This window comes from Coregonus clupeaformis, chromosome 6, assembly GCF_020615455.1.
Source record: "Coregonus clupeaformis isolate EN_2021a chromosome 6, ASM2061545v1, whole genome shotgun sequence".
Lineage (NCBI taxonomy): Eukaryota > Metazoa > Chordata > Actinopteri > Salmoniformes > Salmonidae > Coregonus > Coregonus clupeaformis.
In genome coordinates, this window is record NC_059197.1 from 48,804,844 (window position 1) to 48,948,284 (window position 143,441).

General features: G+C 46.4%; 6 protein-coding genes across 18 annotated transcripts in view; 4 read left to right on the top strand and 2 right to left on the bottom strand.

Annotated features, from left to right (window-relative positions):
• Window positions 1-6,758: 6,758 nt before the first annotated feature.
• LOC121567513 (histone H3.3A) lies at window positions 6,759-9,894 on the bottom strand. Its single transcript, XM_041877607.1, has 4 exons — window positions 9,789-9,894; window positions 8,780-8,923; window positions 8,407-8,560; window positions 6,759-8,135 (listed from the first exon to the last, which is right to left on the bottom strand). The coding sequence occupies exons 2-4, from the start codon at window positions 8,905-8,907 to the stop codon at window positions 8,007-8,009; spliced, it is 411 nt and encodes a 136-aa protein (XP_041733541.1). The 5' UTR covers window positions 8,908-8,923; window positions 9,789-9,894; the 3' UTR covers window positions 6,759-8,006.
• A 936-nt stretch (window positions 9,895-10,830) lies between these two features.
• On the bottom strand, window positions 10,831-15,019 carry LOC121567512 (histone H3.3A). The gene is made up of 4 exons (XM_041877606.1): window positions 14,923-15,019; window positions 12,397-12,540; window positions 12,107-12,260; window positions 10,831-11,593 (listed from the first exon to the last, which is right to left on the bottom strand). The coding sequence occupies exons 2-4, from the start codon at window positions 12,522-12,524 to the stop codon at window positions 11,465-11,467; spliced, it is 411 nt and encodes a 136-aa protein (XP_041733540.1). The 5' UTR covers window positions 12,525-12,540; window positions 14,923-15,019; the 3' UTR covers window positions 10,831-11,464.
• A 100-nt stretch (window positions 15,020-15,119) lies between these two features.
• Window positions 15,120-20,852, top strand: LOC121567511 (ribosome biogenesis protein NOP53-like). Its single transcript, XM_041877605.2, is given in 12 exon segments — window positions 15,120-15,846; window positions 16,387-16,463; window positions 16,568-16,655; window positions 17,241-17,440; window positions 17,537-17,592; window positions 17,749-17,844; window positions 18,000-18,101; window positions 18,204-18,353; window positions 18,454-18,629; window positions 18,955-19,021; window positions 19,447-19,523; window positions 20,167-20,852. Coding segments are annotated over 12 exon segments (1,356 nt in total). The 5' UTR covers window positions 15,120-15,640; the 3' UTR covers window positions 20,228-20,852.
• Window positions 20,853-26,195: 5,343 nt separating this feature from the next.
• LOC121567514 (gap junction delta-2 protein) lies at window positions 26,196-75,583 on the top strand. The gene is made up of 2 exons (XM_041877609.2): window positions 26,196-27,006; window positions 73,117-75,583. Exons 1-2 carry the CDS (start codon window positions 26,936-26,938, stop codon window positions 73,958-73,960), a joined length of 915 nt encoding a protein of 304 aa, XP_041733543.1. The 5' UTR covers window positions 26,196-26,935; the 3' UTR covers window positions 73,961-75,583.
• Window positions 75,584-103,814: 28,231 nt separating this feature from the next.
• LOC121567515 (NAD-dependent protein deacetylase sirtuin-2) lies at window positions 103,815-119,743 on the top strand. 13 transcript variants are annotated; one of them, XM_041877611.1, is made up of 20 exons: window positions 103,815-104,003; window positions 104,141-105,193; window positions 105,382-105,499; window positions 105,947-106,101; window positions 106,462-106,569; window positions 107,838-107,884; window positions 108,853-108,904; window positions 108,981-109,088; window positions 109,406-109,447; window positions 109,629-109,735; window positions 109,856-109,912; window positions 110,030-110,098; window positions 110,196-110,325; window positions 117,269-117,328; window positions 117,488-117,543; window positions 117,739-117,815; window positions 117,981-118,032; window positions 118,142-118,209; window positions 118,301-118,367; window positions 118,551-119,743. In XM_041877611.1, the coding sequence occupies exons 5-20, from the start codon at window positions 106,554-106,556 to the stop codon at window positions 118,704-118,706; spliced, it is 1,164 nt and encodes a 387-aa protein (XP_041733545.1). In that variant the 5' UTR covers window positions 103,815-104,003; window positions 104,141-105,193; window positions 105,382-105,499; window positions 105,947-106,101; window positions 106,462-106,553; the 3' UTR covers window positions 118,707-119,743. The 13 variants fall into 13 exon arrangements, with proteins under 13 accessions (XP_041733545.1, XP_041733550.1, XP_041733547.1 ...); XM_041877616.1 differs by having other exon boundaries at window positions 105,947-106,072; XM_041877613.1 differs by having other exon boundaries at window positions 104,141-104,776; window positions 105,113-105,193; window positions 105,947-106,569.
• A 235-nt stretch (window positions 119,744-119,978) lies between these two features.
• The window catches only part of LOC121567516 (ras and Rab interactor 2), a 25,967-nt gene continuing 2,504 nt past the window's right edge, over window positions 119,979-143,441 (top strand). The window contains exons 1-9 of the mRNA XM_041877623.1: window positions 119,979-120,295; window positions 120,611-120,663; window positions 120,891-121,056; window positions 125,403-125,511; window positions 125,665-125,737; window positions 130,747-130,838; window positions 131,085-131,167; window positions 141,303-141,534; window positions 143,391-143,441. The exon at window positions 143,391-143,441 is cut by the window's right edge and continues 603 nt beyond it. Of these exons, the coding sequence (XP_041733557.1) occupies window positions 120,617-120,663; window positions 120,891-121,056; window positions 125,403-125,511; window positions 125,665-125,737; window positions 130,747-130,838; window positions 131,085-131,167; window positions 141,303-141,534; window positions 143,391-143,441 (853 nt within the window). The 5' untranslated portion in view covers window positions 119,979-120,295; window positions 120,611-120,616. The remainder of the gene's footprint in view (window positions 120,296-120,610; window positions 120,664-120,890; window positions 121,057-125,402; window positions 125,512-125,664; window positions 125,738-130,746; window positions 130,839-131,084; window positions 131,168-141,302; window positions 141,535-143,390) is intronic.

Here is a 143,441-nt window from a genome sequence, read left to right on the forward strand (position 1 = left end):
TGGCCAATAATTGACCAGGCTAGAGCTGGCTGGTAGATAGTGCAAGCCACGGACAATGGAAAAGACCGCTAACGGTTTTCACCATTGGCAGGCACTGGAACACGCTGTCGTGGTCGTCAATCCAGAGCATCACAAAAATGCTCAATGGGTGACATGTCTGGTGAGTATGCAGGCCATGGAAGAACTGGGACATTATCAGCTTCCAGGAATTGTCTACAGATCCTTGCGACATGGGACAGTGCATCATCATGCTGAAACATGAGGTGATGGCGGTGGATGAATGGCACAACAATGGGCCTCAGGATCTCGTCATGGTATCTCTGTGCATTCAAGTTGCCATCGATAAAATGTAATTGTGTTCGTTGTCCGTAGCTTATGCCTGCCCATACCATAACCCCACAACCACCATGGGGCACTCTGTTCACAACATTGACATCAGCAAACCACTTGCCCCCACACAACGCCATCTGCCCGGTACAATTGAAACCAGAATTAATTAGTGAAGAGCACACTTCTACAGCGTGCCATTTTCCCACTGAAATCGGTTACGACAGGTCAAGACCCTGGTGAGGATGATGAGCACGCAGATGAGCCTCCCTGAGACTGTTTCTGACCGTTTGTGCAGAAATTATTCGGTTGTGCAAGCCCAGTTTCATCAGCTGTCCGGGTGGCTGGTCTCAGACGATCCCGCAGGTGAAGAAGCTGGATGTGGAGGTCCTGGGCTGGCGTGGTTGCGGTTGTGAAGCCGGTTGGACGTACTGCCAAATTCTCTAAAATTTACATTTACATTACATTTACGTCATTTAGCAGACACTCTTATCCAGAGCGACTTACAAAATGGTGCATTCACCTTATAGTTAGTGGGATAACCACTTTACAATATGTTTTTTTTCTTTCTTTGGGGTGGGGTAAGGGGGGGTAGAAGGATTACTTTATCCTATCCCAGGTATACCTTAAAGAGGTGGGGTTTCAAGTGACTCCGCTGTCCTGGCGTCGTGAGGGAGCTTGTTCCACCATTGGGGTGCCAGAGCAGCGAACAGTTTTGACTGGGCTGAGCGGGAACTGTGCTTCCGCAGAGGAAGGGGGGCCAGCAGGCCAGAGGTGGATGAACGCAATGCCCTCGTTTGGGTGTAGGGACTGATCAGAGCCTTAAGGTATGGAGGTGCCGTTCCCCTCACAGCTCCGTAGGCAAGTACCATGGTCTTGTAGCAGATGCAAGCTTCAACTGGAAGCCAGTGGAGTGTGCGGAGGAGCGGGGTGACGTGAGAGAACTTGGGAAGGTTGAACACCAGACGGGCTGCGGCATTCTGGATGAGTTGTAGGGGTTTAATGGCACAGGCAGGGAGCCCAGCCAACAGCGAGTTGCAGTAATCCAGACGGGAGATGACAAGTGCCTGGATTAGGACCTGTGCCACTTCCTGTGTAAGGCAGGGTCGTACTCTTCGAATGTTGTAGAGCATGAACCTACAGGATCGGGTCACTGCCTTGATGTTAGCGGAGAACGACAGGGTGTTGTCCAGGGTCACGACCAAAGGCTCTTCGCACTCTGGGAGGAGGACACAACGGAGTTGTCAACCGTGATGGCGAGATCATGGAATGGGCAGTCCTTCCCCGGGAGGAAGAGCAGCTCCGTCTTGCCAAGGTTCAGCTTGAGGTGGTGATCCGTCATCCACACTGATATGTCTCCCAGACATGCAGAGATGTGATTCGCCACCGGGTTATCAGAAGGAGGAAAGGAGAAGATTTGTTGTGTGTCGTCTGCATAGCAATGATAGGAGAGGCCATGTGAGGATATGACAGAGCCAAGTGACTTGGTGTATAGCGAGAATAGGAGAGGGCCTAGAACTGAGCCCTGGGGGACACCAGTGGTGAGAGCACGTGGTGCGGAGACAGATTCTCGCCACGCCACTTGGTAGGAGCGACTGGTCAGGTAGGACGCAATCCAAGAGTGAGCCGCGCTGGAGATGCCCAACTCGGAGAGGGTGGAGAGGAGGATCTGATGGTTCACAGTATCAAAGGCAGCAGACAGGTCTAGAAGGACAAGAGCAGAGGAGAGAGAGTTAGCTTTAGCAGTGCGGAGAGCCTCCGTGACACAGATAAGAGCAGTCTCAGTTGAATGACCAGTCTTGAGACCTGACTGGTTTGGATCAAGAAGGTCATTCTGAGAGAGATAGCAAGAGAGTTGGCTAAAGACGGCACGCTCAAGAGTTTTGGAGAGAAAAGAAAGAAGGGATACTGGTCTGTAGTTGTTGACATCGGAGGGATCGAGTGGTGGTTTTTTGAGAAGGGGTGCAACTCTCGCTCTCTTGAAGACGGAAGGGACATAGCCAGCGGTCAAGGATGAGTTGATGAGCGAGGTGAGGTAAGGGAGAAGGTCACCGGAGATGGTCTGGAGAAGAGAGGAGGGGATAGGGTCAAGCGGGCAGGTTGTTGGGCGGCCGGCTGTCACAAGTCGCAAGATTTCATCTGGAGAGAGAGGGGAGAAAGAAGTCAAAGCATAGGGTAGGGCAGTGTGAGCAGGACCAGCAGTGTCATTTGACTTAACAAACGAGGATCGGATGTCGTCAACCTTCTTTTCAAAATGGTTGACGAAGTCATCCACAGAGAGGGAGGAGGGGGGGGGGAGGAGGATTCAGAAGGGAGGAGAAGGTGGCAAAGAGCTTTCTAGGGTTAGAGGCAGATGCTTGGAATGTAGAGTGGTAGAAAGTGGCTTTAGCAGCAGAAACAGATAAAGAAAATGTAGAGAGGAGGGAGTGAAAAGATGCCAGGTCCGCAGGGAGTCTAGTTTTCCTCCATTTCCGCTCGGCTGCCCGGAGCCCTGTTCTGTGAGCTCGCAATGAGTCGTCAAGCCACGGAGTAGGAGGGGAGGACCGAGCCGGCCGGGAGGATAGGGGACATAGAGAGTCAAAGGATGCAGAAAGGGGGGAGAGGAGGGTTGAGGAGGCAGAATCAGGAGATTGGAGGGAGAAGGATTGAGCAGAGGGAAGAGATGATAGGATGGAAGAGGAGAGAGTAGCGGGAGAGAGAGAGCGAAGGTTGCGACGGCGCATTACCATCTGAGTAGGGGCAGAGTGAGTAGTGTTGGAGGAGAGTGAGAGAGAAAAGGATACAAAGTAGTGGTCGGAGACATGGAGGGGAGTTGCAGTGAGATTAGTAGAAGAACAGCATCTAGTAAAGATGAGGTCAAGCGTATTGCCTGCCTTGTGAGTAGGGGGGACGGTGAGAGGGTGAGGTCAAAAGAGGAGAGGAGTGGAAAGAAGGAGGCAGAGAGAAATGAGTCAAAGGTAGACGTAGGGAGGTTGAAGTCACCCAGAACTGTGAGGGGTGAGCCATCCTCAGGAAAGGAACTTATCAAGGCGTCAAGCTCATTGATGAACTCTCCAAGGGAACCTGGAGGGCGATAAATGACAAGGATGTTAAGCTTGAATGGGCTAGTGACTGTGACAACATGGAATTCAAATGAGGAGATAGACAGATGGGTCAGGGGAAAAAGAGAGAATGTCCACTTGGGAGAGATGAGGATTCCTGTGCCACCACCCCGCTGACCAGATGCTCTCGGGGTATGCGAGAACACATGGTCAGACGAGGAGAGAGCAGTAGGAGTAGCAGTGTTTTCAGTGGTAATCCATGTTTCCGTCAGCGCCAAGAAGTCGAGGGACTGGAGGGTAGCATAGGATGAGATGAACTCTGCCTTGTTGGCCGCAGAACGGCAGTTCCAGAGGCTGCCGGAGACCTGGAACTCCACGTGGGTCGTGCGTGCAGGGACCACCAGATTAGAGAGGCAGCAGCCACGCAGTGTGAGGCAGTTTGTATAGCCTGTGCGGAGAGGAGATAACAGGGATAGACAGAGGCATAGTTGACAGGCTACAGAAAATGGCTACAATAATGCAAAGGAGATCGGAATGAAATGAACTAAACATCTGGGAAAGCGAGAGAGTGGGGCCTCCCTCACTTACGTTTCACTGAAACACCCAAATATAACTCTCCCAACTTCCACCTCAGAAACTATAATGTTGTAAACTACAGCAGTTCAATGTTTTCTAGGAATAGACTAACTTAGTTTATTCAGCTAGCTAACTTGGTACAGTATTCTTCCGTGAAAACCGTCCAGGGCACCTAGTCATATGACGCCACAGCCAACTAGCATGCCGGGCTCCAACAAGTTGGAGGCGGCGGCTTATGGTAGAGAAATTAACATTCAATTCTCTGGCAACAGCTCTAGTGGACATTCCTGCAGTCAGCATGCCAATTGCACGCTCCATCAAAACTTGAGACATCTGTGGCATTGTGTTGTGTGACAAAACTGCACATTTTAGAGTGGCCTTTTATTGTCCCCAGCACAAGGTGCACCTGTGTAGTGATCATGCTGTTTAATCAGCTTCTTGATATACCACACCTGATATGCCACACCTCTCATTAATAGCGATGTAAACAAATTTGTGCACAACATTTTTGAGAAATAAGCATTTTGAATTTTGTGCATATGGAACATTTCTGGGATCTTTTATTTCAGCTCATGACACATTGGACCAAGACTTTACATGTTGCGTTTTATTTATTTTTCTGTGTATATAGTGAAAAAATAATAAAATAATAGCACATCTATACAACTTTCTCTGATGTACTGTGTAGTTCAGTGGTGCACTTCATCTGTAGGTAAGTACTATAGCTAAAGTCACATTACAGAGGTAATACACTCTTAGAGAAAAAGGTACTATCTAGAACCTAAAACGGTTATTCGGCTGTCCCCATAGAAGAACCCTTTGAATAACCCTTTTTGGTTCCAGGTAGAAACCTTTTGGTTCCAGTGGGGACAGCCAAAGAACCCTTTTGGAACCCTTTTTTCTAAGAGTGTAGACACAACAATCAGGATATGTGGACACAGATAAATGAATAGGAATCAAGAAAATGTTACTGCTTTAGAATTAGATTTTATTTCGAATTATAGCAAGGGTCTAGTGTTTCTTGTAATTCAATAAAACGAAATGGCAAAAAATACAATCTGACTTTGCTGCAATGTCTGTAGGCTACATTGTGCTTTTGCTATTTACAGTTGACGACCTACGTGTATATAGTATTTCTTCCTTTAATAAACGTACCTAGCCTGCTTTTATTTCGGTCTCTCCTGTCTGTGTACCTACTGTTGTGTGTTTATGCTGGTGTTAATCTGTATGGTAGCTGTACATACTGTACATATTTGAGTGTGCCTCTGTGTGTACAGATTGTCAGGTGTGTGACAGTAATTGACAAGGACACTGATCCGGTGGCTAGATTAGAAGGTCAGTGTGGGTGGAAACTAGGAGTGAGGGACAGCTATTCCTGAATCAGAGAATAAAGACCTTTCTGTCCTGCTGCCCGACACACTCACACACAAATTGATGTACACAATAGATCATTACCCTAATTTACTTCAGAGGACAACAACCCTGATTAGCATTTCTAATCAGGTGCTGCTTTTTTATATTGTAGGCATTATTAACAGATTTGTTTGCAGACTTGTTAAAATGAACAAGTCCGCAAACTACGCCTACAATAGAAAAAGTAGCACCTGAGTAGATAGGTATGTGCACAGGAATTAAGGAGACATAGCCTGAATTAAGGGGACGTAGCCTAATTTAATTAGGCTGCGTCCCCTCACTTCCTATGCACATATTTTGATTACCATAATAAACAGGTTTCTATTAGTTTCCGGAACATGTTAAGCAACATGGTGGAAAACTTCAGATATACTTGTTCATTGGGAAATTCTAAAAGTTAAGAAGACAGATTCAATCTTTACCTCCCGAGTGGTGCAGTGATCTAAGACCACTGCCACTGTGCTGTGCCACTAGAGATCCTGGTTCGAATCCAGGCTCTGTCGTAGCAAGCCGCGACCGGGAGACCCATGGGGCGGTGCACAATTGGCCCAGGGTAGGGGAGGGAATGGTCGGCAGGGATGTAGCTCAGTTGGTAGAGCATGGCATTTGCAACGCTAGGGTTGTGGGTTCAATTCCCACGGGGGGCCAGTATAAAAATTGTGAATGTTGAAGAGACAGCAAGGGTCTCTGAGGCTGAACCCAGTTTTTATGCTAGTGTTAATGTATTTATCAAGGTGATGACTGAAGAAATAAAGAAACTGAGCCCTTTTTGAACATTCTCTCTCTGATTTGAAGACTTCACATAAAAACCTGGACACATAGCATGACACTGTGGTCTAGGCCTAACTTATCTGATACAATGCTGTTTCTGTAAGGTTTCAGTTGTATCTCAGATTCAGCAGCACAGCTCCAATGGTCTGAATATTGTTGAAGGGATACCTAAAATAATGTTTAGTATAGGGCTCTACGGATACCCCTCCATCCATGGACTTCACTTCATTCAGAGTATGGCTTGTCTACATGGCTCGTTGTTCAAATGTGGTACTTTACTGCTTTCTACTGGTCGTTTTTTAGCTCTAAAAATTATAAAGAGAACAAACCAAGTTTTGCCTCAAAACTCAGTACTGGACACTTTCTGTGTAACTCCTTTTCACAAGGATAAAAAAAAAAAAGTATAATCACACATATTATCATCTATTTTATCCTGTATTTGAAACAACATTTAACTGAGATCGTTAATGCATTCAGGAGAACACCAGATTGTGATAGTAATAGTAAACAAACCTAACTAACATAATGGTCGTTTGATCAAAGGTGTGCTTTTTACAGCTCTGGCCATAATATAAAATATCTATGTTAGTAAATGATTGACAGTCAATGAACTAAACAGACAGACAGATGTGTGTGTGTAACATCCATTTATTACCACCTTATATGAGAAATCTGGAAATTACAAACATTGTTTTATTTCAACATTTCAAATTCAAATTAAGAAATCAAAATGATTTAAGTTAAAAGGGTGACACATCAACCTGAGAAACGTTACACAGATGTAGGATCTGGAGCGAAGTGAAGGGGGAGGACTAAATATCCCTGACCATCCCATTTATAGCTCACATAACATTAACATACATGATCACTTTACCAATTAGACTATTTTTGGTTTGCAAGACAGCATTGACCACCAAGTTTCATAAACCTCACAACAAGGCCCCTCAGGAGTGATCACAAAGAATATCACTGGATTCACTATTTGTTTGCAAAAGCCTTAAAATGCAGTCTCCAATTATTTATCACAGAAGCCAAATTTGAGAATTCAAAGACAAAGGGAAGGGAAAATAGTGTCAATCAGATAAGAGGCAATGAAATGAGAGTGAACAATCAAGGATCCCCTTTGACAGTCAAAATAAATCACAAGCTTCAACACCTGTAGAAACGATAGCTTAGCTCAATTTTGTTTTCTGTACAAAATTTAATTCGAATCTCCCCCATCTCCAATTAATTCACAAATCTTTTTTCCACTATGAAAAAGGTGTGTAAGCATAAAAAAGAAAAGAAAAGATAATAACCATGATAATGATCAATATTGTAATAATAACCAATTGCTCCAGAGATGTTTTTGAATTGTATACAATTTGCTGTGCTGATCAGAATCTACACGCTCACACACAAAGGTGGGGAGGGGGAGGGCTGGACTCATTCATGTGTTGACATGAAAGATACCAGCTCAGTCTCCATTTCACTGGTCGAGTGGGGAAGGAGGAAGGGGACTAGGTCAGTTGTTCTAGCACCCTGCAGAGAAAGAGTTACTCCCCTCTGCAGACAAAAACCTAACCCCTTCCTCCTGTGACTACCACCTATCTCAGATTCCATGTCTTCTATGTTTTATCTGATCTCTCCACATGGCATCATGACAATGGAACATCTGATTTGATGTTGGTGTGGTGGTGGGGGATCTGACCAGCAACAAGCAGGTACATGCACAATAGACAGTACCCTATAATAGTCTGCTGCCGAGAGTACTAAGAAAACACCACTATACACGTTATTCTTATCATAATCATTGTTTCTCTAATCACTACCAACATAAGAGGAGAGGGAAGAGGAAGACAGACTGGTGAGGGGAGGAGAGGTAAATCAGGGAGGCGTCTAAGCACGCTCCCCACGGATACGACGAGCCAGCTGGATGTCTTTGGGCATGATGGTGACACGCTTGGCGTGGATGGCACACAAGTTGGTGTCCTCAAACAGACCAACCAGGTAAGCCTCGCTGGCCTCCTGCAAACAACAAAGAGCACGTTGGAGAAATGGCTCACAACAACACACTTAAAAATGTGTGGATAATATCAGCCTATAAAATTGTATTTTGTGATACACTCAGGCACATGATCGAAGCATTCCTCTTAAGTGTGTGATTTTTAAAAAGCATCAATATAATGCAATTATTTTCCTCCTTCCTCAAACTTGAGAGATGTGGTTTATGACAGCAACTACAACTGTGATGGTGGGTGTTTGTGTCCCTTAGTTGGGGTGATGGTGTACCACTGACCTGCAGGGCTCCAATGGCTGCACTCTGGAAACGCAGATCAGTCTTGAAGTCCTGAGCGATTTCTCTCACCAGGCGCTGGAAGGGCAGCTTGCGGATCAGCAGCTCAGTGGACTTCTGGTAACGACGGATCTCACGCAGGGCCACAGTACCAGGCCTGGAGGGAAACACACACAGTTAGAAGAATCCCATGACTAACACCACTGTATGGATTCATTACAAAAATCCAGAGTCAAACATGTCATCAAACTCTTTAGGCCTAAATCCTTCTATCTTGCATCAGGTGGTGATGGAGTCATAATAAGGGCCAGTAGTGTGGTTCAGGGACAGAGGGCAGTTTTGGTAAGACCTTTCAGCCTCTCTCACTCTGCATCACCTGTAGCGATGAGGCTTCTTGACCCCACCAGTAGAAGGGGCGCTCTTGCGGGCAGCTTTGGTGGCCAGCTGCTTACGTGGGGCTTTGCCTCCAGTAGATTTACGGGCTGTCTGCTTGGTACGGGCCATGGTGCCAACAAATCACCTGAATAAAGGGGAGAACCACATACATAGACTTGAGATATAATAATTACTATAGCTTAAAAATGTTAACTTTTAGTCATTGCAATTATACCTGATAATCAAGTCACTAAATTTGTATCCATCCTTTATCTCAGCTGATTCAAAACTTTCACAAAATTTGAAAAGCCCTGTGAAACAAGAGTATTTCTGTACAGTAATAGGGTGTTCCACTCATTGTCATTGAACACATCTAGAACAAAAAGTGTTGAGAGGCTACAACATGAATCTCCCCCAATCAAAGTCGACAGTGGGCCAAACAATCAATCAACGGGGAAAACAACGGCATTGGTTGGTTTCATCAATCTAATTGTGTAAACATATGACTAAGGCCAATCAGCGTGTGTTCTATCAAGAGGAGGCGGGATCTACAGCTCCCAGACGTTGTTAGTAGCCCCGCCCACTCAGCTGTGATGATGGCGGCTGCTTGATGCGCAAACGGGATAAAGACCAAAGGCAGAAGAGCAAAGGAGTAGCACTAAAACTTTGATATTTAAATAAACCGCTGTTTGACAATCTCATCAAACAACTAATGTACATAAAAGAAGACATCTCAGGGAACTCGTATGTTGGTACAGAAACGGACTTCGACCCCCAAAGCCTGCGTACAACCGAAGCGAACCCGCGCATAATTTGAAACAATTTTCTCCGGCTGCACTAGGTATAGAAAAGGCTGCAATTCTGTGCGGTTTCGACAGTCGGGTTTGTTATTTTTCTCTACGACGAAAATGAAATGGATTTCCAACTAAATAACACCAGAATTGAAGCAATTTGAAACTTTTCAAATGTGAAGTTCACGTAAATTAAAAGCAGTCGAGTGTTTGACTTACCTATACCAAAAGTGGTTAAAAAGGATGTGAGAAGTGTTTAGCTTGTCTGGTCGTGTCAGTATTTTCTTCCTCGTATCCACAATGGGAACAAGCGTCAAGCGGGAAAATGGCCGCTATGTCAATCATTTCTCCCAGAATGCAACAGTGTATACAAACATTTCTTGTTTCGTTTCTTTTGTGGCGCTTCAGGCACATGATCTTTGGATAGTTTTTTTGTACTCCACTGAATGTTACTTTGTATCAGTCTCAGAATTTCATAAGCGAACATCGTAGCCTACCTGCTAGCGATCTTTACTATTTATATTTTCGAAAACTCCTAAAAATAAAAGTACTTTTTACTCCATACATTTTCCCGACACCCAAAAGTACTCTTTACATTTTGAATGCTTAGCAGTACAGGAAAAGGGTCCAATTCATGCACTTACCAAGAGAACATCCCTGGTCATCCCCACTGCTTTACCAAGAACATCCCTACTGCCTCTGATCAGGCACTCACTAAACACAAATCAGTCGCATACAAATTTAGCAGAGGTTATTGCGAAATGTGTTCCTTGCTCCAACCGTGCAGGAATATCTAACAATTCACAAATCAAAAAAATGGAATGAAGAAATATAAATTAGGACGAGCAATGTCGGAGTCCAGAGTATAAATATGTGATGTATAGAGAGATTGGACAGTATGGACATGCTTTGTTTGTACATGTGTTAGTGTGCCCCTGGCTATCCGTAAAAAAAAAAAAAATTTAAGAGCCGTTTGCTTAATAAGGAATTTGAAATGATTTACACTTTTTACATGAGTATATTTAAGATAATTTTACTGAAGTAGTATTTCACTGGCAACTTTCACTTGTCATTTTCTATTAAAAAGGTATCTTTAATCAAGTAAAACAATTGGGTACTTTTTCCCCCAATGAATATGACAGTTCTTCAAAACGACTGAATGAAACTCACTATTTAAAATATACAGTAAATCGATTAAAATACCATTGCCAGCAGCATGCAACTCAGTACTTTGTATAGGTCAATCACTTTACTCAACCAGTTGTGGAACAGTAGTTTATTATCACCTTTGTATGAGAATTCTGGATATTACAAATGTCTGCTTAAAATTACAGAAACTCAAAACCAGTAAGAAAACGGTATCACAACCTGAGAAAGGAATTAAAATATTAACTGGATAAAAACATGGGAGAAATACATAAACGTTATGCTACACATAGGCCTTTGCAATATTTGTCATGCAATGTATTTTTTATTGATCAATTTCAGAACAGAATTAACCATTGTATCCTGTAAACAGTAGAAATACTAGTAAAAGAAAAAAATTAAATGGTACATGTAAAAAATAATGCATGTATATCAATTAGAAAACAACCCCGTTATAATAAATGTAATAGTATCGTCAATAGTAGGAGGGGAATGCCTGCCCAAGATGCTTCATGCATGCACCCTTTGTTGTGCTGATTTGCATACACATTAAAGGTGTGACTCAGATCAGCTTCAAAACAGATACATGATACACAAAGTACCCTAAAAGTTTGCTGCTAAGAGAACTAAGGGGGACAAGACTACACACACTTTACTTTTGTCACATCATTACTCAAATCAAGCTACTTATAAGGAAAAGTGGGAAGGGAGGAGAAGACAAACTGAGGAGAGGTAAATTAGGGAGGCGTCTAAGCACGCTCCCCACGGATACGACGAGCCAGCTGGATGTCTTTGGGCATGATGGTGACACGCTTGGCATGGATTGCGCACAAGTTGGTGTCCTCAAACAGACCAACCAGGTAAGCCTCGCTGGCCTCCTGCAGACAAAAACACAAGTTCAATTCAGTTGACATGCATAAGCACTGTAACTTGGTATGGACCAATGCATTCTTCGAACATTTGGGGAGAGTCCTGCCAGCAGGCCACCACCTTTAAAGGGATACTTCAGGATTTTGGCAATTAGGCCCTTTATCAACAGACTAACTTGTGGATATCATTTTTATGTCCAGTATGAAGAAAATTAGTTTCTCGAGCCAATGCTAACTAGCATTAGTGCAATGACTAAACGTCTATGGTATCTACAAGCATGCAGATACCTATAGACTTTGTCATTGTGCTAACGCTAACTAGTTAGCATTGGCTCGCGAACCTAACTAACTTTCTTCATACTGGACAGAGACATAAATATGGCATCCACCAGTTCATCAGACTCTGCGAAAGTAGATAAAGGGCCTCATTGCCAAAATTCCTAAGTATCCCTTTAAGTGTACAAATTCCTGATAGGCTTTACAGTGTTATTTGGTGGGTTAACGAAAATCATAAACACTGACCTGCAGGGCTCCAATGGCTGCACTCTGGAAACGCAGATCAGTCTTGAAGTCCTGAGCGATTTCTCTCACCAGGCGCTGGAAGGGCAGCTTGCGGATCAGCAGCTCAGTGGACTTCTGGTACCGACGGATCTCACGCAGGGCCACAGTACCAGGCCTGGAGGGAAACACAGTAATTAAGTAACACCACTGTGGTCCTTTATCTACATAAAATGATTAAAGGAGAGACCACGACACCAGGTGGGTCAAAGCCTGTGTGTTCAGGCACTATGCGTTTTGTCACTCTGCATCACCTGTAACGATGGGGCTTCTTGACCCCACCAGTAGAAGGGGCGCTCTTGCGGGCAGCTTTGGTGGCCAGCTGCTTACGTGGGGCTTTGCCTCCAGTAGATTTACGGGCTGTCTGCTTGGTACGGGCCATGGCGCCTACAAATTACCTGAATAAAAGCGAAATTGAGACAGGAATGTTAATGGAAGTGTAGCTAGATATCAAATTGCAGCGTAAAACCATGTTAGCCTGCTAAACACCACAATGCGACGTGTCAACATATTTCCAAATGCCATGCTTTCATCAGAGACAGAGGCATTTGATTTTAGGTGAGATACAATTTTTTTTAGCTCTGAAACCATAAAAGTGCATTGTTTGGTCTATTAACCTCTACGGGATCAGTGTCCCATATACGGGACGGTTGAGCTAATGTGCGCTAATGTGATTAGCATGACTGCTGTAAGTAACAGCAAACTTTCCAGGACATAGACATGTCTTTTATGGGCAGAAATATTAAATTCTTGTTAATCTAACTGCACTGTCCAATTTACAGTAGCTATTACAGTGAAAAAATACCATGCTATTGTTTGATTTGGGTGCACAACAACAAAAAATGCATTATGGCAACTGGTTTGATACATTCACCTCTGAAGGTAAATAATGTACTTACATTCAGTAATCTTGCTCTGATTTGTCATCCTGAGGGTCCCAGAGATAAAATGTAGCATAGTTTTGTTTGATTAAATCCATTTTTATATTCAAATGTAGGAACTGGGTTAGGGTCTCTGGCTACACACCCACCCCGCCATCTAGATGTGTGAAAGTTAGTGTATAAGCTAATGATCCATCATGTATGACATTCCTGGGAGTGTGTAAACTTACACAAATGATATGATAATACAAAATGTATGTTCGCTATAGTTATGTACTTGAAAATGTATCAATTGACCAATTCAGCACATTTGGGCAGACTTGATACAAAACAGTCCAGTATTGCAATGCTTCACTGGATCAATCTGAAACTTTGCACACACTGCCGCCATCTAGTGGCCAAAATCTAAATTGCGCCTAAACTGCAATATTGTGGCCTCTCTCTTGCATTTTAAAGATGGAACAAAAAAATAAATAGAAACACTTTTTTTTTTGTATATTTTTTTTAACCAGATCTAGTGTGTTATATTCTCCTACATTCATTTCACATTTCCAAACTTTAAAGTGTTTCCTTTCAAATAGTATCAAGAATATGCATATCCTTGCTTCAGGTCCTGAGCTACAGGCAGTTAGATTAAGGTATGTCATTTTAGGCGAAAATTGAGAAAAAAAAGAGTCCAAGATCCTTAAGAGGTTAATGATCAGCTACACTGTATCCAATCAACAGGGTTGGGAGTAATCTTTTGCATGTAATCTGATTACAAAGTAGTGAACTAATCAGTTACATTACCAGCAAAAATATTGTAATCAGATACTTTTGAAAAACTAGAGGATTATTTCTACATTAGAAAGAATGTTTGCAAAATACATTATGACACCTTTAATCACAATGAGATTCAATTCATCATTGAAAAAAGGCACCTTTAAATTTGTTCCACCTAAGCGAGTCTGACCACAAGTCAGACACACCAAATGCGTTTGATGGATCTGTCTAATAACTAAGGGCTGACCCCCCTGTAGCTCAGTTGGTAGAGCATGGCGCTTGCACCGCCAGGGTTGTGGGTTCGTTTCCCACGGGGGGTCAGTATGAAAATGTATGCACTCACTAACTAAGTCGCTCTGGATAAGAGCGTCTGCTAAATGACTAAAAATGTAAACAAATGGGAAATGAATCCAAATGTAACTGAAAGTAAATCAGATTACGTTACTGAGTTTGGTTAATCCAAACATTAAGTTACAGAGTACACATCTGGACAGGTAACCGACAACATTTAGAAAGTACCCTACCAATCAATGACATCCTTATATAATTTGATATTATTTGTATACAACACTGATTGTATCGAAGTCTGGCTCAATTACGCAAAGATGTACATAAATTTGAGCGAATTACAGTGTAAAGGCTTCTTACAACTACCAATAGGAACTTGTTTAGTGATCTGAGGGGCGGGATTCTCTTCCCTTTCCGCCAATGAGCAATGTTTTTCACCAAATAGGTCCCCGCCTCTTACGCATTGGAGACGATGGCTGCTGTAACAGGAACGTATTAACGGGTAGGAAAATTCGAATGTGTTTTACAAGAGTGACAATTAAAACGACATTTAATGGAGGACATTGCCGCTTTAAACTAATAAACACATTGAAGATTGTTCTAGACACCATTAGGAATCGATTGAAAAACTTCAGTACTCAGAAGATCACTCAGAACCGGTGCATAACCGTGTCAAATTCGAAAGGAGTGCTTTGGTCTCTAGTTACTACAAGCAGATAATAGCTTGCTTTTTCGGTCGTCGGGCTTGTGTTTTCCCTATGATTGCAGATATAGTTGCAAAAAGATACTAAAGAACAAAAAAGTGAAAATTCACAAAATTGTAAAAAATATTTCAAACGCGACACTTACCTTTGATACAACAGATAATGTTACAAATGTGAAACTGGTCTCGTGCCCTTATTTATTGCGTTGTTCACACAACAGAATGGAGTCCTATATTGGGTTAAAATGGCAGGTTACCCACAATGCATCTGCTGCGACAAGAGAGACCAACTTTTCTACACGTTTATCAATTGACCCATTCAATCAATTATCAATCATCTTAACTGAAATACATGATCAAGAAATTAAGAAAAGCGTGATATACTCCATAATGTGCGATGTTTGTGAAATTTCCTTTTATTGCATTGGCAGATATTGACCATTTAAATGTATGACAATTATGGACTAATTGAAGGTGTTTTATGGGACTCAGATGATTCCACGTGAGTGGAAGACAAAAGGTATATCATTGCAAAATTAGCAATTACTGGATTTCTGTTACCTATAGTTGTTCATGTAAGAAATCAAACAACTTAGATTCTCAGATGACATTTCTTGGAAGGTTTGTGTATTGTGACAAACATTGCTTTAGTATGAATTGTTTTATATACACGTTTTAAATAAATAAAAACTATTAAAATACCTAGCAAGAAATTATCTTATTATCATTTTATACATTTTGGGCCTACAAATATCTTATTTCCAGGGGTGTTCTTTTTACACAAGCCCTCCTCAAGGTGGCGATAGGGGCCCATCAATTCGTGCAGAACCTCAATAGGGCAGCATAATCTACAGTTGATCCAGCATGGCGGTGGTTAAGAGACCCAAACGCGTGGCAGCGTCGCAGTCGGGATTCATATCTTTAAAATCGTCGGCCGACTCAGATGACTTGAACAGTGGCCGGAGAATGCGTGTGAATAAGAATAAGAAAAAGAATTGGAACAAACACAGTGATATTCAAGATATTGAAGAGTTTTTGGATGACGTGAGACTTCAGGAAAGAGCTACAGGGTGAGCAGCGTGTGTTAGCCAATAGAGCTAACTGTCTAGCTAGTTTTTAACATCTGTATTACTTAATAAGAGATTATTTAGCAGGTATTGCGACATTATTATCAAACCTCTGATTATTCAAGCTAGCTAGTTTTTCATGTCAATCAGTCCAAGTCTTACAAAAATGGGAATTCTACCTTGCTAGCTAGCAATGCTAATGTACACGTTGGTTTGTTTATTCTAACTAGTAAACAAGCTAAGCAGGCTAACCAATGGAGTTGGCTAGATAACTACATGTTTAAAAAAACAAAAACATTTCCAACCTACATTCCTAACTATAATCACCCTCATAATTATCCAAACATGAGCAACACACCTAAACTGAATCGTTTCTTGACCGGTTTACTAATGCCTTGTGATTCGGCTGCTTTTGTACTTAGCTAGCTAGCTAACGTGAATACTTTTATTTACAGTTTAACACATGCTGTATGCATTAGTTACACATTTTGAAGCAAATAGAATGATCTAGTTTTACATGTTTAAAAAAATATTATTAGACAGAGGACTGATATCTGAGAAGCCAGATGATAGCCTGTTCTTTGTGGACATCGGAGAGCAGAGAAAAAGTGTCCAGCCAGGTAAGCGATACTACTGTTTACGTAAAATACATTTTCTGCTTCAACTTTGTTAACGTTTGTAGTGTCAAATCACTGAAGTTAGTGTTTTTTGTGTCTGATGCCAGAAGTCCAAGAGGGGAAGAAGTCAAAGTCACAGCCCCTGAGGATAGACCTGATTCTGCAGCATGACTCCCTTGTCCCTCCGCCTAAAGAGTGAGTTTTTCTGATGTACCCTGACCTTTGCCCTCTCACACCCATCATCCTGCCCCTTACCTGGAGATGGTTCAGTCAGGTTGCGCATGGCACAATGTCCAGTGATGAACCCATCCTTGCGCTCACAGTATTTCCTCGGGAATGTGAAGACAATCATGGAACTCAGGGCGCTGTTGTGTGAACAGTCCTCTGGAAACTGAGGGCAATGTGCTGTTTCCCCTCTCCAGGGTCGTATTTACTAGTAATGAACGTGAAGGGACTACCTGAACTTTCCAATAAGAAATACTTGTTTTTGTTTTCTGTTGCGTAAGGTTTTGCTAATGTGTGCATGAACTAATACTACCCAGATTTCCCCCACTTTGTAAACTGGAGCCATGCAGCAAGGCTATATTGTGTGAAAATGTATGCACTCACTAACTGTAAGTTGCTCTGGATAAGAGCGTCTGTTAAAGACTAAAATGTAAGTGTACTTTGGTTAGCTTATTCCTTGTTCTCGTAACAAGCTGTGATTGTACACACTGTTGAAGTCTTCCTTTTCTTTAGGACACTACTTAAAATTCAGTTCCCTCCTCCTCTCTCCCCCAGTGTTTTGGCACACCAGCAACCGAACGCAAAGAAACTCCGCCGCATTGGAGAGAATGCAGAGAGATTGGCAGCCATGGGCGTGTTGCCACGGAGACAGAAACGGCTCTTGAACCGCAGACCGGCAACTACAACGTGAAAGGCAAAGACGGCGGCCAACAACTTCCCAGACAGACCCTATTATGACCTGTGGGGAGGAGAGGGCATGTTTGACTATTCAAAATGCTAAACTAATTCAAATAAATTGTTGGGAGTTCTTTTCAGCCAGTGTTTGTGACCATCTTTTCTTCATATTGCAGCCATAGAGACAGCAGATCCTTACTACCTTGAGCAAACAGGGAAAAGGCGTGTGAAGGTGAGACAAATGCAGCATTGTCACTGCCTTAAAGTTTATAGTCTCTCAGTATTGTATGTGCTATATAGTAAAGAGGGATACTTAGGCAAATATCAGTGTTTGTATATTTACTCTGTCAGACCATGAGGTTTTAAACGCTATCTTGTTCACTCTTAGCGACCAGAGAAGCTCAATGCAAAGCCCTCTATTCTCCCAGCAGTGGAGGTCATAGCCCCCGGAGGCTCCTACAACCCAGACTTCTTCTCCCATCAGGTAACTTAATACGCTTAACAGTGATTAAATGCCAAAACCTTCAATCCCGGTTCATTTGTCAATGTTTCTGCTCCCATGACGTGTGTGGTGTTCTGTCAATTCATGTTGAGTAATGCTGTGGTTGATGTATTGAAGTGCTGACCTTTTTCTCCCAGGCCTTGTTACTGGAGGCCCATGAGGTGGAGGTGAAGCGGGAGAAAGCGGAACTGAGAATAGAGAGACAGCTGGCTGTCAACCGAGAGGATACCGCCACTGAGGTACGACCCCCCCTCCCAACTGTTCATCATTTCACAGTTCAGACCTATATGTGGTCCGTCCAGCTCCATTTAGCCTGACCTTCCTCTGTTGTTTCTCTGCAGGAGACGGTCTTCCAGGAACAAGTGGAAGGGCTAGTGGAAGACGATGAAGAAGAAGATGAGGAGGAAGAGGATGTTTCTATTCGTGGCGGCTTGCAGCAGGATAAAAAGACAGAGAAAGAAAGGAAGAGAGAGCGCACCGACAAGATAAAGGTACTGAAGACTACTAAGCCTTTTTTCCTAATGTGCCCTAGCCTTTCCCCTCCATGTACTAGCTTAGGATCTGACCCACGGTGTCTCTCTCGCTGTGCAGTTGCAACAGAAGCAGGCGGCGAGGGCGTTCACTGACAAGAAGCAGCAGCTCTTCCAGCTGCGCTCCATCCAGGCGACACTGAAGAGGCGGGAGCAGCGGACCAGAGAGAGGGTGGCCCAGCGCAAGGCCAACCAGGAGGCAGAGAAGTCCATGCCCCGACGTCTCGGCAGACTCAAGTCAGTACCTCCACAGGGCTGCCACTGTTCTCATCTACCATCTTGGTTATTTATTACAATTTATATCTAGAGCGAGATCCAACAGTTTCCCCCATAGAGCTTCCTGGCCCATTTGAAAAGCAGGTAAAATGCATCCTAGGATTAACTGGAAGTAGCTCTAGACATTTCTGTAACAATGGGCTCCAGTAGAACCTATACTCCATCCAAACCAAGTAATTAGGCTGATTTCCATAGTGCTGCTTTCCCCTTAGTGTGAGTTGTCTGTGCCGTTGTCCTGTCTGTGATCTCCATACTCTCTGAACTTGTCCCCCACATATCTCCCCAGGTTCCAGGCTCAGGATCTAGAGATCCAGCTGAGTGATGAGATTCCTGGATCCCTGCGGACACTCAAGGTTTGTGACTGATTATATCCCCCTCACTGTCTACAATACATTCATACTGGGCTGACCTTTTGAACCCATGTACATGTATGTGGAACTGAAATGCTGAAAAAAGTTTCAGGATAGAAACTTATTTCCCTTCAATAATATCTCATGCTGACCTGTTTCGGAGAAGGTCCTTCATCAGAGCATTTATTTATATGTGTTTACTGACGGCAGGTAGCTTAGTGGTTAAGAGCGTTGTGCCAGTAACTGAAAGGTCGCTGGTTCTAATCCCCGAGCCGACTAGGTGAAAAATCTGTCGATGTGCCCTTGAGCAAGGCACTTAACCCTAATTGCTCCTGTAAATCGCTCTGGATAAGAGCGTCTGCTAAATGACTAAAATGTAAATGTGCTGACATGTTTCCCTTCTCCACATGTAATTATGTGTCCTGCAGCCAGAGGGCAGTGTCCTCAAGGACCGCTTCAAGAGTATGCAGAAGAGGAACATGATTGAGCCCAGAGAACGAGCCAAGTAAGTTATTCTCCCCCTTTCCTTAAAACAAACAGCATCTCATGTCAGGTATATATTTGCCTATAATTGATATTGGACAATGATGTCGTATACTTAGTGGTGCGTGTATGTCTATAACTCATAACTTTCATAGTAGAACGTTCTAGATTTGTGTTTGCATTATTGGCAGTTTCCAGAGGTATATTACAAAGCAGGATCAATGCGTTAGCCAGTTAACTTGCCTAAATATTGTGAAATAACTTTTTGGAAAGTTGAGCTTGAAATGGGCATGATCTAATTGACCCAACAACCAAAAACACATTTAGCTTTCATAATGAACCAGGAAATAGTTATTTTTGGTTGTTTATCAAAGTTAGCTGGCTAACCTGCATTGTAGTAGAACCCCTTGGTTCAGTCAGCTTGAGCATGACAGTGTCCAGTGATGATCCCATCCTTGCTCTCACAGTATTTCCACAGAAATGTGAAGACAATCATGGAACTCAGGGCGCTGTTGTGTGAACAGCCTCCTGGGAACTGAGGGCAACATGCTGTGCTGCTTCCCATCCACATTTCTTTTTTAAGAGAATATAGTCTTGGTTTGATAAGCCATTGAAGTGCTTTAGCATGGACAGTGTTTGATTGTGTGTTCTGCCTCCTCCTGCAGGTTCAAGAGGAGACACAAGGTGAAGTATGTTGAGAAGAGGGCCTTCAAGGAGATCACCTAGCGACCAAACCAACCTATTGAACTGTTCAGGACTATGTTGTCACTCACAACAACACAGCGGCACCCACCACCACTGAGTGACAGCCAGCCAGAGAGCTACTGTTTGCTCTCTCAAAATGTCATCTATCAAGGTTGACAGAGTTGCCACCCTTTTTAAATCTGTGTTGTTGGAAAATATTGAAGATCCAAGTCCCCACGATTTTGAAGATTATTTGCCGTGCCTTGATATTTTCACACACCTATATACAACATGAACCAGCCCAACCCAGATAGTGTCATACAGATTCAGGCTCAGTTCTAATGCATTTAGAGTTTAAATTAGTTATTTGGCAGGATATTTAAATCCACTGACTCTGGGTTTGTCAACATCAGTTGGGAACATTGAAGGGTGCTGTCTCCCTCTCGTAGTTGGTAATCTTGTCTTTTGCTCTTGCCAAACATCAAGATTAATGCCCTCATTAGAAGGGGTGGATGCCTGAGTGAATACGCAAAGCAATTAATGACAGACTTAACGTTTTAAAACCACGTGTCAAGAGTTGGACTTGTGTGCAACTGACTTGTGTCAGTTACATCTATTATTTTGTACAAAATCACTTTATTTCATTAAAGCAAGTTATTTATTGAAATTGTTGTTTTTTTTTACTCTGACTATGCTATATTTAAATGCCTCATTGCATTTGTGGTAACAATATAAATTGTTTGTAACCTATTTAATCCCATCGGTCACAATAGTGAGAGAGAGAAAACGTGTACTTTACAGGCTCTAGAGGAGTTAGTTGTACTTATCCACAAAATAAGTAAGGTGTCTAGTATGATTTCAAAAGTTACATATGATTTCTCAAAATGGTCTCTAGACCACAAGCAAATCTCCAAGGTGTAATTTTACGAATTTGGCACCAGAAGTCTGTATTCAACTGCTTAAAAAACCAATACATTCTTCCAATTGTTTACAAAAATAATGTTTAACGGCTCTAGTTTACATGTCTTAATTTTCCATACATTGTATCCATGATGCTCGTGGTATATGAAAATATCTTAGTGGTCACATTTGTGACCTTTGGGAAAATAGTGGCTATAACTTATTATATAGTGCCTATAGAATGTACACCGCCCTTGGATTTCTTCACATTTTGTGCTACATAGTGGGGTTCAAATAGATTTGATTGTACATTTTTGTCAACTATCTGCACAAATACTGTCAAAGTGGATGAAATTCTAACTTTTTAAAGATTCATGAAAAATAAAACACTACCTTGATTAGATAAGTATTCACCTCCCTCAGTCAATACATGTTAATCACACCTTTGGCAGCAATTGCAGAGTCTTGGCTAAGTCTCTTAAGAGATTTGCACACCTGCATTGTGCAATATTTGGACATTATTTTCAAAATTCTAGACCACATTTTTGAAAACTTGCCAATAGGTTTTCAGGCAGATTTAAGTCAACTGTAACCTGGCCACTCAAACGTTCACTGTCTTCTTGGTAACCAACTCCTGTGTAGATTTGTGTTGTAGGTTATTGTGGTGCTGAAAGGTGAATTCATCTCCCAGTGTCTGGTGTGAAGCAGGTTTTCCTCTATGATTTTGCCTGGACTTAGCTTCATCCCGTTTATTTTCATCCTTTAAAACTCCCCAGTCTTTGCCAATGTCAAGCATACCCATACCATGATGCAGCCACCACCACGCTTGAAAATAAGGAGGCAGTTACTCAGTAATGCGTTGTGTTGGATTTGCCCCAAACATGAGGCTTTGCATTTAGATCAAAAAGTATTCCTTTGCTGTTTTTTTTTGTTGCAGTATTACTTTAGTGCCTTGTAACATACATATGCATGTTTTGGAATATTCTGTATATTTGTATAATTTTCACTATCATTTTGGTCATTATTGTGGAGTCACTACAATGTTGATCCATCCTAATTTTTCTCCCATCACAGCCATTGAACTCTTAAAATCACAAACAGCCTCATGCTGACATCCCTAAGCAGTTTCCTTCCTGTCCTGCAGCTCAGTTCAGAAGGACGACTGTATCTTTGATATGTCTGGGTGGTTTAATACATGATCCACAGCATAATTATTAACTTGACCATGCTTAAAGATGTATTCAATGTCTGATTTGTTATTGTTACCCATCTACCAATCACTGCCCGTCTTTATGAGGCAGTCAAAAATCTCCCTGGTCTTTGTACTTGAATCTGTGCTTGAAATCCAGTGCTTGACTGTGGGACCTTACAGATGTATGTATTGGGGACAGAGGAATATATTATTATTATTATTAGAGGAAGGGTTGGTCATTCAAAAATCACCAGGATCTCTAGTGGCACAGCTAGCACTGCGATGCAGTGCCTTAGACCACTGCGCCACTCGGGAGTACTACATGACCAAAGGTATGTGGACACCTGCTCGTCTAACATCTCATTCCAAAATCATAGGCATTAATATGGAGTTGGGGGGCGGGGGGTAATTGATTACACCCTATTGGCTTAAACCTTAATTACCCCTGGCGGGGCGATATGGACATCTATCCCCCTGTCCCGTGGGTACCTGGAGTGCTGACAAAGCTGCTTGTCCCTTAATCGGGGTGCAAATTTAATATTTAACCTAAAGAGTGGCCCACCGCCTGCCTCTGATCCCTCCCCACACCGCTAATCCCTGCGCCTGCCAGCCAGGGACCATCCGGTGCCCACATCACCCTGCCCCTATCCACAGTGTAGTTACAGTGCCTTTGGAAAGTATTCAGACCCCTTGACTTTTTCCACATTTTGTTACGTTACAGCCTTAATCTAAAATTGATTAAATCGTTCTCCCCCCATCAATCTACACAATGACTCATAATGACTAACATATAACAAAACTGAAATATCACATTTACATAAGTATTCAGACCCTTTACTCAGTACTTTGTTGAAGCACTTTTGGCAGTGATTACAGCCACAAGTTTTCTTGGGTATGACGCTACAAGCTTGGCACACCTGTATTTGGGGAGTTTCTCCCATTCTTCTCTGCAGATCCTCTCAAGCTCTGTCAGGTTGGATGGGAAGCGTCGCTGCACAGCTATTTTCCGGTCTCCAGAGATGTTCGATTGTGTTCAAGTCTGGGCTCTGGCTGGGCCACTCAAGGACATTCAGAGACTTGTCCCGAAGTCACTCCTGCGTTGTCTTGGCTGTGTGCTTAGGGTCGTTGTCCTGTTGGAAGGTGAACCTTCGCCCTAGTCTGAGGTACTGAGCGCTCTGGAGCAGGTTTTCATCAAGGATCTCTCTGTATTTTGCTTCGTTCATATTTCCCTCGATCCTGACTAGTCTCCCAGTCTCTGCCGCTGAAAAACATCCCCACAGCATGATGCTGCCACCACCATGCTTCACCCTAGGGATGGTGCCAGGAAGAGTCTTGGTGGTTCCAAACTTCTTCGATTTAAGAATGATGGAGGCCACTGTGTTCTTGGGGACCTTCAATCCTGCAGACATTTGTTGGTACCGTTTCCCCAGATCTGTGTCTCGACACAATCCTGTCTCGGAGCTCTACGGACAATTCCTTTGACCTCATGACTTGGTTTTTGCTCTGACATGCACTGTCAACTGTGCATGTCTTTCCAAATCATGTCCAATCAATTGAATTTACCATAGGTGGACTCCAATCAAGTTGTAGATGATCAATGGAAACAGGATGCACCTGAGCTAAATGTTGAGTCTCATAGCAAATGGTCTGAATACTTATCAATCTACACACAGTACCCCATAATGACAAAGCGAAAACAGGTTTTTTTAAATGTTTGCAAATGTATATATAAAAAAATATATATTAACATGAGGAATTGTATTTATGTAATCAATTTTAGAATAAGGCTGTAATGTAACAAAATGTGGAAAAAGGGAAGGAGTCTAAATACTTTCCGAATGCACTGTACCCTCAACACACTGGTGCTTCTGAGACAGTGCCCATAGTAAACCTATGTTATGGCCGTCGATGGCAGTAAAAAGGCACATTTCTATTTCACAATGGACAATAATGTTATTGTCTAATCTATTCTATCAATGCTACCAGCCATCTTGGTGTTCATTTTGGTTCACAATGACCTTCAGTCATTTTGAGTGTACATATTTAGGTGTGTGTGTCTGAGAGCGCGGGTTTTCATGTTTTCTTTCTATTCTCCCTCAACTCACGTGCAAGCCGTTGATGGAGACAGATTGCTTTAGCATGGGGTAGATGACTATGGTGTGCCGTGAGTGGCGCCAAGCGGTACACATTTATGAGCGCTCTCACTGCTCACCTGCATGACTTCATTATAGTGTGTCTCACGGCTCCCTGAGCACGTCGATGTGCTGAGCCAGCAACCATCAGTCCTCTCACCTATAGTCCTATATACCAAGCTGTCCTTTCTCCAATCTCAAAGACACATGAATAGTGAAGGTGAATGGTGAATACCTCATCCCCTCCCCTACCGACTGCACTGGTACTGACCATAGCTCACTCGCTCAGGACATGTATGTCAAAGAACCTTCTCTTGGGAGATATTTCTAATCTTCACCTGAACCTCACAGTGGATGCTTTCTTGAATGTGAGAGGATGGGTAACACAGTGATATGAACTGTGTACATACAGTAGCTAGCAAGTCAGTCCTATGTCTGAATTCAGCAGGGAGGATAAGGTTCTGGATCCTTATCCTGGGAGGCTCTCCCAGCCCAGCGTCTGTGCTGGTGTCCAACTGATGACACACAGACACACTAGAATATACACATTGTAAAGGACACCGCATTCCAATCCCATTGACACTGTCGTTGTGTGATGTCATTCCTGCTTAGAAAGGGTTTGCATGAAGAGAGAGGGAGTGCATCACCTGAGTAAATTACTCAAAATCAACAAGCTCTCACAGTCACAGAATTATACTTTTTCCACGTTTCTCCAAACGTGAAATGTAGAAGTTGCAAGTTGCTCCAAACGTCAAATCTCTTTGCTATATCTCGTCTCCCTTTAATTCCAACACACACACACACACAAACATATGCCTTCAGTCTTGCTCTGCTCTCTCCTTCCCTTGGCTGTGGGTAGAAAGAGAGAGAGGGGGGTCAATTGTATGTTTGCATTTCCACCAGAGACTTAGCAAGTGTTTGTGCATTTGAGGGTGACCATAACAGCAAAGGTGACCATGACAGTCTTCTACATTTGCATCCCCTGACACCAAGCCAGTGCAAATAAACACAGTTGTCAATGTGAACGCTCTGTGTACACACAGAAGGTGAGAGGAGAGGTAGAAAAGGGGAAAAGAGAGGTACAGCAGGCACGCCAGTAGGTGGGCAAAATGGAGGGATGGAGGAAAAGCAAGGCAAGTGATAATGGAAAATGGTTTGTGTGTCAGTTGTGTTGTATTTGGAGTGGAACAGTGAGAGATAAGAGAGAGGGGGGAGAGGAGAGGATAAGCAGATAGATGATTCCTCTCCTTTAATCCTCTGGACACACGCACGAGCCGGGTGCCTGCAGGCGAAGAGCGAGAGTGTGAGAGAGAGAGAGTGAGAGAAAGGGAGTGGGCAGGTGAAGATGGAGACAAACTGTGAGGGAAACAAGATGAAGGCAGAGAAGCAGCAGAGGGAGGGAGGAGAAGAAGAGCTATCATTCCTCTAGCACGCTGAGAGAAACCAGTGGGGAGCTTTCCTTACGAGCACCGGCGAAGCAGAAATTCACTCTCGCTCTCTGCCAAAGTGATAGAGGGGGAGAGCGAGAGAGTAAACGAGAGAGGGAGGGAGGTACACGACTCCACCGCTGACGGTGTGAACAGAACGAGGAGAGTGGAGAGAGGAGAGAGGGAAACAGAAAACTAGACAACGTGGAGGGAGAGCGGTAGGTAGTAGCTTGTGGAGGAGAGGTGGAGAGAGAGGCAGAGAAGCACAAGACTACCCACAAGGAAGGAGAGAGAGAGGACGGAGGAGAGACAGAGTGGAGGGAGGGAAGAGGAGGATGAGGGAGGGAAGAGGAGGATGAGGGAGGGAAGAGGAGGATGAGGGAGGAGTGGAGAGAGAAGACAGATGCTGATCTTTGACTGTTGAGGACAGTGTGCGAGTGTGTGAGCGTGAAGGAGTGTGCTTGTGAGACTGCGATGGATCACTGTTCCTGCACACTGTAAGTCTCAGTGCATGGCAGGGTGTTTGGAGTGTGGGAGTCTGGTTTCATTGTGTTGGGTGGTGTTTTACCAGACCCAGCACAGTGGCTGAGGGATTACGACAGCTGGGGAGAGAGTGTGAGGCTCTTCTATGTGTGTTGTGGTAGCGAGCAGGGGCAGGTGTGTGTGTTTGTGTGAAAGCAGTAGGGTAGCTGGAGACAGAGATAGGTAGAGAGGCCAGGTACACCTAGAGGGCAGGATCGCAGAGAGAGAGAACCAACGTGAGAACAGAACAAGTGAAAACAGGGACACCAATTCTGCCACCAGATACAGTGCTTGTACGTGTACGCGCGTCTGCACGGCGACACACAGAGAAGCACCGGTCCAGTCATCTCAGGTCAACGCGGCGGAGGTGGAGCTAGGGACCAGGGATATCCATCAGGCAGCCATGGGGGCCCATTGAGCTGTAGTAGGGGACGCCCTCGGCCCCCAGTCCCACCCAGCAGCAGCACTCTCTCTTCCCCTCCGGTGGGTAGACGCCCGTGGGCCTAGGGCACCTTGAAGCCCCGAGGGTAGGGCCTACAGCGGGTTTCCTGTACCCAGAGGAGTATCCACGGCCATCATGGGGGAGTGGACCATCCTGGAGCGCCTCCTGGAGGCTGCCGTCCAGCAGCATTCCACCATGATCGGAAGGTAAGCAAGCATACTGATATCTAGAGCAGGGGTATTCAAATCTGAGCCTGCAGATCCGGAGTACTGCTGGTTCTGTTCTACCTGATCATTAATTGCACCCACCTGGTATCCCAGGTCATAATCAGTCCCTGGTTAGAAGGAAATAATGAAAATCAGCAGTGGAACTGGCTTCAAAGTCCAGATTTGTATTTGCCTGATCTAGAGGTTAAATTACATTACATTTAAAAGCTTTACTGTCCCATTCACTTTGTCTTTGGTTTCCATTCCGAAGGCTCAATCGCAAACACTGGCCATAACATTAAAATAATACAAAAATAAAATAAGACATTACATTACCATTTTAAAAGGGCAGATTGTTAATAAATGTATCTGGTGTTGGCTGCAAAGGGCACTCTATCCTCCATTGGTTTGATGGGAATGATTAGAAAATACTGTAGGCTAGGTATTGGATAGGGGGCTTATTCCGAGGTTATTCTCATCTGTATGGTCAGTTTGAGGCTCTCAATGGACCTTCCCCTCTGTCTGTCATCTCTATGTGTTGCAAATATGGTCTGATTGAGTCTGTGGCTTCCTGTCCAAAGTGGCTGATCAGAATCTGAGAGGCTTTGTTTTAATCCTGTGGACAAAGTGATGGGATGATGAAGGGAGGGGGAGAATGGAGGGGGTAGAACAGGGGCGAGGAAAGATGCTATTGGTCCAAGGGGCTTCAGCTGTCAGTTTAGAACAGCACGAGGATACAGAGACCTTGTTTGACTTTCGCCCAGTCCATTCCTCTCACTTTCTCCTCTCACTCTCTATTCTCTCACTCTCTCGCTCTCTCTCTCATACCCTCTCACACTTTCTCTTTCTCTCTTACTCTTTGATAGCGTGTCATGTTCTATGTGTAGTAAGCGTCAGAGAGCTTGTTTTCTCAGAGCTGCATGCAGCAGAAAGTGGTCTCCTTTGCAGTGGTGTCAAGTCTTCTGGGAAGTCACTACAGAAGGCTGAAGGGTTGGTTTTGTCCTCATTATGGGCAGTGTGGTCACTGGTCCTCCCTGACATCTTCATAAAGATAAATGAATGCTCCAAGACTGCCATAGAAAGTCTGCTCATTTAGCTTTGTGTGCATCCCAAATGGCACCCTATTCCCTATACACTGACTATACCAAACATTAGGAACACCTTCCTAATATTGAGTTGCACCCGCCCCTTTTGCCCTCAGAACAGCCTCAATTCGTCGGGGCATGGACTCTACAAAGTGTCGAAAGCGTTCCACAGGGATGCTGGCCCATGTTGACTCCAATGCTTCCCACAGTTGTGTAAAGTTGGCTGGATGTCCTTTGGGTGGTGGACCTTTCTTGATACACACGGGAAACTGTTGAGTGTGAAAAACCCAGCAGTGTTGCCATTCATGACACAAACCGCAGCACCTGGCACCTACTACCATACCCATTCAAAGGCACTTCAATCTTTTGTCTTGCCCATTCCCCCTCTGAATGGCACACATACACAATCCATGTCTCAATTGTCTCAAAGCTTAAAAATCCTTCTTTAACCTGTCTCCTCCCCTTCATCTACACTGATTGAAGTGGAATTAACAAGTGACATCAATAAGGGATCAGAGCTTTCACCTGGATTTAGCTGGCCAGTCTATGTCATGGAAAGAGCAGGTGTTCCTAATGTTTTGTAGACTCAGTGTATAGTGCACTACTTTTGAACAGAGCCCTATGGATCATGGTCATAAGTAGTATATATATCTCCAATATCTCTGTCGCCGCCGGCCGCGACCGGGAGACTCATGGGCGGCGCACAATTGGCCCAGCGTCGTCCAGGGTAGGGGAGGGAATGGCCGGCAGGGATGTAGCTCAGTTGATAGAGCATGGCGTTTGCAACGCCAGGGTTGTGGGTTCGATTCCCACGGGGGGCCAGTATAAAAAAATAAAAAAATAAAATAAAATGTTTTAATAAAAAAGATATAACTAAAAATATAAAATATATATATATATTTTTTTATATATTCACAAACTGTAAGTCGCTCTGGATAAGAGCGTCTGCTAAATGACTAAAATGTAATGTAAATGTAGTGTCCTATAAAGGGAATAGGGTGTCATTTGGGATGTACATTTTGTTACTCAGTATAGAGAAATGTCATTTGTATCTATTTTTTGAGTTATTATATCATTATATTACATATGTGTTTTGAATTGTATCCCAAATTAATTGTGAGATTCTTATGTCATTGGTTGTCCTAACACAGTGGAGGCTTAAAAGTGCAACTGCAGCTCAGCGAAGTACAAAAGAGCTGTCACTGTCAGTCATTGTTGATGATTCTCATCACAAAATCATGTCTTGCTAAATCCACTCTAAGCCGAGAGAGAGAGAGAGAGAGAGAGAGAGAGAGAGAGAGAGAGAGAGAGAGAGAGAGAGAGAGAGAGAGAGAGAGAGGGAGAGGGAGAGGGAGAGGGAGGGAGAGAGAGGGAGAGGGAGAGGGAGAGGGAGAGGGAGAGGGAGAGGGAGAGGGAGAGGGAGAGGGAGAGGGAGAGGGGGAGGGAGGGGAGAGGGAGAGGGAGAGGGAGGGAGGGGAGGGGGGGGAGGGGGAGGGAGAGGGAGAGGGAGAGGGAGAGGGAGAGGGAGGGAGAGGAGAGGGAGAGGGAGAGGGAGAGAGGGAGAGGGAGAGAGAGAGAGAGAGAGAGAGAGAGAGAGAGAGAGAGAGAGAGAGGAGCGAGAGAGAGGGAGAGGGAGAGGGAGAGGGAGAGGGAGAGGGAGAGGGAGAGGGAGAGAGGGAGAGGGAGAGGGAGAGGGGGAGAGGGAGAGGGAGAGGGAGAGGGAGAGGGAGAGGGAGAGGGAGAGAGGGAGAGGGGAGGGGAGGGAGGGGAGAGGGAGAGGGAGAGGGAGAGGGAGGGAGAGGGAGAGGAGAGGGAGAGGGAGAGAGAGAGAGGGAGAGGGAGAGGGAGAGGGAGAGGGAGAGAGGGAGAGGGAGAGAGAGAGAGAGAGGAGAGAGAGAGAGAGAGAGAGAGAGAGAGAGAGAGAGAGAGAGAGAGAGAGAGAGAGAGAGAGAGAGAGAGAGAGAGAGAGAGAGAGATTAAAACCAACATCCAATATCTACTGTAGGCTACCTCATAACACAGTACTGGGACCTATAGCTAGTTGTCCATAATTTGTCATACAAGATTAGATACCTTGAGTGTATAAATTACATTATTAACTATTCAGCACATTCCTTATAGGGTGACACATTATTTGAAGGGTACCTACATAAGGACTTCATAACACATTCATAACCTATACATAACACTATCATAATCAGTGTGTCCATCGCTATGTCTATATGAATGTTCCTCCAGGACTAGCGCTATAGAATTACAGTATAATATTCATAGTGCCAAAGCTGCCTGAACCCTGGCTTCCACAGATGTGTGCTTCCATTAAGAGGCAGACCAGTCAGCCTGTATCCGGTAGCAGTAGTGGTGCTATGAATGATCACGCCTCCCATACTCATTCATGATCCACACTGATCATCTGAATTAGTCACCCATGCTAGAAGGAGTGAGAGTGTTATTCACACTCTGACAGACAGAGGCAGGCGCCATTGCTTCAGTCAGCAGAGGCTGGTTACAGTCATAGAAATATAATTACTAGAACGGTAATCCGCTATTCAAGTAATTGTTCTGATTTCTCCATTCTAGTGTGTGTTCTAGTAGTTATATTTCTATGGTTACAGTATCAGTGTAAGAACTGTCCCCTCTCTCTCTCTCTCTGACAATGGTGTTAAAGGGTAAGATGGTAATATGACCATGAGGAAGAGGGGGTATTAGAGTTAGAGTTAAAGCAATTGTCTGTACTGTTTTGTAGCTGACTCATTTAGTCATGTTTGCTTTTCATCCATTGTAACGCTCATAGAAAAAAAGGTGCTATCTAGAACCTAAAAGAGTTAATCACCTGCCCCCATAGGAGAACCCTTTGAAGAACCCTTTTTGGTTCCAGGTAGTACCCTTTTGGGTTCCATGTAGAACCCTTTCCAAAAGGGTTCTACCTAGTGTAACGATCCCGGCAGTCTGAGTCGGGTCCTGTCTGTGGACTAGTTGTTATGTTCGTGATCTCCAGTTTCCCGAGGGTTCTGGAACGCTCCGGGGAGCTCTCTTGATTTCCGCACCTGCATCCCATCAGCAATCTGCACACCTGGTCCTGATCATCACCCTTCTTAGGCTCTGGCCTAACATCCATTCCCTGCCGGATCGTTAGCCATGAACAGTAGGTTTACCAGAGTATCAGTCTTAGAGCCTAGCGTTAGTTTTGTTGTTTTTGCACCTTGTTGGTTTGTTGCTTACTTACCCCCGTTTTGTTCCATCTGCAGTCACCGTCCGGAACCTTCATCCAACCTCTGCCTGGTGGTCGGCGGCTGCCGACCCAGGATGGGATCAACCACTGCACCCCCAACAACTAATCAACGCCGCCCGCTCTGTTCCCTGGATTATTCAGCATCACTCTTGAACTTGTAAATAAACACTCACCTTCGTTTCAACTTACCTTGTCCTGTCTGCTTCTGGGTTCTGGCTTAGCAACTCGTGACAGAACGATCCGGCCAGTAATGAACCCAGCGGACCTGGACTCTGTTCGCCATGCCATTACCCAGCAGGAGAAGATGTTGGGCCATCATAGCACGGTACTACAGGAGATCGCGTTGTCAGTTCGAACCTTTCTACCGGTCTGACGGAGGTCCAGAACCAACGCAAGTGTCCGGTGGAAGATCCACTACCGGTTTCACCCATCTCGCCTGCCGCTTCTGAAGCTGTGTCCTTCCGTGAGCCCAAGGTTCCGACACCGGATAAATATGAGGGGGAGCTGGGAAGATGCCGTTCCTTCCTTATGCAGTGTGGATTAGTGTTCGATCTACAGCCCTACTCTTATGCCGCAGACAAGGCTAGGATAGCCTTTGTGATTGAGTTGCTGCGTGGTCGAGCGCTGGAGTGGGCTTCAGCCGTTTGGGAACGACAGGATCCCTGCATGGCTTCATACCAGGGGTTCACGGCCGAGATGAGGAAGCTCTTCGACCATTCCGTCCGAGGGAGGGACGCAGCTAGGCGCCTGTTTTCGCTTCGCCAAGGAACTCGCAGCGTGGCCGACTTCGTGATCGAGTTCAAGACGTTGGCTGTGGAGAGTGGGTGGAATGAGGAGGCTCTAAGATGAGTTGATCTCCTATCCGGAGTCTAGTGACCTGGACAGCTTGGTAGCCTTGTCTATTCGGGTGGATAATCGAGTCCGAGAGCGAAGGAGGGAGAAGCAATGGGCTCCGTCCAACCGATCAGCTTCTCAGGTTCCAGTCGGGTCGTCAAACTGCGCGGCTCGCTAAAGTTGGGAGGACTTTTAGCGAGCCAGTTTCGACCTCTCAATACCTCTGTCAGACCCCGCTTCTCGGCTACCCTTATGAACAGGAATCAGAGCTTAGCGATTAACGCTTTATCGATTCAGGTGCCGATGGAAGCTTTCTAGATGCCGAGTTGGTGGAACAGCTGGGGCTTTCCAAGGAGCAATTGCCGGAAGCCATTGAAGCTACCACTCTGGACGGCAGTAGTCTGGCACGTATCACGATGAGGACTGAACCGGTTAAGATGCGGTTGTCGGGGAATCATTCTGAGATGATTTCATTCTTCATTCTGCCGTCTTCCCAGGTTCCTCTGGTCCTTGGATACCCCTGGCTGAAGGAACACAATCCCACGTTCGATTGGGTGACGGGCAAGGTAACGAGTTGGAGCCTTGATTGTCATGCTAACTGTCTCAAGACTGCCTGCCCCCATTCGGTTCCCAGTCAGGTGATTGAGGCTAAACCCCCAGATTTGTCCCTGGTTCCCGAGACATATCACGATTTGGGGGAAGTTTTCAGTAAGCAGAAGGCTCTGTCACTCCCTCCCCACCGACCATATGATTGTGCCATCAACCTGTTCCCTGGAGCTGTCTACCCCAAGGGAAGGTTATACAGTATCTCCGACCTGAACGTGAGGCTTTGGAGACCTACATCAAGGAGTCCCTAGCTGCTGGTCTCGTTGGTCCCTCGTCATCACCCCTGGGGGCAGGATTCTTCTTTGTGGGTAAGAAGGATGGCTCTCTTCGACCGTGTATTGATTATCGGGGGTTGAATGACATCACGGTCAAGAACAAGTATCCCCTGCCCTTGATGAGTTCTGCCTTCGACTCTTACAGGGTGCTACGGTGTTCACCAAGCTAGACCTACGCAATGCGTATCACATGGTCCGGATCAGAGAGGGGGACGAGTGGTTGACGGGGTTTCAATACACCGATGGGTCACTTCGAGTATCAGGTGATGCCGTTTGGACTGACCAATGCTCCAGCGGTATTCCAGAGTATGGTGAACGACGTCCTGAGAGATATGATCGGTCTCTTTGTGTTTGTTTACCTGGATGACATTCTGATCTTCTCGAAGGAACCTTCCGACCACGTCCAGCATGTCCGGCAGGTTCTGCAGCGATTGTTGGAGAATCGCCTGTTCGTGAAGGCCGAGAAGTGCGAGTTTCACGCCCACACGACATCCTTTCTCGGGTACATCATCTCCAGGGGAGAGATTAGGATGGACCAGGAGAAGGTTAGAGCGGTTCTGGAATGGGCCCAGCCCGGTACGAGATTGCAGCTCCAGAGATTTTTGGGGTTTGCAATTTCTACCGCAGATTCATCCGGGATTACAGCCGTGTGGCCGCTCCGTTAACTGCCTTGACTTCCAGTATCAGGACCTTCAAGTGGAATCCGGAGGCGGATCGAGCGTTTCTGGATTTGAAGAGGCGATTCACCAACGCACCGATTCTCTCTCAACCGGACACGCCCGTCAGTTCGCCGTTGAAGTGGACGCGTCTGATGTGGGAGTTGGCGCCATCCTGTCGCAGCGATGCTCCACGGACAGTAAACTCCATCCCTGCGCCTACTACTCGTCGCCTTTCGCCTGCGGAGAGGAATTACGATGTGGGTAACCGGGAGCTTCTCGCGGTGAAACTTGCCTTGGAGGAGTGGCGCCACTGGTTGGAGGGCGGAGCAACCGTTTATTGTCTGGACTGACCACAAGAATCTTGCTTACGTGCAATCGGCTAAACGTCTCAACTCCCGGCCAGGCCAGGTGGGCGTTGTTTTTCGGACGATTCAAGTTTTCCCTGACGTTCCGACCTGGATCTAAGAACGGCAAGGCGGGACGCCTTGTCCCGGATGTTCTCCAAGACGGAGGAGAGTGGGTCCAAGACCGAGACAATTCTCCCCCGGAACTGCGTCGTGGGAGCAGTTATGTGGAAGATTGAGGAGGAGGTGCTGGCGGCCCTTCGGACTCAGCCCGGTCCCGGTAACGGTCCACCCGGTCGGTTGTTTGTGCCTGAGTCGGTTCGTCCTGCTGTCCTCAAATGGTCCCACGCCAGCAAGATGGCTTGTCACCCTGGCGTGGCTCGGACAATGGCGTTTCTTCGCAGACGTTTTGGTGGCCTGCCATGGCCGAGGATACTCGGGGTTATGTTGCTGCCTGTCCAGTGTGTGCGCAGAATAAGAGTACCAATCGGCCCAGCTCTGGACTACTTCACCCCCTTCCTATTCCCCGGCGACCATGGTCGCATCTGGCCCTGGACTTTGTCACTGGGTTGCCCGCTTCTGAGGGGAACACGGTCGTTCTGACTATCGTGGACAGATTCAGCAAGTTCGCCCACTTTGTGCCTATTGCCAAGCTTCCCTCTGCCTCGGAGACGTCCGAGATCCTGGTTAGGGAGGTTTTCAGGGTCCACGGGTTGCCCAGTGATATCGTTTCCGACCGTGGCCCTCAGTTTACCTCTGCTGTCTGGAAGTCCTTCTGTTTGGCCATTGGAGCTACAGTCAGTCTCACATCTGGTTTTCACCCCCAATCTAATGGTCAGGCGGAGAGAGCCAACCAGAAGATGGAATCCACGCTACGCTGTCTGGCCTCTTCCAACCCCACCTCCTGGGTCTCTCAGTTGCCTTGGGTTGAGTATGCCCACAATACTCTCCCCTACATCTGCCACTGGGATGTCTCCCTTCCAGTGCCTGTATGGCTACCAACCTCCCTTGTTCCCTTCTCAGGAGAAGGAGCTCTCAGTGCCTTCTGTTCAGGTCCATATTCGTCGTTGCCACCGGACCTGGCATCGGGCCAGAAAAGCACTCCTTAGAGTTTCGGACCGGTATCAGCTCCAGGCGAATCGTCGCCGGATCCCCGCTCCCACCTACACCATCGGAGATAGGGTCTGGTTGGCCACACGGGATCTTCCTTTACGGACTGAGTCTAGGAAGTTGTTACCGAGTTCATTGGTCCGTTTGTGGTGGAGAAGGTGATCAATCCGGTGGCAGTTCGACTCAAACTCCCGAGGACGCTCAGAGTCCATCCCACCTTTCATGTCTCCTGCCTCAAGCCTGTTTTCCTCAGTCCTCTGTTGCCTCCTCCGCCTCCTCCTCCTCCTCCTCGGATGATCGGAGGTGGTCCTGCCTACACGGTGCGTCGCATCATGGATTCCAGACGGCGGGGCCGGGGTTTCCAGTATCTCGTGGACTGGGAGGGGTATGGTCCTGAAGAGAGGAGTTGGATTCCGCGGCGACAGGTCCTAGATGCTGACCTCATCAGTGACTTCTACCGCCTCCATCCTGGCGCTCCGGGGAGTCCGCCCGGTGGCGTTCGTCGGAGGGGGGTACTGTAACGATCCCGGCAGTCTGAGTCGGGTCCTGTCTGTGGACTAGTTGTTATGTTCGTGATCTCCAGTTTCCCGAGGGTTCTGGAACGCTCCGGGGAGCTCTCTTGATTTCCGCACCTGCATCCCATCAGCAATCTGCACACCTGGTCCTGATCATCACCCTTCTTAGGCTCTGGCCTAACATCCATTCCCTGCCGGATCGTTAGCCATGAACAGTAGGTTTACCAGAGTATCAGTCTTAGAGCCTAGCGTTAGTTTTGTTGTTTTTGCACCTTGTTGGTTTGTTGCTTACTTACCCCCGTTTTGTTCCATCTGCAGTCACCCGTCCGGAACCTTCATCCAACCTCTGCCTGGTGGTCGGCGGCTGCCGACCCAGGATGGGATCAACCACTGCACCCCCAACAACTAATCAACGCCGCCCGCTCTGTTCCCTGGATTATTCAGCATCACTCTTGAACTTGTAAATAAACACTCACCTTCGTTTCAACTTACCTTGTCCTGGTCTGCTTCTGGGTTCTGGCTTAGCAACTCGTGACACCTAGAACCAAAAAGGGTTCTCCCATAGGGACAAATGAAAAACCCTTTGGAACCCTTTTTCTAAAATTGTACTGTAAGTTGCTGGCATGTTAGCTGGCAATTGCCTTCACTATTGTTCAGCCGTGGTAGACAGTGATCATTCTCCATGACATGACATCCGACCTTGGCATCATCGCTGTTTAGAAACATTGTGGAAACTGGATATCCTCCTGAGCACAAGTCCCTGATTGGTCCTTCTACTGTGGTTTGGGGCTCCTCATTGGTCACTGTCTGAAGATGTGAGGAAATAAGGAAGGAAGCATCATGGCTCCCTTATTCCCTGGCGATGCCACAGTGCATTCCCTCAGGACGACGCCAAAACAAACTGGCTACTTTTCAACATGAATCACATTAATCGCATTAGCATTAACACACACAGATGTGTTTGTGTACATTTGCAGGAGAGATGCCACATTTCTTTCCCAAGACAGTGTGGGTGTGTGTGTGTGTGTGCGCGTATGATTTATCAGACGTCGTCCACTTGTAAATAGAATTCCTGGCTGAGCACAGATAGTGGCTTCCTTCCATTGACATGCAGGCTGGAGATGGAGAGAGCATGACTGAACACTGGCCACATACCAGGGTTCCAATTGGAACCAACCACTGATCTCGACACTGATACCCATTGTTGGAAGGAAGAGCCTCAAAACAGGCAGAGATCATAATGTCTTGGCTATAAACCAGCTTCATGACTGATGAACTCTATGGACAGTTGGTGGAAAAACATTGTAGACAGCAACAGACATGGGGAGTAGGAGTTGGGAAAACGTATTGTTTTGAGTTAGATAAAAATTAGAGTAACTTATTATTTTGAGTTGGGTTAGACTTGGATAGAGGAGTAGGAAATTGAACATGTGAGGGAACCCATGCTCCAGTCAGGTTAAACCTGGTGGAAACCATTTGGTTGGACACCAATTAGTAGGATATTTTAACCTGATGGATTTCTTGTAGTTACTTACTAATCTTAGTAGCGCTGAAGCAACCAGCCCAAACTATGGCTTCCAGAAACAGGGTCTACCATACTTACCATAGGTAGAGGAGCTAGCCTACATGGTATGGCATTATCTGTGCCTTGCCTCAGGGTAATGTCATTGTCAGGGCGTGCTGTAGGTGTAGTGGTGGAATCAAACGCAGGACTCAGAACGATAATCCAAAGACTTGTATTAAAGCCAAAACCAAGGCAAAAGGACAACTGGCCCGAAGGCGAAAATACGCACGAAGGCGAAATAGTAACAGCGCACAAACATGTGCGAAAATACTCCAGCGCAGTGGAGAGAAGCTCAACCGAGCGAAACACACGACTGACGTAAAAACAATTACACACAACACTAGACAAACACAACGAGAAACTTATAGGACACTAATTACGCCAAAATAGAAACAGGTGTGAAAACAAACAGACAAAAGCAAACGAACATGAAACATACAACGGTGGCAGCTAGAATTCCGGAGACGACGAACGCCGAAGCCTGCCCGAACAAGGGAGAGAGGCAGCCTCGGCCGAAACCGTGACAGTACCCCCCCCTTGACGCGCGGCTCCAGACGTGCGCCGACTCGGCCTCGGGGGACGACCAGGAGGACGCGGAGCAGGGCGCGTCGGATGCCCCCGATGGAATTCCGTCAGGAGCGACGGGTCCAAAATGTCTCTCCTCGGCACCCAGCACCGCTCCTCCGGACCGTACCCCTCCCACTCCACTAGATACTGGAGACCCCCATCCGACGCCTCGAATCCAAGATGGACCTCACGGAGTACGCCGGTGCCCCCTCGATGTCCAACGGGGCGGAGGAGTCTCCAAGATCTCATTTTCTTGGAGTGGGCCCGCTACCACCGGCCTGAGAAGGGACACATGGAACGAGGGGTTAATACACTTATACTCCACAGGTAGCTGTAATCTATAACATACCTCGTTCAACCTTCTCAGGACTTTAAATGGCCTCTACAAACCGCCCGACCCAGTTTCCGACAGGGCAGGCGGAGGGGCAGGTTTCTGGTAGAGAGCCAGACTCGATCACCAGGTGCGTACACCGGTCCCTCACTGCGGTGGAGATCAGCGCGCTCGCCTTCTGACGTCGGAGGGCCCGCTGCAGGTGGACGTGTGCAGCGTTCCACGTCTCCTCCGAGCGCCGCGCCCACTCATCCACCGCAGGAGCCTCGATCTGGCTCTGCTGCCAGGGTGCCAGAACCGGCTGGTAACCCAACACACATTGAAATGGAGTTAGGTTAGTGGAGGAATGGCGTAGGGAATTCTGGGCCATCTCGGCCCAGGGAACGTACCTTGACCACTCCTCCGGCCGGTCCTGGCAGTATGTTCTGAGAAACCTACCCACATCCTGGTTTACGCGCTCCACCTGCCCATTACTCTCGGGTGGTACCCGAGGTGAGGCTCACCGAGACCCCCAACCGCTCCATAAACGCTCTCCAGACTCTGGAGGTGAATTGGGGACCCCGATCAGCCACAATGTCCTCGGGTACCCCGTAGTGCCGGAACACATGGGTGAACAGTGCCTCGGCAGTTTGCAGGGCAGTAGGAAGACCCGGCATGGGGAGCAAACGACAGGCCTTAGAGAACCGGTCCACAACGACCAGGATAGTAGTATTCCCTTGGGAGAGGGGAAGGTCTGTTATAAAGTCCACAGAGAGGTGGGACCATGGTCGTTGTGGAACGGGCAGGGGTAGCAACTTACCCCTAGGCAGATGTCTAGGCGCCTTACACTGGGCGCACACCGAGCAGGAGGAAACATAAACCCTCACATCCCTTGCCAACGTGGGCCACCAGTACTTGGCACTAAGACAGTGCACTGTCCGGCCGATACCCGGATGTCCAGAGGAGGGTGACGTGTGAGCCCAATAGATCAATCGATTCCGAACCTCGAGCGGAACGTACTTCCGACCCTCCGGGCACTGTGGTGGACTAGGGTCGGTGCGTGCACGCCCGCTCGAGTTCAGTATCGACCTCCCACACTACCGGTGCCACCAGACACGACTCAGGCAGTATGGGAGTGGGCTCCACGGACCTCTCCTCCGTGTCATACCGCCGAGACAGCGCATCTGCCTTGCCATTCTGTGACCCAGGGATGTACGTGATTTTAAAAGTAAACCTGGTCAAGAACATACTCCATCTTGCCTGGCGAGGGTTCAGCCTCCTCGCCGCCCGGATGTACTCCAGGTTACGGTGGTCCGTCAAAATGAGGAAAGGGTGTTGAGCCCCCTCAAGCCAGTGCCTCCACACCTTTAGAGCCTGTACCACGGCTAACAGCTCCCTGTCCCCTACGTCATAGTTCCGCTCCGCCGGACTGAGCTTCTTAGAATAAAAAGCACAGGGGCGGAGTTTAGGTGGCGCGCCAGACCGTTGTGAAAGCACGGCTCCTAAACCGGCCTCTGACGCGTCCACCTCTACCTGGAACGGCAAAGAGGGATCCGGATGCGCCAGCACCGGGCCGAGGTAAACAGGTCCTTCAGCCTCCCAAACGCCCTGTCCGCCTCGGCCGACCACTGCAGACGCACCGGACCCCCTTCAACAGAGACGTGATGGGAGCTGCCACCTGTCCAAAAACCCCGGATAAACCTCCTGTAGTAATTTGCAAACCCCAAAAACTGCTGCACCTCTTTCACAGTGGTTGGTGTTTGCCAATTACGCACGGCCGACACCCGGTCCCACCTCCATCTTCACCCCTGACGCAGACAACTGATAACCCAAAAAGGAGACCGACTCCTGGAAAAACAGACACTTCTCTGCCTTCACATACAGGTCGTGCTCCACCAGCCTCCGCAACACTCTACGCACCAGGGCCACATGCTCGACACGGGTAGGCGAGTACACGAGAATGTCATCAATGTACACAACCACCCCCTGCCCCTGCATGTCCCTGAAGATCTCATCCACGAATGATTGGAAAACTGACGGAGCGTTCATCAACCCGTATGGCATGACCAGATACTCGTAATGGCCCGAGGTGGTACTAAAGGCTGTCTTCCATTCATCACCCTCCCTGATGCGCACCAAGTTGTACGCGCTCCTGAGATCTAATTTCGTGAAGAAACGCGCCCCATGCAACGACTCAGTCATGGTCGCAATCAGCGGGAGTGGATAACTGTACTTCACCGTAATCTGATTGAGACCACGTTAATCGATGCACGGGCGCAAACCACCATCCTTTTTCTTCACAAAAAGAAACTCGAGGACGCAGGGGAAGTGGAAGGCCGTATGTATCCTTGTCTCAGAGATTCGTCTATGTAAATCTCCATAGCTTTCTTCTCCTCCTGAGACAGAGGATACACATGGCTCCGTGGGAGCGCAGCTCCTGCCTGGAGGTCTATCGCACAATCTCCCTGCCTATGGGGTGGCAACCGCGTCGCCCTCGCCTTACTAAACGCAATAGCCAAATCCCCATACTCAGGGGGAACGTGCAATGCGGGCACCTGGTTTGGACTCTCCACCGAGGTAGCCCCCTACGGAAACGCCCAAACATCTACCCACACACTGAGCAGACCACTCCATCAGAGCCCTCTCCTGCCACGAAATAGCTGGGTTATGGGTACTCAACCAGGGCATGCCCAGCACCACCGGATACGCAGGAGAGTCAATCAGGAACAGCTGAATCATCTCCTGATGATCCCCCCTGCGCACACATCCTAAGTGGCGCCGTGACCTCCTGATTAAGCCCGTACCCAACGGACGGCTATCTAGGGCATGAACGGGGAAAGGAACATCAACAGGAATAAGGGGAATCCCTAACGCTAAACAAAACTTCTTATCAATAAAATTCCCAGCCGCGCCTGAATCTACCAGCGCCTTATGCTGGGAATGAGGTGCTACCTGTGGAAAACGCACAGGCATACAAAAATGGGCAACAGTGAGCTCTGGGTGAGTGGGGCGCCTACTCACCTGGAGGGAATCCCCAGTGCGGGACCTGTCGTCATCTCCCCTAGGAGGCCATCCCCAGCACCTAGCCGCGGTGTGTCCTCCCGACCACAGTTGGTGCAGTGGATGGACCCCCTAGCCTGCCGACTCCTCCTCTCTCTAGCGCCAGCGCCCCCGAGCTCCATGGGACACGGCTCGGAGGCGCTGGAGGGTGAAATGGACGGACCCTCCGCAGGACGTCCGTGGGTAGCCAGTAGGTTATCCAGCCTGATGGACATGTCGACCAGCTGGTCGAAAGAGAGGCTGGTGTCCCTACAAGCCAGCTCCCGACGGACGTCCTCTCGTAGGCTACATCTGTATAGATCGACGAGGGCCCGATCATTCCACCCTGCATCTGCCGCTAGAGTACGGAATTCGAGAGCGAATTCCTGGGCACTCCTCCTCCCCTGCCGGAGGAAGACCAGACGCTCCCCCGCCGCTTTCCCCTCCGGGGGATGGTCAAACACCGCCCTGAAGCGGCGGGAGAACTCGTCGTAGGTAATAGTCGCGGCGTCGATCTTCCTCCACTCCGCGTTGGCCCACTCCAACGCCTTCCCGGCCAGGCAGGAGATCAGGGCGGACACGCTCTCATGCCCCGAAGGTGCCGGGTGCACGGTGGCCAGGTATAGCTCCACCTGGAGGAGGAATCCCTGACACCCAGCCACGGTTCCGTCGTAGGCCCTCGGGAGAGAGAGTCGGACTCTCGAGGTTCCGGCGCTGGAATGGGCGGACTGGCCGATGGTGCTGGCAGGGAGGGGAGGCGGTGGAGGCGTACCCCAGCCTCGGAGGGTGGTGATCACCTCCTGCAGGGCGGTCCCCATCTGCAGGATCTGGTCCTGTTGTTCCCGAACCTGGGCCTCCAGTCTCGTCTGTCCTGCTTCGGCTCCTGCTGATTCCATGGTAGGTGTGTAATTCTGTCAGGGCGTGCTGTAGGTGTAGTGGTGGAATCAAACGCAGGACTCAGAACGATAATCCAAAGACTTGTATTAAAGCCAAAACCAAGGCAAAAGGGACAACTGGCCCGAAGGCGAAAATACGCACGAAGGCGAAATAGTAACAGCGCACAAACATGTGCGAAAATACTCCAGCGCAGTGGAGAGAAGCTCAACCGAGCGAAACACACGACTGACGTAAAAACAATTACACACAACACTAGACAAACACAACGAGAAACTTATAGGACACTAATTATGCCAAAATAGAAACAGGTGTGAAAACAAACAGACAAAAGCAAACGAACATGAAACATACAACGGTGGCAGCTAGAATTCCGGAGACGACGAACGCCGAAGCCTGCCCGAACAAGGGAGAGAGGCAGCCTCGGCCGAAACCGTGACAGTCATTGTGTATTAGAGATAGCATAATAAAATATAATATATTACACACTGTTTTCTTTTGCTGCGTGGGCAGCTTTGGGTTAGAAAGGCAGCATATGTGTGTTAGCAAAGGATTGGGGGACTTTGTTGGTATATGAATGTATTGTGTGTTTTTTACATGTGTTTGTGTCAATGTGCACATGGCTGTGTGTGTGTGTGTGTGTGTGTGTGTGTGTGTGCACCATGCTCTCTTCCTCTCCTGTCACTCAGCATGAGGAAGAGGAAGATGAAGAGGACTATACCCACTGTGCTCCAAACATGCACCAACACATCTACAGTCGTGGTCAAAAGTTTTGAGAATGACACATATTAATTTTCACAAAGTCTGCTGCCTCAGTTTTTATGATGGCAATTTGCATATACTCCAGAATGTTATGAAGAGTGATCAGATTAATTGCAAAGTCCCTCTTTGCCATGAGAATGAACTTAATCCCCAAAAAAACATTTCCACTGCATTTCAGCCCTGCCACAAAAGGACCAGCTGACATCATGTCAGTGATTCTCTCGTTAACACAGGTGAGAGTGTTGACGAGGACAAGGCTGGAGATCACTCTGTCATGCTGATAGAGTTAGAATAACAGACTGGAAGCTTTAAAAGGAGGGTGGTGCTTGAAATCATTGTTCTTCCTCTGTTAATCATGGTTACCTGCAAGGAAACACGTGCCGTCATCATTGCTTTGCACAAAAAGGGCTTCAAAGGCAAGGATATTGCTGCTAGTAAGATTGCACCTACCTAAATCAACCATTTATCGGATCATCAAGAACTTCAAGGAGAGAGGTTCAATTGTTGTGAAGAAGGCTTCAGGGCGCCCAAGAAAGTCCAGCAAGCGCCAGGACCGTCTCCTAAAGTTGATTCAGCTGCGGGATCGGGGCACCACCAGTGCAGAGCTTGCTCAGGAATGGCAGCAGGCAGGTGTGAGTGCATCTGCACGCACAGTGAGGCGAAGACTTTTGGAGAATTGCCTGGTGTCAAGAAGGGCAGCGAGGAAGCCACTTCAATCCAGGAAAAACATCAGGGACAGACTGATATTCTGCAAAAGGTACAGGGATTGGACTGCTGAGGACTGGGGTAAAGTCATTTTCTCTGATGAATCCCCTTTCCGATTGTTTGGGGCATCCGGAAAACACCTTGTCCGGAGAAGAAAAGGTGAGCGCTACCATCAGTCCTGTGCCATGCCAACAGTAAAGCATCCTGAGACCATTCATGTGTGGGGTTGCTTCTCAGCCAAGGGAGTGGGCTCACTCACAATTTTGCCTAAGAACACAGCCATGAATAAAGAATGGTACCAACACATCCTCCGAGAGCAACTTCTCCCAACCATCCAAGAACAGTTTGGTGATGAACAATGCCTTTTCCAGCATGATGGAGCACCTTGCCATAAGGCAAAAGTGATAACTAAGTGGCTCGGGGAACAAAACATCGAAATTTTGGGTCCATGGCCGGGAAACTCCCCAGACCTTAATCCCATTGAGAACTTGTGGTCAATCCTCAAGAGGCGGGTGGACAAACAAAAACCCACAAATTCTGACAAACTCCAAGCATTGATTATGCAATAATGGGCTGCCATCAGTCAGGATGTGGCCCAGAAGTTAATTGACAGCATGCCAGGGCGGATTGCAGAGGTCTTGAAAAAGAAGGGTCAACACTGCAAATATTGACTCTTTGCATAAACTTAATGTAATTGTCAATAAAAGCCCTTGACACTTATGGAATGCTTGTAATTATACTTCAGTATACCATAGTAACATCTGACAAAAATATCTAAAAACACTGAAGCAGCAAACTTTGTGAAGACCAATACTTGTGTCATTCTCAAAACTTTTGACACGACTGTACAGTCTATAGTAGACATGAATCAGTGTATAAACACAAAAACACATAGCCTATACTAAAGTACAGGTCATCTATACACATTTAAGTTGAGTAATTTGAATGCGATAAACATTCTTTTTTGAGTTGGATGAATTGATTGATTGGAATTATATACATTTATTTAATTAAAAAAATTATTTGATCTTTGCTGGAGCATGGCTCTGTGTAGTTCCGGCTCATTTTAACCAATTATCATTTTGTTCAATCAGTGTGAGTGCTGTTCAGCTCTGGTGAGAGTATTGGAATGAGGGAGCTGTGAGGTAATGGCTATTTAGGAGGGAGAGCACTGAGAGAGCACATCGGTGTGTGTGTGTGTGTGTGTGTGTGTGTGTGTATAATAGACCATGATGAGAATGCACTGTGGTTGTATTAGAGGACCCATACCTTGCGGAGTCCCCCACAGGTCTATTTATTACAATCCTCATTTCAGATACATTGGCCCCTAGAGTGTTTACAGTCGCTTCTTCCCCTTACAGCAGGCAACTAGATCGGAGTGAATTGTCAGTGGGCTGGAAAATAATAATAATACTTTTTACAGAACTAAGCCCAAAAAGAGATTGTATTTGAAAATAACAATCATTATATACCTTGATTACATTGAGACACGATCACATCTCTTTTTTTATTCGTGGGAATACGTGGGAACAGACTTCCTAAATTATATATATTTTTAGTTGAATTCGTGGTGATTTTAAAGTCTTTTTTTTTAACCAAAAACTACACCTTACAAAAATATAAACGCAACATGCAACAATTTCAAAGATTTGACTGTTCATTTTACTGAGTTACAGTTCATATAAGGAAATCAGCCAATATAAATAAATTAATTAGGCCCTAATCTATGGATTTCATATGACTGGGAATACAGATATGCATCTGTTGGTCACAGATACCTTAAAAGAAAAGTAGGCGGTGGATCAGAAAACTAGTCAGTATCTGGTGTGACCACCATTTGCCTCATTAAACGTGACACATCTCTTTCGCATAGAGTTGATCAGGCTGTTGATTGTGGCCTGTGGAATGTTGTCCCACTCCTCTTCAATGGCTGTGCAAAGTTGCTGGATATTGGCGGGAACTGGAACACGCTGTCTTACACGTTGATCCAGAGCATCCCAAACATGCTCAATGGGTGACATGTCTGGTGAGTATGCAGGCCATGGAAGAACTGGGACATTTTCAGCTTCCAGGAATTGTGTACAGATCCTTGTGACATGGGGCTGTGCATTATCATCCTGAAACATGAGGTGATGGCGGCGGATGAATGGCACAACAATGGGCCTCAGGATCTAGTCACGGTATCTGTGCGTTCAAATTGACATAGATAAAATGCAATTGGAAAGGTTCAGAACTTTTGTGAAACATCACAGCACAGTTGAAAAATATATGGCAAATAGAAATCAAAACTGGATGGTGTTAAGAGATAGATGGGAGGGGTTGAGTGGAGCTGAAGGGTGGGACTAAAAACAAAAAAAATAGAACTATTGTAAAATACATTGTGTCCGTAAAATCTATATAGTATGTATAAGCTGGAAGTAGAAGCCGAAGTGTTGTTGTCCATTAGTTTACTCCAATTACGGGAGGGGTAGTAGAGTTAGGGGAAAGTAATAAAGGAAAATATATATATATTTTAAAAAAAATTATATATACAGTACCAGTCAAAAGTTTGGACACACCTACTCAGTCAAGGGTTTTTCTTTATTTTTACTATTTTCTATATTGTAGAATAATAGTGGAGACGTCGAAATTATGAAATAACACATATGGAATCATGTAAGTACCAAAAAAGTGTTAAACAAATCAAAATATATTTTATATTTGACATTCTTCAAATAGCCACCCTTTGCCTTGATGACAGCTTTGCACAATCTTGGCATTCTCTCAACCAGTTTCACCTGGAATGCTTTTCCAACAGTCTTGAAGGAGTTCCCACATATGCTGAGCACTTGTTGGCTGCTTTTCCTTCACTCTGTCGTCCAACTCATCCCAAACCATCTCAATTGGGTTGAGGTTGGGGGATTGTGGAGGCCAGGTCATTTGATGCAGCACTCCATCACTCTCCTTCTTGGTCAAATAGCCCTTACACAGCCTGGAGGTGTGTTGGGTCATTGTCCTGTTGAAAAACAAGTGATAGTCCCACTAAGCCCAAACCAGATGGGATGGCGTATCGCTGCAGAATGCTGTGGTAGCCATGCTGGTTAAGTGTGCCTTGAATTCTAAATAAATCACAGACAGTGTCACCAGCAAAGCACCCCCACACCATAACACCTCCTTTTTAGGAGGGAACTACACATGCGGAGATCATCCGTTTACCCACACCGCGTCTCACAAAGACACAGCAGTTTGAACCAAAGATGAAACTGGCTCTCATGAGGACCGCCACAGGAAAGGAAGACCCACAGTTACCTCTGCTGCAGAGGATAAGTTCATTAGAGTTACCAGCCTCAGAAATTGCAGCCCAAATAAATGCTTCACAGAGTTTAAGTAACAGACACATCTCAAAATCAACTGTTCAGAGGAGACTGTGTGAATCAGGCCTTCATGGTCAAATTGCTGCAAAGAAACTACTACTAAAGGACACCAATAAGAAGAAGAGACTTGCTTGGGCCAAGAAACACGAGCAATGGACATTAGACCGGTGGAAATATGTCCTTTGGTCTGATGAGTCCATATTTGAGATTTTTGGTTCCAACCGCAGTGTCTTTGTGAGACGCAGAGTAGGTGAACAGATGATCTCCGCATGTGTGGTTCCCACCGTGAAGCATGGAGGAGGAGGTGTGATGCTGTGGGGGTACTTTATTGGTGACATTTTCAGTGATTTATTTAGAATTCAAGGCACACTTAACCAGCATGGCTACCACAGCATTATGCAGTTATACACCATCCCATCTGGTTTGCGTTTAGTGGGACTATCATTTGTTTTTAAACAGGACAATGACTCAACACACCTCCAGGCTGTGTAATGGCTATTTGACCAAGAAGGAGAGTGATGGAGTGCTGCATCAGATGACCTGGCCTCCACAATCAACCGACCTCAACCCAATTGAGATGGTTTGGGATGAGTTGGACCGCAGAGTGAAGGAAAAGCAGCCAACAAGTGCTCAGCATATGTGGGAACTCATTCAAGACTGTTGGAAAAGCATTCCAGGTGAAGCTGGTTGAGAGAATGCCAAGAGTGTGCAAAGCTGTCATCAAGGCAAAGGGTGACTACTTTGAAGAATCTCAAATATAAAATATATTTTGATTTGTTTAACACTTTTTTGGTTACTACATGATTCCATATGTGTTATTTAATAGTTTTGATGTCTTCACTATTATTCTACAATGTAGAAAATAGTAAAAAATTAAGAAAAACCTTTGAATGAGTAGGTGTGTCCAAACTTTTGACTGGTACTGTATTTTTACTGTGCATTCAGAAAGTATTCAGACCACACCTGACTTTTTCCACATTTTGTTACATTACAGCCTTATTCTAAAATGGATTAAATAGTTTTTTCCCCTCATCAATCTGAACGCAATACCCCATAATGACAAAGCAAAAACAGGTTTTTAGATTTTTTTTTGCAAATTTATAAAAATTATAAACTGAAATAGCACATTTACATAAGTATTCAGACCCTTTACTCAGTACTTTCTTGAAGCACCTTTGGCAGCGATTACAGCCTTGAGTCTTCTTGGGTATGACGCTACAATCTTGGCACACCTGTATTTGGGGAGTTTCTCTCATTCTTCCCTGCAGATCCTTGCAAGCGCTGTCAGGTTGGATGGAGAGTGTCACTACACAACTATTTTCAGGTCTCTCCAGAGATGTTAGATCGGGTTCAAGTCCGGACTCTTGCTGGGCCACTCAAGGACATTCAGATACTTGTCCCGAACCCACTCCTGCGTAGTTTTGGCTGTGTGCTTAGGGTCATTGTCCTGTTGGAAGGTGAACCTTCACCCCGGTCTGAGGTCCTGAGCGCTCTGGATCAGGTTTTCATCAAGGATCTCTCTGTACTTTGCTCCATTCATCTTTCCCTCGATCCTGACTAGTCTCCCAGTCCCTGCCGCTGAAAAACATCCCCACAGCATGATGCTGCCACCACCATGCTTCACCGTAGGGATTGTGCCAGGTTTCCTCCAGACGTGACGCTTGGCATTCAGGCCAAATAATTCAATCTTTGTTTCATCAGAACAGAGAATCTTGTTTCTCATGGTCTGAGAGTCCTTTAGGTTACTTTTGGCAAACTCAAAGTGGGCTGTCATGTGACTTTTACTGAGGAGTTGCTTCCATCTGGCCACTCTATCATAAAGGCCTGATTGGTGGAGTGCTGCAGAGATGGTGGTCCTTCTGGAAGGTTTTCCCATCTCCACAGAGGAACTTTGGCGCTCTGTCAAAGTGACCATCGGGTTCTTGGTCACCTCCCTGACCAAAGCCCTTCTCCCCCGATTGCTCAGTTTGGCAGGGAGACCAGCTCTAGAAGAGTCTTGGTGGTTCCAAACTTGTTCCATTTAAGAATGATGGCAGCCACTGTGTTCTTGGGGACCTTCAATGCTGCAGAAATGTTTTGGTACCCTTCCCCAGATCTGTGCCTCGACACAATCCTGTCTCTTAGCTCTTAGGACAATTCCTTCGACCTCATGGCTTGGTTTTTGCTCTGACATGCACTGTCAACTGTGGGACCTTATATAGACATGGGGTATGCCTTTCTAAATCATGTCCAATCAATTGAATTTACCACAGGTGAACGCCAATCAAGTTGTAGAAACATCTCAAGGATGATCAATGGAAACAGGATGCATCTCAGCTCAATTTCAAGCAATGGGGCACTCTGTTCACATCGTCTGCCTTCTGTCCAGTACAGTTGAGACCGGTATTCATCCGTGAAGAGCACACTTGTCCAGTGTGCCAGTGGCTTTCAAAGGTGAGTATTTGCCTACCGAAGTCGGTTACGACGCTGAGCATGCAGATGAGCTTCCCTGAGACGGTTTCTGACAGTTTGTGCAGAAATTATTCGGTTGTGCAAACCCACAGTTTCATCAGCTGTCCGGGTGGCTGGTGTCAGACGATCCCGCAGGTGAAGAAGCCGGATGTGGAGGTCCTGGTCCTGTTTTACTTGCGGGACGGTTTTGGCCCGTGGGCCACCTGTTGCCGACCTCTACCCTACAGCCAATAAACGTGTCTATCAACATGCACCACAGTGTGTACAAATATATGTACAAATGCATTTTGATGCAAATATATTCTCACTTCCTTTATTCTCCTCTCATTCTTGGTTTTCTAATTTTCTGTACTCATTCAATATCTCCCACTTCTCTCTTTCCTCCCACAACCCATTCCTCCTCTCTCACCATTTCTTATTTTCTTTCCATTATTCCAATAACTCAATACTTTAATGCTAAGCTTCCTGTCATCCCTGTTAAAGTCATACAGATAAACCCTTGTCTTATGTGTATGAGTGTATGGATGAGTGTTTAGATAAACCATGTCACTTTGAAAAAGGTGTAAGATATCGTATACACAATTGTTACATTCGGAGACTTTAGAGTGTTTTTCTCTCATCTGACTGGCTTTATCCAGATGTCCTGGTGAAACACCACGTCACGATCACCAAGATTAGGGGCGGTTGTAACGGCAGCACGCTACTATTTACTGTACCCCCAAACAGCTGGGTAAAAAATCAACAGACGATTAGGAATCTTAAGAGAGAGAAGGAGGGAGAGAGAGCGAGAGAGAGACAGAGAGACGGAGAGAAAGTTAAAGAGAGGGAGAGAGAAAAAGAGTGGAGGAGAGGTCAGTGACTCTGGCCGTTGAGAGGCTGGGCTGTTAATGAGGGTTCAGTCCATGAGTCAGCGCTTATGACTTAAAGGGGTTATAAATGACCATAAGACTGACCTTAAATGACTGTAAGACTCACAGGGAGAGAATAGAATAGACACAGTGTCCCAGACCACTCTTAATTATTATCTTATAATCTTAACCCATGTCAACACCTCAAACAGCCATGGAGCCATAGATTCAGCCTTCTCAAAGAGCCATACCATGGTTTGTCAAAGATTAAGTAAAGGCCTCATTGTATAGGCCTCACACTAGCGTTGGGCTCTCAACAACAGAACAGTGAGTTTTCATTATCTTACTGAGCAAGAAGCATATGAAAGGTTGTTTCAGTTTGTTAGGAACCTTTTCCATTTGTTCTAAGCTTCCATAGACTCATAATGAGATCCACTGACTGCACCAGTGCTCTCACTCTATCTGTGAGAGTAAGATGGATGAAGTGTCTGTGGGTATTGATTTGCACGTAGTGCAGATCATATCTATCCCATACATCTCTGATGCATTTTCTTATACCGCCTCTCTCAATGTTTTTCTACGGTGACTTGTGGTGCTGAACTCATTTTCATAAGGTCTCCCTCTCTGTATCTCTCTCTCTCTCTCTCTCTCTCTCTCTCTCTCTCTCTCTCTCTCTCTCTCTCAGAATGATAGAACTAGAAGGCCTTGCGAGGGAGGGAGGGACTGAGACACAACCTGCATCCTATCATTCTGCTGCAATGTTTGGGCTATAGGCGTAATGAGGGAATGGGGAGATATGGCATTGACATCTGTCTCTCTCTCTCTCTCTCTCTCTCTCGTTCGCTTGTTCGCTGAACAGATAGAACTAGAAGGCCTTGAGAGGGAGGGAGGGACTGAGACAACCTGCATCCTATCATTCTGCTGCGATGTTTGGGCTATAGGCATGATGAGGGCATGGGAGATATGGCATTGGTGTGTGTGTGTGTGTGTGTGTTTGTCCACTGTGTCCAACGTTGTCCCTCAGGGCTTGCAGCAGCAGCTGCTGTGTGTGGTTGAGTCAAAGTGATAGGAGCTGATGAGAGAGCCAGACAGCTCACTCACACACACACACACACACACACACACACACAGAAATACATACTTAATCACGCACACAAACACCAGTGAAACACCTTACATGGACCAATAAGAGACATGCATCACGCTCCCTCCAACACAGATAGACAAACATAAACAGACACTTGTGAAACAGATCCTCGTCTGACTCACAAGTTCATCCCCCAACACACACACACACAGTCATACAGCCAGATGGCCGGCCAAACACAAGCATAAGCAAATTGCAGTGCGGATGCTATATTTACTCTTACACTCTCAGGCAAATGTTTACACTGACAAAACTGAGTAAGCCACACACTGTTTGCAGCCAAATATTAATAACCGCATGCTAAATGTGACAATGAATTCACACTCCACCTAACACATGTTATCAAATTCACTTATCTTCCCATTAACTATTCAGCATTCGACTCACCATGCTGCAGAGAGAGAGAGAGGGGCCATTTGACTGGCAATAATATACTGAATTGATTTCCACTCTTTCCAAGCAAATTGTGTTACAAACATTTGGGACATGTATCGTACATGCACACGAATATATGCACGCACGCACACACACACACACACACACACACACACACACACAACACACACACGCTATAAGAGAGCAGTGGTTTCATGTGTCTGATCTCCTTAGGCCTCAGATGGGGATTAGAGATAGATCAGAGCATCACACCTTAGTGAAAGCTGAGACTGATAAACGATACAATCACTCTGGAGACTACTGTGGAAGAGGAGATTGGGTTTGCACAGCAACATTAACACAAACATAAATACATATCCTCCCCCACACACAAACACATGCACACATTCCAACCTCTAAACAGGTAAACACACAAGCATTAAAACACACAAACTTCACCCAAAATGTAGACGTTCATCACGCTCAAATGCACACTCAAATACACATCAATTGTGATGTGAAATGTCTCGTGAATCAGAACGTCTGGGGTCCCTGCATACTTCTCTGTACTGTACATGTTTAGAATAGATTTAGAATACTTCTCTGTACTGTACATGTTTAGAATATGTGTAGAATACTTCTCTGTACTGTACATGTTTAGAATAGATTTAGAATACTTCTCTGTACTGTACATGTTTAGAATAGATGTAGAATACTTCTCTGTACTGTACATGTTTAGAATAGATTTAGAATACTTCTCTGTACTGTACATGTTTAGAATATGTGTAGAATACTTCTCTGTACTGTACATGTTTAGAATAGATGTAGAATACTTCTCTGTAGTGTACAGTCTTCACAAGTATTGGTCTTCACAAAGTTTGCTGCTTCAGTGTTTTTAGATATTTTTTTCAGATGTTACTATGGTATACTGAAGTATAATTACAAGCATTCCATAAGTGTCAAAGGCTTTTATTGACAATGACATTAGGTATTTGTATTTGCAGTGTTGACCCTTCTTTTTCAAGACCTCTGCAATCCACCCTGGCATGCTGTCAATAAACTTCTGGGCCACATCCTGACTGATGGCAGCCCATTCTTGCATAATCAATGCTTGGAGTTTGTCAGAATTTGTGGGTTTTTGTTTGTCCACCCGCCTCTTGAAGATTGACCACAAGTTCTCAATGGGATTAAGGTCTGGGGAGTTTCCTGGCCATGGACCCAACATTTCTATGTTTTGTTCCCCAAGTCACTTAGTTATCACTTTTGCCTTATGGCAAGGTGCTCCATCATGCTGGAAAAGGCATTGTTCGTCACCAAACTGTTCTTGAATGGTTGGGAGAAGTTGCTCTCAGAGGATGTGTTGGTACCATTCTTTAATCATCGCTGTGTTCTTGGGCAGAATTGTGAGTGAGCCCACTCCCTTGGCTGAGAAGCAACCCCACACATGAATGGTCTCAGGATGCTTTACTGTTGGTATGACACAGGACTGATGGTAGCGCTCACCTTTTCTTCTCCGGACAAGGTGTTTTCCGGATGCCCCAAACAATCGGAAAGGGGATTCATCAGAGAAAATGACTTTACCCCAGTCCTCAGCAGTCCAATCCCTGTACCTTTTGCAGAATATCAGTCTGTCCCTGATGTTTTTCCTGGAGAGAAGTGGCTTCCTCGCTGCCCTTCTTGACACCAGGTCATCCTCCAAAAGTCTTTGCCTCACTGTGCGTGCAGATGCACTCACACCTGCCTGCTGCCATTCCTGAGCAAGCTCTGCACTGGTGGTGCCCCGATCCCGCAGCTGAATCAACTTTAGGAGACAGTCCTGACGCTTGCTGGACTTTCTTGGGCGCCCTGAAGCCTTCTTCACAACAATTGAACCTCTCTCCTTGAAGTTCTTGATGATCTGATAAATGGTTGATTTAGGTGCAATCTTACTAGCAGCAATATCTTTGCCTGTGAAGCCCTTTTTGTGCAAAGCAATAATGACGGCACGTGTTTCCTTGCAGGTAACCATGGTTAACAGAGGAAGAACAATGATTTCAAGCACCACCCTCCTTTTAAAGCTTCCAGTCTGTTATTCTAACTCAATCAGCATGACAGAGTGATCTCCAGCCTTGTCCTCGTCAACACTCTCACCTGTGTTAACGAGAGAATCACTGACATGATGTCAGCTGGTCCTTTTGTGTCAGGGCTGAAATGCAGTGGAAATGTTTTTGGGGGATTAAGTTCATTTTCATGGCAAAGAGGGACTTTGCAATTAATTGCAATTAATCTGATCACTCTTCATAACATTCTGGAGTATATGCAAATTGCCATCATAAAAACTGAGGCAGCAGACTTTGTGAAAATTTATATTTGTGTCATTCTCAAAACTTTTGACCACGACTGTACATGTTTAGTATAGATTTAGGAGCGATAGAGGAGTGTGTGCTAACCATGCGTGGTTGGTAGTCGCTGGAGAATGCTTCCAGCATGTGTGACTGAGAGTGATTTGGGTTTTGGCCTTGGCAGGGGCCACACTCGCAGGCCCTGGATTGTCCAAAACAGAAAGATTAAATGTGGATTATAGCCGTGCTCCCATCCCGATCTCTGACTGCTGCTCTCTTCCCAGCTCACACCTCATGACCTTCTCAAACCCAGCGCTCTACTCTGATGGCTGTGTTGCCATGACGATACCAGCCCTATAGCCCACCTATTCTGTTATCAGTTGATTACTGTGGAGTGGAGGTCTCTGTGGCGCTGTACAGGACTGCTGTGACACTGTGAGTGTACTTGGAGCTACTCATGTGGTAAATGCGGATTAATCACTGCTGTGCTGTGTGTAATTAAATCATCAGTACAAAATGCAGCTCCAGTCACTCTAGTACCCTTGTGTGTGTCCACCGAGAGAGGACACCAGTGTGCCATGACCCCAGTCTGTCTCTCAGTACTGATCAGCTGCACTGGGATATTGAGGAGGAGATTGTGGATATTGTGTGTGGGGGGAGGGTGCATGTGTGTATTTTCAGACCAGTGGTAGGACTTGATGAGGATGAGTGGGTACTGTCTCAGGTCAGAGGTCTACGAATGAGATTTACATCCCTACAGCTTAGACTTTAGACCTATAGACACACAAAAAACACAGACACTGATCATTCCCTTCTATCCACCCACATACAAATACAGTATTTGCTCTATATCTCTCTCAAACACACCAAACTATCCCAAAACCCACACCCAGTGAAACACACACACACACTTAGCACTGAGCAGTGTGTACTGGCTCTGCCACAGAGGGTGTGTTCCGGTCTTGAGGGCTATCCTGGACCTCCTCCATCTCTGTCACATTCCAGTCAGTGACAGAAGGAGCAGAAGGGCCGCACTCCCCTGCCAACAGAGTGCCATCCACACACACACACACACACGCACGCAAACACATTCATGCAAACAGACACACGCAAACACACACACATAAGCCAACAGACACACACTAGTATACAGATACCCAAACACACTCACTCACACAGCTATTGCCGAGCTTTACAAAGCCGATTGTGTCTGTACTGTCTGACATTCCTGTGTTCTTCCCGTGCTCTCTAAGGTGGATGGATTTGTATTGGACAGCCTAGTAATAATGATTTCAGGCTCCATCTCAGGGTGAACTCTATATCACTACTGTCTACATATATTCGCATCATGTATTTTGTGTGTATGCTTGACTGGGTATGTGACTGTGTATTAATTGAAGTGTGTCTGTGTTGGTGGTGATGTTTTATATACAGTATGTGTGTGATGCTGTAGCCCCCATCCTCTCTCTCTCTCTCTCTCTCTCTCTCTCTCTCTCTCTCTCTCTCTCTCTCTCTCTCTCTCTCTCTCTCTCTCTCTCTCTCATTGTTCCCTCTCTCTCTCTCTCTCTCTCTCTCTCTCTCTCTCATTGTCCTCTCTCTCTCTCTCTCTCTCTCTCTCTCTCTCTCTCTCTCTCTCTCTCTCTCGCTCTCTCTCTCTCTCTCTCTCTCTCTCTCTCTCTCTCTCTCTCTCTCTCTCTCTCTCTCTCTCTCTCTCTCTCTCTCTCTCTCTCTCTCTCTCTCTCTCTCTCTCTCTCTCTCTCTCTCTCTCTCTCTCTCTCTCTCTCTCTCTCTCTCTCTCTCTCTCCATTGTTTTAGTTCTCCTCCCTGTCTGGAATCTCATCCTGCTGGGATTACAGTTTTTTTAGATTGCTAACAAGCATTGTTCAATACTGCGGATACATGTGCAAAACTCTAAATACAGTTATCAAAACAACACTCTATATGGCAACCTGTGGATCATTTGTCATTGCTTTGACACAAAATACATTCAATGACAACATCTTTCAAATTACATAAATACTTGTCTCACAAAAACACATTTACCAACAAAACTCTATGTATCTACTGACCATTTTGCAAATGTTAAGATACCCTTATCAAAACTGTTAAACTCAAGTTCAAAAGCTACTGAACATTGAATTAGACTGCAAAATAATAATAATAACTCTTAATTATTCACAGCTGATTTTCATTCTACTTTACGTAACTGAAGACCTACCCAGGTGTTTTCCATTTTTATGTCATTACCATCTCTACAAAAGGGGACATCTTTGGAATATATTTTACATAAACATGGACCCAGCCAGAGATCGTGTAGTGGCTTACAGAGGTGGAAGAGTTGCCGGTAGAGGCAGAGGATTACGTATCCGTGGTGGAAGACGACTGAGGGGAAGAACCAGAGTTGTAGTGTCAGATGAGATTAGGGATACCATCATTGATCATGTTGTCAATCATGGTCTATCAATGAGAGATGCTGGTCTCAGAGTGCAGCCAAATCTGCAACGCTGAACTGTGTCATCTTTTATAAGAGCATTCCAGCAAACTAACAGGTAAGATATGCATTCTGCATGGGTATCTAACTGTACTGAATATTACTGTAGAGTAGTAAATCTAGCAAAAGCTCTCTGAACCACTTGTGTTTAATTTTATTTCTGTTTTAGGACCCCAAGGTTCCCAACTGGAGGGGGGAGAGGTATGATTTTCTCTGCTCAGCAGGAAGCTGTAATTGTTGAGGATTTTCTCTGCTCAGCAGGAAGCTGTAATTGTTGACATGGTCATTAGCAACAATGCCATAAAACGCAGAGAAATGCAAGAGAGAGTGTTGGCAGACAATAATATATTTCAAAATGTTGAAAGTGTAAGCACGACAATCGTTGCTAGAGTCTTGACAAAGCATCATATCAGCATGAAGCAGGTGTACACTGTTCCCTTTGAGAGGAACTCTGATCGTGTCAAGGAACTCCGGTACCAATATGTCCAGGTAAGATGTCTATATCTATAAGGGATCGGGGTTTGGCTGGGTCTAGACAGAGTCTGACACTCCCCCGATCTACAGAGAGGGGGAGTCATCAGACTCGATCTGTTTCACCTGAGTTCTGAGCACACCTGTCAGTAATTAGAGTTAGGATATAAGGTGTGCTCAGAAGTTCAGTCGGTGCGAGGTATTGTTCCATTGTGACTTGCTAAGCGTTTTGTTCAGAGAGAGAGAGAGAGAGAGAGAGAGAGTGAGTTTGTTATTTTGATCACCAGTGTATCAGACCTGTGCTTCGTTGTTTGACTCCCCGAATTGCTTAATCCTCTGCTTGTTTCTCCCAGTGATTACCGTACTCTGATCCTGTGCCCGTGCCCTCGACTACGACTACGCCCGCTCCCTTGGTACCTCTGCCTGTCTCTGCCTTGCCCGGTTTTGACCACAGCTCGCCCGACCACGATTAAGCTATTCCCTTGTCTGTACTTTAATAAAACATCGCAATTCTGCGATTGGATCTTACCACTCTGTCCGAGTATTCATTACAGAATACCTCGCCTCAACCATGGATCCAGCGGAATTACAGAGGCGATGGGAGATACAGGAGAAACGGATGGATGAACTCCTGCAGCTACTCAACGCTGGTGCGGCTGAAGGCACCACCCCGAGCACGGTCAGTCCTCGTCATGCACCTCCGATTTCTCTACCGACAAAGTACGACGGGGAACCTGGCAAATGTCAGGGGTTTCTACTCCAGACGTCCCTGTATACGTCCTATAATCGTACTATGTTTCCCGATGACCGTAGCAGGGTGGATTTCATGATTTCTCTGCTAACGGGAAGAGCACTGGATTGGGCTACTGCGCTGTGGGCAGCTGAGGTCCCCGAGTTGAATGCGGAAGTTCAGTTTAAGAAACTGTTCCGAGAGGTGTTCGACCACCCAGTATCTGGGCGTAGTGTGGGAGACCAACTATGCGAACTTCAGCAGGGCCGTCGCACAGTAGCCGACTACGCATTAGAGTTCCGTACAATAGCAGCCGGTAGCGGATGGAGCGAGACTGCTTTGCGCACCGTTTTCAGAAGAGGGCTGCGCAAAGAAGTGCAGACTGAGTTGGCTTGTCGGGGAGATATCACTGCGCTGCATGAGTTTATCAACATAGCCATCTCTATTGATAATTTGTTAGTGCAACACAAGGTATCCGCAGTCCGGGAGCCCTCGGTCACTGATCCTAAGCAATCGACAGAGCGGAGGAGAGAATCTGAGGAGGAACCCATGCAACTGGGACGGTCACCCTTACAAGCTCGGTGAGACAACAACGTCGGCAAGACGGACTATGCCTGTACTGTGGTCAGTCGGGTCATTTCATTCGTCAATGTCCGATACGACCAAACCGTACCCCAGAATATCGCCTCGGAACTGCCAAACCGGTGAGTGAGACTCAAGTTTTCAACATTACATCTAAACAAATGTATGTGCCAGTTACCTTATCTGTCGGAGAGAGAGTGCGCAGGTTGGAAGGTCTTATTGATTCCGGGCGGCTGCCAGTTTTATGGATGTGGGTCTCGCTGAGGAATTGGGAGTACAACTTATCCCAATTCAACCACCCCCTGCGAGTCAACGCGCTAGACGGTGAGCCCATGGGCACTGGGTTCATTACGCACCGTACAGAGGTAATGCAAAGTTACAAGTGGGCTCCATGCACCATGAGAACATCATTCTGTTCGTCATCTCCGCTCCACGGGAGCCGCTAGTTCTCGGCCACCCCTGGCTCGTCACCCATGATCCGGTCATCTCCTGGAAATCTGGTAATATCACTGCTTGGAGTGAGGTATGTAGGGCAGAGTGCCTTAATTTACCTTGCAAAACGTCTACTGTGGAGGATGCGCAGGGTGCGGTGTCTACTGTTGTTCCAACAGAATACCAGGATTACGCGCAGGTGTTCTCCAAGGAGAGGGCTACCGTGTTACCACCTCATCGGGCCTGGGACTGCGCAATTGATCTGCTATCCGGGGCTACACCTCCTCGCGGAAGAATCTATCCTTTGTCACAGCCGGAACGAGAATCTATGAGCAAGTATATTGATGAGGCGCTACAGCAAGGGGCCATTCGCCCATCTACGTCTCCCCGCCGCATCCAGTTTTTTCTTCGTTAAGAAAAAGGATGGCGGACTGCGTCCTTGTATAGACTATCGAGGTTTGAACGATATTACCATTAAAAATCGTTACCCTCTTCCTTTGATTCCAGCAGCCCTCGAGCAGGTGGGGCAGGCCTCAATCTACAGTAAACTGGACCTCAGGAGTGCGTACAATCTGGTGCGCATTAGAGAAGGGGATGAATGGAAGACCGCCTTCATCACACATCGAGGGCATTATGAATATTGTGTCATGCCCTATGGACTTACTCAACGCGCCCTCAGTGTTTCAGGCGTTCATGAATGACATTTTCAGGGACTTGATTGATCGCTTTGTTATAGTGTACATTGATGACATTCTAATCTACTCTAACTCTCTGAGTGAACATGTGTCCCATGTACGACAGGTTCTGGACCGACTCCGACAACACTCTCTGTTCGTGAAGGCAGAAAAGAGTGAATTCCATGTCACTACGATTTCCTTCCTTGGGGCCATACTCACTCCCGAAGGGGTAAAACTGGATGAATCCAAGGTGCAAGCGGTACGAGACTGGCCTCAACCCCAGACGGTGAAAGAGCTCCAGAGATTCTTAGGGTTTGCCAATTACTATAGACGGTTCGTGCGTAATTTCAGCACAACCGCAGCTCCCCCTGTCGGGCGATGACCAGCTACAAGGGTCGCGGTCTGAACTGGACGGAGGGGGCAGTGCGTGCTCTGAGACTTTGAAACAACGCTTTACCACCGTTCCCATTTTATGTCAGCCGGATCCTACCTTGCCGTTTATCGTGGAGGTGGACGCCTCGGAGGTTGGAGTTGGAGCCGTGCTATCCCAGCGCCAAGGTGAGCTGCCTAAATCACGACCCTGTGCTTTCTTTTCTAAGAAACTGAATTCGGCCGAGCAGAACTACGACGTGGGAAATCGTGAATTACTGGCGGTGAAGTTAGCACTGGAGGAGTGGAGACATTGGCTGGAGGGAGCAGATCATTCTTTCCAAGTGCTCACGGACCACCGCAACCTGGAGTATCTTCACAGTGCTAAACGACTGAACTCCCGACAGGCAAGGTGGTCTCTATTCTTCAACCGTTTCCGATTCACGGTCTCTTATATCCCCGGGTCCAAGAATGGCAAGGCGGACGCGCTTTCCCGACGGTTCGAGCGCGTAGAAAGACCCGTGGAACCAGAACCTATCCTCCCCATGAGTTGCCGTGCTGGTCCTGTGAGGTGGGCTATCGATGACACTATTCAGGAGAGCCTACAAGCGGAACCAGCCCCTCCAGATTCCCCTGTCTCAATGGTGTTTGTACCAGCTCTGCTTCGACCTCAACTGTTGGAATGGTGCCACACGTCGCTGGGATCTGGTCATCCCGGAATCACTCGAACTACACGACTCATCAGCCGAAAATACTGGTGGGATTCCCTAACAGATGACGTCAGAGACTATGTCTTATCCTGTCCAGTATGTGCTCAATCCAAGGCGCCTCGTGCACTACCGGAGGGTAAGCTGATGCCATTGCCAACTCCTCAACGACCCTGGTCGCACATTGCAATGGACTTTGTTACAGATCTACCAGAATCAGAGGGCCATACTGTAATTCTCGTGGTCATCGACCGATTCTCCAAGATGTGCCGGTTAGTACCCATGACCCGTTTGCCTAACGCCACTCAGATGGCTGAGACTGTGTTTAACCAGGTGTTCCGGCAGTTTGGAGTTCCGGAGGATATTGTGTCAGACCGAGGACCCCAGTTTGTATCCTGGGTATGGAAAGCCTTCTGCGAACGCTTGGGCATCTCGGTGAGCCTAACCTCCGGATATCATCCCCAGGCCAATGGGCAGACAGAACGGCTCAACCAAGAAATTGGGAAATATCTACGGCAACACTGTTCGCGGCAGCCGCAAGAGTGGAGCCGATTCCTTCCTTGGGTAGAGTATGCTCAGAACTCCCTCATTCACACCTCCCTACGTCTAACGCCCTTCCAGTGTGTTCTAGGGTATCAACCACCCCTGTTCCCGTGGGATACCGAACCAGGGATGGTACCGGCTGTAGACGAGTGGTTCCGTCGGAGTGCGCAGGTCTGGGAGACGGCCCATCAACATCTCAGTCAGGCCTCACAACAGCAAAAGACCTATGCCGACCGACGCCGGAGACCTACTCCCACTTATCAACCCGGGCAACGAGTGTGGCTGTCTACCCGGGACCTGCGTCTCCGACGGAGCTGCAAGAAGCTCCAACCCAGGTACATCGGGCCTTTCAAGGTACTGAGACGTATTAACCCTGTCACCTACCGTCTGTTACTCCCTCGACACTACAGGATAACCCCTACGTTCCACGTCTCTCTGTTGAAGCCTGTCCACTATAGCCCGATGTACCCCCCAATCGCTCAACAACCTACTACACCACCTTTGGAGGATGAACAGGACACCACCTATACAGTCCACGAGATACTGGATTCAAGACGGAGACGAGGGGGCATCGAATATCTCGTGGACTGGGAGGGATATGGACCTGAGGAACGGTCCTGGATCCCTGCTAAAGACATACTGGATTCCGCTCTCAAGGCCACTTTCCACGCTGAACACCCAGATCATCCAGGACCCCGACCCAGAGGAAGACCACCCGGTAGAGGAAGAAGGCCGTCAGGAGCCGGCCCTGGGGAGGGGGATACTATAAGGGATCGGGGTTTGGCTGGGTCTAGACAGAGTCTGACACTCCCCCGATCTACAGAGAGGGGGAGTCATCAGACTCGATCTGTTTCACCTGAGTTCTGAGCACACCTGTCAGTAATTAGAGTTAGGATATAAGGTGTGCTCAGAAGTTCAGTCGGTGCGAGGTATTGTTCCATTGTGACTTGCTAAGCGTTTTGTTCAGAGAGAGAGAGAGTTTGTTATTTTGATCACCAGTGTATCAGACCTGTGCTTCGTTGTTTGACTCCCCGAATTGCTTAATCCTCTGCTTGTTTCTCCCAGTGATTACCGTACTCTGATCCTGTGCCCGTGCCCTCGACTACGACTACGCCCGCTCCCTTGGTACCTCTGCCTGTCTCTGCCTTGCCCGGTTTTGACCACAGCTCGCCCGACCACGATTAAGCTATTCCCTTGTCTGTACTTTAATAAAACATCGCAATTCTGCGATTGTATCTTACCACTCTGTCCGAGTATTCATTACAATATCCTGTAATACAGTACTGTTTTTACTGTAAACAAAACCCACCAGAGCACTGCACACTCAGCAGTGATTTCAGTTACAGTATACTGTAATGTAAACTACTGTTATAGACTAACTGTTATGTTGCCCTGTGGATTTACAATATTTTAGAGTGTCATGGAGCTTGAAACCAGGCCAACACCCCACATACTCGTCTTTGTGGATGAGGCTGGTTTTAACATGGCCAAAACACGCCGACGTGGAAGGAATGTTATTGGGAAAAGAGCAACAGTGAATGTCCCGGTCCAGAGGGGTGCCAACATCACAATGTGTGCCGCAATATCCTCTGAAGGATTGCTGTTACATAAACCACTAATTGGGCTATACAACACAGAGCGCCTCATTTCATTAATGGATGACCTCTATGGAAGGCTTTTGCCAGGTGAAGAAAGAGGGCAAGTCAGAAGAAATATGGAAACCTGGGTGATTGTATGGGACAATGTGGCATTTCACCACTCCCATGCAGTCACAGAGTGGTTAGCAGCCCATCCCGGGATGGTGTCACTTTTCCTCCCCCACTTACTCTCCCTTCCTCAACCCCATAGAATAATTATTTTCCTCATGGAGGTGGAAAGTTTATGACCACCATCCACATGATCAAATGTCACTCTTGGATGCAATGAATGCAGGATGCCTGTATATCTCTGCAGAAGATTGCCAGGGATGGATCAGGCATACAAAGAGATTATTTCCCAGGTGTATTGCGCAAGAGGCCATATGGTGTGATGTGGATGAGAATTTGTGGCCCAATGCAGCAGACAGGGTTGACTGGCATTGTTATATGGCATTGTCATTTGGACAATATGCTATGCATAGTCATAGTGTGTATACACTTTTTGATGGTTTAACAGTACTGGAATTATTTATTTATGTGTATTTTGGAATTACTCTGCAAAAAGCAAAATACAGTAATTTGCAAAAATACAGTAAATTGTATTGAAGCATATTGCAGCCTTTCTTCTTTATTTCTTTACATATCTTGCAGGACATTCTATACAGTACAGGTTTGCCACTATTCTTTTGTAAAAATGACTGTTGGTTCATCCAAAAAAAATATATTAAAGACTAATTGACACATTTTCAAGTGGTAGCCGTTTTTAGAGTTTTGTAGGTCGTGATACTATGAATGACAAAGTGTGCATGTCGTGAAAGACTGTTAGCTTTCATTTGGTAGAAAGATTTGCTTTTGAGACATGTAGGATGTGCATTGCCAAGTTGCATGTTGTTTTGATAACTGTATTTAGAGTTTTGCACATGTATCCGCAGTATTGAACAATGCTTGTTAGCAATCGAAAAAAACTGTAAGCTGTTGTCCTGACGCACAACCAGTGTGTGAGCGTGTGTGTGCATTCATGTGTGTAAGCATGTGTGTGTTCGATTTGATATACTGAATGTGTGTATATGAATAGACGTGTGTGTGTGTGTGTGTGTGTGTGTGTGAGCGAGCGGTGGAGGAAATAGGCTACATTCTCTGGGGAGAGTCGATACAGTATTGGCTAAACGGCCAAGATTCTGCCCTTACCTGAAGCAAGACGTAGCTGTGGGCTAGGTGCCAAATGGCCTGCTGTCAAGTCAACCAGGTACTATTGATAATAAACCTTGGCATCCAGACACAAGACAGGCGTGAGGAAGCCAGGGAGATGCTCTATAGAGAGAGTTAAAGGGATGAGGCCAGGTAAACCTGCAGCAGAAGCCAGATGACAGGGAAAGAGGGAGCCCTTTAAGAGGATTACACGGCAGTTATCACATGGGGAACGTTTAAATCCTTTGACTCTTCACAGCTTCTTTTGTATAGGTCGCTTTTTCAGCCATCACCTAATGAAAAGGACTTGAATACTTTCTAATAACATGACCTAGCCTATCCAGTGGATAAAACAGATGGAACACATCCACTTCTCTAGTGTCTGTTATATTAGTATATATCGGCCGTGTTCATGGTTATCAATAAGAGTCTATCATAGATCAACCGTCTGCAACATTCTATACAACAGGTTGGGAGAGATGTTCTCTCTCCTGGGTGTAGAGTGATTTTTATCTGTCTTCCATCCACAGATGACAGCAGACAGTTCCAGTCGGCTTTGGTAGCATTGTTATTGCTGGTGTTTCTTCTCAGCTTGCTGGGTAGTCAAACTGCCTTTCTTCAAACTGCCTTGCACACCTCTCCTTTTTCTTCCCATCTGTTGTTGCCATGGTAACTGGTGGAGGAAGTTGGGTGCAAGGGGAGAGGAGGGGAGGGGGTTTGTGGGTAAAGGCACCAGGGAGCCCCCCTTCCTCCTCTCTTACCCCCTTTCCTCAATCAACATATTATCTCCAAGGGTTACAGAAAGAAACACTGTAGAATCGGTAAGTCACACTTAAGGAAGACCGACATTAATGAACGTACAGTATAACAGGGGCTGTTCTTCCTCCATAACAACAACGGTACAGCAGCATCACTTCAAATGGCATGTCTGTGGGGTTTTTTTAGCAAGCAAACAATGCAAGCGGCTCAGTTGTTTGTGTGCCGACAGTTGTGACAACGCTTCCCTCCGAGAAAGAACGTATCATTTCACATGTTGGTGCACACTGTTAGTTACTGATCACTGAAGATACAAATAGGGCTTCAAACAAAGGCCAGCAGAACCACTCAGATAGTTTTTGACATTTTTGTAAGATTCTCAAAGGAGATTTCGTTGTAATGTTAAACAGGGTCTGCCGACAATGTTAGCAAAAATGCAAAAAAAAAAAAAAAAAAGATAAATAATATTTGGAGCTTATTCTGTTGCAGTGCCAGGTAGAGATATGGAGGGAACGAGGAGGAGGAAGGGAGGGAAAGAGAGGGGGGTTATGGAGGGAGCGAGATGGTAGGAGCAGGAGCACAGGGAAAGGAAAGACAGAAAGAGAGATAGTGAAGGGAGAAGAGGAGAAGAAGCAGGTGGGGGCTGTGGGCATAGATAATCTAAAGCTATTCGATGGAATTAAAAAAACTCCTAGGCCTAATGCAAGAATGCTCCATTGGCCCTGGTGCAGATTAAGGTTGTGGGTTTGCGTGTGGAAGCCATTATATAATTCATTCTCCCTGATGAGATTTTGTTCTCTCATAGCTTTAAAAAACAAACAAATTGGCAGGTTTTTTTATTCAAGGAAAATCTGTAGCTACTGCATTTTTTGGTGACTTTTTATCCCTGTCTGTAACTAATTCGACAGTAAGTTGATGTTTCCCTCTGTACCTAATCATTTTTCACAGACTTTGACTAATACAGTACGCTAGCTGGCACAATGCTCTAGAACTGTTATAGTTAATAATGGGTCCTAAGCTCCTTAATGGAGACACTACAAGGGCAAAAGCATTTAATTGTTTTAGTCTCTACTGCATTTCCATCCGGCACACCAGTTTACAGGTGGGCGGATTGGGAGCATGTATTTGAGTTTTGTCCTTTTCATTTTTTTTCGGGCAAATTTTTTTACCTCTGCAGTCTCTGTCTAGGATGAGCGCTAGGCCTACATGTGAATAGCGGCTGACTTTGGGTCATATTAAATATGGCCCTTGAAACCACAGCTGTGGCATGTGCAGGCCAGTAAAACCTCTCCGATTTCACCCACAGCAGCCAAACCGCATCCAACTATTTGGCAACTAAGGTGGCAATCCCACTTTCTTCTGTTGTCGTCATCACTTCATAAAAGTTATCACAATATTGTTAATGAGTTCCAGGACTAATGGATTGGTATTGTCAGTCGCAGGTGGGTAAATCTGTGCCCTGCGCGCATGGAGTAATTATGATGATTTATGGTTAATTTGAAGTGTGAATCTTCGAGAGTTGCAGGCGACGCCAAACAAAAGGTTTGCCGTCCTCGAGTGTTAAAATGCCTGCTGTGTTTGTCTGAAAAATGAATGAGACAAGAGCTTTGAGTGAGAGTGTGTGAGTTAAACTGACAGTGAAAGAGAAGGGTGCCTCTGAAGCCCACTCACAGAATGAGTTAAATAAAATCCACCTGTGTGCAATCTAAGTGTCACATGATCTGTCACATGATCTCAGTATATATACACCTGTTCTGAAAGGCCCCAGAGTCTGCAACACCACTAAGCAAGGGGCACCACCAAGCAAGCGGCACCATGAAGACCAAGGAGCTCTCCAAACAGGTCAGGGACAAAGTTGTGGAGAAGTATAGATCAGGGTTGGGTTATAAAAAAATATCCTAAACTTTGAACATCCCACAGAGCACCATTAAATCCATTATAAAAAAATAGCTGAATAGTTATGCACGCTCAAGCTTTCTGTTTTTTTGTCTTATTTCTTGTTTGTTTCACAACAAAAAATATCTTGCATCTTCAAAGTGGTAGGTATGTTGTGTGAATCAAAAGATACAAACCCCCCAAAAATCCATTTTAATTCCAGGTAGTAAGGCAACAAAATAGGAAAAATGCCAAGGGGGTGCATATTTTCGCAAGTCACTGTACACTTGTATACATATGCATGCCCTCTCACAGGCTATAATGTTCTTTTCAGAATGAATATTCTCAACATGTCACATTAAGCACACCACTGAAAAATCACAGTGAATTGCTTCACACCTCCGCTACCACGGTAATTGCTCTTTATCGCTCTTTCCCCTCTCTTTCTGTCACACGCACAGAAATAGCACGTAAAGCGCAAACAAGGTGCACAGTATTGCTAAGGGGAGAGAGGAAAAATGGGAAGACAGATTGTGTGTTACAAAATTCATTAGAGCAAGATCCACTTTAGCAGGGACTGAGATGAGAGTTACCGTGTTAAATGAGCCTGATGCTAAAATTAGACCATGAGCAGAGATACGTGTCATGTCCCTGTTTTAATTTACTGTTGTGCTGGAGATAAAATGACTTGAAGTAGCATGTGAAAAAATATTCCGGTAATAATTGTTCTTTCTCTAATATACAGGGCATTCGGAAAGTATTCAGACACCTTGACTTTTTCCACATTTTGTTACGTTACAGCCTTATTCAAAAATATATTGAATTTTTCCTCATCAATCTGCACACAATATTCCATAATGACAAAGCAAAAACAGGTTTTTTGACATTTTTGCAAATGTATATAAAAAATAAGAAACACCTTATTTACATAAGTATTCACATCCTTTGCAATGAGACTCGAAATTGAGCTCAGGTGCATCCTGTTTCGAATTATCATCCTTGAGATGTTTCTACAACTTGATTGGAGTCCACCTATGGTGAATTCTATTGATTGATTGGACATGATTTGGAAGGCACACACCTGTCTATATAAGGTTGACAGTGCATGTCAGAGCAAAAACCAAGCCATGAGGTCGAAGGAATTGTCCGTAGAGCTCAGAGAGAGGATTGTGTCGAACCACAATGGGGAAGGGTACCAAAAATGTACTGCAGCATTGAAGGTCCCCAAGAACAAAGTGGCCTCCATAATTCTTAAATGAAAGAAGTTTGGAACCACCAAGACTCATCCTAGAGCTGGCCTCCTGGCCAAACTGAGCAATCGGGGAGAAGGGCCTTGGTCAGGGAGGTGACCAAGAACCCGATGGTCACTCTGACAGAGCTCCAGAGATCCTCTGTGGAGATGGGAGAACCTTCCAGAAGAACAACAATCTCTTCAGCACTACACCAGTCAGGCTTTTATGATAGAGTGGCCAGACGGAAGCCACTCCTCAGTAAAAGGCACATGACAGCCTGCTTGGAGTTTGCCAAAAGGCACCTAAAGGACTCTTAGACCATGAGAAACAAGATTCTCTGGTCCTGATGAACCCAAGATTCACCTCGTTGGCCTGAATGCCAAGCATCAGGTCTGGAGGAAACCTGGCACCATCCCTACGGTGAAGCATGGTGGTGGCAGCATCATGCTGTGGGGATGTTTTTCAGCGGCAGGGACTGGGAGACTAGTCAGGATCAAGGGAAAGATGAAGTGAGCAAAGTACAGCGAGATTCTTGATGAAAACCTGCTCCAGAGTGCTCAGGACCTCATACTGGGGCGAAGGTTCACCTTCCAACAGGACAACAACCCTAAGCATACAGCCAAGACAACGCAGGAGTGGCTTCGGGACAAGTCTCTGAATGTCCTTGAGTGGCCCAGCCAGAGCCCGGACTTGAACCCGATTGAACATCTCTGGAGAGACCTGAAAATACAGTGGCTTGTGACAGTATTCACCCCCCTTAGCATTTTTCCTATTTTGTTGCCTTACAATCTGGAATTAAAATGCTCTTTGGGTATGTCTCTATAAGCTTGGCACATCTAGCCACTGGGATTTTTGTCCATTCTTCAAGGCAAAACTGCTCCAGCTCCTTCAAGTTGGATGGGTTCCGCTGGTGTACAGTAATCTTTAAGTCATACCACAGATTCTCAATTGGATTGAGGTCTGGGCTTTGACTAGGCCATTCCAAGACATTTAAATGTTTCCCCTTAAACCACTCAAGTGTTGCTTTAGCAGTATGCTTAGGGTCCTGCTGGAAGGTGAACCTCCATCCCAGTCTCAAATCTCTGGAAGACAGAAACAGGTTTCCCTCAAGAATTTCCCTGTATCCATCCATCATTCCTTCAATTCTGACCAGTTTCCCAGTCCCTGCCAATGAAGAACATCCCCAAAGCATGATGCTGCCACCACCATGCTTCACTGTGCGGATGGTGTTCTCGGGGTGATGAGAGGTGTTGGGTTTGCGCCAGACATAGCGTTTTCCTTGATGGCCAAAAAGCTCAATTTTAGTCTCATCTGACCAGAGTACCTTCTTCCATATGTTTGGGGAGTCTCCCACATGCCTTTTAGCGAACACCAAACGTGTTTGCTTATTTTTTTCTTGAAGCAATGGCTTTTTTCTGGCCACTCTTCCGTAAAGCCCAGCTCTGTGGAGTGTATGGCTTAAAGTGGTCCTATGGACAGATACTCCAATCTCCGCTGTGGAGCTTTACAGCTCCTTCAGGGTTATCTTTGGTCTCTTTGTTGCCTCTCTGATTAATGCCCTCCTTGCCTGGTCTGTGAGTTTTGGTGGGCGGCCCTCTCTTGGCAGGTTTGTTGTGGTGCCATATTCTTTAAAAAAAAATGTATAATGGATTTAATGGTGCTCCATGGGATGTTCAAAGTTTCGGATATTATTTTATAACCCAACCCTGATTTGTACTTCTCCACAACTTTGTCCCTGACCTGTTTGGAGAGCTCCTTGGTCTTCATGGTGCCACTTGCTTGGTGGTGCCCCTTGCTTAGTGGTGTTGCAGACTCTGGGGCCTTTCAGAACAGGTGTATATATACTGAGATCATGTGACAGATCATGTGACACTTAGATTGCACACAGGTAGACTTTTTTAAACTAATTATGTGACTTCTGAAGGTAATTGGTTGCACCAGATCTTATTTAGGGGCTTCATAGCAAAGGGGGTGAATACATATGCACGCACCACTTTTCCATTATTAATTTTTTTGAATTTTTTTCATTCCACTTCACGAATTTTGACTATTTTATGTATGTCCATTACATGAAATGCAAATAAAAATCCATTTAAATTACAGGTTGTAATGCAACAAAATAGGAAAAATGCCAAGGGGGATGAATACTTTTGCTAGGCACTGTAGCTGTGCAGTGATGCTCCCCATACAATCTGACAGTTGTATGGGGCTCTGCAGAGAAGAATGGAAGAAACTCCCCAAATACAGGTGTGCCAAGCTTGTAGCGTCATACCCAAGAAGACTCGAGGTTGTAATTGCTGCCAAAGGTGCTTCAATAAAGTACTGATTAAAGGGTCTGAGTACAAACAATTCAAAAAACCTGTTTTTGCTTTGTCATTATGGGGTATTGTTTGTAGATTGATGAGGAGAAAAAAAAACATTTAATCCATTTTAGAATAAGGCTGTAACGTAATTGTCACGATCGTTAGACGGAGTAGACCAAGGCGCAGCGTTGAAAGCAAACATACTCTTTATTGTGATCTCACGAACAAAAACAACAAACGATACGTGCAGTCCTACGGTACAGACCAAAAGGAACAAACCAACTGGAACAAACCAAACGGAAACAAGATCCCACAAACACTAAGGGAAAAACAGACTGTTTAAATATGGTTCCCAATCAGAGACAACCAGCAACAGCTGACACTCGTTGCCTCTGATTGGGAACCAATCTGGCCAACATAGAAATATAACACATAGAACTATAACACAGAACTAAAACACATAGAATCTACACACCCTGGCTCAACATATAGAGTCCCCAGAGCCAGGGTGTGACAGTACCCCCCCCCCCAAAGGCGCGGACTGCGACCGCGCCTCAACATAGACAAACCAGGGGATGGCTGGGTGGGCATTCCTCCTCGGAGGCGGTTCCGGCTCCGGGCTTGACCACCACCCTCCAATAATCCCCCCGTAGCGCCCCTGGTCCGGTCTGGCCCTGCTGGCTGGAGCTGGACTGGACATCGTAGGAGAGGATTGCTTCAGCTCCGGTGTGGAGCAGCTGACCGGTACCTGACCAGGCACCGGTGACCCAGGCACGGGTTGTGCCGGACTGACGACGCACACCCCTGGCTTGGTGCGTGGAGCAGGAACGGGCCGGACCGGACTGACGATGCGCACCCCTGGCTTGGTGCGTGGAGCAGCAACGGGCCGGACCGGGCTGACGTGCGCACCCCCTGGCTTGGTGCGTGGAGCAGGAACGGGCCGGACCGGGCTGACGATGCGCACCCCTGGCTGGTGCGTGGAGCAGCAACGGGCCGGACCGGGCTGACGTGCGCACCCCTGGCTTGGCGCGTGGAGCAGGAACGGGCCGGACCGGGCTGACGATCGCACCCCTGGCTTGGTGCGTGGAGCAGGAACGGGCTGGACCGGGCTGACGACTTCGCACCCCTGGCTTGGTGCGAGTGGCAGGAACAGGCCGGGCCGGGCTGGCGACGCGCACCGTAGCTTTGGTGCGAGTGGCAGGAACAGGCCGGGCCGGGCTGGCGACGCGCACCGTAGCTTTGGTGCGAGTGGCAGGAACAAGCCGGGCCGGGCTGGCGACGCGCACCGTAGGCTTGGTGCGAGTGGCAGGAACAGGCCGGGCCGGGCTGGCGACGCGCACCGTAGGCTTGGTGCGAGGGGCAGGAACAGGCCGGGCCGGGCTGGCGACGCGCATCGTAGGCTTGGTGCGAGTGGCAGGAACAGGCCGGGCCGGGCTGGCGACGCGCACCGTAGGCTTGGTGCGAGGGGCAGGAACAGGCCGGGCCGGGCTGGCGACGCGCACCGTAGGCTTGGTGCGAGGAGCAGGAACAGGCCGGGCCGGGCTGGCGACGCGCACCGTAGGCTTGGTGCGGGGAGCAGGAACAGGCCGGGCCGGGCTGGTGACGCACACCGTAGGCTTGGTGCGAGGAGCAGGAACAGGCCGGGCTGGGCTGGCGACGCGCACCGTAGGCTTGGTGCGAGGGGCAGGAACAGGCCGGGCCGGGCTGGCGACGCACACCGTAGGCTTGGTGCGGGGAGCAGGAACAGGCCGGGCTGGGCTGGCGACGCGCACCGTAGGCTTGGTGCGAGGGGCAGGAACAGGCCGGGCCGGGCTGGCGACGCACACCGTAGGCTTGGTGCGAGGAGCAGGAACAGGCCGGGCCGGGCTGGCGACGCGCACCATCCACTTAGTGCGGGGAGCAGGAACGGGCCGGACCGGACTGGTGACGCACACCACTTGCTTGGTGTGAGGAGCGGGACTGGGTTTCGTCATAACCCTCCGCTCCCTCAGCTGCCTACCGAGTTCCTCTCGCCGTGCCTCAATTCTCACCTTCTCCCTTATCGCCTCCAATAGCTCCACCCTCTGCACCACTAACTCCTGCTCCCTCTGCGCCAATAGCCCCCTTAACCTGGTGGCCTCCTCACCTAACCTCCTACTACGCCCTGTAGCTGCCTCCTGCTGCCCCGTCGCCCATGCCGTATCCCCCCCCTAAAAAATTTTTGGGGTTGCCTCTCGTCCGTCCGACGACGACACTGTTGACTCCTCTCTCCGTCGCGCCTCTACCGTCTCACTCCATGGACGGCGGTCCATCCCGGCCTGGATTTCCTCCCAGGTCCAGGACCCCTGCCCGTCCAATATTTGCTCCCACGTCCAGGCTGCCTGCTCCTGGACACACTGCTTGGTCCTGGTATGGTGGGATCTTCTGTCACGATCGTTAGACGGAGTAGACCAAGGCGCAGCGTTGAAAGCAAACATACTCTTTATTGTGATCTCACGAACAAAAACAACAAACGATACGTGCAGTCCTACGGTACAGACCAAAAGGAACAAACCAACTGGAACAAACCAAACGGAAACAAGATCCCACAAACACTAAGGGAAAAACAGACTGTTTAAATATGGTTCCCAATCAGAGACAACCAGCAACAGCTGACACTCGTTGCCTCTGATTGGGAACCAATCTGGCCAACATAGAAATATAACACATAGAACTATAACACAGAACTAGAACACATATAATCTACACACCCTGGCTCAACATATAGAGTCCCCAGAGCCAGGGTGTGACAGTAATAAAATATGGAAAAAGTAAATGGGCTGAATACTTTCTGAATGCACTGTAGATGTTGTGCTCAGCAAATGAATGTGCTCTAGATGAATCCCTTTTTTCTACCTTGTCTAAAGGAACGGTGACATCATGTCCTATCACTGCTCATCGTTCCCACAACTCCACATCTCTTATCCAAGTTATCTCTCTCTCTTGCTCCTGCTGCGCCCAAAGCTTCTTCAATCTCTTTAATCCAAAATCTTTTACTGGTCTTCTACTATCCTTTCTCACTTCACCTCCAGTTGTTAATTGTATCTAATATCTCTCTCTCTCTCCCTCTCTCTCTGTGTCTCTCTTTCTCTCTCTCTGACAGGATTCTTCTGACTGTGGTGGTGATCTTTCGGATACTGATCGTGGCCATCGTTGGCGAGACGGTGTACGAGGACGAGCAAACCATGTTCATCTGTAACACCCTGCAGCCGGGCTGCAACCAGGCCTGCTACGACAAGGCCTTCCCCATCTCCCACATCCGCTACTGGGTCTTCCAGATCATTCTGGTGTGTACACCCAGCCTGTGCTTTATCACCTACTCCGTGCACCAGTCGGCCAAGCAGCGTGACAGACGCTACTCCTTCCTCTACCCACTGCTGGAGCGTTCCGATTATGGGCAAAGCAGCACCAGGAAGCTTCGTAACATCAACGGCATCTTGGTGCACCACGGCGACGGTGGCGGGAAGGATGAGCATGACTGCATGGAGGTCAAGGAGATCCCCAACGTGCCGCGGGGGCTCACACATGGCAAGAAGTCCAAGCAGCGCCAGCAGGAGGGCATCTCGCGCTTTTACATTATCCAGGTGGTGTTCCGTAACGCGCTGGAGATAGGCTTTCTGGTGGGACAGTACTTCCTATACGGCTTCAGCGTGCCGGGCATCGTCGAGTGCGACCGCTACCCCTGCGTGAAGGAGGTGGAGTGCTACGTGTCACGGCCCACCGAGAAGACGGTCTTCCTGGTCTTCATGTTCGCCGTGAGTGGCATCTGCGTGCTGCTCAACCTGGCAGAGCTCAACCACCTGGGCTGGAGGAAGATCAAGGCAGCCATCCGGGGCGTGCAGGCACGCCGGAAGTCCATCTGCGAGATCCGCAAGAAGGACATGTCCCACCTGTCGCAGCCCCCCAACATGGGCAGGACCCAGTCCAGCGAGTCCGCCTATGTCTGATGGAGACAGGGCTATACGCTGGGTAAATGCGGGGGCAGGGTAGGGAACGAGTGGGACGACCACTCCATTCCACTCTCTCTTTTTAGAGTTTTAATGGAAAGAGGAGGAGGAGGGGGTGATAAAAGCTGGTGTATTTTATTCAACTATGACCAGCGAGGTGCTTTACCATATTGCCTCCTTGTGTGTGTGTGTGTGTGTGTGTGTGTCTGTGTGTGTGTGTGTGTGTGTGTGTGTGTGTGTGTGTGTGTGTGTGTGTGTGTGTGTGTGTGTGTGTGTGTGTGCATGCGTGCGTGCATGCGTGCGTGCGTATGTGCTCCTTGGTTTATGTCCCATCCAGAGAGAGAATCCCCATCAGCATGGTTAAGCTTGAGTGGAAATGCTTGGGCCGGCACATTCTCCTACTGATCTACCCCAGGATCATTTGGGAACCCTGTAATGGGACACACAGCCTGGAGTGTGTAACGTGCAGGCTCTATGAAACACTCTGTCGGGAGCAGAAGAGAGAAGAGGGAGAGGGGGGAGTTGCTGGTAGACATTGACATCAACAGTATGTGTTATTTTGGCACGAGCGTCTGGTAAACTGTACAACTGAGTAGACTGCTCAGGTTGGAGATGTTTGGGTTTACAGTGACACCGACTGGGCCAGAGCCAAACCAACTCCAGCCGAGAGGGGAGGACAGGGAGGAACAGTCTCAGCATGCATTTCACACCACTCACATTTTAGATGACGCAAGCCAAGCCGAGAAAACAGACATGGGAGAGGAAATATGGCTGCCAGTACCAGTGGAACATGGAAAGCCACAAAGGCTCTAGTTGCACATTTGTTTGAAAATAACAGGAAATGTCCTAAACAGAATGACAGAAAGCCATGACATCGCTCAGACAGAGCCAAGGCCTCTAAAAACAAAGGCTAGTCATTCAATTACAATGGATTACAACCACCGAGAGACACGTTTATGGAGATCGAACCGTTCAGAACTGTCCCCATGTAAGATGGCTGACAAATTGTTCCATTCCAGAGCATTGAGGCTCTATGAAATCAGCCTCTCTAGAGTTGTATCTCTATGTATGAGTCCAGCTATCCACGGTCCTCCTCTCTATCCTCACTGAGCACACTACTGATGTGGTGGTGTAGTCTTACTGAGGTGTGACTGGTGAAGTGGCCAAAGAAGGCTCTTCATTCATTCAGTCTTGTCTGTGATTAACCCTGTGATACTAGTAGGTAATCTCTTGTATAGAATTAGTCCCCTTCTTCAGAGCTCGTTGAATGTCCGTGGGATTGGATGTGGAGGAGCCGTGTTCTTAGAAGACTGCTGAGAGGGCGTGATAATAGAGGTTAAGTCCAAGCTTTCTTTAAATTAGCCTGAGCCCTTCTCTTTAAGAAGGGCTTGGGAAGGTTGGTCTGAAGTGTAGTATAGTAGTGTGCATGTACAGGACTCTCCAGTCCCCACGTGTCTCTCTCCTGCTCTCTGGCTGCTCACCACTGCTCTCCTTGAGGGGTATATAACAGAGTTGGGATGAGGACACTTCCCAAAGTGAACACTTCACAGGGTTATAATAATAATATATCATAATAATATGCCATTTAGCAGACGTTTTTATCCAAAGCGACTTACAGTCATGTGCGCATACATTTTTAGGTATGGGTGGTCCCGGGGATTGAACCCACTACCCTGGCGTTACAAGCGCCATGCTCCAATTGAGCTACAGAGGACCACTGCTCTCTCTAGTCAATATGTGAAAATTATGCAATTTTCTTTCTTAATTTGTTTCCTTTTTTTTCTGGCTTTTGGATTCATTTTATTGTCTGTTGCTCTTTTTTTGTACAGTGATGTAATGAAAATACATTTAGAAAAAGTAGTTTTCCTATGTAAAGAACAAAACATTTTAAATGTGCAAACTGAGGCGGTGTGTTGAAATGTGATGCATTGTATTCCTTCCCTTGCCAAAGTGATATGCAAATTACATGGGGTTTCAAATGTATTCTTTTTTAAGGCATGTACAATGGCTAGAATAAGCATGTTTCTACCTGTTTTTAAAAACTAAATCTTAAAAAATAAGAAGAGGTTTTTTAGTCGTTGTCCAAGCTTTAGAGATAAAACGTGTATTAAGTCTTGATGTCAAGAATCTCTAATTTCCAACTCTTTTACAAGTCAGTACCAACCCAATCAGTCATTTCTAAACAAAATAGGATTCAGCCCTGCTGTTTTTTACCACAATTTTGAGATACTTTGAATTACTTTTATTTACTTATAATATTTTTTACATAACAACACTTAAGATGTGGATACTCTGAATTATACTTTTGTGTACTGTAAGCCAAACTTTTCAGGGTAAATACAACACTACATTGACAAAATAGAGGAAACAACATTCCAGAGTAATGTAAATTAATTACGATCTATTTCATTAGCTCTGATGAAAGAATCAGTGAAGCCCTAAGACACTATAACATTATGGGGACTATGTAGCCCTCTGCTTCAGGTCAACACATTGAGGGCTACTGCACATCATAGAAACAGTCTCAGGAATTATGCACTTCTAAATGATTAGCAATCTTTTAAAACTAGGTTTGTATTCATATTTCTACAATTAATACAACACAACTTTTCTAAACGCTATCAGACAACATCTGCATCCTTTCTTAAACAGGAAACCCATCAGGAAACACCATATAGCTAAAAAGGGCACATAAAGTATTGTCAATCAGTACACACATGAGGAAGTTCATGTATTATTACATTCCCATTCTCAAGACTAGTTCGATGGCAAGAAAATCCCTTTAATCTGCAGAGTTATGGCAAAACGGACCCATAACCCTGCGTCTGTGGCCACTTCTTGTATACAAGCCTCAACCAGCCCTCTTGCCTGAAATGTTGGTGCTATCTATCATCATGGGTTGCATTGAATCAGTGACAAAGAAGGTCATTTACCAGGCAAGTTCAGATAACTATTTCCTAGGAGATGGAAGCAAGGACCTACAGATAGCTCACACGCTCTTCCAATTGGCAGGAATGGATACCATCTGTGGTGGCAGAGAGCAAACCATGGAGGATATGACACTTTTAAATGCCTGCTGTACCGTCACCCTGCACACTACTACCACCAGTACCACCTGTCCTAACCTCACATGTAGGGCTGCATCAAACCAGTGGCATTGGGGGTTTGGAGAGCAAACAGACCCAGGTTTACGTCATCAGGTCTGGCACCGCTGACCCTTGAGACAAAGGGACCCGTCTAAACATTTTAACGAGACCGGCTGTGTTGAAAGTTTTATAAACAAGGGCTTTATAGTTTCAGCACAGACAGTGTCTTGGTTCACCATAGAAACAAAAACATAACATACCGTTATCCTAATATTTATCTCCCTAAGAGGACTCGGTGACCATGTTTGTTGCTCAAGGACCTAATCAAACCTTTATCCTTGTGCCAATGGGTGATACGCAGTGCCGTCAACTTCACTAGCCTGAAAGATGAGCACATCGGAACTCAGGAAAATCTAAAGTAAACATGTCGTCCCCCCATGAATGATGCTACTTGTTACATTCCTTTAGTATCCCACTCTCCACTCTGAGAGTCTAAGCCATGATGAAGCCAGCTTTAACTGTATTTTCATGTGATTGACATGACACACACTGAATATGAGGCTTTGATGTGCTATAAGTGCACTCGATGCACAGTGCTAATATAGTCGACACAAACAGCCACACCGAGCTGGATTAGGAATATTTATTTAGTTTATGGGGGCAATTTCCAACCCTTTATTCTCTTATGATATCAATAGTGATTAGGTCATTTCATTAAACTGAGTGCTACTAGATCTAGTGAGGACGGGGTTAAGGCTGTGAGGTTTTTCAGAAGAAAAGCTTTAGTGTGGGGAAAATGCCTTCCAGTTGGCATAGCCTACATGTACCTAAACAGTCTCCTCACCTGACACAGTGGCCCTTTGTGTCATAAAGTTGCATACAAGTTAGAGTTTACAAAAAGCTTATGATTCTTGATCAACACCACCGCTGCACTGTAAAATTTACTTAGGCTACCTTACAGGAGTGATTGCTACGGTTACGTCATGAAAAATAATATCAAGAACGTGGATTGAGGATGAGGTAATGTCTATATTTGGCTCGTTTGCAACCACAGGGTACTAAAATGACTGAACGTCAGGTATATGTGTTCTTAAGGAGCACAAAGGGAAATATATTAGTTGTAGAAGAACATGTAATTGTTTCATCATAGCTCTGCATATCTCCAACATCTACGTGGATGTAAAAAAAATGCTAAGAAAGAAAAAAACACTTGTTTGTGATTTTTCACGGGAAATCTGTTGTTTTGACTGCAGATTGCATTTTATATCCAACTGACCTTATTTGAAGGTTTCTTGACCATTGTTTCTGACTTGTGTACTGTATGTAAAGACTGAATAAAACCTTGAATGTTACACATGCTGAGCCTGACCTTGTGGTGATTGATAGTGTGGAGCCCTATCTGAAGGGATGTTTGTGTCAAAATGTCAAAACATTTCCAAATCGTCAAAACAATTCCAAATCGTTGCTTGTACTAATGGCATCAGTGATAATAGCAACGGAAAGGGAATAGAGAATGCTGTGTGTGTGTGTGTGTGCGCGCGTGTGCCAAGGCTTTTACAGTAAACTAAAACTTAAACTTAAACAAAAACGAATCATGATTTTTTTTTTGTAAATTTAGTCAACTAAATTAATTTAAATAATCAACAAACACGTTTGGAAAAACTAAAACTATACTGAAACTATTATCTTTGACTCCAAAACCAACTAAAATAAAATAAAAAGCAGTCTTTTTCCCCTAAACTTTCAATGTAGGTTTTCAATGGGGTTTTCAGGCTACTGAATCTGGTGGGTAAATGCTTCCAGGAGATGGCGATGTTTCAAATAGACCTAGTTTGTGCATTACTATCACTAGCGATCACCAGAGATTATGGAGGAATTGAGATTAAGCAAAAAGGCAGTTTCCCATTGAAAAAAAGGGTCACGGTTCAGGTCTGTGTAAGTGGGCATTACCCCTCTCCCATGAGCATGCTTTCTCGGGTAGCCTAGCGACCAGCAGGCAGAGACGACTGCTTCAGGCACTTTGAGAACTAAAAGAAAGTTGTTTTCTCCTAATCTACTTATTGGAAAGATGTCAGTTTGGGCTCAGAATGCTCAAAACACATTCAGCTTGTCATATAATTCACCCAAAATGTACTACAGTTACTGTGTGTGTGGGCAACCTGTAATATTTGGTTAAATCCTATGGCTCTCGCATTGGCACCAGTGCGATAGCAGCTAGCTCTGGTCAATAAAAAAAAAAACTAAACACAAAACTATAATAACCTTGGTGTGAGCACGCATTTGTGTGTGTGTGTGTGTGCATTCCGCTTTAATTTCTGTTGCACTAAGCAGCAGCACTGTCAACAGAGAAAGTGTGTGCAGTGTGTGTGTGTGTATGTGTGTGTCTCTGATTTTGCTGTGCTGAATTGGGATTGAGGGCTGGTTGCCACGGCAATAAGCCTGGCAGTAATATCTCTAAGCACAGCGAGGATTAATCTGTAGACAGATGGCCGGGGGACAGCGTGACTTCCTGACCACTGTGACAGCCAGCGTCATCACCATCATGATCACCAAGACTAGTATCATCATGAACATCAGCATCCATCTCGTCATCTTCATCATTATCCTCATCATCACTGCCATACCCATCATCATCAAGACTAGTATCATCATGAACATCTCCGTCATCTGCATCATTATTATCATCATCCTCACCATCATCGTGTCATAAATCACAAATGTAATCATCATCATCGCCATGATCAAAAACATCTTCACAATAACAATCAATACATTCACCAACTGACAAATCATTACATCTCCCTAATTCTTATACAGTGCCTTCGGAAAGTATTCAGACCCCTTGACTTTTTCCAAGTTTTGTTAGGTTACAGCATTATTCTAAAATTGAGTAAATACACACAATACCCCATAATGATAAAGCAAAAACAGGTTTTGAGGATTTCTTTCTAATTCATTAAAAATATAAAACGGAAATAACACATTTACATAATTATTCAGACCCTTTACTCAGTACTTTGTTGAAGCACCTTTGGCAGCGATTACAGCCTCAAGTCTTCTTGGGTATGACGCTACAAGCTTGGTACACCTGTATTTGGGGAGTTTCTCCCATTCTTCTCTGCAGATCCTCTCAAGCGCTGTCAGGTTGGATGGGGAGCGTCGCTGTACAGCTATTTTCAGGTCTCTCCAGAGATGTTTGATCAGGTTCAAGTCCAGGCTCTGGCTGGGCCACTCAAGGACATTCAGAGACTTGTCCCGAAGCCACTCCTGCGTTGTCTTGGCTGTGTGCTTAGGGTCATTGTCCTGTTGGAAGGTGAACCTTCGCCCCAGTCTGAGGTCCTGAGCGCTCTGGAGCAGGTTTTCATCAAGGATCTCTCTGTACTTTGCTCCATTCATCTTTGCCTCGATCCTGACTAGTCTCCCAGTCCCTGCCGCTGAAAAACATCCCCACAGCATGATGCTGCCACCACCATGCTTCACCGTAGGGATGGTGCCAGGTTTCCTCATGACGTGACGTTGGCATTCAGGCCAAAGAGTTCAATCTTGGTTTCATCAGACCAGAGAATCTTGTTTCTCATCGTCTGAGAGTCTTTAGGTGCCTTTTGGCAAACTCCAAGTGGGCTGTCATGTGCCTTTTACTGAGGAGTGGCTTCCATCTGGCCACTCTACCATAAAGGCCTGATTGGTGGAGTGCTGCAGAGATGGTTGTCCTTCTGGAAGGTTCTCCCATCTCCACAGAGGAACTCTAGCGCTCTGTCAGAGTGACCATCGGGTTCTTGGTCACCTCAATGACCAAGGCCCTTCTCCCCCGATTGCCCAGTTTGGCCGGGCGGCCAGCTCTAGGAAAAGTGTTGGTGGTTCCAAACTTCTTCCATTTAAGAATGATGGAGGCCACTGTGTTCTTGGGGACCTTGAATGATGCAGACATTTTTTGGTACCCTTCCCCAGATCTGTGCCTCGACACAATCCTGTCTCTGAGCTGTACGGACAATTCCTTCGACCTCATGGCTTGGTTATTGCTCTGACATGCACTGCCAACTGTGGGACCTTATATAGACAGGTGTGTGCCTTTCCAAATCATGTCCACAATCAATTGAATTTACCACAGGTGGACTCCAATCAAGTTATAGAAACATCTCAAGGATGATAAATGGAAACAGGATGCACCTGCGCTCAATTTCGTGTCTCATAGCAAAGGGTCTGAATACTTATGTAAATAAGGTATTTCTGTATTTTATTTTTTATAAATTGGCTAACATTTCTACCAACCTGTTTTTCGCTTTGTCATTATGGGGTATTGTGTGTAGATTGCTGAGGATATTTTTTGATTTAATCCATTTTAGAATAAGGCTATAACGTAACAAAATGTGGACAAAGTCAAGGGGTCTGAATACTTTCCGAAGGCACTGTATATCCCAGGCCATAGTAGAACTATCCCAGTAATATGCCGATTTAGGTTTATATTACAGATCCATTGTAAACATCTATCATTAAAAAATACATATGATGCAATACACTGCAGGGCAGCATCTAATATGGATTATACAATGTGTGCATAGAACAAAGACAAACAAAAACCATATGTGGAAACATTTACAAAAACATCAATGTTACATGTACCCTGATGAAAACAAGAATGTTTCTTGTTGCTGATGAGAGAGGGAGGAGGAGGAGGGGGAGGAGGAGGAGGAGGAGGAGGAGGAGGAGGAGGAGGAGAGAATTAGTGGACTTAGAACAAGGATAGAAGAAGAGGGGGTTAGGGGTCAGACGGTTCGAGGAGGAGAGGGTTAAAGGAACAGGAGGAGAGGAATGAGAGGAATGGGGGAAGAAATGAACAGGGTTAGCAGATGAAGAAGAGAAGGGGTAGAGGAAAGAAGAAAGGGGGAGTTTGAGGAAGCAGTAGAGGGCTAGAGGAGAACTCAGGGAAGGAGTGTTCTGCCTGGGTGCTCCTGCCTTGTCTTCAGGGGGAGCAGCTGAGGAGCAGGGAGGGGTGGGCCACAAGACGGGGGAGGAGGAGGGAGGAAGGGGAGGGGGCACTACTACAGGACCAAATAGAGGGCGTTCAGAGAGAGAGAGAGAGAGGTGGGGAGAATGAAGAGCGATAAGGGGAACTCCATTGACGGTGATGAGCCAAAAAGAGAGGAAACCATTAAAGGTAGAAGCCAAATTGAGCAGGAGACATAAAGAGAGAGAGAGAGAGAGAGAGAGAGAGAGAGAGAGAGAGAGAGAGAGAGAGAGAGCTGATAGCAACAGAGAGAGAGAGAGAGAGGGGAGAGAGAGAGAGAGAGAGAGAGAGAGAGAGAGAGAGAGAGAGAGAGAGAGAGAGAGAGCTGAGAGCAACAGAGAGAGAGAGAGAGAGAGAACTGAGAGCAACAGAGAGAGAGAGATAGAGAGGGAGAGAGAGAGAGAGAGAGAGAGAGAGAGAGAGAGAGAGAGAGAGAGAGAGAGAGAGAGAGAGAGAGAGAGAGAGAGAGAGAGAGAGAGACGAGAGCAGAGAGAGAGAGAGAGAGAGAGAGGAGAGAGAGAGAGAGAGAGAGAGAGAGAGAGAGAGAGAGAGAGAGAGAGGAAGAGAGAGTCAAAGAAAGTGCAAGCGAGAGGCTGAGACAGAGAGAAAGAGAGACAGAGAGGAAGAGAGACAGAGGCAGTCGCTGTGGGGTGGCTGAGAGGAAGTGAAGCGTGCCCTAATAGGAAGCAGCAGATCTCAGCGGCACACACCAATCAAACACCAGCCTTCCTTGGCGCCCTCGCCCACTCTCACACATGCGATGTCTGGCCCTCTCCTCAGCGCCGCACGCCACCCTGCCTGTTGACATGGCAGAGATACGTCAGCCTGATAAGCAGTGAAGGCCAGGGACGGACCACTTACAGCAGGGCTAGGATACTATAGGCTACACATCTAAAAGTTAACACAAGGAAAAACACCTAAACACACAGCATCTTACAATTAGTCACATTACTAAAAAGATTGTCCATAATTGAACATGACGTTATGCTTACATATATCAGGTACCATGTCGTCCTAATACCTTGTATTCCTCTGATGTGACCCTAAAACCGACCCAACTCTAACCCATTGTAAACAAGCCAGTCCTTACATAACCAGAGGAACAGGGGGAGACAATATAGGCCTAGAGTATCTCTAAAAGAATAAGAACTCTGAGAGCTGTACTGTCCTTATGTAATTCTCAGTCCGCTCAGATACTCTGCTATTAAGGCTGGCTCCCCAGTTAGGGAGCCGCTTTTGCTAGCTTGCTAAGTCTTTAGGGTCATAGGGAATACTATGGAAGACAGTTCTTGTAAGACAGGAGATATGAGAGTGTTTGATGAGTGATGATCGTGTATTATTGTTGTGTGTAACATGGCAATATTGATCAGTGACAATGGATACTACATCAATGTCAGCGGTTTCTGATTTGACTTTAGTCTTGTTACTCTAAGTGACATTGATAATCCTTAGCCACTGGAGAGGTTAAATTGTCTTCCATTGAAAATAAACCTCAATCCATAAATGCTACGCAAGGAATTTAATATTGTGGGATTACAAGTTTACATAACAACCCACAAGAGAGATACAATATTCACCAAAATCATACTGTAGATTAATAGAGTCCACAGACTCAGAGAATATATAAAACGCACTACTCAAGCAGTCCTGATATAGCGTTTCATGATTGAACATAATGGGTGTAGTTACCCCAGGCCATTACAGATGTATATGTGGATGTGTGTAAACAAGACAATACATTGTGTTATGAGTTAAGATTATGTAACACACAGTTCAGATGGTATACAATAATACAAGCATCAAAGAGGTGTCATGGAAATTCTTACACAGGGACACTCGAAGTCAATCTGAAATGAACCATCGTTTATTGCCAGCGCACTGGAGAGGTTCCAACCAACTCAATGCACCATAGTACACATGTCAATCAGGAGCTCTGCTCAGGCAGTCCCAGTAGTTGTCTTATATATGGCTATACACAGACAAGTTACATTTGCATGATTTAGCATAATTAATTAGTCATTACCATTTTGTTTCATTCATGTGACCGACCAATTCTGGTTCATAACATGTGACAGAGGCTTCTTCTCTCTAAGCTGAGACCTTGGAACTGAGATATATTTCGTTCTCAAAACAAAGTCTGGGCGTACTGCCAAATTGCAGATAATGCTAAGTGAGGATTCATCCGATCAGTCACTTGCATGAACACAGAATTTGGCTATTAGAACAGCACATGAATAGAACATAGAAATGTATAGAATAGAAAAGCACCAACATTACAATTTCCATCACAGAGGAACAGGTGGGTTATTGATACATTTTTCATATATTTTGTATCATTCCATGTCATCGTTTTAAATGGAGCTACTAAATCTACATCTATGCATTAACAGTAGCATAGAATAATATCCTCCACTCATAAATTATTAAACAAATCCATATTTTTTAAATAGTTGAACTGTCAGCTTCAATTTTATGTATTACTCAACATAATTCCAAGTGCTGCATTTGATAGACATTAGTTGTTAATTCACCTATCTCTAAGACTACTCATGCGAAGCTAAACATCCTGCCATTTCCACCTTAAAATAGCTTTTTCCATTTTCCATTGCTGAATATGCAATTACAATATTCATTACCATAATATTTAATTAATATATTGTCTGTCTATTGGCTTTATTAGGTTATGGTAAAACTCTGTGATGATTTCATAAGAGTGTTTCTGTTTTCAATAGGGATCATAAATGGATTAAGCATATGCTCGGTTTCTACATTTTCCTTGAATGTGCAGTCAATTTCAATAACAGTATCTACCTCTCACACACACACATGCATGTACACACACACGCAAGCACACATACACACACACACACACCAAAATGCATAAGGCTGTTTCTGAGGACATGAGAGAAATACTGAAAATGTAGCAAGGCAAGCTTAAAGTGGTTTTGGCCGAGAGCTGCTTCAGATAACATCATTAGAAAATCAATAGGAAGGTCAGTTACATCAGAAATAAAGGGGAGCATCGGAGGGCAGGGCTTCATTAAAAAACGAATGTGCTTTCTGATGTACTCAAAGACGGACCTCTAAGCCAATTTCTTTGTTTTATGTGCTCTTGTCTTTCCCGGTTCAATACTAGCCCCATTATGGAAAATCAAAATAGATTGTCTTTGTTTTCCTCTCTAATAGAAAGATAATGACCCCAGTCTATTCAAGTCCTGCTCTGTGACTTGGGGACCCATATCTTACAGTGGAGGAGGTGGAGCTGGCTACCATGCTACTCTCTAGTCCAATCCCTGGTGTTTTAATGACATCAACCTACCACTCTCATTAGGAATCACTATGAAATATGTGTAAAGCTAATTACATTTCAACCAAGACCCTTCAACATGACAGAGTACACCCCTGACAGCAGATATGGAGGAGAGGATGCCAGAGAGAGATGGGAGGATGGGAGGAGGGAAGGACATTATGGTTGTGTCAGAGTGAATTAATGAGTAGTCGAGGAGGGAGGGGAGACAATAAGATGGAGAGAGAGCGAGACGAGAAAGATACAATAAGAAGAGAGAAGAAGAGAACAGAAAACAGAGAGAGAAGAGATAGTGGAGAACGTCTGGGTTGACTTTCACAACCATGGATAAGAGAGTGAGTGAAGGGTAATCTGTGTCTGTCAATCTGTCCCCTCACCACCATGGCCCCTCAGAAATGCCAGCCAGTCTGCAGCCAGTGGCACTGACTATCTTCCTGTCTTCCTGTTAGTGTGTCTAGATCCCAAATGGCACCCTATTGGCTTTATAGTGCACTACGCTACAGGGGAACAGGGTGCCATTTGGGATGTATCCTGTGACTGCATGGACAGTAACATTTGGGTGGATGACAGTAGCAGGATGTCAAGATGGCCTAACGAGGCTGTGGCTAATCGCCTGGCCTTTCCGCTACCTTACTGTAATTAGACGGTCATTAATCAGCTCATCACCTGAGAGAGCACAGGGGCACCAAATAACAAGGGACGGGTGAATGAGAGTTCAGACTAGAGGCTTATACAACAAATCTATAATCCATAGTATGACACTTGCTCTCACACAATAGGTCTATGCCATTTGTGATATATAGGCTTAGTAGAGATGCTGATATTGGAAATGGCATGAAGGATGGTACTGTATGTACAATTACGAATATTTTTTAATACGTATAGCTGAGACTTTGAATCTGTGATTTGACTCTATAAAACAAAGCATGCACTTTAACCATTGGGTTTTAGCTAAGAAGCCTTGAATAGACAGATCAAACTGGTGAAATTGCTCGCTAAGCATAGGAGGAGCCAGTCCTCTCTTGGCAGTACAAATACAATTATCAGCTAGTAGAAGATAGCATATATGATTGATGATGACTGCTTGCATACCCTGACAGAATATAAATATGTCATAAAGTATTTATTAGCCAATGTCTTTTGTAATGCTTCCTAAATATGTGTGTCAAATCAAATCACATTTTATTTGTCATGCTTCGTAAACAACAGGTGTGGACTAACAATGAAATGCTTACTTACGGGCCTTCCCAGTGATGAAGAGAGAAAGAAAATAGAGCAAAAATAAAAAAGTAAAACACATAATAATACAAGTAATAATAAATAGACAGTGAGTAACGATAACTTGACTATATACACGTTGGGTGTGTGTGTGTGTCTGTGTGTGTACGAGAGAGAGAGAGTGTGTTTGTGTGTGTGTGTGTGTGTCTGTGTGTACGAGGAGAGAGAGAGAGAGAGAGAGAGAGAGAGAGAGAGAGAGAGTGTTTGTGTGTTTGTGTGTGTGTGTGTATGTGTGAGAGAGTGTGTGCGTTATGAGTGTTTTCACACAGCTAATTTCACACTAGAAGCAGCATGGTTTATTGTAGATCCTGCTGACTAGCAGAGCATTGAGATAGAGGGGGACTGAGGAGAACGGGAAAATAAAAAGACATCCCAGTGATGCTGAATTTATTCATTAAAGCCAAAGCCTTTCTGGCGGAAAAAGGAGGGAAAAGGGGGATTGAGAGATGAAAAAGAAAGGGGAATGTGACTTAGGGCTTGTTGTGGGAAAAGTAGAGATACTAAGGTTAGAGGGGGAGAGGAAAAAAAGGTATGTGGGAAATGGGGGAAAGAAAGAAGGCAGAATGGATTGAGAGAGATTTGGAATGAATAAAGTGCAGAGGGAGAGAGTGTGAGAGAGAAAGCAAGTGAATGAGAGAGAGAAAGCAAGTGAATAGCAGTAATGTAAAGAATGCCTTTGTGTGAATTAAGCAATTAAAAGCTCTGTTTCTTTGTTTTAGCAAAGTTAAATAAACTGAAATGAAAGCATGAAACCACACCAACCAAACCACCTCAAACCACTTAGACTCAGATCCCCTTAGTATCAACTGGAACAAAGCTTTATCCGTGTCAGAAGTCATTGAACCTGTTACACACACAATGGGCATGACAGAGGCTTAGATGTGCAGACCCATAAACTGTAGCATCACACAATAATAACCTATATCCATATCACAGCACCAAGTACACTCTAAAAATTAGCGGTTCAACAAGGGTTCTTCTAAGATCTTCAAAGTTCTTCGAAGAACCTTAGGGTTCTTGGCACTGAAAGTTGCACCCAAAAGGTTCTTCCAAGAACCCCATAGGAGGTGGGGTTCATCGAGGAACCTCCTTAGTTGGTGGGGGTTCTTGCCGGAACCTAACTGCCCAACTGAAACATTTGGATTTGAATTTGAAAGGACAGCAAGTGCAGGCACTTAACTGAAAAATGTAAAGATCTCCTCAATATAAGGTAAGGTTTGTCCCTTGTATGATCTAAATTGATATTGTTTTCTGATGACACTATCCATCTTTTCATATTTGTGCAAATCTTTCTAAAACAGAAAATGGACACAATTCAATGGATATCAATTAACAAAGGGGTAAGAATATGTACTGTAGGCTATAAGAATATGTTGAAGGCTAGCTGTATTGGGTGCAGATGACTGAACTGCTCACTTTTGTGGCTGTAGGTATACAGACAAGGAGGCATACAAAGGTATGTCAATTGGTATTGGTATGTTATGCAGATCAGATTTACCATCCCTTACCTCTTCAATGAATATCCCATAGATCTCTACATTATGGACAAGGTATTTGTATGAAAACCATTATTAAAACAGTTTTTTTCATTCACATTTACCACAAAAACCAAGGTATGAATACTGTCGTGTGCATGTTTTGTTAATCGTCTGTATAACTACTCTTTTTTGGATTCACAGACTTCACCCTCCCTACACCTCTGGTGAATATAACAGGAAACCTGTTAAATCACCATGCACTGCAAAATCCTTCTGACTATGAATATGGAGAACATCAACACATTAACATCAACATGCCAGAGGATATACCCATTGGACTGGGGGCTCTGCTGGGAGTTGACCTCATATTTTGTCACAGATTCTGCCGAGGCTGCCCCTCCTCCTTGCTCGGGCAGGCTTCGGCGTTCGTCATCACCGGAATACTAGCTGCCGCCGATCTATGTTCTATGTTTCTATGTTGCACCTGTTGTCTATTGTCACACACCTGTAGCCCATTATTATAATCACGCCTTCCCTATTTAACCCAGTGGCTCCCAATGTGTTTTTTGCGTGGTTAGTTCCTCCCTGTGTGGAGAGATTTCTGTATTGTATTCTTTACTCATTTCTCAGTAAAGTATGTTTCTTTGAGTTCTGTGTCCTGCGCCTGACTTCGACCCACCGCATTACACTGACACTCGTGACAGAACCACGCACACATTATGGAGTCAGCAGGTACAGCCAGTCAGTCCGAATCGATGGAGGAACGATTTCAACGACAGGAGAGTATCATCCAGGCTCTCGGCACTGCAATGGAGAGGGTGATGAATACTATGGACCGTTGGGAGAGAGGTGGCCTTCCCACACCTCCTCCAACCACTCTACCACCCATACCACAGTCCACCCCTTCGCCACCTGGACCCAGTGGGATTCGGCTCTCGCTCCCGAGGGCATATGACGGTACACCAGCCGGGTGTCAGGGTTTCCTTCTCCAGGTAGAGCTCTACCTGGCAACTATTCACCCGGCGCCCTCGGGATACGAGAGCGTGTCAGCCCTCATCTCCTGTCTGTCAGGGAAGGCGCTCGAGTGGGCCAACGCCGAGTGGGGAGGAATTGACGCTGCATCAGTCCGCTACGAGGATTTCACCCGCCGCTCTCCCCTCCGGTGGATGATCGAATACCGCCCGGAAGCGGTGGGTGAAATCCTCGTAGCGGACGGATCCGAGCATCTGTTCCACCTACGACAGGAGAAGAAGAGCGCCCAGGAATTTGCGCTGGAGTTCAGGACGTTGGCAGCCAGCGCCGGATGGAATGAGAGGGCCCTGATCGACCACTATCGGTGCAGCCTACGGGAGGACATTCGGCGGGAACTGGCCTGCAGGGATACCAATCTCAACCTGGACCAACTGTTGGAGACCCGTGGACGTTCTGATCGGGGCCCATTCATTCCATCCCCCAGCACCTCCGACTCTACCCCCATGGAGCTCGGAGGTACTGCGCTTAGGGAGACCAGGAGAGGGGCCGTCCCCTGCACCAACTGTGGACGCAGAGGACACACTGCGGGCCGGTGCTGGGGAGGGTCTCTAGGGAGTCGAGGCAGTAAGCAGAGCACTGGTCGACCATCTCAGGTGAGTAGGCACCCGACTCACCCAGAGCTCCCTGTTGGTCAGTTGTGTATAGAGGTTGTGTTTTCTGAGTTTTCTCCTCATTCCCAGCATAAGGCGCTAGTAGATTCAGGCGCAGCTGGGAATTTTATTGATCGTCAATATTCTCATAGGTTAGGGATTCCTACTGTTCGTGTTAAGGTGCCCTTCCCTCTCCACGCATTAGATGGTCGCCCGCTAGGGTCAGGTCTAATCAGGGAGGTTACCGCACCACTCTTAATGAGGACACAGGGGGGTCATGAGGAGAGGATTAGTCTCTATCTGATTGATTCTCCTGCGTATCCTGTAGTGTTGGGACTTCCCTGGTTAACCACTCATGATCCCACTATTTCCTGGCAACAGAGGGCTCTCAAGGGATTGTCCAGTCAGTGCTCAGGGAGGTGTGTAGGGGTTTCCTTGGGGGCTACTACGGTGGAGAGTCCAAACCAGGTCTCCACAGTGCACATTCCTTCTGAGTATGCCGATGTGGCTCTCGCCTTCAGTAAGAATAGGGCGACTAAATTACCACCCCATCGTCCGGGGGATTGTGCGATAAATCTCCAGGTAGGTGCTGCACTTCCCCGGAGTCACGTGTATCCTCTGTCACAGGCGGAGAAGGCGGCCATGGAAACATATGTATCCGAATCTCTGAGACAGGGATACATTCGGCCTTCCACTTCACCTGTTTCCTCAAGCTTCTTTTTCATGAAGAAGAAGGATGGTGGGTTACCTTCGTGCATTAATTACCGTGGGCTAAATCAGATCACTGTCAAGTACAGCTATCCCTTACCTCTGATAGCATGTATGATGGAATCACTGCACGGGGCGCGCTTCTTCACGAAATTGGATCTCAGGAGTGCGTATAATCTGGTGCGTATTCGGGAGGGAGATGAGTGGAAGACGGCTTTCAGCACTACCTCAGGACACTATGAGTACCTCGTTATGCCATACGGGTTGATGAATGCTCCATCAGTTTTCCAAGCCTTTGTCGATGAGATTTTCAGGGATCTGCACGGGCAGGGTGTAGTGGTGTATATTGATGACATTCTCATATACTCCGCTACACGGGCCGAGCATGTGTCCCTGGTGCATAAAGTACTTGGATGACTGTTGAAGCATGACCTGTATGCCAAGGCGGAGAAATGCCTGTTCTTTCAGGAGTCCATCTCCTTCCTAGGGTTCCACATGTCCGCGTCTGGGGTGAAGATGGAGAGTGACCGCATTTCGGCCGTGCGTAATTGGCCGACTCCAACCACGGTGAAGGAGGTGCAGCAATTTTTGGGATTTGCCAATTACTACCAGAGGTTTATCCGGGGCTTTGGTCAGGTAGCGGCTCCCATTACCTCGTTGTTGAAGGGGGGACCGGTGCGTCTGCGGTGGTCAGCGGAGGCGGACAGGGCGTTCAATCATCTGGAGAACCTGTTTACCTCGGCTCCAGTGCTGGCGCATCCGGATCCCTCCTTGGCCTTCACGGTTGAGGTGGACGCGTCGGAGGCTGGGATAGGTGATGTACTTTCCCAGCACTCGGGCACACCACCCAAGCTCCGCCCCTGTGCGTTCTTTTTTAAGAAGCTCAGTCCGGCGGAGCGCAACTATGATGTGGGGGACCGGGAGCTGTTGGCCGTGGTCCAAGCCCTGAAAGCATGGAGACATTGGCTTGAGGGGGCTAACCACCCTTTTCTCATTTTGACTGACCACCGCAATCTGGGGTACATCCGGGCGGCGAAGAAAATAAACCCTCACCAGGCAAAGTGGTCAATGTTTCTCACCCGGTTTTGTTTCACCCTGTCATACAGGCCAGGTTCTCAGAATGCTAAGGCAGATGCTCTGTCCCGACTGTATGATACAGAGGGGAGTTCCATGGAGCCCACTCCCATACTTCCGGCGTCGTGTCTGGTGGCACCGGTGGTGTGGGAGGTGGACGCGGACATCGAGCGGGCGTTGCGTAACGAACCCACTCCTCCCCAGTGTCCAGAGGGTCGGGTGTACGTCCCGCTGGAGGTTCGCGATCGTTTGATCTATTGGGCTCACACGTCACCCTCCTCTGGTCATCCTGGTATCGGTCAGTCTTAGTGGGAAGTACTGGTGGCCCACCTTAGCTAAGGACGTGAGGGTTTATGTTTCTTCCTGCTCGGTGTGCGCCTAGTGTAAGTCTCCTAGACACCTGCCCAGAGGGAAATTGCAACCCCTACCCGTTCCACAACGACCGTGGTCCCACCTATCGGTGGATTTCGTGACGGATCTTCCCCCCTCACAAGGGAATACCACGATCCTGGTCATTGTGGATCGGTTTTCTAAATCCTGCTGCCTCATTCCTCTGCCCGGTCTCCCTACGGCCCTACAGACGGCCCTACAGAGGCCCTATTTACACACTTCTTCCGGCACTATGGGATACCTGAGGATATAGTGTCTGATCGGGGTTCCCAGTTCACCTCGAGGGTTTGGAGGGCGTTCATGGAACGTCTGGGAGTCTCGGTCAGCCTGACCTCAGGGTTTCACCCTGAAAGTAACGGGCAGGTGGAGAGAGTCAACCAGGAGGTGGGTAGGTTTCTGAGGTCGTATTGCCAGGACCGGCGGGGGGATTGGTCGGTTTTCCCCTGGGCAGAGATGGCCCAAAACTCCCTCCGCCACTCCTCCACTAACCTTTCTCCATTCCAGTGTGTACTAGGTTATCAGCCGGTCCTGGCACTATGGCATCAGAGCCAGATCGAGGCACCTGCAGTGGATGAATGGTTTCGGCACTCACAGGAGACCTGGAACGCTGCCCATGTGCGCCTGCAGCGGGCTGGAGCCGCGTGTCAGGGGGGGGTATTGTTACGGATTCTGCCGAGGCTGCCCCTCCTCCTTGCTCGGGCAGGCTTCGGAGTTCGTCATCACCGGAATACTAGCTGCTGCTGATCTATGTTTCTATGTTGCACCTGTTGTCTATTGTCACACACCTGTAGCCCATTATTGTAATCACGCCTTCCCTATTTAACCCAGTGGCTCCCAATGTGTTTTGTGCGTGGTTGTTTTCGTTTCATGTGTCGTTTGTGAGCGGGTTAGTTCCTCCCTGTGTGGAGAGATTTCTGTATTGTATTCTTTACTCATTTCTCAGTAAAGTATGTTTCTTCGAGTTCTGTGTCCTGCGCCTGACTTCGACCCACCGCATTACACTAACACTCGTGACATATTTAGATTTTTTTATTCATCTTTGTCACTAAAATCATAACAAACACTGACAACTAAAATATTGTGTTATTGTTATGCGTATTATTATTAATAATAATAATGGGGGGGGGTAGTTCTAAAATTAACCCCAAAAGGTTCTTCCAAAGGTTCTTCGAGGATCCTTTAAAAGGGGTTCTTTGAAGAACCCTTTTAAAGAGTTCTTCGAATAACTTATAGGGGTTCCCCCACAGTTTCAATTTGATGAACCCCTAAAGGATCATCCAGGAACCTTTACTTTTTAGAGTGTAGTTCAAAAACTTATTTTTAGAGTGTAGCCTTTTGTCTCCAATGCATTATTCATCCAGCGCTATGCTATGTAACGCTACTTTCAAATAGAGTTCCCTAGAGGAATCCCTGACATATCGTCTCTCTCAGAGACGGCCTGGATGATCAGAGAGGAGTTATGGGCTTGAGGAACTTGTATCTACAGAGTTAGTGTTGCTACTGTGCTGTCCCTGTGGAGTTGCAACTCTAACCTTGCTCTCATTACAGTTCAAAGTTACTCAGCCACAAACATTCAGCTCTCAGGGCCGCATATGAGAAGAATTCAGATGGTGGATTTTTAAGTAGTGTGTGTGCATGCGGATCTGCAAAAGTGGATGGCTTGCAGTGTCATTCCCTTCCACAAATTAAACTGTGAAGTGTTCTTATGGAGACTATTCAATTATAGTGGATTCTACAGTATTTAGCTATTTTCGTCAGCACAGCTAGGCCATTTTGAGTGACAGACAGCTGTGGAGATAATGAAGTCATTTAAAATGGTAGATTGGCTCAGCATCAGGCAGTCCTTAGCTTGCCTCACTGTGGTAATTAGAGCTGTCAGAGAATGGGACTCTCATGTTTCCAAGAATGATTTGTGTGGTATTTGTGCTGCAAACTGTTACATAAAACATTGTATGACACAATTGTTTGTTTGACATTTGGTGCAGAATTTTCTTGGACATTTAAGAAATAACAATAACTATGCACTTCAGTAGGTGTGAGTAAATAACACATTAACAACTGTCATCTTTGCAATCCCACAGTCCAAATGGAAAAATTTAAAATATGAAAAACATACATATGCATACATAAATAAAAACAGAATAAACAATAAATAAAATACATAAAATACATGCTCCGGTACTTTGGCGACTAAGAAAGTATTTTTTAAACCTCCCGCTTTGGGCTGGATGTGTCAATGTGTAGTTCATACATGCATAATCGATGAGCAGAATTACTGTCTAAACTCGATTAGCCATGAAATCTATTTTCCCTACATTATCCCCACGTGGGCCATACCCTTTGCAATTTGAGTTCTAGCCAATGAGCTTAAGCCCCTCGCATTTGCGTGACAGCTAGCAAGAGGCCTGCCCAGCGCTTTCTAATGAGGTTCCAGGGCGGGCCCAACGGCTCAGTGGACACAGCAGAGAGAGAGAGAGAGAGAGAGAGAGCGCGCAATGACGTGGTGCACATATCTGCACAACTGTGACGTATTATGCAATTTTCGGGGACCACTTCTGGCTCGTGAGCGCTACTTTCAGAACTACTGGCTAAAAACTATACAAGCGTACCGGCGAATATCTTTAACAATAGAGCTGGCTGAATGTCAATGGGAAATGCCTTTGATGTTATACACATTAATATTCATTAGAAACTGTATCACAAAATAACACCATTAATGCATACTGTATAGACCTTGCAACATAAAGTTTGTTATGTACTACAGGTGTAGGATCTTAATTTGACCAGTTTCTCTGTAAGGTTCTGTATTTATTTTCTTAGTCAACTTTGTGTTCTTGAACGTAGCCCTGTTTCTTTGTGTTCTTGAACGTAGCCCTGTCTTAAATTTTTGTTCATTGATTTCACCTGTGTTACTCACCTGGTCTCATCAGCTCCTTATTTAGTTCAGTTCATTCTGTTTGTGCCTTGTGAGGTATTGTTCGTTTTGACTCTACTAAGCCTGTTCCAAGCTCATTTGTGAGAACCAGTTATAGCCTTCAATCCTAGTTTTTGATTATCCTGCCTGTTTTCCTACCTGTGTATGACCATTGCCTGCCTGTGACCACGATTCCTGCCTTTTGCGAAGGTGAATTAAACACCTGCCGTGCTCTGCACGTGAATCTACACCTATTTCTCCCTGAGTATTCATTACAGAATGTGACACTCTGGCTCCGGGACTTTTATATTTGAGCCAGGGTGTATTTGTTTTGTTGGGGTTTGGTTTGGTTATGTTGGGTTTTGGGTGTATTTCTTGTTTGCAGTTCTGTGGGGTTCTTTTCTAGGTTTGGTCAATGACTCCCAATCGGAGGTAACGAGTGTCAGCTGTCGGCTCGTTATCTCTGATTGGGAGCCATATTTATTCTGATTGTTTTCCTGTGGGAATTGTGGGTTTTTGTTCCGTTTCGGTGAGTGTACCGTGGACTTCATTGAGTCGTCTTTTGTTTTTGTATAATAGTTACGTTTATTTGAATAAAGTCATGTTTCTTGGACACGCTGCGCCTTGGTCATACTTGGACGACATAGACGACCGTGACAGAAAAACCCACCATAAAAGGACCAAGCAGCGTGTCAAGCGGCAACAGGATTTATGGACGCCTATCAAGGATTCATGGACATGGGAGGAGATACTGGATGGAAAGGGTCCTTGGGCACAACCGGGAGAATATCGCCGCCCTCGTGAAGAGCTGGAGGCAGCTAAAGCCGAGAGGAGGTGGTATGAGGAGGCAGCACGGAGTCGAGGCTGGAAGCCCGTGGGTACTACCCAAAAATTTCTTGGGGGGGCTAAAGGGAGTGTGGCGAAGTCAGGTAGGAGACCTGCGCCTACTCCTGGACTGACCGTGGAGAGCGAGAGTACGGGCAGACACCGTGTTACGCAGTAGAGCGCATGGTGTCTCCTGTACGCAGGCATAGCCCGGTTCGGTACATTCCAGCTCCACGTATCGGCCGGGCTAGATTGAGCATTGAGCCGGATGTCATGAAGCCGGCCCAACGCATCAGGCCACCAGTGCGTCTCCTCGGGCCGGCTTACATGGCACCAGCCTTACGCATGGTGTCCCCGGTTCGCCTACATAGCCCGGTGCGGGTTATTCCTCCTTCCCGTACTGGTCGGGCGACGGGGAGTATACAACCAGGTAAGGTTGGGCAGGCTCAGTGCTCAAGGGAGCCAGTACGCCTGCACGGTCCGGTATTTCCGGCGCCACCTCCCCGCTCCAGTCCAGTACCACCAGTGCCTACACCACGCACCAAGCCTCCTGTGTGTCCCCAGAGTCCTGTGCGTCCTGTTGCTGCTCCCCGCACTAGCCCTGAGATGCGTGTCCTCAGCCCGGGACCACCAGTTCCGGCACCACGCACTAGGCCTTATGTGCGTTCCCAGGGTCCAGCATGCCCTGTTGCTTCTCCCCGCACTAGCCCTGAGATGCGTGTCCTCAGCCCGGTACCTCCAGTTCCGGCACCACGCACCAGGCCTACGGTGCGCCTCCGACGGCCAGAGTCTGCCGTCTGCCCAACGGGGCCTGAACTGCCCGTCTGCCCAACGGCGCCTGAACTGCCCGTCTGCCCAACGGCGCTTGAACTGCCCGTCTGCCCAACGGCGCCTGAACTGCCTGTCTGCCCAACGCCGTCTGAACTGTCCGTCTGCCAAGCGCTGCATAAGCCGCCCGTCTGCCATGAGCCTTCAGAGCCGTCCGCCAGACCGGAGCCGCTAGAGCCTTCCGCCAGACAGGATCAGCCAGAGCCTTCCGCCAGACAGGATCAGCCAGAGCCTTCCGCCAGACAGGAGCCGCTAGAGCCTTCCGCCAGACAGGATCAGCCAGAGCCTTCCGCCAGACAGGATCAGCCAGAGCCTTCCGCCAGACAGGATCAGCCAGAGCCTTTCGCCAGACAGGATCAGCCAGAGCCTTCCGCCAGACAGGATCAGCCAGAGCCTTCTGCCAGACAGGATCAGCCAGAGCCTTCAGCCAGCCATGAGCAGCCAGATCCTTCAGCCAGCCATGAGCAGCCAGATCCGTCGGCCAGCCATGAGCAGCCAGATCCGTCGGCCAGCCATGAGCAGCCAAATTCGTCGGCCAGCCATGAGCAGCCAGATCCGTCAGCCAGCCATGAGCAGCCAGATCCGTCCAGCCAGCCATGAGCAGCCAGATCCGTCGGCCAGCCATGAGCAGCCAGATCCGTCGGCCAGCCATGAGCAGCCAGATCCGTCGGCCAGCCATGAGCAGCCAGATCCGTCAGCCAGCCATGAGCAGCCAGATCCTTCAGCCTGCCATGAGCCGTCCAGCCAGGATCCGCCAGAGCCGTCCAGCCAGGATCCGCCAGAGCCAGCCAGCCAGGATCCGCCATTGAGTCCGGTGCTGTCCCTTAGCCCGGTGCTGCCCCTTATCCTGGTGCTGCCCCTTAGTCCGGTACTGCCCCTTAGTCCGGTGCTGCCCCTTAGTCCGGTGCTGCCCGTTAATCCGGTGCCGCCCCTTAATCCAGTGGGGTTTAGTTGGGGGGTGGTCATATGGAGGAGGCTACGGAAGCGGATAGTGACTAAGGTGGGGTGGGGACCACGACCAGGGCCAGAGCCGCCACCGTGGACAGACGCCCACCCAGACCCTCCCATAGAGTGTATGCTGGTGCGCCCGGAGTTCGCACCTTTAGGGGGGGGTACTGTGACACTCTGGCTCCGGGACTTTTATATTTGAGCCAGGGTGTATTTGTTTTGTTGGGGTTTGGTTTGGTTATGTTGGGTTTTGGGTGTATTTCTTGTTTGCAGTTCTGTGGGGTTCTTTTCTAGGTTTGGTCAATGACTCCCAATCGGAGGTAACGAGTGTCAGCTGTCGGCTCGTTATCTCTGATTGGGAGCCATATTTATTCTGATTGTTTTCCTGTGGGAATTGTGGGTTTTTGTTCCGTTTCGGTGAGTGTACCGTGGACTTCATTGAGTCGTCTTTTGTTTTGTATAATAGTTACGTTTATTTGAATAAAGTCATGTTTCTTGGACACGCTGCGCCTTGGTCATACTTGGACGACATAGACGACCGTGACACAGAATACCTCACCAAAAAACGGAATTGATTCAGCGGAGCTACAGCGGTGCCTAACCCAGCAAGAGGAGTGTATGGAGGAAATCTGCCATCTTCTCCGCCAGCCCATCCCTACTCCTCCGATGCCAGGTATCGTAACCCATAGCCCTCCATCATTCATATCCATGCCTGGAAAGTATGACGGTTCACCTGGGAAATGTCAGGGATTTCTGATGCAATGCAGCAAATACATTGAGCACAACCCCACTAACTTTGCCACCGACAAGAGCAGGGTGGATTTTGTTGTGTCTCTACTCACAGGCAAAGCCCTGGATTGGGCCACCGCCATATGGACTGCCAACAGCACAGAACTCGGATCCGAGACCCATTTCCACACCCTCTTCAAAGAGGTATTCGATCACTCACCTTCCGCACCATGGCTGCAGGGAGTGGATCGAGTGAGGCTGCTTTACTTACCGTCTACCGAAGAGGGCTCAACAGGGAACTTCAGGCGGAGCATGCCTGTAGAGGTAACCTTCAGGATTTAAATCAATACATTCGTATGTCCATCTCCATCGACCACCTCGTCGCCGACCGTCAAAGAACTCTGCCACCCAGGAACCTGAAACCTTCTCTTTTCATGAGTCCGTCATCCCGTCCGAGTCTTCCAGAGCCCATGCAGTTGGGCCATGCTCCTCTCCCGCGTATCGAACGTCAAAGGCGGATCCCTGGAGTGTCCCCACCGAAGGGCCGTGTTTACCCCCTATCTATCCCTGGAAATGAGGCAATGGAGATCTACATTGATGAAGCGCTCTAACACGGTTTCATTCATCCTTCTTCCCCAGCTGCATCCAGCTTCTTCTTTGTTGGAAAAAAGGACAGTGGTCTCCGTCCATGTATTGATTACCGTTCCCTGAATGACATCACGGTCAAGAACCGTTTCCCTCTTCCTCTGATCCCAACGACCCTTGAACAAGTGGGCCGCGCCAACATCTATACAAAACTCGACCTGCGAAGTGCATATAACCTTGTCCATATACGTGAAGGTGACGAATGGAAGACGGCCTATATCACCGCACGAGGGCACTACGAATACCTGGTCATGCCCTATGGCCTTACTAACGCCTCCGCAATCTTCCAATCCTTTATGAACAAGGTTTTCCAGGATATGATCAACCGCTTTCTCATCGTCTACATAGATGACATCCTGATTTACTCCCACTCCCTGAAGGAACACGTACAGCATGTACAAAAGTTTCTTCAACAACTCCTTGACCATAACCTTTATTATGAAGACTGAAAAGAGCACCTTCCATGTAACCTCAGTAAACTTCCTCAGTTTTGTACTGACACCTGGAGGGGTCAGCATGGATGAGAACAAAGTCACCGCCGTCAGTAACTGGCTCAAACCCACCAACGTTAAGGAACTCCAACGTTTCATTGGGTTCTCCAACTTCTATCGCTGGTTCATTCGGAACTTCAGTTCTACTGCCGCTCCCCTCACTGCCCTTACCAACCAAAAGACCCGGACCCTTCAATGGACTGATACCGCCCTGACTGCTTTCAACACCTTGAAACGCCTCTTCACCTCAGCTCCTGTCCTTCGCCAACCTGATCTGACTCTTACTTTCACCCTGGAGGTGGACGCCTCTGAAGTAGGAGTAGGAGCCATACTCTCTCAGCGGGTGAAAACACCTCCAAAATTACATCCCTGTGCCTTCTCCAGGAAGTTATCCGCCGCTGAGAGGAATTACGATGTGGGGAACCGAGAACTCCTCGCCATCAAGCTGGCCCTCGAGGAGTGGCGCCACTGGTTGGAGGGCGCACAACATCCCTTTCTTGTCCTAACAGATCATCGTAATCTGGAATATATCAGAGGGGCCAAGAGGTTAAACTCCAGACAAGCCCGCTGGGCTCTTTTCTTCACATGCTTCCATTTTCATGTTACTTACATCCCTGGAAAGAAAAACGTAAAAGCTGATGCTCTCTCCGCCTGTTTGACCTTCTGACCAGTAACTCAGACCCTACACCAATTCTTCCTTCCTCTTGCATTAAAGGACCGGTACAGTGGGAGGTTCACTTTGCTATACAAGAAGCCCTAACCTCAGACTCTTCTCCTCCTGAGACACCAGCTGGGAAGAGATACGTACCAGAAGCTGTTAGACTCCAACTGATGCAATGGTGTCACACGTCCTTGGGGTCAGGACATCCGGGCATTACACGAACCACCGAACTTCTAGCCCGTAAGTTCTGGTGGTCCTCACTGGCATCCGACGTAAGAGATTACGTACTCTCCTGTCCAGTCTGCGCCCAAACCAAAAGCCCTTGTCATCTCCCTTCCGATAAGCTTCAACCTTTGCCAATCCCTCACAGACCCTGGTCCCACATAGCTGTTGACTTCATCACAGACCTTCCGGAATCCTCTGGTAACACCACCATCCTTGTCATAGTAGACCGTTTTTCAAAAATGTGTCGTCTGGTTCCTCTTCCTCATTTACCTAACGCCATGGAATTGGCTGAGTGTATGTTCCAGCAGGTATTCCGTCTGTATGGGATTCCGGAGGACATCGTCTCTGACCGCGGGCCCCAGTTTGTCTCCCGGGTGTGGCGAGCCTTCTGTGACCGACTGTGGGTCGCCCTCAGCCTCTCCTCCGGGTACCATCCCCAGACCAACAGGCAGACAGAACGCCTGAACCAAGAAATAGGGAAGTACCTCCGCCAACAATGTTCTGCCTCTCCACACGACTGGAGTCGGTATATGGCCTGGGCCGAATACGCTCAGAACTCACTCATGCATTCATCCCTTTGCCTTACTTCGTTTCAGTGTGTACTTGGTTACCAACCCCCCATGTTTCCCTGGGAGGCAGAGCCTGGTACTGTCCCAGCTGTCGACGTCTGGTTTCGGCATAGTGAGCGGGTATGGGAGACCGCTCACCGGCATCTGCAGGAAGCCTCTAATACCCAGAAACGCTTTGCCGACAGACGCCGCCGACCTACGCCACTCTTTCACCCCGGACAGCGTGTGTGGCTCTCTACCAGAGACATCCGGCTCCGCTTTCCCTGCAAAAAGTTCTGTCCTCGCTTCAAGATAACCCATCGCTTCAACCCTGTCACGTACCGCCTCCAGTTACCCCCGTCAGTTTAAAATATCCTCGTCCTTCCATGTGTCTCTGTTAAAACCGGTCACCTACAGTCCTCTTCATCCTCCAGTCTCAACCCGCAGTGCGCCCCCACCGTTGGATGTCGGAGGGGAACCTGCCTATACCATTCAGGCCATCCTTGATTCCAAATGCCTGAGAGGTCGCATCCACTATCTAGTGGACTGGGAACGTTATGGGCCTGAAGACCGGTCCTGGGTTCCCGACCAGGACATCCCCGACCCAGAGATGATTCAGGCATTCCACCGTAACCGTCAGGGGGGTACTGTAAGGTTCTGTATTTATTTTCTTAGTCAACCTTGTGTTCTTGAACGTAGACCCTGTCTTTCATTTTTGTTCATTGATTTCACCTGTGTTACTCACCTGGTCTCATTAGCTCCTTATTTAGTTCAGTTCGTTCTGTTTGTGCCTTGTGAGGTATTGTTCGTTTTGACTCTACTAAGCCTTTTCCTAGCTCGTTTGTGAGAACCAGTTATAGCCTTCAGTTCTAGTTTTTGATTCTCCTGCCTGTTTTCCTACCTGTGTATGACCATTGCCTGCCTGTGACCACGATTCCTTCCTTTTACGAAGGCAAATTAAACACCTGCCGCGCTCTGCGCGTGAATCTACACCTTTTTCCTCCCTGAGTATTCATTACATTCTCACAGCAGGAAAATAATCTTGCAGCAAGAATAAATGTGAATTATTGTGTATTATAAATAATGGACATTTTTGTAGGGGTTGATAAAAATAAATGTTAGGGCAAGTGAAGTCTGACATTTTTAAATGGAAATTACAAACTTTAGAATACTTTTTAAACCTCGAATACACTACAAGTTTGCATTTCGTGTAACAAACGGGTGATGAAATTAAGAGCCTAGACCTGTATGTAGCTACAATAAAGATCAAAGTACCTAAGCTACAGAAAATATCTTGTTTCACAAGCTTACAGTATCAATATTGGTTCTCTATCTCCATGTATCAAGATTCAATGCTGACTGAGTATCGGACACAATACACACACACCATAGACAAACTGTGTGTGAAGACCGAACAGTGTCCACACCAGGGGTGTTAAAATCTTACCCTATGAGGTCAGGACTACTGCTGGTTTTCTGTTCTACCTGATAATTAATTGCACACACCTAGTGTCCCAGCTCTAAGTCAATCCCATATTAGAGGGGAAGAATGAAAAAAAGCAGTGAAACTGGCTTCGAGGTCCAGATTTGAATTTGAGGGCTCTACGCTGTCTCTCTACAGTCTGTAGACAGGTCCAGACATTCACAGAGACTAAGCTACTCCCTGAGATCTATACTCTATATACCACCTTGTTACGTTCCCCAGCAAGAAAACCAAAAATGTCGCTGAAACAGAAGGGAAAACTAACAGTCATTGATCAACAACCAAAACGAAACAGGTGGGGTACTCAGCCAGCCACTCTTAAATATCACCTGTGCGAGCAGACGGCAACCAGCACAGGTGTAACACATACTGACTAACGAGGTGACACCAATCGGTGCGCCATACGTGCTAACGAGCTATACGTGCTAAAGTCCAACCTCAAAACATCAATGGAAAAACCAAAACCTGTAACAACCTCCTCCTGGGCCATCTGCTACAGTAGTTCCATTCCAACAACCCAACCATCTATTCATTAATTTATTTATTAGTAATCCATTCACACATTATCCTCCATTATGGGCTTTAGATCACATGCAACTGACACTGCCTTGTCTCTGAATTTGATGCTTTTCTACCAGTCATCTGGGTAACACTTTACTTTATAGGGGGGTATTCATTACACATTCATGAAACCAGTCATAACACCTTTACGAGTGTTGCTGTATCATAAAGGTGTTTTGAATGCCTTATGTATACTCCCAATAGTGAAGTGTTACCGTTATCCTTCCACCTCCCATCTCTCTGTCTCTCTCTCTGTCTCTCTCTCTATATATATATAATCAATATTGGGACTGGATTAAATAATCAGCGAGGCTGATCTTATTTGCTAGTTGCCAGTGACAGCAGGTGAGAGCCGTCTGTTGGTCCGGCGCTGCCCCAGTGGACCCTGGGAGAAGAGACGAGGGGGATGTTTGTTTTTCTTCCATGTATCGAGCCGTCTGCTCATCTGTCAGACGTGTTTTTCTCCTATGCTGGCAACATATGTTGAAATGGAGATGATGGGAGGTAGGGGAGAAGCCATTGGGAGAATGGGATTGTGGAATAAATGGATTGGAATGAGACAGGGGAGATGTTGCCTCCCTTTTACATTCTTGATTAACCTATCCACCAATTTCCAGATCCTAAAATGAATCTAGAAGGACTGACCTGCTCTCAGAAAGCTAATAATAGCTTACCTTACTGTCATTCTCCAAGTTATTTTGGCTGTGGTCTATTTTGGCTGTGGTCATTGACAGGAAAGCAGAGAGAAGAAACAGATTCACACAATGTCTAGTGCTATTGCCAAAGAGAATGATTAAACAACAACAATAACTGTGATGATGGAGTATAAAGCCTCATTTATTATGGAAAGGTCTAAACAACGACATACCTTGGCGACAGTAGGTTCTTGAATGCAAAGGTTGTACAATGTATAATTTACACCTGATAATTTTTTTGGGTACTGTCCTTTTTGTGAGACTTTCTTCGAGCGCCCCCCTGAGTTTTGAGAGAGATCTGCAAGGTAAATAGAACGCAAAAGCGCTAAGTTTGTCGCAAACCAGTGCCCGTAGTACGTTAACAACATGGCTGCTCCCTTGATGGTACGTTTATCCTTCGCTTTTCACGTTGCTGACGCTAATAAATACTAAACCAGTATTTTGCATTAGTGTAGCCTATATTGTCAAATTGAATGTAATCTCTGAGTTTAGCGTCCAAAATACGCACGCTATAGCACAAAAAGTGGAGGGATCACATCACGGTGAGTGTATCTCGATAGTGATGTCTCAGAAATGTTTTCAGGACTAATATTTTTGTGACAGGAAAGATATTCTGCATCACCTACATGATTAAATAAATACAATATTTTAAGTACAATGAGCGTTCATATTTTTGCAGAAATACAAATAGCAAGGCCGGCTGCCTTGGACAAACAGCATGCACACAACCAAACGCTCCGGCTCAACACATGGCATATAGCTAACTAGGTAAAATGTCTTCTCACCTCTGCCTGCTCAAATTCCTACCTGTCACATTTTTCTAGATTATCAATCAAATAGATGTGATGTCTAATCATATACTAATCAATGATTTGTTGGAGTGCAAAAGTCTACACATACATGGGGCCCTCCAGGAACAGTAGTGATGAACTGGTCTATGAAGTCAAAATCCAAATAATGCAACATCACACATGGACGAGAGTGGAGGTGCAAACTAAAGCACTCATCTCACCACTCTTGGGTTTATATTTACAGCATATTAGCATGGCTAGTAGATTTCCTCTCCTTTGCATTGTGCATTTCTCTCCTTTCTCACTGTCCATGTTCTGTGTATCTGTCTATCTGTTGATGCAGCTAAGCTGTAGGCAGGTGACCCTCTTGGTCGCCACGTCTTGTTACTGGAGCTCTATCCCTGTGGCTCAGCCCTCACTACAAGCCAGGCTCCTCCTCTTCCTGAGCCAGTGTTTACATGACATTGAGCTATCCTCAGCTGGAGCTCCTGGTTCTAGAACTGAGGTCTACGACAGAAGAATTTGTATGTGTAACAGGAAAACACACAGATTATTCTAACTACATGCATTTCTATCTGCACACCACGGTCTAAAATGAATGTGTATGTTATCATCCGGTCCCAAATCGTTCCCTATCCTTCCCCCTTGGCCCTTACCCTTCAATGCACGATCTATAAGGCGTTAGTAAGCAAAATGGTGGACGCTCCAACACTACACTGCTTATGCTATCCAGACCCTTTAGATCTGCATGCAATGAAGTGTTAGGGCTAAAGCGAATGTGTAGGGAGCGAATTGGAACCGGGTGTCCCAACTCCATAAACATTGTGCTCAGCCCAACCCCTGTCTCTTTCCCCTCACAGTTTCTATGGCTACACCCAGCAGAACTGTGGGGACAACGTTGCAGCTGGTTATTATATCCTTAGCCTGAAGGGAGGATTCAGGTAACTGTTGCGCCATCTTGGGCTGCAAATAACTGCCTATGCATGCCCTCTTTTTGACCTGTTGGTGAATATTGATGTGCTTTCAGTGTTTCTTTGTCATGCATTTGGATGTTTTTGTTGTTGTTGAATTTGCTGATCACTGTGTCATTCACTTGTTGTTATTGATGACTAGTCTGTTGACCCTCCAGGTTTGCAGGGCAGTCGGGAGTGGTTCCAATGAGACAGAAGAGAACCACTGGGATACCTCCATAGAGGAAGTGGATGTCAGCAACACACTCATTAACTACACAGGCCTGGAAAACCTGGGTACATACCACTTTATTCATGGGGTGGGGATTTGTATTAATGCAGGATCAATAAGCAAGTTACCCTTCCTAAATATTAGTGGATAACCATTTTGGTTCATATGTATTTTTATGGATGTACTCAATGGCAGTGGTTTTCAACCTGTTTTCCACAGGTTTAAAAAAAAAATGTTTTTAACAATAAATAACAGTTGGGAGTATTAATGGTATTATATGCAATTTTACATTACTTTTCACAATGTAAATAGTTTATAAAAATAAAAATAGGCCTTTAATCTGTTACATTCACTGACAAAATGTACTCTAAATTTGACCGCCAGGATTTTATGTAAAAAAAGTTATGCGACTGCGGATGGTGGATCTCGAGCTTTTGGCAGTTGGGAACCACTGCTCTATGCTGTAAAATATAACTAATTTTTCTCTCTTTCTCTCTCTCTCTGTGAAACAGCGGGAGCTGCGTACTCTCTCTGTGAGTGGCTGCGCTGAGGTGGATCACTGGTTCCTGTCCCGCCTACATATCTTCCAGGACACCGTGGAGGAGCTGGACATTTCCAACTATCCCTGAATCTCTGTGGTGGGCCTGGCCGCACTGCAGAAGCTGAAGTACTCACCCACACTGGAGGGAATGACAAAGACAGAGGCTTTTTTTATCAATTTGTCTTTTCTCGGTTACTCACGTCCTATCTCCTTGCTTCGTTCTTAAAATGTATTGGAGGAAAAAAATACAATGTCCCTCCCTTTGGACATTCTCCTCCAATGCGTTTTGAGAAGAAGCTGAGAAGAGAGGACACAAGGAATCAAGGGAAGATTAATTGAGAAAGAGACAGAATTACTCAAATGTCCATGCATCTCCTCATGGCACTTGCCTTAGATATATTTGCATATGTGTATGTATAGGGGTCAATGGACTCCTTAACTTCACTAATTGACACAAACATCCCTTCTCTTCCTCTTGTGTATCAGGGGTCTGTGACGGCTGGACGTGTCCTCCCTCCCCAGGCTCCAGAACCCTGGGCTGGTCGCCATCCTGCTGGAGGAGATGCTTCCTCACTGCCATGTTACTGCTGTTGGGTACGACCGCAGCCTGATCTACAGCCACACACAGATAGACGCCCAGACATGGATAAAGGCCCAGGCTGAGGCTGGACCTCAAAGACTGACTAGAGAAGTGGAGAGACACAATCAAAGTCGTGCATGGTGACAAATGCACAATCAAGCAGTCCGCTCTTTCTGTCTCTTTAACTAACACTTACACAGACAAACAGGCTGGGAGGGATGCCCATTTAGTTTGATGTAGAGCCTCACTGATTAAAAATTATAAATTAACAGACAAGTGTTTTACTTACTTGTAGAGCATCCTTGTCCTCCTTAAACTATCAAAATGATCCGTCCAAAAATATTTGCTTCAGAAAATGTATATATGATGATGGTACAGATGATTATAATGCATTGTATTGGTGATGCAATAAAATATTTATTTGTAAAGTATGCCTTGTGTTGTACATCTGGATCAATACAGACATTAAAACCAAATGGACAGAGTTATGGTTAGCATTTTAAAACTGGTGTGAATCTTATTAACTGTAAGTGAGGGTTGTAAATCCCATAATCCTTTGTGAGACTGAGGAGATGAGACTTTAAAGGTGCGGTTGAATAGGAAGAATAACGATTCAAGAGGAAAACGGAGAGATTAACATATTTTGTAGATTGCGGTAATTATGTATTAACTACTTTATATACTGTAGCAATCATACTGTTCAAAACATTGCTGTCATGACCTCATGCTTAAACTACTTCTGCAGGTACATAAATGTCCGTGATATGATTGCTTCTCTTAAATTATGACAATGTAACAGATTTTGTTTTACTTGCACCGATACAAAACAGCTCCGCTAATTTATAAATCCAACTGCAATCTGCAAAAGTAGGGCAACGCTTTCGCATGTGCTTGTTTCTAGTCGGAATAGTTCTTATGCGGAAATTAGCAACACGGAATTAATTCGTGACCAACAACAACAATCATATCGCGACTGTACGAATTAACTTGCATATGTAGCAAATTAAGTTAAACACACGGGAGCAACCCACACAATATCATACAAATCTGTCTGTGAAGGATAAGTCTAGACGGATAAATGTCTGATGTACCAGGTATACCTTTTTCGTCTTGGGCTGGCCTTTGCTTGAAAATTAAGTGCAGCCAGCCAACCAACCAGCTAACTTAACTAGCTACATTGCTAGCTAGCTGCCTAGTTAAAGCTAGCTAACTAAAGCGTTCACCATTGTGGTTAGCTACTTGTAAATATTAACTTGACATGGATTTGTTTCGTATTTTCCAGGAACTTCTAACAGAGAAGAGGTCGAGGACAACACCCCCGAACCAGAGGTAAGAAATACTACAGCTGTGTTTAGAAACTGTCCGTGTGTGTGCATGCCTTGCCCCATGGATACCTGGCTGGCTAACGTTAGCCAAGAACTAGCTAGTAGCCACGACTAGTTTGTCAGGCACACGGTTAGTAGAGAACCTATCATGACTTGTCAAATCAAATTGTATTGGCCACAAGCGCCGAATACAACAGGTTGCAGACATTACAGTGAAATGTTTACTTACAGCCCTTAACCAACAGTGCATTTATTTTAGAATAAAATAAAACAACAACAAAAAAGTGTTGAGAAAAAAAGAGCAGAAGTAAAATAAAATAACAGTAGGGAGGCTATATATACAAGGGGGTACCTGTGCAGAGTCAATGTGCGGGGCACCAGCTAGTTGAGGTAGTTGAAGCAATATGTACATGTGGGCAGAGTTAAAGTGACCATGCATAAACAATTAACAGAGTAGCAGCAGCAGCTTAAAAATATGGGGTGGGGGTGGGGGGGCAGTGCAAATAGTCCGGGCAGCCATGACTAGCTGTTCAGGAGTCTTATGGCTTGGGGGTAGAAGCTGTTGAGAAGTCTTTTGGACCTAGACTTGGCACTCCGGTACCGCTTGCCGTGCGGTAGAAGAGAGAACAGTCTATGACTAGGGTGGCTGGAGTCTTTGACAATTTTGAGGGCTTTCCTCTGACACCGCCTGGTATAGAGGTCCTGGATGGCAGGAAACTTGACCCCAGTGATGTACTGGGCCGTACGCAATACCCTCTGTAGTGCCTTGCGGTCGGAGGCCGAGCAGTTGCCATACCAGGCGGTGATGCAACCAGTCAGGATGCTCTCGATGGTGCAGCTGTATAATTTGCATGCAATACAATGTACATCATCTTATGATGTGCATAAAACCAAGCAAGGATTATATTGTAATGTCCTTGATCAAACTAATGTTTCCATGTTTACACTGAATTTCCTCTTGATTTCTGCTAGGAGCAGTCAGACAATAGCAGTGACGACGGCGAGGCATCAGGGGACACAGAGAGTAGGTGTCAAGGTTTTGCTTTTAACATGAAAGTCTCATATTTTCATCAGAATAATTATTTGTTCCTTTCGTACAGTGGATTTCCTGCGCAATCTCTTCTCTAAAACCTTGGGCATATCTGGAGAGAAGGTTTTGGATGAGTTGACTCTTGAGGGGGTGGCCAGTTACATACAGAGTGGCAAATGTGAGTCTTTTATTCATCTATAACCCAGTGTGCACACATTTCATGTAGGGGTTATTGACTATGTAGCCCAGCAAACAGTGCATCTGGCAACATCTAGGCCTAGTTGTATAAATAAGTCATTAGTCAACCCAAGAAAGTAGACTGTATTATGAATAACATCTGTCTAGCCTGAGGCCATATCATTTGCTTGCTGAACAACATACCAAGATTTAAGTATGTTACTACAACCACCTGACTATGTGACACTGCTTCATTGGATAACAAATGCTACAATCCAGGAAAAAAAAATATTCTCTCTGTTCCTCTATCCTCCACAGGCAAAAACATAATCTGTATGGTGGGGGCAGGGATCTCTACATGTGAGTAACTCCCCCTCTTGCATAACTGTGGGCTGAACATAACATAATTAGTCTAGAAATGTTTTGTTTTGTTGGACATATAAGACACATAGCCTAAATACAAATAGATTTCCCTCGAAATTGGATGTACAATGTATCCACCACTTTTGTGACGATGACACTTTCCCTCTGTCCCCCTCAGCGGCTGGGATCCCTGACTTCCGCTCCCCAGACACGGGGCTCTATGCCAACCTGCAGAAGTACAACCTGCCCTACCCTGAGGCCATCTTCCAGATAGACTACTTTAAGGTCTGACCACTTTCTGTCGGATTCTTTTGGCTTAAGCTTGCTACACTAACGATCTACACAGATTATTTTGTTCTTTGCTGCTATCACTACTCAAGATTTACCTCTCTCTTTCTACATCAGAAACACCCTGAGCCTTTCTTTGCCCTGGCCAGGGAGCTGTATCCAGGACAGTTTAAGGTAGGATCTAGCCTATTTTCTGGACTTTAATTTTCTTAACTTAATTTCCTGAATGATGCAATAGGTGCCTGTGTATTTTTTTTGATATCACTAACAGCAGTGTTGTTGTATGTTAAGCCCACAGTATGTCACTACTTCATCAAGTTGCTGAAGGACAGGGGGCTACTCAAACGCTGCTACTCACAGGTTAGGTATTCTTTCATATACTTTATTATGTGTCTGAGTTAGTCACCTACAGCCTGTATTGAATTGTTATTGGGGTCGTCCATTTCTGTCTGGGCAGAATATTGACACCCTGGAGCGTGTGGCAGGACTGGAGGGAGAGGACCTGATTGAAGCCCATGGCACCTTCTACACCTCACACTGTGTCAGCTTTATGTGCCGCAAAGAGTACGACTTGGACTGGATGAAAGGTTAGTGTATGTGGTATGGTAATTTCTAACTGGGATGGTTTAACAAAAGACTGTTCTATATCGTGGAGCTCCGCCCCATAGGGGAGCTCTGCTCCTATTGGTTTACCCTCTGCCCTAAGGCAGCATCAGCCTGAGACAAAATTATGCACACACCTGCAGCCAATAGGAGTACAGGTGTCCCTATAAGAGGGGATGCCTCCCCTCAATCTGCCTCCCTTTATCTTCAGCGACTGGACGACTAGACTGAAGAGACAAGAAGAGACGACGCACGAAGACTCAGGACGAAAACGCCGTTGATATCCAGTCATCAACGTCGTCTAAATGAGCACACCGGGAGATTTCCCACCCCCAAAAGCTATTTTCAGAGCTCAGTGCAGATGCACTTCCATGGCGGCCGGTGACCACCACGACCTATGTTTCGTGTGTTTGGGATCCCAGCATGCCAAGGAAGGCGTCTGCAGTCCCCCGAATTGCGCCTCCTGCGCCCTCCTTTCTTTAAAGGAGAGGAAGCAGCGTTGGGCGTTTTTCAGGGAGGACATCCCCCTTGAGGACGTGCTGTCTATACTAGCCTCTGCTTCAGAGGCTTCGTCTGACGGCGCAGACTCGGGGGAAGATAGGGACTTTGAGGAGGAGTCTGGCGTTCCGATGGAACAGTCAGACCCCGTCCCTCATACTTTCAAGCCCCCCTTTCCTTTGGGAAGCGAGAGGGCTTGCAGTCCCTATAGCGAAGGGGACACGAGCTCTGAGAGATCAGAAGCTCTGTCTTTCGCTGCAGCCTCTCTGAGAGCGGATTTTCCGGGTCTCATTGAGAGAGCTGCTAGACGTCTGGATATAAAGCTGCCCCCTCTTCCCTCCGCACCGGAGGTTGATATGATGGAGGGCGGACCTTATTCCAGGCCAAGGAGGGCGGCAGAGCCAGTGGCTCCTGCCATGCCTTCTTTGGCTAGATACGTTGAGGGCTCGTGGGAGGCACCTTTAGCGTTCGCCAGTAAAAGCGTACCTCCCATTCACGAGAGTGGAAGGAAGGTTCCAGGGTCAGGGAATCCCCAGGTTAGAGAGCGCCATGGCGGCGTATCTCGTACCGGGTTCGAGTCCTTGGCCCTCTTCCAAGAAGGCCACGTTGCCATCCCAGAAGGACCGTCTAACAGCATCGCTGTTAGAGAAGTCCTTCGGGTTGGGAGCCCAAGCTGTAGCAGCAGCTAATAACATTGCCCTCTTGGCGGCCGCTCTGTCCCGTTTAACCACGGGTAAGACAGAGCTGGCACCGGAGGAGGTGGAGGAGGCGTCCAGAATTTCTGGCGCCATACTTCACCTAACACAGGCGTCTGCAGTCTGCACGGGGAGGTCCATGGCCACTTCGGTGGTCGGGGAACGACACCTCTGGTTGTCTTTGACTTCCATGAAGGAGGCAGACAGGACGTCTCTACTGAACGCTCCCCTCTCTGACGACGGCCTCTTTGGGGTCGCAGTCAAAGAGGCGACGGAGCTTTTCTCAAAACTGGAGGAGGACAAGAAACAGCTGGCCAAGCACCTGCCATTGGCAGGACGACTGGGCCCGGCTCCGTCACAGAGGCCATCTACCTCCGCCCCTCAAAGTAGACCGGGGTCTACAGCGAGGCGGCGTAATCGGCGTCATCCGGCGGCTGCGGGCAGCAAGGGAACGGGCCCCGCCCTTCCAGCAGCCACAGTAGCCCCACTACAGCCGGCGAGGGAGGTGACGAGGACGCCGACCTGGCCCTCCAAGGGAGGCAAGAGGAGGCGTACATGACGGGACGCGGGGGAGAGAATGGAGGATCCTTCGTCTTCGAACGTATCCACTGTTCCCCCCCACCCTTCGGTTGAAGGGATGGGTGATATGATTGCTTTTGTTGATGTATGCAATAAAGAGTTGGCTCCACCTGACCTTGTCAAAAAAGAGCCCCTTTTCCATAATACGTCCGAGAGCGTTCAAATCTCACCCTCTCTTCCTTACCACTCTAAGAGCCGTTCAGCCCACCAAGGGTGCGTTGCTGAACAGGCACTTAGAGTAGGTACCCATAACACTTCATGTATAAGAAGTGCTTTACATAGCAGGCAGCAGTCTCTGTCAGATTCTGACATGATGACGCAACCGCTATTTGGGGATGGCGCACTAGCACAGACTAAGGTCTCTGCTAGTACGAGCCAGACCCATGCTGCGTTCAAGGAGGGTCCGATTACCGCGGTCACGAAGGTGTCCAGAGTATCGGCGCCCCCAGACATTGTGACACAGCAGCTATCTGGGGATGGCGCACTATCGCAGACCAAGGTCTCGGTTAGTGCGATTCAGACCCATGCTACGTTCACGGAGGGCCGGATTACTAGGGTTATGGGAATAACCAACGTATCGGCTCCTCTGACAGAACGAGCTAGTACTCACCACACTGAGTGTGAATCAACCCACCAGGGGTGCAGAGTTGAACACACACAGAAGGTGAAGGTTAAGAGGGTATCAAGGCGCTGCCTTGTTTTACCCCATAGAGACCTCATACTACAGACTTCTAGGAGTACTGTAGTGAAGGGCTCTAATAGCGAATTGCAGTCACCTAAGATGACGCAATCGCTTGCCGGGGATGGTGCCCTGTCGCAGGCTGTGGCCTCGGTCAGTGCAATTCAGACCCGCGATGCGTTCAAGGAGGGCAGGAATACGACGGTTACGAGTTTAACCGACGTCTCTGCTCCTCTTTCTCTCTCAGAACGCATTGATGGTTCCTCTCCCTTTCACGGGAGGCCCACCTTGGGCTGTTCCACCACTTCAGTGTTGGGGAACAGTGGCGGTAAGGGCCATAGAGGAATACAGGTCCTTCCTACTGGATGCACCACAGCTTCGTGCTCAGCCGCTTTCTCTGCATTGCTGGCAGTGGCGAAGAAGCTGTACCCTCTCACGCTGGCTAGAACAGACGTTGCAGAAGGGTTATGCTCTCCAATTCCACCAGACCCCACCCCCGTTCAGGGGAGTGGTGGAGACGGTGATGAAAACGCCAGACAAAGTGGCCGCTCTGATGTCAGAGATTACGGAACTTTTGGCGAAGGAGGCGGTCACAGTAGTTCCCCGGGAGCAAAGGAACAAGGGGCTATATTCACCTTATTTCCTAGTGCCCAAAAAGACGGGGGGAGTGAGGCTGATTTTGGATTTACGCATTCTCAACGAGAGCATAAACAAACGGCCCTTCCGAATGCTAACGACAAAACGTCTGCTGGAATGTGTCCAGAGAGGGGACTTTTGTACGAGCATAGACCTAAAGGACGCGTACTTTCATGTGCCGGTTCAGCCGCGTCACAGGAAGTTTCTGCGGTTCGCCTTTCAAGGGGTGGCGTACGAATACACGAGGATGCCATTTGGGTACGCCCTGGCACCTCGCACATTTTCCAAGTGTGTGGAGGCGGCATTGGAACCGTTGTGTCGTCAGGGAATACGGCTACTAGCCTACCTGGACGACCTACTGGTTCTCGCCCCGTCAGCAGAGCTGGCGATCACTCACACAACACAGACAGTGATGCATCTCACAAGTCTGGGGTTTGCTGTGAATTGGAAAAAGAGCGCGCCCTGGCCCACTCATCAGATTGTCTACCTGGGGATACAGCTAGACACTGTGAGGATGAGGGCTCGAATTTCGGACCCCCGAAGGGTAGCCTTGTTGCTAGCCCTGAGGAAGTGTCGTCCGAATCACACGGTGACGGCGCTGTCGATCATGTCACTTTTGGGTCTCATGTCGTCAGCCCACTCTGTGGTTCCGCTGGGACTCCTGCATATGCGCAGGATGCAGCGATGGTTCGCCCAACTAAGACTAGACCCATTGCGTCAACGTCATCGGTTGGTGGTGGTTCCACTCTCGCTCAGTGCAGACCTGAACTATTGGAGAAACCCGCGCGTTCTTACGCACGGAGTCCCGATAGGCAAGGTGTCCTCCTACATCCCAGTGTTCACGGATGCGTCTCTGACGGGATGGGGAGGGACATGTCAGTCTCAAGCGATAGGAGGTGTGTGGCCTCTCTCGAGTCGTCACATCAACCTCTTGGAGTTGGAAACGGTTCGACTGTTTCTGACCCACTTCGCGTCTACCCTTCGGGGTCGCGATGTGCTGGTCTGGTCAGACAACCGGACCACAGTAGCTCACATAAATCGCCAGGGAGGAGTCAGGTCTCCTGCTCTCCATCAGGACTCCTGCTCTCCATCGGGCGGCAGAGGAATTGTGGCTGTGGGCTCACGAGCACCTTCGCTCATTGAGAGCAGCACACATTCCGGGCTACTTGAACGTAGGAGCAGACCTCATGTCAAGAGGGGGTCCTCGAGACGACGAGTGGTGTCTGCATCCGGACATTGTTCTCCAAATTTGGGAACAATTCGGGAGAGCCGAGGTGGACCTATTCGCGTCACGCGTGAACGCGCAATGTCCTCTGTGGTTCTCTCTGAGGGAACAGGACGAACCGCCACTGGGAAGAGACGCCTTCGCGCACCAACCGTGGCCGAGAGTTCTCCTGTATGCATTCCCTCCGCTGTCCTGCATTCTCCCACTGTTAGCCAGGGTGAGGTCAGGAGGGCTGTCAGTGATACTGATAGCCCCTGATCGCCCGGGGGCTCCTTGGTTTGCGGAGATGAGTCAGATGTTGATTGCGCCACCTTGGCCAATTCCACATCGACGGGACATGTTGTCTCAGGCGGGAGGCACGATAGGGAGATTGCCCATAATCGGCCAACCACTGAAGGCCTGGCTGCTGAGAGGGACAGGCTAGAGCGCCGTGGGTTATCTGATGCAGTGATCAGGACCATACAGGGTTCACGTGCCAGTTCCACTTCTAAGATGTATGCCAGTAGATGGAACGTGTTTTCACGATGGTGTGTCACACAAGGTGTAGACCCCATGAGCTGTCAGGTGGAGAGTATTCTCTCTTTTCTACAGCTCATGTTTGATAAGCAATGATCGCCTGCCACTATTAGGGTGTTTGCAGCAGCGATTTCAGCTTGTCATGAGGGGTTTGGCAGAGACAATGTCTTTAGCCACCCTCTAGTGAAACGCTTCCTATTAGGAACGCGGCGACTTAGGCCAACACCTAGAGTCACACTTCCTCAGTGGGATTTGGCTTTGGTACTCGAAGCGCTATGTAAGTCGCCGTTTGAGCCATTGAATCAAATACCCCTCAAGATGCTGTCTATGAAGACAGCACTGTTGCTCGCTTTGACTACAGCTAAGCGGGTCAGTGATTTGTGTGCTCTTTCGACGAGACCTGACTGCCTGGCCATCAATGGTGACCTGAGCAGAGCAGTGTTACGTCCTAACCCGGCATTTGTGCCGAAGGTTATTAAGAGTTCATATAGGTCACAGACCGTGGAGCTGTGGGCATTTTCTCCTCCTCCTCATAGAGAGAGGAGTGAGGAAAAGCTCCATCGCCTGTGCCCAGTACGCGCTTTGGCGTGTTACGTCGAGCGCACAGCAGCGATTAGGTCATCGCCTCAGTTGTTTGTGTGTCACGGTGCGGCTGCACTAGGTAGACCACTTTCAAAACAGCGATTGTCTCACTGGCTTTGAGAAGGCATTGAGACAGCTTACGAGGCAGCGGGGCGACAATTGCCTCAGGGTATCAGAGCTCACTCCACTCGTGGAGTAGCAGCTTCTACTGCCCTTTTCAGAGGAACAGGGGTAGAGGATATCTGTAGAGCAGCATCATGGTCGACGCCGTCTCCATTTATCCGTTTTTATCTCTTAGATATGTCTTCTAACTCTCTGGCTCGATCTGTACTCAGCGTGGCTGAAGGGAGATCTTGAGCAAGAAAGAGAGGAGAAGCTGGACTGTGGACACAGGTTTCCATCAGGTCCGCTTTGGTAGGAAGACGTGTTTTTGATAGATATGTTTTCTAACTCTTTGGCTCGGTCTGTACTCAGCATAGCTGAAGGGAGATCTTGAGCTAGGAAGAGAGGAAAAAGCAGGACTATGGACAAGGTTTCCATCAGGTCCGCTTTGGATAAGAAAGCATATTTTGTGGCATGACTCCTGACTGACAGGTTCAGTACAGTAGAGGCATGTGTTGATTTGACAGAATGTGAGGTCATCTATCTGCTTGTTCAGTTTTAGTATGACCCATGTTTTGTTCCTGCCCACTAATCTCTGGGATTCCATTGAATGAGTGAGGTGGTCTACCGCGTTCACAATGTAGAGTGACACTTGGTGTCATTCCATTAGTGGTCGGTAGTGTTTTCACAGGATATTGAGGCACATCTATCTGCTAGTACAGATTAGTATGGCTTCTATTCTGGTGATCTGCCCACTAGTCATTGGCATTGCCATTGGACTTGGTGGGGCGGGTCTTTTAACCGATGACGCGGTATATTGTGACGCCCGTATGGGTTTTTAGTTGCAGTACTGCGGGACTTGGTTGCAGCCATTGCTAGGTCTGACCTTTTCGTTTCGATGGGAAGTGTTGGGCTCGGCAGGGAGTACATTTTGGAGCGCTATGCTCCGCCTTAAACCAATAGGAGCAGAGCTCCCCTATGGGGCGGAGCTCCACGATATAGAACGATTAGTTACCGGAGTGTAACTCCAGTTCTATGAGTGGAGTGGAGCCCCATAGGACTTAAGGCCCTGCCGACCCTCTCTAGTCTCGCTGAAGATAAATATCTCGGGAGGCAGATTGAGGGGAGGCATCCCCTCTTATAGGGACACCTGTACTCCTATTGGCTGCAGGTGTGTGCATAATTTTGTCTCAGGCTGATGCTGCCTTAGGGCAGAGGGTAAACCAATAGGAGCAGAGCTCCCCTATGGGGCTCCGCTCCACTCATAGAACTGGAGTTACACCCCGGTAACTAATCGTTATACCACCTAGGCAGACACTCATTTACATGTATATGCTAATTAAGTTGTCATTTAAAAGGAATGGTGCAATTAAAATAATTGTTGAATTATGATCTCTTTTACCTCTGACCTGCAGAGAAAATCTTCTCTGATGACATCCCAAAATGTGACAAGTGCAGCAATCTGGTTAAACCAGGTGAGTGCTTGCCTGATCATTTCCTTTCACTTCTCATCTATCCTTACTTGAATATGCTCTCTCCTTTTTTCAGTTCCTCATAGTTCAAAGTTCTTACTGACCCGTGTGTGAAACTTTTTTTTTGTAAATACTTGATTTCTCCTTGTTCTCCATTTTCAGATATTGTTTTCTTTGGTGAGAATCTACCAAAGAGGTTCTTCACCTCAATGGCCATGGTTAGTGTGGTTTGGGTGGTGACCTGATAGACTACATTGAGTTTGTATGTCTTTGTCTTTTCCATGTATGTGCAGATGTGTGTGTGTGTGTGTGTGTGTGTGTGTGTGTACAACCATAATGAAGTGATTAACCATAATGAAAGGTACAGTACTGGTTCCAGTTACCATCTCTCTCCTGTTTCTTTTTTCCACCAGGACTTTCCTCGCTGTGATCTGCTGATTATAATGGGGACCTCCCTGCAGGTTCAGCCCTTTGCTGCTCTGGTTGGCAGGCGAGTCTTTGTGTCTGACTCTTTTCACAGGATCATGATTATAATGCTATCTGATAGACTACTATTGGTATAGTATTGCGTTTCAACATGTCCTCTTCAACCATATATTCTAGCATCAACGAGCTCATAAATGGTGTGTGATGGAATATGTGTTTGTGTTTGCAGGGTTTCAAACAGCTGCCCCAGACTGCTCATTAACCTGGAGAAAGCAGGCGGTGTAAGTCCTCTGTCCTTTCCCTGTCTATCTGTATTTGCATTAGACTTTCCTTCCTCTATTCACCTCTGTATTTTAACTTGTACATCTTTCTGTCCGTATCTCCCTGTAGGCAGATCCTCTGTTAGGGATGATAGGCATTGGCGGAGGGATGGACTTTGACTCAGAGAAAGCATACAGGTGTGAAGCTATCGCTTTCACTTGAACGATGGTGAAGATGGTGTTGGAAGTGTTGCTGATTAATATTAATTGGTTATGATTTGTCTCTCAGGGACGTGGCTCATATTAGTACATGTGATGATGGATGCTTGGCACTTGCTGACCTACTGGGCTGGAAGGTAAATATATTGTACATGCTTAGTAAATACCCATATTCTATGGACACAGTCATGATAAGAGTGCAACAGAGATTGTTGAATTAGATGAAAGTTAGTTGAAATCTTAAAGTAGTCTTTTTCTCTCTTTTTTTCCTCTCACCACTCTCTCACTATCCCTCCCTCCATTATCTCTTTTTCTCGAAGGCGGAGCTGGAAGAGATGGTGAAACGGGAGCATGAGAAGATTAACAGCAAAGCCAAGGAGGAACAGGCCAATCAGAGCTCTGGAGCTGCTGGGAAGGCGGAGTCAGGGAAGGCGGAGTCAGGGAAGGCGGAGGCAGGGAAGACTAAGATAGAATAACCAATGAGACCGGCCGGCTCCAACCCATCACTCTAGGCTTCAGTCTGGAAGCAGAGTTGCATACAGTAACCAAGACTGTGCTCTTCAGTCTGTTTAACCAAGACTGTGCTCTACAGTCTGTTTTGGATTTTCTTCCTTTAGTTTGCACTTTACTAACTTCTCTCTCCTCTCCAACCTATGTTTGACATAAACCCACCTCCTGACTCCTACTGTGTGTATTGATCTGTCTTTTGACAGTTCCCACAAATGGAGTTTATAGCAATACACACTAAAACAAGCATACTTTTCCTTCTGTGGGAGAGAACTACAGACACTGTGCTGTCAGCTTGCCAACTAGCTCTGTTGAGTCAATTAGTTGATGAATATAGACGTGACAAAGTATAGAAGACATGGCAGGGTAGCAAAGATGATGAATGGCTGATTCATCCACTGATGCAGTGACACAACTACTGTAAATAGAAGGAAAAATATATATTATACAATTTTATGTCAATTACTATTTAGAATCGATTATAATTATGGATTTGTTTTTCATGACATTGGTTTCTGTGCTCCTTGTTTCTATGAATTGTTTTAATATAATTATTTTTAACAATGTGTTTTAATCTATTAAGCGTACCTGTGACATTTGGTTTCTTTACTTCCTGTGGATGTTGGCGTTGGGCGGTTTCTATTTCAGCACGAATTATGCAGCAGGAAGTTGCTACAGTGGTGTGACATGATGTCGCAGTACATCTGTGGTGTTGACCAAATGCAGCTCCATGCTTTCTAAAAGATTGCGTGTGATACTACAAGTAAAAACACAAAATAAAGTGGCAAAGTCTCCCACTGAAGTTGGTATTTTTCATGCACATACAGTAAGCATTGAGCTCAAACACAGCTCATACAACTGATGTTGATTAGTACAACTGATGTTCTCTGTGTTGGGTGCATGGGTTGTTTATTTCTATGTTGAATGTATTGTAGCCATGAGTTGAACAGAAAATACTATTGCACACTTACAGTACAATTAAAAGCCCACCTTTTATTCTCATGCAGCTTTGGACTGGCAGTGTCTGAATCCATTTTGTCTTGTGTTTTCATCTCTATAAAGTGCAACACTCAGATTTGTCTGTGGGTAAAAGAGAGAGAGATAAGCATTATTCAGGTCTTGAGAGTAAAGGCTAAGCAGACTCATTTCTTTCTATGTTAAATGTGTTAGCAAGGTTAACCACGTGAAGGGGGTGGGAGATGGAGGAGAGAGAGAATGAGAAATAAAAGTAGAGTGAGCGAGTGAAAGTGAAACATCAAATGTCAAGGTGTGTAGTTGACTGTGGTAGAGGCAGGTAAAGCATCGACACAAAATATACTTCTAACAGAACAGCGAAATACTTGTGTTGCTGAGGTATGAAATCTGCAGTAGACAAATGTTTTACCCTGTAATTTTCACCGATAACACAAATTGTTGAGCGACATAGTTAGAATGTGAGAGGACAGGTCTGTAGGCACAAGGTTACAACATGAAGAGATCTGTGGAGTTTCTGTTAGGCTGAAGGGGAGCCACATAAAGTCGCAGCTACTTTGACAAGCAGCCATAGGGGCCATTAACAGTAAGTAACCCTTTTTAATACATTTATTTCTCTGCTGGTTTCTCTCAAATCAACCTTAAAGGGTTAGTTCACCAAAATTACAAAATAATGTGTTTTGGGTGAACTATTCTTTTAAATGTTTGTTGAGGATGGATATAATCACTCTTCCATTCCAGAATAACTTGTTCAAATATTTGAATGTTCTTTTTTTCTAATGTTCTTTTTAAACATCTTTCATGTTGATATATTTGATTTGATCTTAATCCATATGCAGTTAGCATACACTAAACATTTTGTAGATTTTGCACAACTATGTTTCTGTGGTATCCTCTCTAGTCTGGGATGATGAGGGGATTGGAAGATCAGGATAAGAAGGATGAATCTCACAGGTGAGGATCTTTTGTACACCCCATGGATCGTTATTAGGGACCCACTCTGGGGGGTATATATCTCAGTTTTATACGAGCTCTGTGGCAGTTTTCAGGACACAGATTAAGCGTCGTCCTGGACTAAAAGGCATTTTAATTTTTTTTATCTGTGTCCGGTAAACCTCCCCTGTATGCTGTAACAGCATATTATGGAGCCTATAACTACCCTGTTGTGTCATTATCTATAGAGGTGTGAGTGACACGGTGAGGACAGAGAATGAGGTTACTGATGGAGTTTTGCGGAGGCCCCTGACTCTACTGGACAGGTTGCGACTGTGTCAGGACGCCTGGGCCCCTGGGAACCCCTGGGATAGAGACGGGGCCCACGCTGCCCTCTGGGGCCGGCCTGCTGGGGTGAGTTCCCCCCCACTACCCTCTGTCTTTACACAGATCACTGTGTGCATCAGTCACAGTGTGTCCGTCCCAAATGGCACCCTATTCCCTATATAGTGCACTACTTTTGACCAGGGCCCATAGGGCTCTGGTCAAAAGTAGTGCACTATGTAGGGAATAGGGTGTCATTTGAGATGGACACACTGTGTAGGCCCATGCCACTATCTATTGTCTGACCTCATGGTTGACCTCTGCATTCAGGCCCTTAGGCCTAGCCTCCAGGTCACCTTGGTACATTGGGTTAGCATGTGAACAGGATGCGATATTACAGATAAATATGGAGGCAGACACTTACAGTATGTCGAGTTGCTCTTGTAGTTCCCTTTATCTAGCATAACAGCAAATTAATGCGGAAGTGCTGCATGTGTGAGAGAATAAGAAAGGAGAGATACAGATGGACTGAAAGAAAGAGGAGCAGACTGAGTAGTGGCGTAGAAGTTGATCGATGCAGAAAATATATTCGGTTTGCTAAAGAACCCCAGCTATCTTAAGGACCCTGTCTTAACAAGATCAACCACTGAGACAAGTGAGTATGGTGAGACAGTATCTGGATACAGCATCCTATTACACTGTGAGAACTACTATATGTCAGGGTTTAGGTTGAATTGGTGGGATAAGAAAAGCACTTTATATTTCAGAAATTATTCACACCCCTTGACTTTTTCTAAATGTTGTTGTGTTACAGCCTGAATTTTAAATGGATTAAATAAGAGATTTTTTGTCATTGACCTACACACAATGCCCCATAATGTCAAAGTGTAGTTATGTTTTTCGACATTTTTACAAATGTATAAAAAAATTATATACGCTGAAATGCCTTCAGTCAATAAGTATTCAACTCCTTTGTTTTGGCAAGCCTAAATAAGTTCAGGAGTTAACATTTGTTTAACAAGTTACATAATAAGTTGCATGAACTCACTCTGTGTGCAATAATAGTGTTTAACGTGATTTTTGAATGACAACCTCATCGCTATACCCCACACATACACTTATCTGTAAGGTCCCTGAATCGAGCAGTGAATTTCAAACACAGATTCACCCACAAAGACCAGGGAGGTTTTCCAATGCCTCGCAAAGAAGGGCACCTATTAGTAAATAGGATTTTAAAAAAAGCAGACATTGAATATCCCTTTGAGCATGGTGAAGTTATTAATTACACTTTGGATGGTGTATCAATACACCTAGTCACTACAAAGATACAGGCGTCCTTCCTAATTCAGTTGCCGGAGAGGAAGGAAACCGCTCAGGGATTTCACCATGAGGCCAGTGGTGACTTAAAAACAGTCACAGAGGTTAATGGCTGTGATAGAAGAAAACTAAGGATGGATCAACAACATTGCATTTACTCCACAATACTAACCTAATTGACAGAGTGAAAAGAAGGAAGCCTGTACAGAATAAAAATATTCCAAAACATGCATCCTGTTTACAGCAAGGCACTAAAGTAATACTGCTAAAAATGTGGCAAAGCAATTAACTTTGTCCAGAATACAAAATGTTATGTTTGGGGCAAATCCAATACACAAATTACTGCGTATTACTCTCCATATTTCCAAGCATAGTGGTGGCTGCATCATGTTATGGGTATGCTTGTAATCGTTATGGACTGGGGAGTTTTTCAGAATAAACAAAGAAACGGAATGGAGCTAAGCACAGGCAAAATGCTAGAGGGAAACCTGGTTCAGTCTGCTTTCCACCAGACACTGGGAGATTAATTCACCTTTCAGCAGGACAAGTGCCTAAAACACAAGGCCAAATATACACTGGAGTTGCTTACCAAAAAGACAGTAATTGTTCCTGAGTGGCCAAGTTACAGTTTTGACTTAAGTCTACTTGAAAATCTATGCAAGACCTGAAAATAGCTGTCTAGCAATGATCAACAACCAATTTGACAGAGCTTGAAGAATTTGGAAAAGAATAATGGGCAAATGTTGCACAATCCCAGTGTGGAAAGCTCTTAGAGACTTACCCAGAACGACTCACAGTTGTAATAGCTGCCAAAGGTGCTATTGGCTCAGGTGTGTGAATACTTATGTAAATGAGATACTTTCAATAAATGTGCTAAAATATTTGTAAACATATTTTTACTTTGTGATTATGGGGTATTGTGTGTAGATCAGTGAGAATTTGTATTTATTTAATCCATTTTGAATTCAGTCTGTAACACAACAAAATGTGCAATAAGTCAAGGGGGATGAAAACATCCTGAAGGCACTGTGTATTCACTGTGAATGATGAAGTGAACAAAGGGGAGTTAATCTATCTTCTGCGGGTTTAGTTGACGATATGCATTGATATTTAGAGAACTTTATATTTAATATACAGTTGAAGTCGGAAGTTTACATACACCTTAGCCAAATACATTTAAACTCAGTTTTTCACAATTCCTGACATTTAATCCTAGTAAAAATTCCCTGTTTTAGGTCAGTTAGGATCATCACATTCCCAGTGGGTCAGAAGTTTACATACACTCAATTAGTATTTGGTAGCATTGCCTTTAAATTGTTTAACTTTGGTCAAACTTTTCGGGTAGCCTTCCACAAGCTTCCCACAATAAGTTGGGTGAATTTTGGCCCATTCCTCCTGAGAGAGCTGGTGTAACTGAGTCAGTTTGTAGGCCTCCTTGCTCGCACACGCTTTTTCAGATCTGCCCACAGATGTTCTATAGGATTGAGGTCAGGGCTTTGTGATGGCGACTCCAATATCTTGACTTTGTTGTCCTTAAGCCATTTTGCCATAACTTTGGAAGTATGCTTGTGGTCATTGTCCATTTGGAAGACCCATTTGCGACCAAGCTTTAACTTCCTAACTGATGTCTTGAGATGTTGCTTCAATATATCCACCTCATTTTCCTTCCTCATGATGCCATCTATTTTATGACGTGCACCAGTCCCTCCTGCAGCAAAGCACCCCCACAGCATGATGCTGCCACCCCTGTACTTCGTGGTTGGGATGGTGTTCTTCGGCTTGCAAGTAACCCCCTTTTTCCACCAAACATAACGAAGGTCATTATGGCCAAACAATTCTATTTTTGTTTCATCAGACCAGAGGACATTTCTCCAAAAAGTATGATCTTTGTCCCCATGTGCAGTTGCAAACCGTAGTCTGGCTTTTTTATGGCGGTTTTGGAGCAGTGGCTTCTTCCTTGCTGAGCGGCCTTTCAGGTTATGTCAATATAGGACTCGTTTTACTGTGGATATAGATACGTTCCTCCAGCATCTTCACAAGGTCCTTTGCTGTTGCTCTGGGATTGATTTGCACTTTTCGCACCAAAGTACGTTCATCTCTAGGAGACAGAACGCGTCTCCTTCCTGAGCGGTATGACGGCTGCGTGGTCCCATGGTGTTTATACTTGCGTACTATTGTTTGTACAGATGAACATCGTACCTTCAGGCATTTGGAAATTGCTCCCAAGGATGAACCAGACTTGTGGAGGTCTACAATTTTTCTTTTGAGGTCTTGGCAGATTTATTTTGATTTTCCCATGATGTCAAGCAAAGAGGCACTGAGTTTGAAGGTAGGCCTTGAAATACATCCACAGGTACACCTCCAATTGACTCAAATGATGTCAATTAGCCTATCAGAAGCTTCTAAAGCCATGACATCATTTTCTGGAATTATCCAAGCTGTTTAAAGGCACAGTCAACTTCTGACCCACTGGAATTGTGATACAGTGAATTATAAGTGAAATAATCCGTCTGTAAACAATTGTTGGAAAAATTACTTGTATCATGCACAAAGTAGATGTCCTAACCGACTTGCCAAAACTATAGTTTGTTAACAAGACATTTGTGGAGTGGTTGAAAAACAAGTTTTAATGACTCCAACCTAAGTGTATGTAAACTTCCGACTTCAACTGTAGCTTGCGTTGCATCAAACTGCTGCTGCCTATAGTTTGTTTTTGACTTGACTCAAAGTGAACATACCAATGTGTCTCTCACTATCACAGTTAGGTATCTATTCCTGAACACACTGTTCATCAAACCCACTTCCTGTGATGTGTCTGTAGCCCTATTGCGTGTGTATGTGTGTGTGCGTGCTCACTTATTTCGCTGTGAGCTTTTGGTGCGTACGTGTATTTGAATGTGTGTGTATTATTTGCGCTTGCACATTCTCTGCCACTTAGTTAGCGTTGGTGTGAGGCTAGCCTGACTTGCTCACTTCTGTAGGCCTTGAATGACTGATCTACAGAAAAATGAGTAAGTCCATCTTGTCCTTTTCTGTGAAGCTGCTCTGCAGAATCACTGTTTCCTAACGCCCAAACACAGTGTAATGAGGCTTCTCATCACCTCTCTCTCCTTTCACAGAGCTTCCTGGTGTTGAGGGACTCTGCCTCCCAGCCCATCCTGCTGTGTGTGTCCACTGGAGGAGGGAGTGGACATGTCAGAGACAACCCCATACAACACATTGGTGCAGGTAGGCAGGACACACAGACAAACACGCACACATGCATTCTTTACTGACCAGAACCTCAACAGCCGCACTTCATGCTTCCCTATTTTTAAGGTTAATCTCAAGTTCTTAGTTTGTTGTACGTCTTATAATAACCTCTCTCTTCTTGTCTCTCAGTTTATCAGCTATCTCAGTCATATTTAGGCTTCTCTGATCTGGCTCAGTTAGTGGTCTTCTACTCTCTGAGCAGGTGAGTTACAACAACCTACGGTATATATACTAACTACAGTATTTATCAGTTTTGCATCTGATATATATCATTAACTTCTCTTTCTCTCTCACTTTCTCTCTCTCTCTCGCTCTCTCTCTCACTCCATATCTCTCTCTCACTCCATATCTCTCTCTTGCTCTCTCTCTCTCTCTCTCACTCCATATCTCTCTCTCTCTCTCTCTCTCTCTCTCGCTCTCTCTCTCTCTCTCTCTCTCTCTCTCTCTCTCTCTCTCTCTCTCTCTCTCTCTCTCTCTCTCTCTCTCTCTCTCTCTCTCTCTCTCTCTCTCTCTCTTTCTCTCTCTCTCAATTCAATTCAATTCAAGGGTCTTTATTGGCATGGGAAACATATGTTTACATTGCCAAAGTAAGTGAAGTAGATAATAAACCAAAGTGAAATAAACAATAAAAAATTAACAGAAACATTACACTCACAAAAGTTCCAAAATAATAAAGACATTTCAAGTGTCATTATGTCTATATACAGTGTTGTAATGATGTTTTAAATAGTACAAAAGGGAAAATAAATAAACATAAATATAGGTTGTATTTACAATGGTGTTTGTTCTTCACTGGTTGCCCTTTTCTTGTGGCAACAGGTCACAAATCGTGCTGCTTTGATTGCACACTGTGGTATTTCACCCAGTAGATATGGGATTTTATCAAAACTGGATTTGTTTTCGAATTCTTTGTGGGTCTGTGTAATCTGAGGGAAATATGTCTCTAATATGGTCATACATTTGGCAGGAAGTTAGGAAGTGCAACTCAGTTTCCACCTCATTTTGTGGGCAGTGTGCACATAGCCTGTCTTCTCTTGAGTCAAAGATTTCCTCAATTTTGGGTCATTCACAGTGGTCAGGTATTCTGCCACTGTGTACTATCTGTTTAGGGCCAAATAGCATTCTAGTTTGCTCTGTTTTTTTGTAAATTCTTTCCAATGTGTCAAGTAATTATCTTTTTGTTTTCTCATGATTTGGTTGGGTCTAATTGTGTTGCTGTCCTGGGGCTCTGTGGGGTCTGTTTGTGTTTGTGAACAGAGCTGCAGGACCAGCTTGCTTAGGGGGCTCTTCTCCAGGTTAATTTCTCTGTAGGTGATGGCTTTGTTATGGAAGGTTTGGGAATCGCTTCCTTTTAGGTGGTTGTAGAATTTAACGGCTCTTTTCTGGATTTTGATAATTAGCAGGTATCGGGCTATTTCTGCTCTGCATGCATTATTTGGTGTTTTACGTTGTACATGGAGGATATTTCTGAGGAATTCTGCATGCAGAGTCTCAATTTGGTGTTTGTCCCATTTTGTGAATTCTTGGTTGGTGAGCAGACCCCAGACCTCACAACCATAAAGGGCAATGAGTTTTATAACTGATTCAAGTATTTTTAGCCAGATCCTAATTGGTATGTCGAATTTTATGTTCCTTTTGATGGCATAGAAGGCCCTTCTTGTCTTGTCTCTCAGATCGTTCATAGCTTTGTGGAAGTTACCTGTGGCGCTGATGTTTAGGCCGAGGTATGTATCGTTTTTTGTGTGCTCTAGGGCAACGGTGTCTAGATGGAATTTGTATTCATGGTCCTGGCAACTGGACCTTTTTTGGAACACCATTATTTTAGTCTTACTGAGATTTACTGTCAGGGCCCAGGTCTGACAGAATCTGTGCAGAAGATCTAGGTGCTGCTGTAGGCCCTCCTTGGTTGGGGACAGAAGCACCAGATCATCAGCAAACAGTAAACATTTGACTTAAGATTCTAGTAGGGTGAGGCCGAATGCTGCAGACTGTTCTAGTGCCCTCGCCAATTCGTTGATATATCTGTTGAAGAGGGTGGGGCTTAAACTGCATACCTGTTTTTTGCCAAGTTTAATCGCACACTTGTTGTTTGTGTATATGGATTTTATAATGTCGTATGTTATCCCCCCCAACACCACTTTCCATCAATTTGTATAGCAGGCCCTCATGCCAAATTGAGTCGAAAGCTTTTTTGAAATCAACAAAGCATGAGAAGACTTTGCCTTTGTTTTGGTTTGTTTGTTTGTCAATTAGGGTGTGCAGGGTGAATACGTGGACTGTCGTACGGTAATTTGGTAAAAAGCCAATTTGACATTTGCTCAGTCTGCTGTGTGTACGAGTCTGCTGTTAATGATAATGCAGAGGATTTTCCCAAGGTTGCTGTTGACGCATATCCCAAGGTAGTTATTGGGGTCAAATTTGTCTCCACTTTTGTGGATTGGGGTGATCAGTCCTTGGTTCCAAATATTAGGGAATATGCCAGAGCCGAGGATGATGTTAAAGAGTTTAAGTATAGCCAATTGGAATTTGTGGTCTGTATATTTTATCATTTCATTTAGGATACCATCAACCACACAGGCCTTTTTGGGTTGGAGGGTTTGTATTCTATAGATTGTTCAACTACATTGAGCTGATTTCTGACGTGCTGCTTCTTTTTCCCGTAGTATATGTCTGTATTATTTTAGTGATTCACTATAGTGAAGGCGTAGGCTCAGGTTTTCTGGGTCTCTATGTTTTTGGTTTCTCAATTTCTTTCTTAGGTTTTTGCATTCTTCATCAAACCATTTGTAATTGTTGTTAATTTTCTTAGGTTGTCTGCTTGAAATTTTTAGATTTGATAGGGAAGCTGAGAGGTCAAATATACTGTTTAGGTTTTCTACTGCCAAGTTTACACCTTCATTATTACAGTGAAACATTTTGTCCAGGAAATTGTCTAGAAGGGATTGAATTTGTTGTTGCCTAATAGTTTTTTGGTAGATTTCCACACTACTAATTTGCTGTGATCTGATAGGAGTGTCAGTGGACTGACAGTGAACACTGAGACCCTGGGTTGAGGTCCGTGATAAAGTAGTCTACAGTACTACTGCCAAGACATGAGCTATATGTGTACCTGTCGTAGGAGTCCCCTCGAAGCCTACCATTGACTATGTACATACCCAGCGTCCGACAGAACTGCAGGAGTTGTGACCCGTTTTTGTTGGTTATGTTGTCGTAATTGTGTCTAGGGGGGCATATGGGGGAAGGAATGCTGTCACTTCCAGGTAGGTGTTTGTCCCTCTGTGTGCTGAGGATGTCAGGTTCTTGTCCAGTTCTGGCATTTAGGTCGCCACAGACAAGTACATGTCCCTGGTTTGGAAATGGTTGATCTCCCCGTCTAGGATGGAGAAGCTGTCATCGTTAAAGTATGGGGATTCTATTGGGGGGATAAAGGTAGCACACATGAGGAAATTTTTCTCTGTTGAGAAGCCAGATGTAAAATGTTCCTGTTTTGACAAATGTAATAGAGTGGGTTAGGTCTGCTCTATACCAAATTGGCATACCCCCTGAGTCCCTTCCCTGTTTCACACCTGGTAGTTTGGTGGATGGGACTACCAGCTCTCTGTAACCTAGAGGGCAACCAGTGGGTCCGTCTCCTTTATGCCATGTTTCTTGTAGGATGACAATGTCTGTATTTCCAATTTCTTTGATGAAGTCTGCGTTCCTGCTCTTTAGGCCAAAGGCAGATGACCTCAGACCTTGTATATTCCAGGATGAGATAGTAAAAGCTTTGTGTTCCATAGTGTCTAGTGTTGTTTTTGTGTGCAGGTCCTTCAGGAGGAGGTCTTGCAGGTCTGGGAGGGTGTCTCACTGGTCTAGGCGGGGTGTCCGTTGCTCTGTTGCTCCTGTGTGAGGTGCTGGGGCTACGGTTGAGGGTGACGTCCTTCAGGGTCCTGGCAAAAGTTGGGATCGCTGCCTTGTAGAGGTGGACCTGGTCGTAAAGGCTGTTCAAGTCCAGGGTGGAGTGGTTGGCCAGGTAGACATTAGGTTTTGAGGCACAGTCTCGCGAAATGCTTGTATTCACCTGCTGTATGGTGGCAGGGTGAACGTATTTTCGTGGTAGCAGGGTGGAGATAACCACTTGTGCGTTGGGGAAAGTGGAAGAAGGAACTCTCCTGCCATTGTAGCTTAGTAGCCTTACTTATTAAGCTTTATATAACAAAATGACCTAGAGATTATTGCCTTTTACTTCAGAAGTAGGTTCAGACTGAACATTACTCACTCAGTTTGGTGTTGGATGGTATTTCCAGGTTCCGCTGTGTTTCTTCTGCAGGTTTTGGTTTGGTATACGTTTTTTTTCTTTATAGTCCTTGGTAGTAATAGTCCATTCAGGTAATTTTGTCAAAAATCAAGGTTTTAGGTATGGAAATTAGATTTTGATTGAAGGTTTTAATGTTGAGGTTAGTATCCTGTATAAATCCTTGTGAAAAAATTCAAGTCTATCTAACTCTAATTCTATATTTTTGCAGAAGAACTCAGGAGCCCACACTACCTCTCTCTCTCTCTCTCTGTCTCTCTCAATTCAATCCAATTCAATTTGCTTTATTGGCATGACGTAACAATGTACATATTGCCAAAGCTTACTTTGGAGATTTACAATATTAACGTAATTAAAATAATAATAATCAATATTGTCAATGGGACAACAGTAACAACAATAATCAAGGGTCAAAATTACCATACATTGAACAATAACAATAAGCATAGAGGACATTTGCAGGTTGGTTGGTCTGTCAGACACTGTCCCTCATCTTATGGCAGGCAGCAATGTAGTGCGCTGCCAACCCACAGCTCTCTGCGTCCTCCCCCAACAGGACAGGTAGCCTATTCTCAGCAGAGAGGTCTTTGAAACCTTGAATAAGGGTGTCAAATTTGGGGAAATTACACTCTCTAATTGTTTTATATTTTTGACATTTTGTCAGGAAATGCAGCTCTGTCTCAGGTTCTGCTGTGGTGCAGTGGTTGCACAGCCTTTCCTCTACAGGGAGCCAGGTTTTCCTGTGTCTACCCTTCTCAATGGCAAGACTGAGCCTATACTTTGTCAAGGTTTTTCTAAGGTTTTGATCGTCTGTCTCTATCTCTATCTGTCTCACTCTTTCTCTCTCTCTCTCGCTCCATATCTCTCTATCTCTCTCTGTCTGTCTGTCTCTCTATCTCTCTCTTTCTCTCTCTCAGGGACGTGTTGCCAGTGTGTCTGTTCATCCCTCCGTGGCTCTATAGTGTATCAGATCAGCCACAGTCCAGCAGTCTGTCCCAGCTGGGTCCCAGTAAGTCTGAATTCACCCTCTTCATCTCTCCTCTTCCTCACCCACGCTCTCTTCCACTTATCATCTTCCTTTCACTCCTCCTGCACAACTATCTCCTTGTCATCCATCCTAGTCACTTCATATCAAACGTCTCATCCTCTATGTGCTCCTCTTCTTACTCTACCTCCTCTTGACGACTACCATCTCATCATTCTAATGTTTGATCTCCTTTCCTCCCTCTCTTTTTGTGTATCTGTTTGTATATAGAGTCCTGGCTGTGTCCCACCACTGACCTCCAGCCTGATCACATGACTCAGAGGGCTCCTAGTACTGCCATGTGCACCATACAGGTAATCAGCAGTATTCATAGCTTCATAACATGTCTATAAAGGTTGGGACCTACACTACATGACCAAAAGTATGTGGACACCTGCTCGTCGAACATCTCATTCCAAAATCATGGGCTTTAATATGGAGTTGGTCCCCCCTTTGCTGCTATAACAGCCTACGCTCTTCTGGGAAGGTTTTCCTCTAGATATTGGAACATTGCTGCTGGGACTTGCTTCCATTCAACCACAAGCATTAGTGAGGTCGGCACTGATGTTGGGCGATTAGGCCTGGCTTGCAGTCAGTGTTCCAATTCATCCTAAAGGTGTTCAATGGGGTTGGGGTCAGGGCTCTGTGCAGGCCAGTCAAGTTCTTCCACACCGGCCTCCCAAGTGGCGCAGCGGTATAAGGCACTGCATCGGAGTACTTGAGGCGTCACTACAGACTCGGGTTCGATCCCAGGCTGTGTCACAGCCGGCCGTGACCGGGAGACCCATGAGGCGGCGCACAATTGGCCCAGCGTCGTCCGGGTTAGGGGAGGATTTGGCCGGCCGGGATTTCCTTGTCCCATCGCGCTCTAGCGACTCCTTGTGGCGGGCCGGGCACCTGCAAGCTGACTTCGGTCTCAAGCTGGATGGTGTTTCCTCAGACACATTGGTGCGGCTGGCTTCCGGGTTAAGTGAGCAGTGTGTCAAGAAGCAGTGTGGCTTGGCAGGGTCTTGTTTCAGAGGATGCATGGCTCTCGACCTTCACCTCTCCCGAGTCCGTAGGGGAGTTGCAGCGATGTGACAAGACTGTAACTACCAATTCGATATCACGAAATTAGGGAGAACATTTTTGAAATAAATAAAAAGAAATATTCCACACCGATCTCGACAAACCATTTCTGTATGGACCTCGCTTTGTTCACGGGGTAATTGTCATGCTGAAACAGGAAAGGGCCTTCCCCAAACTGTTGCCATAAAGTTGGAAGCGCAGAATCATCTAGGATGACATTGTATGCTGTAGCGTTAAGATTTCTCTTCACTGGAACTAAGGGGCCTAGCCCGAACCATGAAAATAGCCCCAGACCATTATTCCTCCTACACCAAACTTTGGCACTATGCATTCGGGCTGGTAGTGTTCTCCTGGCATCCGCCAAACCTGATTCGTCCATCGGACTGCCAGATGGTGAAGCATGATTCATCACTCCAGAGAACGTGTTTCCACTGCTCCAGAGTCCAATGGCAGCGAGCTTTGCACCACTCCAGCCGACGCTTGGAATTGCTCATGGTGATCTTAGGCTTGTGTGCGGCTGCTCGGCCATGGAAACCCATTTCATGAAGCTCCTGACGAACAGTTCTTGTGCTGACGTTGCTTCCAGAGGCAGTTTGGAACTCTGTTGTGAGTGTTGCAACCGAGGACAGATGGTTGCACTACGCGCTTCAGCACTCGGCGGTCCTGTTCTGTGAGCTTGCGTGGCCTACCACTTCACTGCTGAGCCGATGTTGCTCCTACACGTTTCCACTTCACAATAACAGCACTTACAGTTGACCAGGGCAGCTCTAGCAGGGCAGAAATTGGACGAACTGACTTGTTGGAAAGTGGCATCCTATGACGGTGCCACGTTGAAAGTCACTGAGCTCTTCAGTAAGGCCATTGTACTGCAAATGTTTGTCTTTGGAGATTGCATTGCTGTGTGCTCGAATTTATACACCTGTCAGCAGCAGGTGTGGTTGAAATAGCCGAATCCACTAATTTGAAGGGGTGTCCACATACTTTTGTATAAATAGGGTATTCACTATGTTGTATTCTGCTTTAACATGACGTAGTTAGAGAACCACTCTAGTGGATGTGTTGCCATGGTTTGACATGTGATTCACATTGAAAAGCAGAGGTCTGCTCCGAGGTTTTCCTAGTGCTTTGTAATGTTATCCCAGTCAAGTGTCACTCTCAGCATCATAGATGAGTTGAGGTGTACCTCAGTTCAGACTGACGTCACGACTCCTTTTGCTCTTCAGTCGAATATCTTACATTTTAATACTGTATTTCCTTTTTCAAATCTATATAGGTTTTAAAGGCCCAGTGCAGTCAAAATTATGTTTTTCTTGTGTTTTGATATCATATTGTACATCAGCTGAAGAAGCTAACACTGTAAAAGTGTGAAGAAATTATATCAGTAGCTAGGTTTCCATCCAATTAGCGAATATTCTAGAATCTGCATCAAGAAAATATGTGCATTTTCCCACCAGTGGTGTGTTTCCACCAAACTGACTTGTTGTGAATAGAAATCAGTGTGCGATGACATAGTGCACACAATGTACTTTTTCGCTTAAGTTTTCATTTACAGAATAAAAATCTAAAGTTCAATGTGCTTCCATCACATTTTCAACTCTATCGATAGTTTTGTCACAAAAATTGTTGCGTTAAATAGCAAATATGCCTACTTTGGTCTTGGCATGTGCGCAATATCCAACAGCTCGCAGAGACTGTGGTAGTCTACATGATGAGATTATTATGGATAAGAGCGAGTATGTTTTTATTTGTCAAATGGCAGTCAAGCATTGATCATCATGTCACCAGAATAAGACCCTCGATATTTATTGGAAAGGAGCATCAAGCTCATCATCGTGCACTTTCACCACCCTGTGAAGTTCATCATAACTTATTTTATCTGTAGCCTAATAAACTGCATGGTTTCCAGAGTCATTGTGGGAGGACCACATACAGTTAAAGTCAGAAGTTTACATATACTTAGGTTGGAGTCATTAAAACTCATTTTTCAACCACTCCACAAAATTCTTGTTAACAAACTATAGTTTTGGCAAGTCGGTTAGGACATCTACTTTGTGCATGACACAAGTAATTTTTCCAACAATTGTTCACAGACAGATTATTTCACTTATAATTCACTGTATTACAATTCCAGTGGGTCAGAAGTTTACATACACTAAGTTGACTGTGCATTTAAACAGCTTGGAAAATTCCAGAAAATTATGTCATGGCTTTAGAAGCTTCTGATAGGCTAATTGACATCATTTGAGTCAATTGGAGGTGTACCTGTGGATGTATTTCAAGGCCTACCTTCAAACTCAGTGCCTCTTTGCTTGACATCATGGGAAAATCAAAATAAATCTGCCAAGACCTCAAAAGAAAAATTGTAGACCTCCACAAGTCTGGTTCATCCTTGGGAGCAATTTCCAAATGCCTGAAGGTACCACGTTCATCTGTACAAACAATAGAACGCAAGTATAAACACCATGGGACCACGCAGCCGTCATACCGCCCAGGAAGGAGACGCGTTTTGTCTCCTAGTGTTGAACTTACTTTGGTGCGAAAAGTGCAAATCAATCCCAGAACAACAGCAAAGGACCTTGTGAAGATGCTGGAGGAAACCGGTACAAAAGTATCGTTATGTTTGGAGGAAAAAGGGGGTGGCTTGCAAGCCGAAGAACACCATCCCAACCATGAAGCACGGGGGTGGCAGCATCATGCTGTTGGGGTGCTTTGCTGCAGGAGGGACTGGTGCACTTCACAAAATATGTGGCATCATGAGGAAGGAAAATTATGTGGATATATTGAAGCAACATCTCAAGACATCAGTCAGGAAGTTAAAGCTTGGTTGCAAATGGGTCTTCCAAATGGACAATGACCCCAAGCATACTTCCAAAGTTATGGCAAAATGGCTTAAGGACAACAAATTCAAGGTATTGGAGTTGCCATCACAAAGCCCTGACCTCAATCCTATAGAACATTTGTGGGCAGATCTGAATAAGCATGTGCGAGGCCTACAAATTGACTCAGTTACACCAGCTCTCTCAGGAGGAATGGGTCAAAATTCACCCAACTTATTGTGGGAAGCTTGTGGAATGCTACCCGAAACGTTTGACCCAAGTTAAACAATTTAAAGGCAATGCTACTAAATACTAATTGAGTGTATGTAAACTTCTGACCCACTGGGAATGTGATGAAAGAAATAAAAGCTGAAATAAATCATTCTCTCTGTCAGTGGGTGCTGTAGGTGGGTGTGGTGCAGGAATCAGATGCAGGACGCAGAAAATAAGTCCAATAGACTTTAGTGAAAAGCACACTCAAAATAACGAGTCAAACGCCCGGAGGCGAGAAAGTCCGCACACAGGCGAAAACCAAAAGGCGCACAAAACAGTGCGTAAATAACCTCCTAACACAGAGGAAAATACGAAATGCACAAGGCAACAGTAGCGCACAAACACGACAGCGAAACAATCACACACAAACACAGACACACACAACGAGAACTAAATAGAACACTAACGAGGACTAACTAGACACAGGTGTACAACATCAAGACCAAACCAAACGAACATGAAACATAGATCGGTGGCAGCTAGTACTCCGGAGACGACGACCGCCGAAGCCTGCCCGAACCAGGAGGAGGAGCAGCCTCAGCCGAAACCGTGACAGTACCCCACCCCTTGACGCGCGGCTCCAGCCGTGCGCCGACCCCGGCCTCGGGGACGACCAGGAGGACGCGGAGCAGGGCGCGCGGGATGGTCCCGGTGGAACTCCGACAGGAGAGATGGGTCTAGGATGTCCCTCCGCGGCACCCAGCACCGCTCCTCCGGGCCGTACCCCTCCCACTCCACGAGATACTGGAGACCCCCCATCCGGCGTCTGGAGTCCAAGATGGACCGAACGGTGTACGCCGGAGCCCCCTCGATGTCCAATGGGGGCGGAGGAGTCTCTCCTACCTCATTGTCCTGGAGTGGACCAGCTACCACCGGCCTGAGAAGAGACACATGGAACGAGGGGTTAATATTCTTATATTCAACAGGTAGATGTAACCTATAACACACCTCGTTCAATCTTCTCAGGACTTTAAAGGGCCCCACAAACCGCCGACCCAGCTTCCGGCAGGGCAGGCAGAGGGGTAGGTTTCTGGTAGAGAGCCAGACTCGATCTCCGGGTGCGTACACCGGCCCCTCACTGCGGTGGAGATCGGCGCTCGCCTTGTGACGAAGGACGGCCCGCTGCAGGTGGACGTGGGCAGCGTTCCACGTCTCTTCCGAGCACCTCATCCAATCATCCACCGCAGGGGCCTCGATCTGGCTCTGCTGCCACGGTGCCAGAACCGGCTGGTGACCTAATACACATTGGAAAGGGGTTAGGTTAGTAGAGGAGTGGCGGAGAGAGTTCTGGGACATCTCGGCCCAGGGAATGTAACGCGCCCACTCCTCAGGCCGGTCCTGGCAATACGACCTCAGAAACATACCCACATCCTGGTTGACACGTTCTACCTGCCCGTTACTCTCCGGGTGGTACCCCGAGGTAATAATAATAATAAGCCATTTAGCAGACGCTTTTATCCAAAGCGACTTACAGTCATGCGTGCATACATTTTTGTGTATGGGTGGTCCCGGGGATCGGTAAGGCTAACCGAGACCCCCAAACGCTCCATAAACGCTCTCCACACACGGGAGGTAAATTGGGGGCCTCGATCAGACACTATATCCTCGGGGACCCCGTAATGCCGGAAGACGTGGGTAAATAGGGCCTCAGCGGTCTGTAGGGCAGTAGGAAGACCCGACATAGGGAGAAGACGACAGGCCTTAGAGAACCGGTCCACAACGACCAGGATGGTGGTATTCCCCTGAGAGAGGGGAAGGTCTGTTACAAAATCCACCGAGAGGTGGGACCATGGTCGTTGTGGAACGGGTAGGGGCTGTAACTTACCCCTGGGCAGATGTCGGGGCGCCTTACACTGGGCGCACACTGAGCAGGAGGAGACGTAAACCCTCACATCCCTAGCCAAAGTAGGCCACCAGTATTTAGTGCTAAGGCAATGCACTGTCCGGCCAATACCCGGATGTCCAGAGGAGGGTGACGTGTGAGCCCAGTAGATGAGTCGATCCCGAATCTCGAGCGGAACGTACTTCCGACCCTCAGGACATTGTGGAGGGCTGGGGTCGGGTACGCAACGCTCGCTCGATCTCGGCATCGACCTCCCACACCACCGGTGCCACAAGGCAAGACTCCGGTAGTATGGGAGTAGGCTCAACGGACCTCTCCTCCGTGTCATACCGCCGGGACAGTGCATCTGCCTTGCCATTCTGGGACCCAGGGATGTACGTGATTTTAAATACGAACCTGGTGAGAAACATACTCCATCGAGCCTGGCGAGGGTTCAGTCTCCTCGCTGCCCGGATGTACTCCAGGTTCCGATGGTCAGTCAAAATGAGGAAAGGGTGTTGAGCCCCATCAAGCCAATGCCTCCACACCTTAAGGGCCTGAACTACAGCTAACAGCTCCCTGTCCCCAACGTCATAGTTACGCTCCGCCGGGCTGAGCTTTTTGGAGTAAAAGGCACAGGGGCGGAGTTTAGGTGCCGAGCCGGACCGTTGAGAGAGCACGGCCCCTATACCAGCCTCAGACGCGTCCACCTCAACCTGAAAGGGAATTGTGGGATCCGGATGCGCCAGCACCGGAGCCGACGTAAACAGGTCCTTCAGTCTCCCAAAGGCCCTGTCCGCATCAGCTGACCACTGCAGGCGCACCGGACCCCCTTTCAGAAGGGACGTGATGGGAGCTGCCACCTGTCCAAAACCCCGGATAAACCTCCGGTAGTAATTCGCAAAGCCCAAGAACTGCTGCACCTCTTTTACAGTGGTTGGAGTTTGCCAATTACGCACAGCGGACACACGATCCACCTCCATTCTCACCCCTGACGCGGACAACCGATAACCCAAAAAAGGAGACCGACTCCTGGAAAAACAGACATTTCTCTGCCTTGACATATAGGTCGTGCTCCAACAGCCTCCTCAATACACGTCGCACCAGGGTTACATGCTCGGCTCGGGTAGACGAGTACACCAGAATATCATCAATGTACACGACCACCCCTTGTCCCTGCATATCCCGGAAAATGTCATCTACGAAGGATTGAAAGACTGATGGAGCATTCATCAACCCATATGGCATGACAAGATATTCGAAATGACCTGACGTGGTACTAAACGCTGTTTTCCATTCATCGCCCTCCCTAATGCGCACCAAGTTATACGCGCTCCTGAGATCCAATTTTGTGAAAACCGCGCCCCATGCAATGACTCCGTCATGGTTGCAATCAGAGGGGAGTGGATAACTGTATTTCACAGTAATCTGATTGAGACCACGGTAATCAATGCACGGGCGCAACCCTCCATCTTTCTTTTTCACAAAAAGAAACTCGAAGAGGCGGGGGGAAGTGGAAGGCCGAATGTATCCCTGTCTCAAAGATTCGGCTATGTAAGTCTCCATATCTTTTCTCTCCTCTTGAGACAAAGGATACACATGGCTCCGTGGGAGCGCTGCTCCTGCCTGAGATCAATCGCACAATCCCCCTGTCTATGGGGAGGCAACTGCGTCGCCCTAGTTTTGCTAAACACAAGAGCTAAATCCCCATATTCAGGCGGAATGTGCAGTGCGGGCACTTGGTTTGGACTTTCCACCGAAGTCGCCCCCACGGAAACACCCAGACATCGCCCTCACACTGAACAGACCACCCATCGAGAGCCCTCTGTTGCCACGAAATAGCAGGGTTATGGGTGCTAACCAGGGGAATTCCCAGCACCACTGGGTACGCAGGAGAGTCGATCAGATACAGCTGTATAGTCTCTTCATGACCCCCTGCGCACACATCCTAAGTGGCGCTGTGACTTCCTGATCAACCCCGACCCCAACGGGCGGCTATCTAAGGCATGAACGGGAAAAGGTTTGTCAACAGGTAGGAGAGGGATCCCTAACTCTAAACAAAACTTTCGATCAACAAAATTCCCAGCTGCGCCTGAATCTACTAGCGCCTTATGCTGGGAATGAGGTGCAACCTGTGGAAAACCAACAGGTATACAAAAGTGCGCAACAGAAAGCTCTGGGTAAGTGGGGCGTCTACTCACCTGGGAGGCCCCCCCAGTGCGTGGCCTGTTGTCTTCTCCCCCGGAGAACCCTCCCCAGCACCTGGCCGCAGTGTGCCCTCCACGACCGCACTTGGTGCAGGAGACAGGCCCCTCGGGCTCCTCCTCCTCCGTTCTCTAGCGCCGGCACCCCGAGCTCCATAGGGCTCGGCTCGGAGGTGCCGGAGGGCGGAATGGACGGACCCCCCTCGGGACGTCCACGGGTGGCCAGCAGGGTGTCTAAACGGATGGACAGATCAACCAACTGGTCGAAAGTCAGATGGGTATCCCTGCAGGCCAACTCTCGTTGAACGTCCTCCCGGAGGCTACACCGAAAATGGTAGATGAGAGCCCGTTCATTCCACCCTGCATCCGCCGCTAGAGTCCGGTACTCTAAAGCAAACGCCTGTGCGCTCCTCCTCCCCTGTCTCAAGTGGACTAGCCGCTCCCCCGCCGCTTTGCCCTCAGGTGGATGGTCAAACACGGCCTTGAAGCGGCGGGAGAACTCGGCGTAGGAGATGGTGTTGGCGTCCATCTTCCTCCACTCAGCGTTAGCCCACTCCAACGCCTTTCCCGAGAGACAGGAGATGAGGGCGGAAACGCTCTCGTGTCCCGAGGGCACCGGGTGTACAGTGGCCAGGTAGAGCTCCACCTGCAGGAGGAACCCCTGACACCCGGCAGCTGTTCCGTCATACGCCCTCGGGAGCGAGAGCCGAATCCTCCTGGGTTCCGGACATGGGACTGGTGGACCGGCCGATGGGGTGGGCAGGGTAGGTGGAGGTGTGGGTACCCTGCTGGCTTCCCATCGGTGCAGGGTGTTGATCACGTCCTGTAGAGCGGTCTCCAGTTGTCTTATCTGGCCATCTTGCCAATGGATATGCTCCTCGAGCGACACAGGTGTCACGGCCGATCCTGCTGATTCCATTATGGTGTGTGATTCTGTCAGTGGGTGCTGTAGGTGGGTGTGGTGCAGGAATCAGATGCAGGACGCAGAAAATAAGTCCAATAGACTTTAGTGAAAAGCACACTCAAAATAACGAGTCAAACGCCCGGAGGCGAGAAAGTCCGCACACAGGCGAAAACCAAAAGGCGCACAAAACAGTGCGTAAATAACCTCCTAACACAGAGGAGGAAAATACGAAATGCACAAGGCAACAGTAGCGCACAAACACGACAGCGAAACAATCACACACAAACACAGACACACACAACGAGAACTAAATAGAACACTAACGAGGACTAACTAGACACAGGTGTACAACATCAAGACCAAACCAAACGAACATGAAACATAGATCGGTGGCAGCTAGTACTCCGGAGACGACGACCGCCGAAGCCTGCCCGAACCAGGAGGAGGAGCAGCCTCGGCCGAAACCGTGACACTCTCTACTATTATTCTGACATTTCACATTCTTAAAATAAAGTGGTGATCCTAAGTGACCTAAGACAGGGAATTTGTACTAGGATTAAATGCCAGGAATTGTGAAAAACTGAGTTTAAATGTATTTGGCTTAGGTGTATGTAAACTTCCGACTTCAACTGTATGTGACTACAAGTTTACTTCAATATGAAAGTTATAATATCAATATTTGCGTATAAAGGCGTTTTCACCGCCATTTCTCGCATAATTAATTTTACAGACACAAAAAAAATCCACTATGTCGAAAGAATGATCTCTCTGCATTTTAAAGGTTGTACCGGAACTTCCTGTTTCCATCACAGCTGTCGTTACTTTTTTTTTTATACGGTATGACTTTACTCACATAAAAACTGTGGAAGGAAACATTGTTAGTGTTATTTCCTGATAGTTGCTGGCTCCCATACACAGGATGCATGGGTGGAGTTTTGGCTTGCCTGGTGACATCTCCAGGCAGTATAATGTGTAATAGACCAATCACAAAGAGAGTTCCAAACCTCTGCCAATAACCTCTCTCCCATTAGGCCCCCGTCCTCCACTTTAGTGCCCTTCCCCTCCCAACTCAGACCTCTCCCAGACAATCCTAGCAAAATTCTTGATTGAGAAAGATTTCTTTGCTAAAAAGCTATTTTTGTTTATTTTTGACCATTTTAATGGAAAACTACTACAGTAAGGTATTTATTTGTTACCCAGAAATGATTTGATATTGAGATAAAAACGACCTTTAATACTGAAACCATTATATTGTATCAAGTTCAAATCATTCTCCAATGATAATTTTACATTTTCGGAAAGATCCTCATGTGCCTCAATACACAGTCAAGCTCCCTCTCGATTGTGTCTTCTGTTCAATAGCTGACAGCAGCCAATGGTGCTCTGTGCATCATCAACCCACTCTATCTCCATGAGCATGGCGATGACTGGCTGACGCATCAACCAACCAGCTCACAGCGAGTTAATCGGCCATCCAATTATAGGCATGAGAGACGACTGAGTACAACGAGACCTTGGTCAGGGGCGGGCCTTCTTACTAAGAGAGCTATTTCATTGGAGCAGGAGCCCTGCAGCTCCAGTCCTGATAATCCAGGTAAAGTGATTTTAATTTTTAAGGCCCAGTGTTGTCAAAAACATGATTGGAATAATACTGTGAAATTGTGAAAATTATGATAATGCCCTTTTAGTGTAATTGAGATTTTTTTATTTTTTTTTTACGACTGCATTGGACCCTTTTAATGTGTTTTATTATCATTGTCCATCCTGTCTGTGTGAAAATATCACCGCATTAATCATCCTTCTCTCTGTAGGAGGTAATGAGACATCATAGAGCTCACTAGCCATTATGCCAAAACCAAAATCAACCAACGACTAACTGATATAGTGCATTCGGAAAGTATTCAGACCCCTTGACTTTTTCCACATTTTGTTAGGTTACAGCCTTATTCTAAAATTGATTAAATTGTATTTATTCCCTCAGCAATCTACACACAATACCCCATAATGACAAAGCAAAAACAGTTTTTTCTATTGTTTTGCTAAAAAAATAATAATAATACAATGAAATATCACATTTACATAGGTATTCAGACCCTTTACTCAGTACTTTGTTGAAGCACCTTTGGCAGCGATTACAGCCTAGAGTCTTCTTGGGTATGACGCTACAAGCTTGGCACACCTGTATTTGTTTCTCCCATTCTTCTCTGCAGATCCTCTCAAGCTCTGTCAGGTTGGATGGGGAGCGTCGCTGCACAGCTATTTTCAGGTCTCTCCAGAGATGTTCGATCGCGTTCAAGGCTGGGCTCTGGCTGGGCCACTCAAGGACACTCAGAGACTTGTCCCGAAGCCACTCCTGCGTTGTCTTGGCTGTGTGCTTAGGGTCGTTGTCCTGTTGGAAGGTGAACCTTCGCCCCAGTCTGAGGTCCTGAGTGCTCTGGAGTAGGTTTTCATCAAGGATCTCTCTGTACTTTGCTCCGTTCATCTTTCCCTTGATCCTGACTAGTCTCCTAGTCCATGCCGCTGAAAAACATCCCCACAGCATGATGCTGCCACCACCATGCTTCACCGTAGGGATGGTGCCAGGTTTCCTCCAGACGTGACGCTTGGCATTCAGGCCAAGAGTTCAATCTTGGTTTCATCAGACCAGAGGATCTTGTTTCTCATGGTCTGAGAGTCCTTTTGGCAAACTCAAAGCGGGCTGTCATGTGCCTTTTACTGAGGAGTGGCTTCCGTCTGGCCACTCTATCATAAAGGCCTGATTTGGTGGAGTGCTGCAGAGATGGTTGTCCTTCTGGAAGGTTCTCCCATCTCCAAAGAGAAACCAAGGCCCTTCTCCCCCGATTGCTCAGTTTGGCCGGGTGGCCAGCTCTAGGAAGGGTCTTGGTGGTTCCAAACTTCTTCCATTTAAGAATGATGGAGGCCACTGTGTTCTTGGGGACCTTCAATGCTGCAGAAATATTTTGGTACCCTTCCCCAGATCTGTGCCTCGACACAATCCTGTCTCAGAGCTCTACGGATAATTCCTTTGACCTCATGGCTTGGTTTTTGCTCTGACATGCACTGTCAACTGTGGGACCTTATATAGACAGGCGTGTGCCTTCCCAAATCATATCCAATCAATTTACTTTACCACAGGTTGACTCCTATCAAGTTGTAGAAACATCTCAAGGATGATCAATGGAAACAGGATGCACCTGAGCTCAATTTCGAATCTCATAGCAAAGGGTCTGAATACTTATGTAAATAAGGTTTTTTATTTGTAATAAATTTGCAGAAATTAAAAAAAAAACTGTTTTCGCTTTGTCATTATGGGGTATTGTGTGTAGATTCATGAGGGAAAAAAAATATTTTAATCCATTTTAGAATAAAGCTGTAACGTAACAAAATGTGGAAAAGGGGAAGGGGTCTGAATACTTTCCGAATGCACTATATGTTTGGTCTTGTCTCCAGGGTCTCCTGTAGTCCAGGCTTCCCCGTCTCCCCCCACCCCAACAGGAGGGG

Excerpts from the sequence above, each read along its gene's own strand:
- LOC121567513 (XM_041877607.1), bottom strand. The coding sequence starts at position 8,907 with ATGGCCCGTACCAAGCAGACAGCCCGTAAATCTACTGGAGGCAAAGCC. Across the intron at positions 8,561-8,779 it reads AAGAAGCCTCATCGCTACAG|GCCTGGTACTGTGGCCCTGC; the intron begins GTGATGCAGAGT and ends GTTTCCCTCCAG. Across the intron at positions 8,136-8,406 it reads CAGCCATTGGAGCCCTGCAG|GAGGCCAGCGAGGCTTACCT; the intron begins GTCAGTGGTACA and ends TGTTGTTTGCAG.
- LOC121567512 (XM_041877606.1), bottom strand. The coding sequence starts at position 12,524 with ATGGCCCGTACCAAGCAGACAGCCCGTAAATCTACTGGAGGCAAAGCC. Across the intron at positions 12,261-12,396 it reads AAGAAGCCCCATCGTTACAG|GCCTGGTACTGTGGCCCTGC; the intron begins GTGATGCAGAGT and ends GTTTCCCTCCAG. Across the intron at positions 11,594-12,106 it reads CAGCCATTGGAGCCCTGCAG|GAGGCCAGCGAGGCTTACCT; the intron begins GTCAGTGTTTAT and ends TTTTGTCTGCAG.
- LOC121567515 (XM_045220858.1), top strand. Across the intron at positions 109,448-109,628 it reads GGGGGCAGGGATCTCTACAT|CGGCTGGGATCCCTGACTTC; the intron begins GTGAGTAACTCC and ends TGTCCCCCTCAG. Across the intron at positions 110,099-110,195 it reads TCAAACGCTGCTACTCACAG|AATATTGACACCCTGGAGCG; the intron begins GTTAGGTATTCT and ends CTGTCTGGGCAG.
- LOC121567514 (XM_041877609.2), top strand. The coding sequence starts at position 26,936 with ATGGGGGAGTGGACCATCCTGGAGCGCCTCCTGGAGGCTGCCGTCCAG. Across the intron at positions 27,007-73,116 it reads CATTCCACCATGATCGGAAG|GATTCTTCTGACTGTGGTGG; the intron begins GTAAGCAAGCAT and ends TCTCTCTGACAG.